This window comes from Aptenodytes patagonicus, chromosome 5, assembly GCF_965638725.1.
Source record: "Aptenodytes patagonicus chromosome 5, bAptPat1.pri.cur, whole genome shotgun sequence".
Classification (NCBI taxonomy): domain Eukaryota; kingdom Metazoa; phylum Chordata; class Aves; order Sphenisciformes; family Spheniscidae; genus Aptenodytes; species Aptenodytes patagonicus.
The window spans coordinates 82,293,072-82,437,250 of NC_134953.1; the positions used below are offsets into that span (position 1 = coordinate 82,293,072).

The 144,179-nt window shown below is 40.2% G+C and overlaps 2 protein-coding genes across 7 annotated transcripts; one reads left to right on the plus strand and one right to left on the minus strand.

Annotated features, from left to right (window-relative positions):
- Positions 1–622: 622 nt before the first annotated feature.
- On the minus strand, positions 623–66,156 carry PTPRC (protein tyrosine phosphatase receptor type C). Of its 6 annotated transcripts, XM_076337976.1 has the most exons (33): positions 66,094–66,156; positions 65,891–66,008; positions 31,769–31,864; positions 30,842–30,937; positions 30,457–30,483; positions 29,865–30,002; positions 28,998–29,084; positions 27,594–27,626; positions 26,588–26,800; positions 25,850–25,954; positions 24,838–24,984; positions 23,257–23,382; positions 21,810–21,965; positions 18,695–18,894; positions 16,236–16,296; positions 15,379–15,487; positions 14,121–14,152; positions 12,822–12,937; positions 12,187–12,277; positions 12,014–12,090; positions 11,750–11,786; positions 11,216–11,313; positions 10,130–10,255; positions 8,072–8,229; positions 7,464–7,599; positions 6,636–6,785; positions 6,143–6,233; positions 5,649–5,782; positions 4,492–4,626; positions 4,064–4,186; positions 3,467–3,645; positions 2,666–2,801; positions 623–1,878 (listed from the first exon to the last, which is right to left on the minus strand). In XM_076337976.1, the coding sequence occupies exons 2-33, from the start codon at positions 65,955–65,957 to the stop codon at positions 1,606–1,608; spliced, it is 3,753 nt and encodes a 1,250-aa protein (XP_076194091.1). In that variant the 5' UTR covers positions 65,958–66,008; positions 66,094–66,156; the 3' UTR covers positions 623–1,605. The 6 variants fall into 6 exon arrangements, with proteins under 6 accessions (XP_076194091.1, XP_076194092.1, XP_076194093.1 ...); XM_076337977.1 differs by lacking the exon at positions 29,865–30,002 and having other exon boundaries at positions 66,094–66,155; XM_076337978.1 differs by lacking the exons at positions 30,842–30,937; positions 31,769–31,864 and having other exon boundaries at positions 66,094–66,155.
- Positions 66,157–95,568: 29,412 nt separating this feature from the next.
- ATP6V1G3 (ATPase H+ transporting V1 subunit G3) lies at positions 95,569–107,843 on the plus strand. The gene is made up of 3 exons (XM_076337975.1): positions 95,569–95,846; positions 104,078–104,178; positions 107,396–107,843. Exons 1-3 carry the CDS (start codon positions 95,765–95,767, stop codon positions 107,567–107,569), a joined length of 357 nt encoding a protein of 118 aa, XP_076194090.1. The 5' UTR covers positions 95,569–95,764; the 3' UTR covers positions 107,570–107,843.
- Positions 107,844–144,179: the final 36,336 nt, after the last annotated feature.

Below are 144,179 nucleotides of genomic sequence, written 5' to 3' on the forward strand. Positions count from 1 at the left end.
CCAACAGGCTTTGGGCCTACAATTTTTTTAGATTATCTTCACATTTAGTCTCAAGATCTTTTTCTCCACAGGTGACCCCCTCAGCTTTGTCAGCTTATCACCCGGCACAACGTCAGCTGAAAAGGCAGTTCGGCCGACAGCCGGGGGAATCCCACTGCCTCTGGGACTGTTTGCTGCCACGTACTCGAGCCAGACTGCCAGGAAGCACTCGTCTGAGCTGATAATTGCGAATGAAATATTTGATCTAGAGTGACAGCAAAATTAAATTAATGTGTTAGCCAAGTGTGACTGTAGGTGTTGTTTACATGGCTCGCGAAGTATTTTCAATTATGTTTTGTAAGGAGAGATTGGGACCATGCAGCGATAAACTAGGAGCACTGAATCTGTTGAGTGACTGTTCCTTTAACGACTTCAAGCAAAAGAAAAATGAAGTTTCCTTCCTCTGTAATGAGAGAATCATAACACTTACCTGGGTTCACACACAGTTTTATAAGAATTAAATAGTGTGTTTTCCTGTGGAAATTTGTAAATTTTATCCACGTATGGGATAGCACAAGATTTTGTGCATTTAGAAGAAAATTATCAGTTTGCAGAGTCCAATAGAACAAAATAATTTCCACCTTGTTAATTATCTTTTTTATTTGTTCTAAAAACAGTAGGGTAAAATCCAGCAAGAAATAGTAAAAATATCACAACTGTAACACACAAAACCTCATAACGAAAAAAAAAATCCTGTACCAATTAAAATCTACAAGGTTTGGAGGAAAAATATCTAAGTATTTTCCAATTCTGAAAACAGGTCAGACGCATTCACGGAAGCAGTCCCTTTAAATAACAGTAAGCATAAGAAATAGATGTGCAAGCACGCAGTATTTTAAGCTCTAAGAGTAAACAGAATGTGTTTTCTATCAGAATCGTGGCAATCATTCAAATGCCAATCTCCAAACTCTTCTTTGAGTCTAAGATTGAAATCTCAGATTTATATATGTGGAGCAACAAGGACACCTTGAGGCAAGTTAGAAAAATGCAAAAATTTCTATTCCACATTGATATGGGAGGACTTACAGATTCCCTGTGAATTGCCACATGATGTAAATTATAAGCTCTTAAAGCTGTTTGGCAAAGTCCCGCAAGTTCCACAGAGTATTATTAAGGCAATGCGTGGTCAGCACTCCTGAAATGCTAGAATATATGCTTACCAGTTAGGTTAATTTACTTGCTAATAGTTTTGAAGACAGACCTGTTTTTGCAACACACTAATCTTGTTGTTCTGAGTTGCTTTTCTCCTTGTTACAGAAGTAAAAAAATTTCATGGCCACTACTCAGCATAGTATTACACTGTACATATTTTTAAAAAAAAGTATAAAAATAGTAAAAAGGTTTCTGAAGAAGTATTAAATGCAAATCTACACAAAAGTTAAACTTTCACAGTTCTTTGTTACTCTCTACAAGTTTCAAGTATTTGTTTAAATTTGTACATTTGAAAAACTGATATAACAGTAAACGTTTTCAAAAAAAAAGGTGGGAAGAGGAAGAAATCTTATACTTCTTATTTCATTTAAAATCTTTTGCACATGAAAAAGCACTTTTTTTTTAGTAGAGGTTCTAAGTTAGAACTGGAGTTGTGGGGCCATTTGTAGAGCTTTCTGTTCCCTTAGTGCTATCTGCAGCCTTAGAATCATCACATACTTCAGAAGGCTCATTTTCCTCTGGCGTTGATGGGGTAAGATCAATAGCGATCAAATCAGTTTCCTGATCTGTTTTTTCTACTTCATTGCAAAATTCAACTTTATCTTCCTGCTGGCTGTTCTTCTTTATTTGTCCATTCTGTGCAGGGTAGGTACTGGCAATGGTGTCATACAGAAATTGGTAATGTTCCTTAAAGAGAAGAACACAGTGTGAATGGAATGCTCAGAGCCCAAGAATAAACCCATTCTTTCTCTGTTTTCTTAAATTTTAGAAATGTAACATGCAGTTGAACATGCAAGACTGCATATGAAACAGCTTCCACAGTTTTTGGCATACAGAATGTTGCTACTATGGTTTATTCTGATTTCATGTGTATGTAATGTCTCTGTAACTGCCTGCATCAGATGTTCCACGTTGAGTCACCCAGTACCCTCTTGGTTCACAAAGTCCCAAAAATATGTTTTTAAGAGTACCTAAGTCATAAACAACATGCATTGTAAGGAGTCTAGGAAAGTCATCTAATAACCTGTCCCATATCAATGCCACCGAGGTCTGGTTTGTTGGTAAATGCACAGTGTATGCCACAAAGACACAATTCCTCTGGAGCGATTTAAACAAAACAAGTCGATGGCTGCTAGCCTGTGAAATGGAGTTAGCCTCCTAACTCTGCAGGAGTTAAGGGACACTGTGCACGTACATCCCTGAAGCAACTGCAGAAACATCAATTCATGCAATTTGTAATTTTATAATATGCACCCTTCCACAAAGGTGTTATAGAATTGCAGCTCTGGACATCTCACAGACTCCTTCATTCTCATCATTAATGGCCAATTCCCAAGTAGTGGTGAGTGGCTGTGAATGTCCTGATCAGAATTAGAGTTCCCTATGCAGAAATGATGCGTAAGGTTACGAGGATATTAGTGACCATGATAAGTTATCTCATAATTTTTTCCGGTAATTTGTAAGATTTACTTACAAAGGTGGAGACCACTCCCAGCCTGGTGCGACGAAGAGCTTTTACTACTTGGAAAATATCTACTACTTCTTCTATTTCTGCACTTTCCAAGAGGGTCATTAAAGCGCAAAATACACCAGTCTGCTGTGATCCATCACTAGAAGATGATGTAAAATGTACACGTAAATTTAAAATGTAAAATCAGCAAGTCCTCTGACTAAATGTTAGATTTATTTCAAAGTCTACATAATGAATTACATTTCAAAAACATTTTTTACTGCACTGAAATGTTACAATTAAAAATATCTGTAGGACACACACAAGACATGGTTTATCTAGAGGCTACCTGCATCTCACGTGGCCACTTAAGGGGTAAGAAAGAAATTAGAAGCTTCAGACTTACAGTCTCGAGAATTGTTAGCAGGATTATCCTCCGTTTTAGACGGTATGCAAGGCTATTCCTGGAAATGGTCCTAAAAAAGTGGGCTTATGTACTGGAGCGAGAGGTGAACCTAAAAGCTCTGCTGGGTCCTCATTAGTAGTATGCTACAAGAGCACTCTGACCTAGCATTTCTTCTCAAAATATGCATACCAGGCAAGAGCAGCTAGCTCTGACTACCTACTCCATGCCCACACTTGCGCAAGAGAAGCACTACAATCAAAAAGGTCAAGCTTGAGCAATTCAAGGAATCTTCTAGGGAGAGCTGAGTCTCCAGACACATGGAAAGGCTTGTGGGAAAAGGTAGGCATCCCAAAATTGTGGTTGCTATGTATATCCAGAACTTAGAGCTAGGTTAAGGTATGTGCTGAATTCAGACCCACCGGCAGTGGACAACGAGCGGGACGCTGCGGGTACTCCTGTTGTCCTCAGTGACTGGTCTGGCTGGGACTTTTTGTTTAAGGTTGAGAATCATGCTGACTAAATCTTTGGGGTTTTCCGGAACATCCAAGCCACTCCACTTGTGATACTGATACTGATACACCTTCTGTGTTTCTTTCGTCTGAAAAACAGCAGTGGAGATGTAGGCAATGTTCAGGTTAAAATAAAGATTCACGTAGTACATCTATTGCAGCTGATTTACAAAAGAAAAATTACATTCCTGAGGAACTGCATGGTGATGTGAGTTCTACTTCATGAATATGAGGTAGGTAGACGTCCAAGCTTTGCTCAAAGTACAAAAGACAGCTGACCTCCTGAGACTGCACTATCACCATCTCAGCAATTCACTAAATGGGAAATCTGAGCTAATTGATAGCCTTTATCATGATTGGCTGCTGGTCTGGAAGAGAAAAATATTTCCATTTCTTAGAGCAGGAGGTAAGTGCAGCGGGAACCGTCCCTTCTCTTTCTTTAGGCTAAGTTTATAACAGGGAAACAAATTTAAAACTTCCTTTTATAATTTGCGAAGAAACTTTTACCTTCAGATGTGTAACATCAAATGCACGTATGGTATAGCTAGGACAACAGTTGACATCTGTCATTTGAACCTCTATGCCACCATACGTTTGTTTTCCTTCTCCCCAGTACTGTGCACAGAGCTCCTAAAATGGATAAAAGGACAAGTCAGTGCTTACCATTCAAACCTCCTTCTATTTTATCTTCCATATGCACTTACAGAATGTATTGACTTTAAAGTAGTGGGAGTGTCATTGCATTTTAAAATACAGCCCTCAAAAATTCAGTAGAAAGTAAATTACGGAGGTAAATAATAGAACAAATTATATTGGAAATCCAAATTCCTCATCCTATGAAACACGCTTAACTGGAGAAAGGGAATGAGAGAGTGCAGTGTTTTCTTTGCATATAGAGGACCCCTAATATGTCAGTGTGAAGATGATCCCCTCACCTGATCTCCTTCTTTCAGCTCTGTCAGCATAACAATGACTTTGACTTTTCTTTGGAAGACCATTTGCCAGAAGTCAGAGATAGTTTCCTGCAGTGGTCCCTGTGTTGCAATCATGGCTTTTGGACCCCAGTAACCCTATAAAAGAAATTTTTAATATTTTTTTCTTAAATTCATTTGAAATGTGATTGTCAAGCAACAGAACTCATTGTCATTTAAAGAATACCCAGTGAAATAAACTAATGAAGCCTTTTGTTTATAGGGAAAATATGCCTATCACAGTAGGTAATGGTCTTACAGGAATTCTACAAGCCAAATGACATTAAACTCAATCCTCCTAACAACAGTATCACTTCCAGATTGACGGCAAGGTATACTTATGCTGCAGTGGGTGAAACCTCACCCTGCCATTTTCTGCAAAGCATATTTTTAAGGGCTAAAACATTTAATTCTACACAGCTCTTTAATTTGACCACCGAGAAATTGAGTTTATACCACACAAGGTTGGTGCACCAGTCAGTTCACGCTGAGCTACCCAAAAGTAAAAATACATTTACTGTGAATATATATCCTAACTGTGCAGCATTTTAAAGGATTCAGATAAATCAAATTTAGCTAGTAATTCCATTAAAATCAGTTACTTCATTAGTGACCAGTAACTGCTCTCCTCCTTTTGGAGGTATATATGATACCAAAAAACTGACGGCCCCAATTTTCACTAGTAGGGTTTTGCATATGTGAATAACTATACTTACATTTCACTAACAGGGAAAATATTAATACGGATCAACATGTACACAGGCACATGCCCACTAACAGAAATACATGTTATCATGAGGCCAGTCTGAAAGCTAGTGGTTTTAAACATAACAAACACACACGCAAAAAAAAAAAAAGTGTTTCTACATTTAGACTCATTATTTGAGATTGCACAGTCTAAAACCATGTAAGGGAAAAAGATTCATCTTATTGCTGCAGCAAAATTATTTTCATGATTAAAACTATAAATGGATTTGCCAATCGACTGTCAGATCTTTCTCCCTTATTCAGGTAAATCCTATTCTATTTGTGAAGCCAATAAGAGAGTAAGAGCTCAAGCTAGAATATAGTTTTAGCTGAAAGCTTATGAAATACTTATAGTGGATCCTCTAAACACATACAGTTATGAAGGAAGCATTGATGTATTTGCTTGATTCCTCACAGTCGCTGTCCTCATCTGAGGAATCATCTGAATCATGTTCACCCTCCTTACCACATTCGTCTTCGTGCCTGATCGGCACTCGGTTAAAGTCATCTGCATGAGACAAAGTGTCACCGTCACGCCACACTGCTGGTCAGGTATAGCATTAGAGGGGGGCTTGTCCCCACATGTGCAGGGGGAGAAACAGATAGAAAAAGGCCAGTCCTTTCACAACAGACTGCAGAACAAAGGCCACTTTATTTGAAATAAACTTAAACACTCCCAATAATTCACATTTTTAAAAACTCGTCTCTTTTAAAACACTATGAGAAGTTTCTAATTTTACAGTGTTGAGAAAATTAATCAAATACATCTCAGTAAGGTAATTTACTATCCTCATTTTTTCAAAATTTAGTAGGTTTTCTTAGAGAAGATAACAGATAAAATAAGGGAAGTTTCATGGAAAATACTTACATGGAATTATGGTGGCATTCCTATTTTTGCTTTTATTTTCCTCACGATGCCCAATGTTCTGTGTCCGCCACCCCTTATAGGAAGGTAATCTCTAAAGAAAGAGGATGTTTGGTATTACACTTGATTAAAATGGTTCCTGGAATCGTTGTCCCCTCTGGACATCCACACCCAGTCTTCGTGCCCCAGTGCCTCACTTCTTACTTTAATTCTTTAAATTTTGGTCACATGTCGACTATAGTTTAAAAATGCCTGTTATACCATGTACAATGGCACAGGAAATCATGCACGTAGACACAAGTACAGGGATAAAATTTCATTAATTTACAGCTTTTTTCATGAAGGTAAAGAAACTGTTTCTGTGCCAGAGAAACAAAATAGCACAGAAGCAATCTATCATGTTGTCATGTATGGTATCTCTATCTCATGACTATTGTGCAAGGCACTTTCTAGTGTAAGTGGGAGGTAAGGGCACTAGAATGCAATGCTTATTTACCTGAAACTCTGCCTCCAGCAGAGAAGGATCACTCGGAGGATCTTTTCTTTTCAGATTGTTAAGATAGGAATGTAGTTCTGAGAGACTGACCTCTGTTTCTCCATACTGATTGTATTCCACTAGGGCTTGATGGATAAGGATGTACTGTGACTGGTGTTTCCCATTTGAAGAGTTTAAAAATGAAGTTATTAAAGAGTTAAAAAAAAAAAAAAAATTAAAACCATTATAAGAAACTATTACTCCCATGATGTTATTAGTGTTAATAATATTAAGCATTAACATCAAATAGGCATTAAATACAAGTATTAAAAATCAAATTAGACATTTTGGAGCACATTTAGTGTGTTGGATGAAAAGTGTTTTGCAAATAAATGTAATGTCATTCAAGAAATATGCAATTGAGATTTGAAAGATCTGCAAAATGCTTAAATAAGTTAAAAACATGCATTGCATCAGTCTGTAACTTTTGTTGTACTCTCAACTCATCTGAAAATCCCACCTAGACAGTTTTTAGAATTTGAAAATTATGTTTGACTATGCAACCTCAATTTTACATTTGTGAATTGTATGCCAAAAGCTGGATTATCAAATCTAAAATGTTCTTCTTGGCTTCTTTTTTTACAGCCTAAACTTAAAAAGTTGAAGTTTCTAAAACTGAAAAACTACGTTGGAAGTTTTTCTCTCTCAATATTTTTCAGAGCTATATTTTCTATGAACAACTTCAACTGAACTGTAGCAGTACCCACGACTGAGCAGCGCACTTTTGAGAAATACTGATGAAGCCCTAGCAAAGGAGAGTTCTAAGTGACAGGAGTTTTAACGAGATACCTCTACTTGAACCATGAGGCACCGCTGCCGACGCAGCTTCACAACATAGCCGTAAACATCCACTCTGCCTTCTGCGTCCAGCCCCTCCAGCATGGCATCAATTCCTATATATGTCCCGGTGCGCCCAACACCGGCACTGCAAAGCACAAAGGGATTTGGTTATCAGGAGGGAATGGCATATCCCAGTCCCACTCTGAGAGGGGAGCAGTCAGTGAGAGAGCGAAAGTGAAAATGTGTAACAACAGGATATGAAGCAACTGAAAACAGTTCTTGCTGTAAATTAATTGGCAACACAAACAATGATGAGTTTGTACTTTAAATATCTTTTAATGAAAGTAAGGCCAATATTGCCAAACGTGGTGCTTATAGCCAGAGTAGCCCGACGTTTGTCTGGCTGCTTTCCAAAAGTCTACGTATCCTCAGATTTTATCGACCTGAATATCCTTCAGAAAACAGGCCTTTTTATGCATCTTTGGCTGCCTCACTCTCAAGTAATCATCACAAAATTTGGGATCAGCCAAACACCTTTGCCAGCTCCCTTTTCTGAATAGCTTCACATCACGTTCATTTAACATTAACATAATTTTTAAATATATATATATATTTACCTGCAATGAACCACTATTGGGCCACTAAAAAAGTTGCTGAGAGCATTAACTCTGCGTCGGAGTTTGAGAAGGAGATGCGGATCCTCAGGGACTCCATGGTCTGGCCAGCTTGTGAACTGAATATGAGTGACATCTCTTCCAGCTGTCCTCTCTCTTCCCTAGACAAAGTGAAGTGTGGGGGTTTTTTAAATATATATATACACACACAAAGCCAAAATCAAGTGCAGATATACAAAGCAGAAGAAAAATAAAGGCAACAGCCATCAAATATTTAAATAGAAATTTCAAACAGTGTGGCGTAATGTTGTAACCCCAATTGTCTCTCAGGTTACGACATTTTTCATATTCAAGTTTAATTAAAAAATATCTATGAATCAGGAATACACGACTCCAACAGAGGACAAGCAGGAGGTTCAAAGTGTTGCTAAAAATACTTTTTTCTCAGGTTAGCCTATGATTCAGAGTATAATATGTTTCCCCACTCTATTCATAAACAACTTGGCCAGCGTATAGCTCTGCTTACTTCAAGGGGTACAGGTTGGTAAGTCTATGTCTCCTAGGAGTAGCCTACTGAGGGTACAACAGAATTAAAAAAAAAAAAAGAAGAAAAGAAACAAACTGTAACTCAGACTTATACTGTTTAGAAGTAGATACAAGAAAACCTATGATTTTCAATGAGACTGACTCTCAAGTCACTTGATTAAAGATTAAAGTATGTTAAGTCTTGAGTCCTACTTTCATATGTTGCTGCTAGATTAAAAGAGAGGACATACATTTTGATAACCATGATTATAAAACAAAATGAGAAAGATCTCAATGGCGTTCTTTTACTGGGCAAGATTTAGTATGGCTATACGGGCATTTCCCCAGTAATTAACCCCCAAATTCTTACTCAAAGTTGAATTATCCAGTTGTGGCATGGTTATTCATACAGTTATTTGCCATTGTGTCAGTAATTATACATCACTATTCCACCAGAACTGCAGAAGTCTCCACTTTCTCGCCAGGGACCACTCTTAAATTCCACAACCAATATCAGTTTTATCTATATTAATATGATGTCAGTGGAACAGAGAGCAGACATATAGAAATCAGTCCTCAACCTGCAGCAATCTCTCATTTCTAATGTCAGATTGTTCTAGTCACAGAGCAATGTCCTTGTTAATAGTTAATTCTTAACATCCTGATATTCTCACTGTATTCACACTAAGTTACAACTTTCTTTTAATCAGACCACTTCCTGAGTAAATTTTAATGCAACATAAGACAGCAGAATAGGAACTTCCAGCTGTAATCATGGATCAGGATGGGTGGAGTCTGTTGCTTGACTATTTTGCTGAAGATCTGTCAGCATATTTACTCTTTGAGTCTTAATGCTTTTAGCTATGACTTACATTCCGTTTACCCTCGCTGAAATATTTTCACAAAGGGCCCGAGAGAAGCATTTAGCCTTAGATGGCAAATTTTGTTCTCAATTACACACAGAGCAACTAATGTGATTTCAGATGTATAAAAGAGAGCAATTAACCAGCCTTAATGATTCTACATGTAGCCAAATGGTAATTTTAAAACACTTATGTTTATAAACGCACTTGAGATTACCAGAATTGGTAAATCTCCCACTGTACAATTATCACAAGGGTAGATAATGGTGCTCTATGAGTCACATTGATTTTACTTGCAGAAGGTTATGCTGAGATACACATAAACCAGTAAAATTTATGTGTTAAAGAACAAACTAAATATCTAAGGAAACAAGAGTATATTAAGTTTTCCATACTTAACAGCATATTAACAATTTCCTCTTAAACGTAGATTCCAGAGTACTAAGGAAAATATATTTTGAAGTTGGGAAACCTATGTCTATATTTCTTGTAAGGAATGACACCTACATCTAAGAAGTTTCCTCTTAAACTATTTGTTGCTTAGGGAAAAACAGCAAAGCATCTTTCATTGACAGATGACTCTTCTCCTCTTAAAAGGATCTCTCAACAATACCTACAGACTCCAAATAGACACTCCAATTCCAGTCAGTCTTACACTTTTGAATCAACTTACGTTTGTGATATGTAGTTTCTGAATTACATAATCTGGACAAGTTTTACTTTCATTGATGTTCACAATGATGTCCCCATATGTTGCAGAGCCATTCTCCATTGACGGCCAGTACTGGGCACATTTGTTCTATGAAGATATGAAGTTAGGTGAGCAGCATGACAGCAAAGTGGCAGAGAGCTGAGAGCTAGAAGAAAGTCTGTTTTAAAACAGACGGCAACTCAGTATAATTTTTCCAACTTCTCACAGGTCTTGTCTTCTCCTGAAAAGGCTGTCACTGCCTAGGATGTCAGCGCTAAATAATTCCAAATATCCAACAATTTAGGTCTCTGACCTGAAGTTTATGTCCATGGAATTTATCTTGGAACATAAAGTGGGGAAAAAATCCTGTACACTAGTTGAAAAAGTGAACAGCTACTCTTGCTGTCGCCTGAAGGCTGTAGAAAATTTTGCAGCTACTTCTACGGCTTCTTTTTCAGTCTTTAGTGAGGGACGTTGCTCCTGCCTGCCTATAACATTAACTTGGGGATGCTGTAAATCTGCATGCTGCCAACTTTTTCATCTTTAAAAGCAGTTAAAACAGCAGTTCCCCTTCTTCCTGCTGTACCTGGAATAAGCCACAAAAGCAAGCCAGAAGCACCCAACCTTCCAGTTAAAGGAAGGGCAAAGAGAATGGATTAAAAAAATACTCTGTCTAGGATTTACTGAGAGCATTGCCAGGATATCAGAAAGTAATAGACAGGAGAAAAATACAAACCATACCTTTTATGACAAGCCTGTGAGGAGCTAGAGTTCTACCTTGAGCCCTTTTCTGGATTTATTAGCTGTAATTTGGAGGCTCACCCTCTGCTACTTACAGCTGTGACTAAGTGACATTTTCTGATAAGACTGGTAATTCCATAAGGCAACACTGTTTTGGCATACTTTCCAACATAGGTTCTGCCACAACGAGAGAACAGCAAAGAATGAAAACAAAGTACTAAGAAGGAAATGTAATTCACCACAGCACAGCAACCCTTTCTGTTTTCAGACAAAAGAAGGACAGAAAGATGGATGGATGGATGCATGGATGGATGGATTATTTCTCACCCTCTTTCCTTCCTCACAGCGAGTCACCATGACAATAATTGTTGCCTTCTGTTCCCAAATCATTCTCCAGAAATCATCTGTGGTTTCATCCTTGGGGCCTAGCAGGAGATATTTTAAGGGAGTTTTTCAAAGGGTGCAGCTACAGGAAAAAACACTTGCCTTCTTGACATGCTTAGCCATGCAGTCTGAAAAGCTAACCAGAGATCACGCAAACAACAGGCACACACTTGATTTCATTATGACTGCTGCCATTAGGCTACAACATTTTAAAAGTCTCATATATATCTTTAATGCATAGCTGTGAAATCTGAAAACTTTTGGTGTAAAATTATACATCATGAGAAATCTGCCTTTGAAGTACAATTTATTCATCTTCACAAAATTTCCTAAGCAAAAGCTCATTGGCAACATTTTCATATTTAATTTCAAAATGTCAGATTTTCAATTTTTCTTCAAATTTACTAATACTTTTTTACTACTCTAACAAAAAATGGGTAAATAAAGAAAGCATATTCTTTTAAAGTTAAGAATTACCTTGTGCAGCAATGTATTTTCTTGGTTCTTTGAAGCCCTATAAAAAGTACAATGTTATCAACTTTTAGAAAGGAAGCATGAACAATTTAAAAGATTTGCAACTTTAAAAATAAAGTCAGTATGCAACAGTCCAATAATACCAAATAAACTACAAAGATGGAAAGAACTCAAATGGAAATCCTCAAAGGTCTTTGATGCATGAAATATACAGACTACAGAATTTTGTCAATAGTGCCTAAGACATTTTAAGTGGAAGTCACTCACATCAATATAACTTGCATTGATATAGTCTGATCCTGGGTCTCCTGGGATCTCTGAGAGCTCAACACGGTTATGATCGTCTGTTTAAATAATTTAAAACAAAATAATGGTATTATCTCAAGGCACTAAGAAAACAAATATTTATAAAACATGCAAAAATTGTAACAAATACTCACATGGAAGGATATCAATGTAACGGTTTTTGTTCTGATTATGGCTTTTTTTGGCCTCCTTTATTGAAAATTTAGTGAAAACTCTAGGAATACTCTGTAAAATACAAAGTTTCTTTTATTAGGTAAGCCTATGTTTAAAATAGCTTCTACTTACAGTCAAATGCATATGGAAGAAATTTGGTACTACTGAGTCTGGAAGATAACATTCTGTTTCACACGATGCTACTTCATGTATTTTTTATATCTAAAATAAACAAATTTCTTTTTCCTTAATATAAATAATATATATCTCCACAATTATATATTATTTATATCCCCATGGCTATGCAGTAAGAGAGAGTATTAAAAATATGCATTAAAAGGTACTTTAGAATGAGAAGTATTTAGACTGTGTATTTTATACTTCTGCTGAAAAACACCTTCAGGGAAAAAAAAAGTACCATCATCTTACAATTTGCTTGGTAGCAAAATTAACTGAAGCCTATTTGACCTCAGATGAGAATTCACTCAATTCTCCAGATTCTTTTTTTTTTTTTATTTATTTATAACCAGTGCCTATACTTCAAACATGCTCTTGAGCAGAATTCTTCCAACCACCTGGCTACAAATTTGTGGTATATTTTGAGCCAACGACAAACCTGAAATTCATCTAAGAAAAGTCTTCCTTCATCAGCAATCTTCCTCTTGTACGTGTCCAGCAATTGCTCCGAAGGTATTGGCTCTATGTTCAGAAGTTGCCTGTCATCATCTTTAACTGTGTAAAAACGTTGAATATTTATCGTTACTGACTTTGAAAATGTAGATTACATTTCAGTAAATGTGATTCTCGAATTGTCAGATAAATTAACAAAAGGACAAACCCTTGTATTTTAACTAAGCATGTTTATTTTTCAAAAAAATGGTGTCACTTGAGCCAGCTGTAAGCAAACAGGCCCTGGGAATAACAGAACTTGTTCAGCTCTGCCACCTGACAGGAGACCTCTCAGGAGGCGGCCACGTGCAGGGATGTTGCATTAACAGCGCTTTTGTACAAAGCAGCGATTGTCACGTTCAGGTCACAGCAACAGCCCCAACACCCACAACAGTTACACGGCCTTGCCCTCTACTTCCATTCTGATCATTTATTGTCAGTGGTAAAATGGATTACTGTGCAAACAACCTACCAACGTAACAACAAGTATTGCCTCCTTTTTCAAATTTTCTCCAACTTATTCTCTGAGTTGCAATAATCTGTAGTATCATCTTGATAAAGTAATGATTGAACAAGTTTTAACACCTCTAACTAGACTTTTATTCATTTTTCATTTACATTGAAAAGATTTTTTTTTTTTTAACAACTGTGTCTAAGTAAATGGATTTGAATATCAACACAGTATTACTTCCCATTTAATGTAGTTAATTTCTGTGGGCTTGAATGTCATAATTTTTTTTTCCTTGAAGCTTTCTGGTATTGTCTGATTCTGTCTTGCTTCATAGGCTTTGAAATCTTGTGCAAAAAGTTGTACATAATGTTCGGTTTCAGTCTTTGGGATTTGAAAGCCTTCAAAATTTTGCAGTAAAAAACGACTGGCTTATGCTTAAATTCTTGCTTTGAAAAAGGTGCACAGGAAAGGGAAATTCTGGTTGAAGTTGTATTTGATTCTTGACTTACCCTCAGGGTTAAACATATGACAACCGTTGTCTGGGATAACAAAATTGGGTTTGTAATTAAATAATAAATAAGAGTTTTTCAAACACTGATAAACTTTCAGTTCATTTAAGTATAAATACTTCTGCTGTGTATTTATTGAAGTTGGTTTTTTTTCCTCCAAATGAGGTGTTATCTTATTGATATCTGTAATCTATGTATACAACCTAGAATGTAAAAAAATCCAAAGGTGACAGCAAGACATGTGACTAACTTTATTTCCACTTGCTAAATATATAAAGATACTCACCTGCAACAAGGTTCACGCCTTCAGAAGAATTGCTGTAAGAAGCAAAAGCACCTGTAAATGCTTTGACTAGTAAGACACATATATGATAATGAGTTAAATAAAAGCAGGTTTGTATGTGAACACCAAGACTGTTCATAACCAGCAGACTGCATTGAAAGCTCTCTGTGAAACAGGAGTGCTACAACTGGGACTTACAGGCCCTACGCAGGGGTGGTTGGGATCCTTGTCTTCCTACTCTGAGCACTACTGCGGGGGAGAAACAAGGGAACCACATCAAACAACTTTACCACTTGCATAATTTTGTCCATATCACCTGCAGCAAACATTTCTTTAATTTCTTCACTGGAGTGACTGCTCACACCATCTTTGTTTCTCTTGCTAAATAAGTGACAAAAAACTAACACATACGTAAAATATAATGAAATTAAGTTTAAATGCTAAGTAGCGAAGAACAAGCCAGACTCTCTGGAGCTGTACAAGCAAAAATTAGTTCTGCTTCCCTAAGCATAAAAGTTCGCATCTGAGCAAGAGCAGCTCCCTGTCCCCCTAAGGGGAAGAGCCGGGGGGGAAAGGGGTTGGAAGAGACGAGTCCCCAAGTTCTGCTGTTGCCAGAGGGCTGAGAGGTTTCTGAAGAAATTGCCCTAACTCCTCCATTTCTACCAGCAACAAATGCCCCCTCACACGTTGCACCCCCTCCCTTCAGAGCAATAGCAGCAGTTAGCCTGGCTTTCCAGGGCTCTGGCACAGTTGTCAGGGAAGGCAATGACCATTCTTCTATCGCCATCCACTGTCCTACAGAACTGCCAAGTCACCTAGAGATGACTATAATAAACAAAGCCTCCCTGAGATATTGTTTCAGGTGAACAACCACCTGAAAGAGTTCCAAGAAAGCGTGTACTATTTTCATTACTTTTAACTTAAATCATGAAGGAAAGGTTTTCCAGATTTTGTGAATGTTTTTTCACAAAACTAGTGACAAAACATTTTGTTCTAGCAGATCAGTCCTTCTGTGCCCTGAGAAAGGGTATAGCAAAGAGATTTTAAATCTATTTCATTGTATTTGCATTGCCAGACAAATCACCAAAAATTTAGTTTCTTTTGAAAGGATTAAAAGATAAAAGGATGTCTTTCCCCAGTATTAATGAAACACCAAACTTGTAACATTTTTGCACTACCCGTTGGGAAATCTTGTGGAAAAATAGAAAGCTTCCCCCCGCCCCCTGTTTATATAAGAGGGGGAGAGAAACACAAAGCTTACCCAAGCTTTTTTTTGTGAAGATCATAGATTTTGTACAGAACCAGTAGTAAAGCAATTGATGTCACAATGATCAAGAACGCCAAGAATATAATCAGGGCTTTAGAATTATCTAGCCACAGAAAAAGAATACATGTATTATTTCTTGAACACATAATTAATGGCATTTTAAAATTACTTTTTTTTTCCTTTTTTTTTTAATTCTGTATACTTCCTAGAACCAGGGCTCATTGATTTTTTTTTTGTGAAAAGAACTAAACAATTATTTTGAAGTGTTTAGTTTAAGTTTGTTACTCTAAAGAGCCAAAAACTTTTAAGCTCACAGAAAGGGAGGGAATTTTATTTCTTCATTAAGAAAACTTTCACTTAAACTCTCCATGTCCACCTGTCAAAATGCTACAACTCACTCACTGGTTCGGCATTACCATGGTTGTCTCCTGCTCTGTGTGACCTGTACATCTGAGCAGTGGAGCTCTCAGCTGCTCCTGATCTGGGAGTTGGGAATCCCTGACAAGTCATAGATGTTCAGCTCCTGAAACGCAGGATCTGAACACAGGAAAATAATCCTAAAGTGAATAATTTAAGTTAGAGAAATGAATTTCGAGTTGCATTTGAATGTTTCCTGACGAAACCACAGCTGTGTAATAACTCTGAATTACAGTCAATGACTCGTCAACATGATCTGTTATATTAATGCTGAATGAGGATATTATTTTTTCAAATGCAGATCAACTATTAACTATAAAAACAGGCAGTTTGGATTTTTAATTAGGAGCAATTGTAACGGAATTCACAATTTACACTATTACTCTATACTATGCTAAAGTCTAAAAGTAAAAATGCTGTATATATTTACTTACAATTGGTTCTTATACTCTTCTTTACTGGCTGCCCTCTATGTTCTCCATTAAACACTAAGATCTGCATGCAGTGGGTGAGGATAATAGAGATGTTAAGATATAACAAGTAAAAATTTCTGCATAAATTTTTTTAAAAGAGCAAAGCACAATGGATATTCAAAATACATCCATCTATTTTCAGTGAATCAACCTCATTGACAGCAGGATCTGCTGTCAATCTTTGTATAGCCATTTATAGTGCAGCTCAGGTTTCCACCTAAGTTACAGCAAGATCTGGATCCAAAAATATGTAGATGACTGGAAAAAAAAGTTAGTGAAATAGGAGACACATTTTACAAAATCAAAATCAGATGCATCTCAAGGAAAAAATCAAATTTACCTCTTATCAAATAAAAATCAAATCTCTCAAATCTGAAAAATAACCATGCAATATGTAATAAAACATCATTATTTTATTTGCTTCAACACTAAATATACAAATAGTCAACTGAATTGGATATATTTAATACAAGTTTCTGTATGGGACGTAATTCATAAAAGGTTAAATTATAGAAGCCAAAATAAACTTTTAAATAAGCTGCTTTCTTGCAACATTAACTTTTGGGTACTTTAACTGGTGTTAAGATACTAACTTTGTTTAGATGTGTTTATATTTCATAATATAGTTTACATTTATCCAATCTTTTAAATTTCCTTAATAGAAATTCCTATCAGATCTAATAGGCAGCTTGAAGTTTGTACATCAAGTATTTCACACTTTTCTTGCGAAGAAAAATTAATCTTAAGATTAAACTTAAAAATTTAATACTAAACAGTGGAGAATACAAACAGGATTGAATAATAGTCATTTTAATAGTAATATTCTCCTGCTGCAAATCATCCAAAAGGGGAGGAGACGGGCTTTCAGCACCATTGCTGACTGCAGGCTGAGAGCCTACCCGATCCCTTAAGAGAAACCTCTCCTGAAGACTCAGAGGACTGTGACCCAGCTCCCACACTGCTCTAAAAGGCCGGTGTGTTCAGGGGGTTGGTGGTTTCTGAATTCTGCGGCTGGGAAGAAAGCCATGGTAGGTGACAACATCCAGAGGAGTAGCAGAGGTGACAGAGAAAACAAGCAAGAACCTTCTCAAATAGCGAAAGCCAGAAACCTAGTGCAGCAGTCGGGGTCAAAACATCACTAAACCAGAAAGTATGCTGGGTAAGCTTCTGTTTATTCCCTGAACAATTCAGTGTGCAGATAGAATCGTGACATCTGCCAGCTCCCACAGGTGATCTGGGTTTTTTCCTTGATCCTTCCATAACTTGACCCAGAATCCTTTCATTACTAGTTAAGGCCATAAGGCTTTCTCTGTTTTTCCAGTAAGAATCGGACAAAATAATTTTGAAGCAGAAGCCAGGGTTTAGAGCCAAGCAGAAGCCGATTTCTTCTGTAAGGCAAACTGCTCACTGCAGGCAGCGTACAAAAAGCTTACACGAGTGCAGGGGCAATGCAGGCATCTTTTGCTCCTACAGGACCTCGTCTTTATTTTCCAAATACAAAGCTTTCTGAGCAGAATCTGTTGGAAAAATACTGACAAAGCCTTGGAACAAATTCTAGACTACTCAAGTTCTCTCATACTGCATTTCCTCAGGAAGACACAGAGAAAAGAGGAAGAGATTGTGGAAAATGAGTGAAACTGGTTCCTAAAAGTAATAAAACTCCGTCATTCCTACTGGTTACTTTCTTACCTAAACTTTACTGAGAGGAGCTATCAGGATATAAAAACATATTCCTACTCGCAACATTAAGGGGATCACACAAGACCATTGCCTTTGCAAGCAGCCAAAAGGCTGAAATGCCCGAAAGAAGAGAAAATAGCAGGAGGTCTTCAGGAAAGTGAAGCTTGTAAACAAAGCATGATATATTTTGTATGGAAACGAGGACTGGCTTGTAAAAGGCTGATGTAAGGACATGCGAAAAGTTCTGAACTGCTTTACGCTAACTAGTCCCTGAAACATCAAAAGTCTTCACAGTGAAAAATTCTGAGCAATTTATTTCTGAGCAATTATCTCAAGACTTAAATCCCATATTTATCCTTTGATTGAAATGACAGTCACACATTCATTAAATGAAATGTGTTTTAAACACTAAAATATCAATTATACTTCAGAAACTATTTTAAAACTTATGAAAACCCCAAATCTCTCTCTGTCCCAAGTACAAACAATCTATTCAGCTTGTATTTTTCATGCTGTCAGAACCTATGTGGAATAGCACACAAGGGATTGATTGATAGGCTAGGCACTTACGCATTTTACTTCCAAAGTAATAGCTACTTCTTTACATCTGTGGCCTACAGATCCACAGATTAACTCCTCTGCCACTATATTTGCCTTTTTTTCCTAAAATCAAGTATAATATGCTTAAACAATGAAAATACAGCGATATTTTATATATTTAATTTAATAAGCCTACTTACCGCAAATGTATAGTTTGTCAGGTACGAGAGATTTTCTTTTCTAAAATCACAATGATTGCCCCTGGATTCCGTTGTTCTATCATTTTCCCAAGTCAATTCAAATACTGTTTCTGCTCCATACACTCTTTGACTTTTGCACTTAATTTGGACAGCATTATCAGCTGTCAATCTTGCATTTACATCAGTCACTGGCTGTGGTTCTGTTCACAAAAGAAGTGTTACTGGTTCTATCCTCATCATTTCAAACCAAACATTTCAACAGCTCTATGTGTTCATGTCTGTTTGTTATCTTCTCTCTCAATAATTTCATACATTTTCTGCCTTAAAAATTTCAGTCCCAATTTAACAAGATAAATAAAATCAATTTTGAGTTAACCATAGGCTTATCTGAACTGGAAAAGATGTGAAGTGGAACTGAAAAGGCTGGGAAGATCAGAGCTCTGCTGACAGTCAGACTGCAAAGACAGTATGATGGCAACTCACTCTCTTGCATTTGACATCACTTTCTCATTTGAGGAACATGGGACAACAGACAAGACAGGGGAACAACGAGTTTTCTGTGTCAGTGTATGTTTCAAAACTTCTGTAAATGAAATTTCCTATCAGGAGTTACTAGCATATTTTAATATTTGGAATAGTATCCTTTTGCTTAAAGTGTCACATTGTCTTAAAGCTGGCCTAAAACTACAAAAACTTGCTACTTTTTAATGATAAGGAATCTGTTAAGTCTAATCTGTGTTTTCTAACTCTAATTTTGTATGTTGTAGCAAATGGGTTTCAGACTGGGGGCACAGCCCAAGGGACCTTTCATTGAGAGCTTATAAAACCTTTCAGAAGGTAAATAACCTTCAGCGTAAGGCAGCTCCATTAGCCACGTTTCAGTAGAACACCACCATGGAAATTTTCTTCAAAATCACTTCAATTTACAAGCTAGCATATTTGAAAAAACAAACAAACAAAAAAAAAAACCCAAAAGGTAAAAGGCAGTTGCAGTTTTCTTCATATGAAGAGCTAAGATGTGTGAGGCTTTATGAGCAGATCAAATATCCCATGTGGGGAGTGGCAGGATATTTTACGTGGCTGAGTGTGCAGTTACGACGTATCTGCTCAATTTTATCCACAGGGCAGATTTGTTAGATTCCTATTCAGCATACTACTGAAAGAGCTGTGACAAGGAGAAAGTGAATATTTCTGGAGGCAATGTGTTTATTGAAGATGAAAAAATATTTTATAAAATGTAGGCTTTTTCTACTTCCAAGGAGTTGTGCTCTACTGATATATTCTCTTGTTCAAGAAGCCATAAAACTCTTCCATTATCTGCTTGATCATGTTATCAGCTGTTGTAACAGAAAAGGCTTAATAAATACCATTAATTCATGAAGGCAAGCAACTTGTTACTTTCTCAAAAAATAAGGGAACTGAGGTTGTTTTCCAGACCCATAAACTTATATTGTGGACTGTAATCTTCACCTGAGTTATTAAAATATGAGTGGAGCCCCAAAAAGTGGGGGCTCCAAAATATAATATGCTCAAACTCGATTATCATAGAGAGAAAAATCATGATCATGCTCAAATTAGGGCTGTCTAAAAATTAAAGACATTTTTCAATTTCTGTTACAGTTAAGTCTCAGATCAAATGGTTTACATTATCAATCAATTCCTTTATCAGCTTTTTTTTTCCCCATGGGTCTTCAGGTGATAATTTTGATCCCTGTATTCTTCCAACTAGAAACTAAAATTTGGTAGCTCCGTGACCCAGAGTAGGGAGATTCCAATGTTTTCATGGATTTTCTACAAAACTGGATACAAAAGCTCTGTATATTCTGCAGAGGGATAGGATTCAAATTCAAAACAATAGTCTGCCAGAAGCCCCTGTATTTCCCAAAGCTCTACAGAAACACATTTAATAAAAACAGCAGTCAGGTTTAATGTTCTTATATATCCATTTCTACATACTTTTCAGGAGTGCTAAAAGCAACAAAAGATTTAATTATTCCTGCTATTAGGAAAAAAAAAATCACCACTTTAAACTATCATTACATCACTAGCACAAGAATAATATTTTATTTTTCACTAAAAAAAAAAAAATCTTTTGCTTATTTAGTGAAATTAAAGGAAATATTATTTTAGTATCTTACCGGGTATAAACCACCATAGTTTCCCTATAGCTGTACCTCTATATTAGCTGAGTCTGGAGATGGTGGAACTAGAGCTAAATAAGTACTGGAAGAAATTAGATAAACATGGGGGTTTGGGTGGTTTTGGTTTGGTGGTTTGGTTTTTTTTTTCTCTCAAAGAAGGAATTAAAACAGTACGAGGCTCTACATCTGAAGATTAAAAGGGGGAAAAGCCACCCAACAAAATAGAAAGGACTGCGTCTCTATTACACCTTGTCTGCATCAGGAAAATATCTGCAAAGTCTGTTGGGTTTGGGGGGTGTGTTTTTAGCTTTTCTTGTAGTTCTATCAATTGAACATGTATGGCAAACAAAGACTCAGGACCACAGGGGTAAGCTTTTGAAAGTATAGCCCCAAAAAAGTGCACAGATCTTTCTGACAGCACAAGGGTTGGCACACATTTGGCTTTAACCTAATGTGGAGTCTTAGAAGCCGACTGTGTACATGTACATCCAAACTAACCGAAACCCGGTACAGACATCAGTATTGGTGTAGCCCGGGTAATGCAGCTCTGCTTTGAGCAAACAGGCAACTACAGAACAGAAGGTACTTTCTGCACGTCTTTGTACCTTTCATGCCACAAAGAAAAAACAAATGTTTTGCATTCTCTTTTTGTTTAATTTGAATCTTTTCTTTAGTTTGGGACATAATACTTTCTAAAATCTTATCAAGAATTTCAAATGAATGCGGGGGGGGTTAAAAATCTAGTATATATAAGAAGAATACTAATACTAAATGCATAATTAAAAATAGGTTAACATCAAGTAATTAAAAAAGAAACACTAATGATATGAACGTCAATAAAATTCTTTTAATGTTAGTCAGTTTCTTGGCTAATAGTAATAACATATAAACTATAATGAAGTACAGTAAGAAAGTACATATTCCCTGTGCTACTATCAGCCTTGTTCGTAACAGTTAGCAAACAAGAGACTTACCTGCTGATTTTGTTGTAAAGTTACATTCTTCAGTTTTTCCCATATAATTGTTATTACTATATTTGCTCTTTGTATATGGAGTCACGGATACAGAACCTCTGGTATAAGGTTCAAATTCATGGCAAGTAAAGTTATTCGTGGTGACATTTATTGGCGCTAAGAAAAAATGAAAAATGAAATTAATTAATGAAATTTATGTTAGGAGCACAGGAACTCTTCATCAGAGCTACCTGAAACCACTGACATGTACTTCTATTTTAATTACCTTGTACTTGGTTGGTTTGTTTTGCTTACTAATGCTAAGTGAAGGCTCAGGAAGAGGAAGAAATATATTCCCCAACCAAAAAGGTAGAAAGTTGAGGTTTTGTTCTGTTTTGTTTTTTACTTTCTCAGTATGTCATTTAAATAGGTGTGATTAAAAACTAACACAAAGCGCATTGACAAAGAGAGGCTGACACTTTCTTCTGTGTTCAGCTTGGGAAGGGGTTAGAAGACAGATGTCAAAAGTCACTCTGAACACTGGGCAAGTCTGTTCTGGTACGATGTGAGAGACGTCGTGTGCTTTCAGTAGTGGCAAGCAGGACAGAAAGGAATTGCACAAGAAGCAACATGAGTGAAGGTATTGCCCACACTGCAGCTGGGGCTTTGGTGGCTTGGGGAACTGGGGAGCAATGGCCTTTCCATGTTTCCTTCTGGCTAATTCAGATGTGACCTGCCCGCACCTTGGCATACTACCTCGGTCTCCTACACTGGCCAAGCCAGGCCAGCCACAGAAACTGGTGCATGGGGCTGCCACCCTTTTGGGTAGTGGTCAAATTCGGGGCATGGAGAATGGGAGAGATTATTTGTATCTGGGGAGCACATGAGCGTGACAGCCTTTGGTTTCTGTGGCAGTCCAGGTTTACAAAACATGCAGTATGTGAACAGAAAGAATGAATTAACCCAGGACTAGCTTAAACCTGACATATATTTCCTGGAATCACATATCAGGCTCTTCATTTTCAAAATGAAATTTTTGAATTTCCTCTTCATTTTCCAGTCCTTGTTATGAAGAAAAGCTAACACCTGGAAAACATGGTCCCAGTATAACAGATACAGACTTATCCATCTAAATGTAAGGTGGCCTAAAACAGCATATCTGAAAGGAGTGACCGTTTAGTAGAAGACAACAACCTGGCTTTACCTATCTAAACACGTATATGGTAACTGCCATACTTAGGACCCCTGACTTTTACATACATTGCTGTTACTCAGAAGGCAGGTCCCTGTCTTCTCAGAGAATATATTAACCAGCTATAGCAGCATTTTCTGAGACAGAGCACCATGCTACAACCTGATGAGGCGACTAAAAAGATTCCAATATGGTTTGACAGTGTATCATGCTTGGTGCTCTCTAAATATTAAAACATGCAATGAATTATTCAATACTGAAGGGGCATATACTTACCTTTCTTATCGCATTGCACCGTATAGCCATCTATAGGACCCTTTGAAACGTTGCTAGGTTTTTTCCATGTCACTGATACACTTCTGGCATCACAAACTACTGTAAGGTTTTCTGGAGCTTCTGGAGCTGTTGTAAAAGAAAAATAACGGGGAGGGAAGGAAATGTTTGAATAAAAATGAAAAATATTCCTCTTTTTACCTACTTTGATTAAATTAAATTTCATTGGATACTAAAGCAAGATACCAACAACATGTAATATTTTTCGTAGTCTATTTCATTCAAAGAAGTTATACATAAGTATAAACTCAGTATATGTAAAAGCATCATATTAGAGTAATTTCATAAATTTAATTAATTCAGGACAAGGCGAATAGAGCAATATCACATTGTCGTGGTTTAACCTCAGTCGGCAACTGAGCACCACACAGCCACTCGCTCACTCCCCCCAACCCTGGTGGGATGGGGGAGAGAATCGGAAGAGTAAAAGTGAGAAAACTCGTGGGTTGAGATAAAAACAGTTTAATAATTGAAATAAAATAATAATAATAATAATAATAGTAATAGTAATAACAATAAGAATAATATACTAAGCAAGTGATGCACAATGCAATTGCTCACCACCCACCGACCGATGCCCAGCCAGTCCCCAAGCAGCGGCCCCCCCAGCCAGCTTTCCCCAGTTTATGTACTGAGCATGACGTCCCATGGTATGAAATGTCCCTCTGGCCAGTTTGGGTCAGCTGTCCTGGCTGTGCCCCCTCCCAGCTTCTTGTGCACCTCCAGCCTTCTCAGCCGGTAGAGCATGGGAAGCTGGAAAGTCCTTGACTAGTGTAAGCACTGCTCAGCAACAACTGAAACATCGGTGGGTTATCGACACTATTCTCATCCTAAATCCAAAACACAGCACTGTACCAGCTACTAGGAAGAAAATTAACTCTATCCGTGCCGAAACCAGGATACATATTACTCAAATTGTCCAACATTTCCAAATACTATACATTGTTTTGATTTCCTTATAATTTTAACAAACTTTAAATGTTTGGCCTGAATTTTTATTTGCAGTTACTTGATTTAGGTTGATTTCCTTTTTAATTCAGAAAAAAAAGCTAAGCTATTTCCAAGGACAATGTTTTGGAAAAACACATCATTTTATCTGGAGACATTCTTTGCAATTATTCTATCACATCTTTCTTCAAATCAAGAATTTAACACTTGTTTTTGACTAGGCCTGCACTTTTGGTTTGGTTTTTTTTTTTTGGTCTTCGTTCAAACATCCTTACATTTGGCGATGTTCTCACCCTCAAAAAAAAAAAAAATCACGATCTCTGAAAGAAGGAGAGTAAGGCATCACACTGGAAGACTGAGACTGGGGCTGGAGAGGGAAAGGAAGATTGTGACTGCAGTCAAAGAACAACCACAAGGGCAGGAGACCAGGCAGGAGGAGCTGGAGGAGAACCTGAGAGTGGCTGAGCATGCTGCTCAAAATATATCTTCAACCCCAGGAAACACAGATAGTGGGATTCATAGTAGGGTTTTCCAGAAATATGTGGAACATAAAGCAAAAATAAGCATTACACTTACCACCATAATCTGTTCTTATGATGAAGCTTTGCTTGACAACCTCTTTTTCAAAAAAATGTACACTACCAGTGCAGCTGTAGTTATGGTTGGGTGATAAACCCTTCAGCTCTTTACAAGTACTAGTTAATATTTCAGAGACTCGTAAATCTGTAGACACAAAGAGTTTTATCAATAGTTTTCACAACTCCAAAAGTACATGGTACCACTTTAACTGATATTTTCTCCACCATACTTATTCAATATAATTTGTAATAAACTATCAAAATATTCAAAACAGAAAAGTGTACAACCTAATCCAATTACTAGGTTTTAGGCTCTTTTATACTAACTTAGTTTGCAGAGATCTTTACTTTTCATCAGTAAAGCTCATATGATTTGACTTTCTAAGAAAACAGTTTTCCCACAGAAATCAAAACATTCCATGGGAGTCTGGCAGAACCCTGGAGCGGCTTCTTAGCTCTTCAGCTCCCTGAAACATGAAATCTCCAGCCCCGGACATTCATCATGCACTTTTCTGGGACACAGGAGGACATCCAGCATCCATATCTTCCCTACCACACTAGCTGCCTTTGAGCCAGTGTCTCTTCAGGCTGGCCGGCTCCAAGAGCAAAGAGCCTGGACTCTCGCCATCCCGGAGCCTGCAGAGCCAGCTGCCCGAGTAGTCTGGAAGGGATCAGCTCACAGCAGACCCACAGATTGCAGGATTTCCAAACCCTCAGCTCCCCTTCAGACCATCAAGCAGAACCCTAAAATCTTCAGAAGTTTGCAATTTGTGAAGCTGGTAAATTCAGGAAATGAGCGCTCTGGGTTTGAACTTTCCCTAGATCTGCAGTGCATGGGGGCGGTAGTCCCCAACCCGGCGATCCCAGAAATTCTGAACAGCCCTTCCCTCAAACTGGCACAATTAATTTAAATCTGCCAGCCTCTCATCAAAAGACAACATCAACACTGCTTTTAAAAATAAATAAATAAATAAATAATCAACTTCTAAAATATCTTAGAAGTGTCTTACCTGTGCAGCTAACAGTCACATTAGCACAGGCAAGTGACTCTTTCGAACATAACCTTGCAGACGTGCTGGTTTCATTCTCAACTCTGAAAGGATTCGGGCCGCTGTCTGAAAAGGATTAATATTACATGTCACTGTGACATTGGCTATATTGATTCTTAAATAGCAATTTGTTCTTTTATATTTGTTGACTTGTTCTGCAATATGAAGATACGAGTGGCACAGAATAATATACCAAGAATTTAACAAGAAATGGAAAGGAAAAATTGAAAAAGCCTACATGAAATAAAGATAATGCTGGTACTCAAATAATAAATGAAACTTTTAATCCAACAATCTCTTTAGTGAACAAAACATCCAGCAAAAATAGTAGCTTTCAAGTGCTGGCTGGTCTTGCTATTGCTAACCATGCTGCATATGGCCAACGTAGTTAAAGTTCCCTTTTTTCCTTTACAATGAGAAAATTACATTTTTTTACATCCTACTTTAAGAAAATACTGAAAGGTTTTAAAGTGCAACTTCAAAATGCAAAATATCTTGCAAACCAAGCACAAAGTATGAAAATCTTCTGTCTGATTCTCTGAAAAGAGACAAGAATAGACTAAGAAATCCAGGAAAGCTGAATTACTGCATGCAAAAAAAGAAAAAAAAAAGGAAAAAAAAAAAAGAAGAAAAAAAAAGAAAAAGAAGAAAGAAAAAAAAAAAAAAAAGAAGAAACTACTAAAACCCTTCTATACCTACCAGGCGGAATAGTAAGATATTTCTCTGTGCAATTTTTATATCTAATTCTGTATCTCATGCATCTCTGAAGTTTTATTTTATAGTTGCTGGAATCCACACTGAGGTTAGCCTCCAAAATAACATATTTTCCAGTTTTTCTGAGATTTTCCAGTGTAACTTCAGCCATGTTATTATCATCTTCTACCCTACTTACGTTGTACTTAATATCATGATCTAAAAGAAAAAGATAAAAGAGCAAACAATGATTTTATGACAATTTTTAAGAACCATTATATGTTTTATGGCATTCCCAGCACCATATGTGTTTTAAGAATCATAACATACAGCAAAATTAGCTGCTCCTTGTTCTTTATTTTTATTTTTTATTTATCTTTTACTTCAAAAAATTGTTTAGTCAAAACAGAAAATTTCCTTAGGAAAATATTCTTTTAAATAATTCTCTAGTTAGGAAAACTAAAGAATTAAAAAGATGAACATTCCAGAACCAGATTTGCTTTAATTTAAAATGTCAGTTCAAAGTGAAATACTTTGTTTTGACACATTGAATCATTTGTTTGAACAGAAATTTCAAATTTTCCTATTCAAAGCATTTCATAACCATCTAGTAAATAATGGTTATAGTCTATCCCTGAAAATTAGAAAGGAGAGGTCTCTAATTCTGGAGAGAGTTAAACCAATGTCCAAACTTTAGTTTTACTCTAGTTATGAATCGCAGTTTGCAGCATGTGATTATCAGCATGACGGGGAAAAATTAGAGAGGGCCTAGTGGAATGAAGGCAGATCTTTTCTGCAGCCCTGGTATCAACAGCCTAGTGCAGGGCAATTTAACAGAACTGTAAATGGAGATGAGAAGACCAGAAATCTTAATAACTTTAATCCTACTCTTCCAGAATTGGAAGATGGTTTATAAAATAACCTGAGATGCTTACTGATCAGTTTTCTGTATTTCAGTTTACTGATTTGGTCAAATTTCAGGACTGAGAAAAATAAGGGGTTTGGTTCTTACCACAAGGTTCTTCAGTTGTCACTATGGGGGCTTCTGTAAGAAAAGAAAACAAAATTAATGTGTACCTCAGCAGGTTTGGGGTTTTTCTGACTCAGCATTGCTGGAGGGTGACTGGTACTGCCCAAAACTCTTCATTCAATATATTCAATACAAGTAATTGTATTTAGCACTCCACTCACATTTGAAAAAGGGAAGAAAACATCAGCTACCTATAACCCCATTTTTTAACTAGTTATTTTAGGGATCACGTGTCTTTCATCATTTTCCAATGACACCACTGACTACAAATCAAACTGGTTATTAATAACATTTCTGCATACAAAGTTACACAAGGATATGCCAAAATCACACATTCTCATAGCCGTATGATAAGCTATAGCAGCTTCCCAGGATACATACGCTGTGGAACAGCTAACTGAACAGTATCCAATGTCACTAAAGAAACAAAATTTACCTACTTTTTTGCACAGCTACTCTTACCTTTGGAAAGAGATTTATGCAACAGTACAGATCGTTTTACAACTATTTTTACACTGAAATACCCAAAAGAAATTATGAGCTGGTATTTAGAAAACCTGTACGGAAGCTTGAGCAAAGAACTTCATCCTGAAAACAATTACTTAAAATATAGTAAACTATAAGTATTACCAAAAGAGACTGATAGCTAATTTTTTTCATAGAAGATAGGCCTTAGATTTGCATCCCTCCCGGATGGGAGTCATCTGGCTGAGCAGTGCCCCTAATGAGAGGGTAAACTGAGAGGGTCCGGGGGACAGTTACCAAGATGGTTAGAGGCAGAAGACCCACAAGTAAAAGTTAAGCTCAGTTTGTCAAAGAACTGACAGCAGCCTACAGCTACTTGAAGGGCAGTTACAAAGATGGTAAGAGTCCAACTCCTGGATGTACTTTGCTGAAACACACACATATATTTTACTGACCTGAGTAGTTCCTTACAGCCCAATTGCAATAATAATGTGTGAAGTGCTTGCAGTATTAGATCCCAAGAAAATGTTAATGCTGAGTGAAACAAAAAGGAAGCCACCAGAAAACAGAGAAGCACACACATCTGTGGATGTATTTATACTTTTTTGCTGCTTGAGCAAACTTCTGTGAATATCAAGAGGAGTACTGACACAGTAATTGACAGATTTACCCTCCTACTATGCCACTGTGTGGAAATAATTTCTATTTTCCCTTGCTTGACAAGTAGGAAATCTGGTATCTTTAATATTACTCACAAACTATTAATAAGATTCCTAAAAACACCCTTAAGTTTAATGCAGTTGTATGCCTAATTTGTATGCTTAAGTTTGATAAAAGAAATTCAGAACGAATTCCCTCATTCTAACACATTTTCTGTGCTTGCAGTATCATAATTGCGATAACTGTGTGCAAGTTTGTCACCTATTGTGTGAGTGGGGATGATCCCAGTGTTTGCTCGCGTGCTGACTGGTGAGATGGTGCTGTGCAAGGATGTTGAATTGTAATCATCTGTAAGGAAATAAACAACATATCAGCATTAAAAAGTAAAATTCATTATTTCATATGGCTCTGTCATCAGTAATGTCTTACACTACAGCCCTTCTCCGCTTTTTTTTTTCTTCCAGGATTTTTGTAATTTAGAGAAAAGTGCCGAAAGAAAAATCATGTTAATATATCCAGTAAAACAGAAAATGAGTATTTAAATAGAAAGCAAGCTTTTAGGAATATACCACTTACTAATGAACTTTGCAATGTACAAATTTTTTTTTTTTGTCATTATTTAGGCATAATCCAGGATGGAGTCAACATAAAAATGGCGTTAATAATTGTGAACTGGGAAAAACTAGAACATTTTGCTATGTTCTTGCAGTAAAACACAATTATGAATAGTGCTTGTGCTCTTTCAGAAACAAGCACTCCACTAGTGTTCATTTGCCAGATCACATACCTTGCTCACTATATTACTTACTGTATCGCAGTATTTATCTCCCTGCTTATAAACCATTGACAGGTTTCTACATTCTCTTTTAGGCCCATTCCTATTGCTCTTGCTCTGGCAATAGCCTTGTTGACAGCTGCTGGCCTTTTGATACTACTGTGATGACCTCAAGACTTGGCCATCAGATACCAGATCCTGGAAATAATTCTGGTATTGCCACCATGCCAAATTGCAGATACCTTTTCTATTTGATGAACCATAAGCTGGAAAATGCTACCCTGAGGCTAATTACTTCATTTTCCCCTACAGTTCAGAGAGCAGTGAGTGGCATCTAAAGGAAGACGGCAAACCTGATGAAGCATTCTTGAAGGCAATGGGACTGTGTGTGGTGAGGGCAGCAGTGCTGCTGCGTGGTGGGTTGCTGAGTCCCATGGCAGGGACGGAGCCTGCATGCGTGGAGAGGTATGTGCTGTCTGCAGGAGACACACCTGTGGTGAGAGGTACAGCAGTTTCATTAATGCTTCAGAGGCTGCCCGGTCAAGGAGGGAGGACACAAAGCTGCACACAGCACAGGACTGCTGTGCAGGAGCGCTCTCGAACTGAGGCACTGTGAATTTGTTAGTAAGCAAAGGCACACCGAACGCCCAAGGTGTTAGGGCATCCAACAGGTGTCATTTGAACATCCAGTAAGTATAATCCTTTTTGGCGCTGACTGCACCTCTTTCATGCTAAATGTTGTGTTTTAAAATATACTCAAATTCATGACTCAAAACCAGACTTGTCTGATATTCTTGCCTCTTAAGACAGTGTGTTTCATTTCATTGGGCTGAATGAAAAGGCATTACACACTCTGCAAGATAACTGTGCGCAGGAAAAGTAAAGAAGAAATTATCAGAAAAAAACATCAATGCAGATCTGTCATGTAAATTAAAAGTTTCTTACCAGGTGTAGTCACTGCTGACTCAACTCCTTAAAAACAGAAAGAGAGAGAGAAAGTGTAAATTAAACTTTCAAGGAATTAAATACAATCATATGCCAAAAATATAAAAAGAAACATACCTTCCTCCCAACTATTAGCTGAGCTGTCCCCAGGGAATTACACATTCTTAAGTAATATTTAGTGGCATGTAGCAACAACCAGACCCCCAAAATATCAAGCATATCATATGTGGACTGATATTGTCCCCATTAAAAATCTCTCTTCCTTGAGCCAGGAGTCTGTGCTGTGCAGCCTGAGGGGTGGAGACAGCATCAGGAAGGCTGTGGTGGGTGCCAGTTCAGCTGAAACAGAAGAGCAGCAATGCCATGGTCCCGAATTCACCATTACCTTCAGTGGTGGCTGGAGGTGAGAGTGATGTGGAGCGTGCAGGTGGAGGTGACATAAGGGAGGGAGAGCTGGCGTTTGCCAGATTTTCATCTCCTGCTGCACAACGGGGAAAAGATATCATCAGGTGAGCAATGCATGAAAGTGAGAAGCTCGTTGCAAGCAGAAAGGCTGCCAGCTGCTCTCTGAATTATATTTCTCCCTCTAGCACTGGCCAAAAGAACACATTTCCATTGCTCTCCAGTTCCTGCACAGGCTGTGCAACACATCTGTTTGGATTTATTACAAGAGCATGGCTTGCAATTAGGTCCGCAAGACCACTAATTCCAAATTCCCACCAATTTGTCTGGGATGCCTTTGTGGCAGAGAGATTTGATCATCCCTTAGCAAGGTGTGGGGGATGCACTGATTTCGGGTGTTTGAAAACACCAGCTGAAGGGGGTGAATTAACGTGCAGCTTGCAAAAATCCCAGACTGATCGGGGTGTTCTTGTTTTGTGCTGTTGACCCAGGAAGGACCCTCTTCCCACAATCATCAGATACTGCTGCGGTGCCCGAGGAGCTCTGCATGAATTGCAGGAAAGTGCCACTGTGACAGCTCAGCATGAAACTCTCATCTGAGAGCTCAAGGGGAAGGGGTGTCCGTAGGGAAAACATGAACTCGTAACAACAGCATGTTATAGCTTGAATTCTAATCGCTTTCTTTGAAAAGCGTGTTTCAAATTCCCACCTTTGATTTAATTAAAATAAAAAACTAAATACGTCCTCATCACATTAACAAATTTTGCTGTAATATAATTGACCTCAGACAACATAAATCACCAGATTGCTTTAACAGTGATGGAGTTAATCAATGTATGATAGAAGTAGATGCCAGTTCAGCTAAAACGGGAGAAGAGCAGCAATGCCGTGGTCCTGAATTCACTGTTACCTTCAGTGGTGCCTGGAGGTGAGAGTGATGTGGAGTGTGCAGGTGGAGGTGACATAAGGGAAGGAGAGCTGGCAGTTGACAGATTTTCATCTCCTGCTGCACAGTGGGGAAAAGATATCATCAGGTGAGCAATGCATGAAGGTGAGAAGTTAATCTATAGTAGAAAAAGGCCAATGGTTTGTACGGCTTTCTCTGAATCACGTTTCTCAAGACAGATTTGACTGGGGGATACTTAAATGTTTTCATGTTTAACAATGTATTTTGCAATACCAAAAGCTAAAACCCTCAAAATCTTGTGTATACAAGTACAAGCAATGTCAACAAAGAGAGGGTGACTTTTTGCTGAATGAAGAATGAGTTTATTGCTAAGAAGAGATACCAACACCAATTCTGTCGTCAAGAAAAATCCTACCTGTCTGTAATTCTCACTATACAAGAGCTGGAAAGCCAAGCCTCGGCATTCCTGAAGGCCATTTACTTTCCCTAATATTAATTTCTAAATGGCAGCGCCCTTCCTGGACCATCCTGCTGATATTTAAGAATCTTTCCAATAACTCTTATCTCCAGGTTATGAATTACATCCTGACTAGAGCTGGCAGCTATGATCTTTTCACACCTATAAAAACAAGCCTCAGTTTTACACTCTACTTTGAAATCCTGACCCGAAACTTTTTGCATTTGTGTAATGTAAAATTTCTGTTGCAAGAGAGACAAAAATAAATGGCAATGGCTGGAACCATGAGTTTGTTCTCATCACTATATCTTTTACTCATTCTGAGGATTAGAAGCTTCCACTTTGACATAAGAATCCTGAAAGCATGCCTGTTCCCTCAAGACGTCTCTCTCTAACACAGCCTGCTATGCTTTCAGCAAGGAACAAATTTGCACTTGTTCACACATTCCTTGCTGTGACTGTCCACAAACTTTCATCCACTCATTTGGCTCTTCATTTCTTTCCCTTTTTCTACTAGTTCTTTCCCACTATGTTTCTTTCCTGGATTTTTTTTTTTTTTTTTTTGGCATGTGTGTTTTTCAGATAGCACTTCACTGTTTATAATTGCTCTGTTACTTCAGCTTCCCCACATGGTACTTCACAACTGTTGTAGCTCTACTCTTTTGAAAATAAACTCCTTCAACCTTTAAAACAAAAATCCAGGTTTATGTGAAAAACTGCATTACTTATGAAGGATACATGTTCTGTTGCCCTGTTCATGTGCCAGGGTCAAAACCATGTCTCTCATCTCTGACACAGAAGCTCAGCATAGGTACATCTCCCGGGACTCCAAAGATTTTCTCCTCATCGACCCAGCAAGCAACAGCACGAGTTGGCTGCTCAACAGCTACCATGGACTCTGCGCCCCGTATGGACAGTTCAGAAGACTGACAACAGCCATTAAAAAAACACGACCAGTGACAACAAAGTCACCTGTGGAGAGTGAGCAATTTCTTTATGCTCAGAACTGTCATGAAATGTGCATAAGCCGTGATATATAAATGAATGTAAACACTCATACAATGAATGCAAAACACCCTAAAATCTTGGAAGTACTTTCCTAGTGAGCAGCTGAATTTGTTGTGGACTGTACATTATTCAAGATTTCTTCCTACAAATTAAAATTTGGAAAAAGACAGTAATCTGATATTTTAAAGAAAAAGTATCAACAGAAGTCAAATGAAGCTCAGCTAAAAATAGTAATGCAGGGCTAGCTACTTCATTCGTAATTTGTAGAAGTGGGGAGGTGTGTTGCCTAAAATCTGGTCCATGAGATGAGGATATGGGCCCGCCTATAGTTTGTCTGAAATCATATGAAATATGTCAAAATAAAATTGTTCTTAATTGTAAGAATATAATCTGTAAAAAATGTAGTAGACTGACAACAGACTGAATAAGACGGGTTTAGAAGCCACTATATTAACAGCTGTAGTATGTTAACCCATTTATCTACACACATTCCCATTGAAACAGAGGACCACGTATACTTTTCAGAGCTACAGAATGTTAGCGAATGAAGCTTCCTAACCTGAGAGATGTTACAGATAAGAAACAAAAATACAGATGATCTTTTGAACTATCAATAAATCTTCAGCATCTGAAATCTCCAGAAAGGACTGGAACGTTTATTAACAGCAACTGTATCATCTAACTGTATACATTAAACTGCCAAGGAACCTTGTAAAAGCTAACATGTATATTCATTCCTATTTGCCATAAGCAATTCATTTTCAATGTATCTTCATGTTTTTTAAATTCAGTGTTTGAAAGCAGGCAGTTGGTCACTCTAAATTCCGTAATATGATTTTTCTTTCTCAACTGGCTTATCAGCTGAAGAATCAATTGTTCCCCCCTCCTTCCCAAATCATACTTTGGTTCAGCAGAGTAAATATACCTCAATCCCAAAATTAACTTTCTGTGAGCATATATACACAGATCAACTTTCACTTAGATAACTGTTTCCAAGAAAAGAATAAAGGGAGTTGCGGGAAAAGTCCTAAATGAAACTCTGCTCAGAGATTAGTGAAACATTCAGAAATACTTTTCAAGCTATTTACTGATCTCTAATGCAAACATGATGGAGACAGAAATATATACTTCAGGATTCCCTCTTCCAAGTGAAGTAAGATAATATGAGCAAAAGAGGGCTCATAAGGTTGTCATAATGTTGTATTTCTGGTTGCCTCATTCACTTCCTTAAGATTCCCATGAAAGTCATTTTCCCCATCCTCTCCCTTGTAAAGTTAGGAATAATGCTACTAGCTTAAATATAGCGTGAGGTTTATTGCCCACTTACGGTGACAGATGGTAAAAGTTACACGCAATCACAGAACTCGAGGTTGGAAGTGACCTCAAGAGATCATCTAGTCCAACTGCCCTGCTCGGGCCAGCGTCAACTAGAGCAGATCACTTCTTAAAACAGTTTGGAAAACGATAGTCCTAGATTGCCCTTTTTCCCCTCCAAATAAGCACTGGCATTTTAACAGAATTCCATGGCCGTTTTATGTCCTTCTAAGCATTTTAAAGGTCTCCTGCTCTTCTGATTCTAGTCTATTATATGATTTATTATAGCAATAGACTAGGACGCAGCTGAAAAGAATCCAATAGGTGGCACCAGAACACTAAAAAACTCCTCTCCAACAGCAAAGCAGATACATTTCCCCATATAACCTTACTGAGAGATACTAGGCAAACTGAAGGAAAATAAAGAAGGATCCCAACACACCAGACTGTTACTGCAATATTAATAGGCATATTGCTACAATTAATTTATTTTTCCCAAAAAGTTCCACAGCTAACAAATACGTCTGAGCTAACCTCGGGTTAACAAAGTTAACCTCAAAGTCAAAACTCTCTGCTCATGTTTATGTTCTAAAACATATCTCTGGAATCTTGAAGGCTGAAATCCAAGAATATCTTTAAAAATTTAGTAAGGATGCCCAACACCAAAAAACCATGCTGTGTGGTATGAAAGCCTTATGATTACCAAACTAAGCAAGTTGGTCTAGGTTTAAACAGAAATTATCCCAAACCTTTTCTCAAATCTTAAACTACACCCAGTTATAAGACATTTTTAAGATAATATGCATAGGATAGGCTCAGATAATGTAAGTGGAAGAATCAAAGTATACAAAAAGTTCCTACTACTGAAGGAACTTTTCTAAGCTTCCCTTTCCCTTCTCTCGATTTGGCCACCAGTTGGTTCCTGCTGACTTACCTAAAAGATTTGCAACCCATCAGTAGTGTTTGAGCGGATCTGGCCTTAGTCGGGTGCCTTGCAAAAAGATACAACCAGCACATCCCACGGGGAGATGGGAGCTTGGCTAATAGCTTTCATTCCCTTTCCTCTCTGGCTACCAGTTGGCAGACAGAGTGCAGCTGCTGCTTGAAAGAAAGGTTTTAGATGGGACGATAGGCTGTCAATGACATACACCTAAAACAGATGAGCTGACCACCCTTTCTCCTGAAAGCTCAGACGTACAGGCCCTGGGAGTGAAACATGGGACTAATGTATTTTGAAGAAACATTTCAATGTTCAACAGAAGAGTAAATGGAAAAACTGTGAAAGAAACCAGGCCACAAAAAAAAGCCAAACACTTCAAATCCCAAGGACAGCAGGCTGTACGGGTCACATTTGGAGGTACAGGAGCTGCTGTATCGCTGCTGCAGTAGTGACTCCTGCACTTGCTGCAGTGAACTGTGGTCGCACCCGTATAAGAAGTTACTGCTTGCTGCTGTCCTCTCAGGAAAAACAGAATAAAGTCAAAATGCTTTCCACTTGGCAAGGACCAAGCGACTCACCAGAAAACAGCTCAGACCTAGGATGCGTTAAACGACACTGTGTTCCAAGTAAGTCCAGGGTCTGGTCTTCTCAAGCAGAAGGAAGCACCAGCAAACATTTCCTGTGAGCGTGTGTTATTAAAGGAAACTCAGCTGATAAGATGGAGATACTGTTGAATTTGCATTAAGAGCCTAAAAATATTATCACATTTATATGGGCAAAAGTACATTAGCTGATGACAGGGAACACAACTTTTAACTCCATTCTGCTGCTTAATTTGCACAGTGGGTAAAATGGGCCCTGTTTTGTATTTCCTGCCGGGCTGAGCAGGGGACTGCGCTTGCATGCCAGTCGCTCAGGCTGTCCCCTCTGCGCACAGGAGTGCTGCAGTACTGCATTCATAGAATCATTAAGGTTGGAAGAGACCTCTAAGATCATCGAGTCCAACCGTGAACCCAACACCACCATGCCCACTAAACCATGTCCCTAAGCGCCTCATCTACACGTCTTTTACATTCCTTGATGCACACAGCATAGAGAAATGTGGAAAGGAGGACCCCTTTCTGCTAATAGTGCATTTGGTGTTTTATCTAGCGTGGTACCATACCAGCTGGCTCTTCACATCCAGCTGCACTCCGCCTGTCTTTGCCAGACCTGGGGAGGGGGCAGAGGAAGTAATCCTTCCTCTCAGCCTTGTGTCTGCAAAACCATTGGCAGAGGGGTTTTTCTGCCAGGAAAAATGCTTAGTGATTCTGCAGAGCTGCTGCCCTTTTCCCAGGATCTCTCCACCTTTCGGCATATTGGACAGACCCCAGCAACCCCCACCGAGCAGCACTTCACACAAAGCAGCTAGTGTAGGTCCAGATTCTGTCTTCCCTCTCTTTACAGCTGAACGGCACTGCTTCAGCAGGGTCAGGGCTCTTCACATCTGCACAGAAAGCAACAGGATGTGGTCTACTTGTTCAGATGGAGTAAAGCTCTTTGAGGGGGTCTTCTAGCAAACAGCACAGACATTAGTCAGCTCCACTGCAAGCCAATACTAAATTGCAATAAAAGAACAGTTCCTGGTGGGAGGTGAAGGGTGAGTAAGGCAAGGAGCCTTACAAAACACTGCCAGTTGCCCTTCTTTGATTTATTTTTAAACTTCAAGTGGGATAGGATGTAATTCACACCTACTTTAAGGCTCCCTTGTGCTTCCAGAACCAGCTAAAGGGACCTTAAAGTAAATGAGCATCAGGGCCAGAGATGTTACTGCTTCTTTTTGCTGCAAACACGAAATAAAGGGATCCATTGCTACTTTATAAATAAATCTGGGCAGACCTATGAATAGGCTAGCAAACACTTAAACATCTGAGTAATACTACACCACAGAGGACCCCTCAAATTTTATAGGTGGGATCATGTGTGATGAAGCGCTTTCATAATCAGAGACTACAGAATTACACTTTATTCTTTATCACTACCTCTGGGGAAGAAAAAAAAAACCAACACTGTTCCCGGTTTCTGGACAAACTGCTGCTTTTGAAAATTGATTAAAAGAATGCCATATAAAGTTCACATTAAAAATATGTGAAATTTTGCATGCTCTGAGTCAAAAAATCAAATTACCCATTTGAGTTTAACATGTAGAAACTTCTCAGGTAACTGGGACATTTCAGAGGGTCCTAAAAAAAAAAAGCCTACGCTTTTGGTCATTGAAGATGCAGCCACAAAATTACTTTCAAAGTAATCCATAATCTAATTGGTAAAAATCTTCATAGCCCTACAGCAATCATAGGAAAGCTATACGTTTACTGTAGCTGAGAATTAAAATGAAATAAATATTAGAATTTCTATTCCTACAGGCAATATTTACAATATTTATTTTCACCAGAAATTAGGGATAAGAAGTTGAAACTGTAAATTGTAATTTAACAGAAATTCTGAAATGTTTTGATTGAGAAACGCCAATTGTTTCCTTTTTGCATCAGGATGTAACATTCATTCTGACTCTCCAAAATTATAATTAAAATCGTTTCCATTTGAGTTTCTCAAAATATTTCCTTTTATACAAGTTCATTAATAATTGCCCCCCATAGTGGCTCCTTAACATACTGCAGTCATCGCCTAAGAGCCTGATCCTGTCACTCTTTCCTACCACCTTTAATCTTTGGTTAAAGTATGTATCTGGGGAGCCAAAGGCTTTTTCATTCCTGAGACACTTACCAGTGCTCAGACCTGAACTGCATTGTGGAAGGCCTAGTCTTCCTGCAAACCACATCTCAAGCATAAGTGCAGGCCTACACTACAGTTAAATATGACAGGATATGGTATTATTTTTTTAATGAAAATTGACCTTTGAAATTAATGCTTGTGGTAGATGTGGGTGATATCCCAACATCTATGACCCTCTCCTTGCTGTCCAGCTTCCAGGACAGGAGTTGTCTCTCTCCTCCCCAATTTCAGAGTCAACTATAAGCATTAAGCAGCAGTTACAGCATTGGAGAAGACGAAAAATGCAAATCAACCAGCAGTGAAGTGCAAGGGCAGCAGCCAGAAGAAGGAGATGGAATTGAGAAGAATTTATAGCTGCCAGATACAAGGAGAAACACAATGTTGCAGGCTCAGGAAAGAGGAGGAAGTACGAACATCAAAGTTTGTCAACATTCATCAGCTAAAACAAGTTAAAACCAAGCATAACTTCTGCTAACATACAGAGCCTGTCTTAAGGAAAGGATGAGAAGAAAAGCACAAGAAAAATACTGAAATAATATTTTTTTCTCAACTAACCTGAAATCAAATTAAATATTTCTGACCATTTAAAAAAAGGAATATTCTGATGATGCAAAATAAATTTAAGAGTCTAATTTTTCCAGAGAAAAATAAAAACACAGAGAAAAACATAAATTTCCCTCAAGAAATATTAATTTCATGAAAACAACATTTGTTACCAATGATACCTAGAATTTCTCAAAACCATAAACCTGAAGTAGAACAAAAACTAAAAGCAGTAATTCAAATACTTTTTGCCATCTACACAGTTCTTGCAAACTTAAAATAAATATCCGGGAATATTGTGTATTTAGCAGGCAGAAGTAAGGCATTTCTATCAATTGCACTGCACTTTAAATGACATCCTCAGTCTTCCTAGGAGGACTTTAACTACAGTAACCCACTTGTACGACTACAGCTAACGAGGCCTTTGCTGCTCTGTGGTTTCTCTCATGCTGTTTACTTCTGTTTTTCTTCTACAGAACCCTACTCAAAAGGAAGAGGGTGCAGCATACTGTGGTTTAGAGCTTAAGTGCTTCCAAATGGTGAAACTGAGTTACCATAGTACCCACATGCTCAAGCAGTCAGACCTATCTTAGTGCTAAACCACAACTTCTCTAGTGCAGTCATGAAATTTCCCTATTAAAGTCCTTTTCACCAAATTTGCATTTGTAATTATTTTTAGTTGTACAGGTTCATTACTATGATACAGTGGGGGGTGGCAATCTTTGGGATACAGTCCAGGCTGCTTCGCAGGGAGTACTTGTCACCATGTGAATTGTCTGCAAGAGGGAAGAATATCAAACCCTGATGTAAGTTACTTCAACTGTGAAAGGCTAGCTACTATACAGAGTCATTAAGAAACACCTATACATGAGGAATGGAAGATTGGCTGTGATATTTGCTTGGCAATTTTGTGCTACATGCAAAAGAAAAACTGTGTTAATGTTTGCTTTGCCTTTTGTCTGTTTTCAGTATTTGTGCATGTATAAAGTCAAGAGCCACACTCACCTTGATACCATGCTAAACTTGTCTGTTGTCAAGGGCCAGTCCCTAACTTTACTTACGACTTTTCTAGCCCTGCTGTACCTTCCTTGATCTTCCTTTCCCACATCTACCACGAACAGAAACACTTGCCCCATATTGCTCTGCGTAATGATACCGACAGGCCCGTTCTGGATTTGCTGAATGCATATTGTTTATGGCAAGCAGGAGGAGGAAAGAACATGCAACTACTACACTGTCCTCTCAATTCCTACTCCCACGTTTTTGCAATTGCCACCTGTATTAGTCCTGGGGAGCTATTGAGCACAGCTGAAGGCAGCTCAGTTCTCAAGAATTTTGACCAGAAAAGGAGGCTGCAGCTGAGAACCGACTGACTATTGGTGCAAGTGTGAGGTAGGGGCAAACTTCTTCAACTCAGACTATCTCATTGGACCATAAGATAGTCAGATATTTATTTAAATATCTGACTTGCTTCTCTGTCTACCTCTGAGTTCCTTCAAAATAAAAGCATTACCTGGTATTGTAGATCCCTTCCCGACTGCACATTACTTTTTACATAATTTTGCCAGCAATAGAAAATGGGTCCTTTACTGTGCAAAACAGAAACAACTTGGAAATATTTCTCTAAACTATCTTTAATCAGCTCAAATGTCAAACTATAAACAGTTTAGTACTGTATGAATAGCAGCATTTTAGCCACTGATAATATAAAGCCTGCTGAAATCAGAAATATCTTCTGTTTGGTAGAGATCTATTAGCATGAAGTCCTTGGATCAACAGCTCTGTACCTGCTGGGAGCATTATATCAGTGGGGACGCTAATCAGTGATTTTTAAAAAGAAATGAACATTTCTTTCAAGAAATGACATCTGTCTATGAGCTTTTCCTTTATGTAATAATATTTTTCTCTGATCCGTTGCTATGTTACAGACCCAAACAAAAACAGTTAACTGGCCTAGGGGAGATGAGGAAGGAGCGCAGATGACAGAGATAGATAGTTGGTATTCAGGTGCTCTGAACATCTATGTCTCCAACTGACATCACCTGGGTTTGCAAATACTTAGCTTTCCTACAAAATAGGATCAAAGCACAATCAAAAATGGAAAGAAAACACATAGGCTCTGAAAAGAGACCATAACATTTCCTTTAATCTTTTTCTTTTTTTTTTTTTTTTTTGGTAACCTCAGGTGCGCATTGTATTCTGAGCCAGTAAAGAGTTTTAGATGGAAGTCTGACTTTCAAGGTGAGGTTGCTTCCTCTTAATTTAATTTTATTTATAATGCAGAAATATCAGTATTCCTCAATCCCAGCCATAACTGCTTGGTGGTATGTTCTATGGATGCTGTATAAGGCAACTTATGCCTGGAAAGGTTTCAGTCAGACAAGATGGAGAAAAGGAAAGGAACATTTCCAGTGTTACAAAGGGAATATTAAGATTAAAAAACAAATAAACCAGCCAACCACAAAATTTGAGACAGGTATTCACAAATTCTTAGAAAAAGTCTATGCTACAAACAGGATCCCCAAACCAGAGTCTAATGCTATGTAAACTCACAAATCCATCCTTTTATCATCACAAATGGCTAGTCCTTAACAAACCACTTCTTTGGTTTTTATGCATTGCAGATTTTTTTTTTTTTTCATGAAAAAGGACATAAAGGTGCCACAGGAGTGCCATGGCTTGACCTTGGCCAAGGGCTGAGGGCAGGGAAAGCAGGGCTGAGTGGTGGCAAACAGCCCCATGCCAGTGAGACCAGAGTGTGATGAACCACAGAGCAACACTCCACCAGAGAGCAACACTCAATACTGCTGCAAAGGTGTAGTGGGGTGTTCCTGGGGGCTGCTCTGACACTCTGACAGCACCTGGCTATCGAGACCCTCAGCAGTAGGGGCTGGGGACAGGAACAGCCCCGAGCCCGACAAGTCTTTCCGAAGCTGCAGTCACAGAATACCTCTGGTTTAGTGACACAGGTAAATGCACAGGGAGTAGCTGCGCTGTTCCCACAGGACAGTTCTTTCCGTCACCAAGGTGAAGCTCCCAGTAATTCAGTATTGCTGCAAAAATCACACATTTCAGATAGTGCTCTGAACACAAGATTTCTCACACTTGCAGGAGATGCCAAGTGGCTCACAGGAGTGGTGATCTAAGGACTGCAGTGATGCTTGCTGCTACTGAAGCATCCCTGTTACAGAGCCCAAGGCTGGGGCTGGGGGGAGTCAGCTCCTGTCTTTGATGAGAACAGGTCCCGTGGTTCAGATGAGCATGCTGGAGTCAGAGTGAGGATCTGACTTTATCTACTCACAAGAATGGCATGACTGTTTAATTGAATTCTCTGATGATTGTGCAGTTCAGCCTTAAAGAAAACTAGCTGCTTTATTTCACAGCAGAGTAATGCACGTGCCATTGTTCTGTACCTCCAGTGCACAGCGCTGGGTTTTACTGTGCTGTTACTCTGCCTGCACAGCCCCAGCCTTTGAAAGATCCTTAACTACAGCAGAGGGGCACAAATCAGAATAAAGCAAAGGGTTATAGCAAACCCTCCACAAAAATTTAATTTTCCAGTGATTTGTCATTTGTATTTGTATTTTTACAGCTTCTTGCTCCAAGCTTAACGGGACCCTGAGCAGTCCCTGTGCTCCATCAGCCAAAGTCCCAGCTTCACATCTCCAAGCAGTAACACCTAAATTATCCTGCTAGTCTCAGTCATCTCCCATGACCCAGATTTCTTTCAGCATTAAGAGAAGATCCTAACCAGCACTGGCTGATAGACATCTAGCTTCCGTTTCTTAAAAGGATAGAGCGTACAGAAGGAAAAAAAAAAAATCAGCCAGCTCAGTGGAGAACTGTTCCCATACCAACTCTGCCTTCTGGGCAGCTTCCTCGCCCTCCTGGGGCTGCCCGCTGCAGCCAGCAAACTCTTTTTGTTTCAAGGGAGAGTGATTTTACTTGGTTACTCTCCTGACTTTTTTTTCCTCCAGACATTCAGGCCAGAAATGATCAGAATTGAATATCATTCATCAAATATGCTACTGAATAACATTTTTGTTGTTCATAAAATATTGTGACAAACAGTATTCACTGATTAACAGCTAAATCAACTATATACTTGTTAGGGTGCAATTTAAAACACAGTAAAATCTACACATAAAATGTTGATAGGAAGCATCATATGGGTCAGATTCTACCACCATTACTCATGCAAAAATCGTTTGAAAAGTAAATCATTCAGTGAAGCATATCAATATCTTTTAGAGGACTGCCCGTTAAAAATTATTTATACATATTTCCTATATAAACTAATATGGAATCATTCATTTTTTATTGAAAAGCAAAAATTACCAGTATTTCCATTAACCAAAATTTCCTATATTTGATATAACCTGAAATCCATCTTGTACTCAGCCAGCATGAGGAAAGTTGGGACTGTGATTAAGTCCTACCCAGGGATTCCACATTTTACTACTCTGTGAGTGGTTGGATGTACCCTCCCTATCTCTGTGCCTCTGTAACATCCCCTGCACAGTGGAGATAATGGCACTATTCTACTAAACTGGCATATTGCAATTAGAAATTCATTAAAAATTATGAAGTTTGCAGACAAGGGATCTGAAAGTGCTATTAAAAAAAAATACGCTCACATCTGTCTGATTGCATAAACAGGAACAGTCGCAGGGCTGCAACGAGAAACTCCTAGAACTCGAGCTCCCCAGAATGCCGTGGACACACATACAAAAGCCTCTCACAAGCTCAAAATCTGGATTGCAAAACCTGGGCTCTGCCCCTTCAGGGAAGCTGAGCCAGCGCTATCAAGAAGGGACCTGTACTTCATGTCATGCCAGAAGCAACGATGAACAGATTTCAGAAGAGAGCTGAGCACACACAACTCCTCCTGAATTCAATAAAAGCTTTGAGTGAAAGTGGTTTCTCAATCCCCTTTCCTTCTTTATTTATTTTTTTTTAAATCAGATCATCAATTTTGGTGCCCAACTCTGGGCAATTACCTGCATTTTAAATGTGTCCTTTTTTTACTCTTTCTCTGTTTGCTATTTTCATTATAACAAACATGAGATGTGAGCCCTGAGTTTAACTAACAATCTACCTGATAACCATAAGCAAAAAGAGGGGAAAACAGTTCATCTGATTTTGTTTTAAATCCTGTGCTGACCATTCTTTTCTGAAAGACAGTGTATGCTTAATGTTCCAGGAGATGAAAATAAAGGCTCAGAATGGAAGGACTCCACCCTGCTCAAAGGCATTGTGGTGCCCCGTATCCCAGCAAAGAACCTGAGAAATCTAAAGCTCATGTTCCTCAGGATTTGAACAAGACTAATTTCAGTATCGCTTTAAATAATTCAAGGCAAAAGGAACATAAACAGTCTATGCTTCCATCTTTTGTATATGGCAAGCAATTTTCATTAGCATTTCATAAATATTTTCCTTTTATTATACTTTTTTATTTTAAAAACATTAAGTGAGCAGTCTGGGAAAGAAAAGTAAAATCAAAGATACTAGATAAAGATGCCAGACAAGAATTTATTTAGGAAAAGAATTTTACGGACCTTTCAAAGTATAGGGACCCAGGGAAAGCCCTCAGGCCAAAGCTAAGAGAACATCCAATTTCATGCTCCAAATAATTTTACACTCTTTATATAGGCACAGCAATGCACAAGCCAGGAAATTCAGCAGACCTGTAAACATTTCTGATGTCTAATAATAAGAAAGATGTATATAGTGGCATTACACATCTTATGACAATAGCAAGAACAACTCCCACTTGGAAGTGGGAGGTCAGAAACCTGATTTGATCTGTGAAACAAGTATCAGTTTGTATACACACATACACATAGACAGAGCAGTTTGGAAGTAGCATGTGTAATGTCTTCTGTGAGGACAGATGGAAAAACTGAAGCAGAAAGACACAGTATGTGCAAATGTGGGTAAGATTTTATTCTTTCAAGGTTTATACTTTAACAGCATTTGGTTGAAATGCTGATTAATTTATGACCACGTGACCTGGTAAAATTAACTGCTCTTTCATTTTTAACTACGGAAATATATCAGAAATTTTTAAGTTGTGTAGATTAAGACACTTGGAGATATTACTTAGCACCTATACAGCATTTCATACATATGCCGCACAAATTTGGTAATATGAACAAACCAAAAAAGACAACAAGTTCTGGCAGGTGTTCAAGAAAGCACTTCTGCACACAGATTTGTCATTGACTTCAGTAGGAATTAAGCCCATAGTTTGAATTAAGATGATGTTCTGAATCAGGACTGCTACAGGGTCCGGCGTGTAAGCACATAACAGATCTCTAATATCACCCCAGCAACATACACAAATAGGAAGTGGGGACTGACAGCGCTTAATTCAGCATTCAGCTCTGCTGGCTCAGGAAGGCACGTGAGCCTTTTCTCTGCTTGCCACTTGGTGCACATAGACCAGCTCCAGTGTGGAATCACCGGGCTTTCCATGGGCTGCTCTGCACCAACATGTATGCTGTTAGGAGTACTTGGATAAACTGAACTACAATCAAAACTCTGCACAGTCTAAAGCACCCACAGCCAAACTCTGTGTCAATTTGTCTGTTTTTATAACATGTCATGCTGCAAACTGAAAATTTAAAGGCAGTTTCATTCATATTAAAATTATGAAAGACAATTTATAATGGTGCCCAGCATTAGCAAGGCAATTGAGACCACTATACCCAAAGACTCAAACAGGCTGCAGCATTTCAGTTAGGATTTTCAAAATTACCCTCACATCCAGAAAGTTTGAAAAAAAAAAATCTATAAAAAAGTAAAATTTTAGCTTCTGGATTCCCACTTTGCTGCACAAGATTGTTTTGTAGGAAATTCCACGGTCAAGAATGTATGATGCTCTGCTCATTGTAAAGTCTGCTGCAAAATCAATCGATTGTGCATTGTAAACACAATGCCATGTCTCTTTTTCCTTTTGGAAATAAATTATGTTCGTTATGTACATTTACATAACCAAGACCCAAAGTAATTAAGGACAGGCAAACAGCACCTGCAGCAATGACGGTGTAAAGCTATCTGAAATAGTGTAGTGAAAGATAAGGCAGGAAACCACCAGCCTTCTTTAGGTTGACAGGGCCAAAGAAAACCTTTACAAAAATTAGTAAACTCCCAAGAAAATAAGGAACACAGTTATCAGGGAATGGAAGTCCCTACCCAGGACTTAATGTGTTTCTGTTAGGGGATGAGTAGCCAATCCTCTATGACCACGGCAGATGGTATAAAAGACAATTGAATTAAAGGCTCTCAATTCATTTTGGCAGATGCCTGGGGCATTTAGCTGCCCCAAAGGAATATCATTCTCTGATGAACGGAAATGAAACTTTTACAAAAGCATTCTCCAAAGAATGCAAGAAACAGCACTGAGGTCCCGAACACCTCCTACATGAGCTGACATCCCCCCTGCTCAACGCCCCATCATGGCTGATTGGGAAACTGGCTGTAGCGGAGGAGCTGGCTCTGCAGAGGTGAGTGGCTGATGGCTAAGTGGGATCCCACTGCACTTGGTATCATGGGGAACTTCTCAAATTAGGCCAGTTACAATCTATTTGACCATGGCTTTCTCCCTGTAAGCAAGGGTCTACATTATATAAGGAATGTGGGCCTCTTGCCAGAACATCTGCTCTCCAGCCAGGAGTGCACTTGCTTTTACTTGTGCAAAGGTACACAATGCTAAAATGGCTTAATCGCCAAGCATGTTTTGTCTTTCAGTTTTAAGTTATTGGCAGTTGCTAATGAAAGTCTTTTTTTACCTCATCAATGTTAATGAGCTTTGGCACTAGGCTACCAAATGTGGTTGTAAAAATCCTGCTTCTGCAGCTAGTTGCGTTACTGCTTGTTCAGGGACCTCTCTGTCTTGCTTTGCTGTACCCTGTAGTCACATCCTTTTTGGCTATGAGTCATTACAGTTAATCAGCCACATGGTCAAACTCCCATTTCAGTATAAATCAACTTCAGTTTAGATTTGAGTGGCTTAACCATGGGAGGGTTCTCATTGTCTTGTTAAGTTTCTGCCTTTGGACCTTAGGGGACAAAACTGAGAGGACAATGTTAGTGTTTACCGGTTAGTCAGCCTGAAGTTTTGCTTACTCTTCATATGCTGGTTTGGCAGAGATATAGAGATATCACATAAAGTAAATAAAACCCACTGCAATCTACCACCTCACTAGGAAGGGGCAGAAGAATTATTTGAACACTTAAAAGTAACAAAACTGTTGTTAAATGTGCTTGGTCTCTAGCAGTAACTTTGTCCAACAAAATGTCTCTGCATTAATGCTGACACTTAAAACAGCTTATGATGCAGTGCTGATACATTAATGGGCTAAGAGAGGGGTTTGGGGCTAGCTGCAGGTCTTGCAGGGCTCCACTGCTTTCCGCACACACCAGACAATGCTACTCTCTGCTGGGAAGCCTAAAATTGCAAAAGCCATATGTGATTGGCTACTTCCTGCCTTTTTTTTTTTTTTGCCTTCCCCACCCCACCCCCAGATGGTTAGAAGTTCCTGATTCTCTGCTTCTTCTGAAGCAGTTTCAGCAGCCTACCTCTAAAGTGCAATGGTCCCGTGTCTAAGGGGCTGATCCCCTCCTGCCTGGCTCTGTTCATTGTCTTATCATCATGCATCTGCTTATGTCACGCTCCAGGAAACTGGTCCATGACTCTGGTGATGCCTCCACAGCACAAATATCCCCATCTAAAAGATGTGTCCAGTCTCCATAGCCTAAACACTGACCCGTTCTTACACCAGAGTTTCACTATGAACTTGCAGTTGCTTCAGAACTGCCATCTAGGTTGCCTATTCTGGGATGCCTTGACAGTTTGCTATCTCTCTGACAGCTTGATCAGAAATTCTGAGATTTGGAGGTGACGAGATCAAAGAGATTGGTTCAGCCTTCTACAAAGACAGTAATTTAGTTCTGCTTGTCCAGCAAGCCTGTGACGTGACCATGGCACTATGTTTATCATCCTAGTCTTGACCAGAATTCACTGGGGGAATACTGTTTGACTTCAGGTAAACTAGCAAGCTTAATGAAAATTTATGTTTCTTTTCGGATGATAACCTACTCATTTCAGAGGAATTTCCAAAATAGACCAGTCAGCCCTGTTTAATATTTATTGCTAAAAATAAATAAAAATTTAAGTTCCTACCCTCATTCCTGTCAAACACAAGAATAAAATGTCCATTTCCACCTAGCCTGCAACTTCATCTGAAATGTATACGTATTCCAGAAATAGAACACAGTTGAATTTTTTTAATAATTTAAGGCTGCATATTTAAGTTTTTTGAACAAGGATAAGAACAGACACAGGAACTAACAGCAAATAATGACTATAGATGTACAAGAAGAGTTGCCGCCTTAGCTACGAATTATGGGAACGTAGTCATGTTCACCTGCAAAACTAAAATGGCAGACAAGTAGCCAAAGCTGATTTTTGCTCCTCCTCTGACACCACCAGGAAGAGGCTGAGTTGCATCAGCAGAAGATCTAGCTCAGAAGGCACGCTTTCAACTGTACAGAGTATAAGGGAAATCAAGCATAACTTTTCAAGCATTTTGGTGTTTTAAGAGTGTTTGCAACTAATGGACTTCTTTCAATTTCCTGGTAAATGACAGCCTGCAAGAACTATACGGTGTCACAGGATGTGGGTGCCTTAATTTTATCTCCATTTTGCAGAGCACTGGTCTGTAGTTAGCAAACCAGCTCTCAGATTGCATTGTAAGCAAGCGCCTTCCCGTTCCCATGGCAAGGCTGCCTGTCAACCCGCAAATGAGTAAAACTTCCTCAGTGAGGTAAGGTGAATAGTAGCAACATACAAAAATATTAACACTTCAGCCTACATCATTTGAAAACATACAATTTTGCAAAACTAAACTGCCAGAAAGTGTAGTTGCCCTAGTGACTCATCTTTCATTTTTAGCATGCTGCTTTAGCTACAAAGCACTACACAAGCAGCCTCTACAATGACACAAGCCTCATGGTACATCACAGTATGAGACAGTTATTATCTAAGAAATAAGACTGTTTGTAGTTTACCTTCCATGAGCATTACCCTGTACACAGAAAATCCAGTGACTGTCCCGGATTAGGAAGATCTGAGTTGCCCAGTACAAACATCCAAAGTATTTTTCCTTTTCTAGTTCTGCTATTGCTATTTCAAGTATTTTTTAATTACTGAAGGTTCGTTGATCTAAAGCCCAAAAAACCACCTTTAAAAAGATGATTACTGTAGTACATTGACTATCGCCACCATAGCAACTGATGCTTAGGGAATTGTTTTTTATTTTTATTGTAAGTCCATATTCATAAGTCCTTCAGGAAATTTTGGGTGAATCCCACATCATTCAGCTCTGAAGCTTACTTCCTAAAGACAACATTCACAAGCTTTATGCAGAGTTCTTTCCTAAAAGAAAATCTAGCATTAAAAAAAAAAACACAAAAACAAACAAAAAAGGCGATGGGTCCCATTTCTTCTCTTCCCCACTGCTCACAGAAGCAAACACCCTGTGCTGTTACACTGCTGTGCCGCCTTTCCCATAGCTTGCATTATTAAGTTTTTGAAAAATTCTTATCAATACAGTTTCTTCAATTTAAATTAAAAAAATACCAACAAATAATTCTGTCTGCTTAACAGAATTACAAAAACTAAAGAACAGCAAAAAATCAGTTGATTTCAATAAAGTTGCCCTGATAGATCATAAGTGCCACTGAAAATAAGGGTTCCTACCCTGATTAAAGGTGCATTTATATAAAGAAATACAGAAAGTTCATTCTGATTAATTATTAGTCTGCTGACAGTACAAAGCTAGTGCAATGTATCTGGATGTGTCCTTGAAATGCCTCTGGCCTTACAAGCCAAGAAAGTGGCAGGAACTGGGTTTTGCAGGAGAACAACCACCCTTGCATCTCCAGAGAATCCTTTGAAACCCCCCAGGATCTGGAGAATCTGTACTGTATGATGTTTAAACCTTATTTTTTTTCTGTAGCATGCAGACAACTCCTGTCCAAGTTGAGAAACTCTAAGGAATCTTTTCGACTTCCTCTATTTATCTTGTAGCAAGGCTTCACCTATGAAGAAGGCATGAGCTGGGCTGGTGCTCGCCAATTTGATCATTACATTAATAAATGCATCAAAAGCAATATTAAAAACATGCACCAGTAAGATTGTAAACCCTGGACACTTAAATAATATGAAATCTAATTATTTTTAGCGAATAATCATCAAAGAACTGAAATTCAGAAAGCATTTTGGATATTATAACAACAGCAGGCATATGAAAAGCAAGCATACCATAAAGATAATGAGCAGAGAGACCAAGCTAGGATCTATTTGCAATCAAACTGGTTTCTTCTCCAGCATTGTGAAGCTTCTAGATGGAATCTGCAAACAAGAAGCCAACATCCAACACTTCAAATACTCAGCATCACACACTGTCAGTCATTCCCAGCGTTCTTAATTATGAGTGAAATCTCCTGTCTCAGTATGAGAAGAAGTCATAGGGATTTGGTTTTGAGTTTGTTTTTGGGCTAGAGCTTTGAAGTCCTTTTTGTTCTGAAATGTGGCATTACAATGAATTTCGTGACAGATCATTTCCCTAATGATCACATTTCCTGTAGCGAGACTTCTCATCTGCCTCTATGACTGCACCAACACTGCAACCACACGCACTCTGCAACACCTTCCACCTCCAGTGAAAATGCTATTATATGCGCACAGATTGAAACAGGACTCAGAGATGTGTCACTGACCTAAGACATACATCAGGAGTCTGCATCACCAGCACGGCTGAACTGTTTTGATTTTGGGTTTGGATTTCTTTTACAAGGAGAGTAGATGGTAACTTTTATAGAAATCTGCCTCACTAAGACCTATAGTTATAGTCCTGACCATGTTAATTCTCATTTGCATTTGCCTCCTGCAGTACCACAATAATTCCAGATCATAAAATTAAATGCAGCTGCTAAACGTACTGAGCCCTTCTGCAAAATTACTAGTGCATTATTGTTATTTCCCTGCTCTTGATTTACTCTTGCTCATGCTCCAGAACATCTGAAAGGTGCCACCCTTTGATCTTACCCAACTGTGCAAGCAACCCTTTTATTTGTGCTTCAACTTGATACCCCTGCCCTGGATACCCCTGCCTGGAAGTAGGCAGAAATTTTGTTTTGAAGCTGACAGCAACCTTCTCCCAGGAAGAAGGATTAATATCCTCATGTCTTCCTCCACTAGCCTTTGCTGAATATCAGATTAAGTTCTTGTGTCCATCCTTTGGTAGGGTGACAAGTACTTTATGCAGAAGGTTAACCCAGGATTTCTGCAACTAGCTGAGGTGATGTACAGGCCTCCTGCCACTTTGCTGATTGACTAGCAGGATTCATTAAATGAATGGTTTACTTCGCACAATCAGTGTTACACTCGCCTCTTGTTTTGTATTGTTCAATATGACTTTTTGCTCGTTTGCTACAAAATATGTGACTTCCTTTATGAAATAACAGTCACAAACAAACAAAAGTTTGAATTAAATAATGCTCCTTCTTGTGTCTTCATTTCCCCTCTTTTTTTGCTTTTTACTCAGCAAAAGTTCCAGAGTATTTCTTTTTGTCTGACAACTTTCCAGGTGACCTTTAGAAGTCAACTCTCTGGATCTGTTTCCATTTAACCTGGGAATAATGACTTTTCTTTGCTAAAGTGTTTTGAGCTCTGTCTAACAGCAAGATATTTATGAAGGTGCACTGAAGTCCATTTATGAAGCAGAAATATTTTATATCAGCTCTACAAGGTGACAATTTGCTATGATGAACAGGTGTCCCAAGGCTCTTTTCTTTTGCATTTTCTTTAATAACTAATGTTTAGCAGCATTTACTAAAATAAATACGTGGTCTGATTTCTGCAAATACATACTTTTCCCTTTAATGACACAAACATTTTGCAAGGTAATATTGTCATGAAAAATGTTCCTTTTTTTTTTTTAAGGAAATTACATTTCTTTGTCTCACCTAGAAGATAAAAATGACAGTCACTGACATTATGTTTCACTCAAAACCACTTATATGTGTATGAAATAATCAAGGTTCAGGTACATTCCTGAATGCAGAAATCTATTCTGAACCCTTCAGCATTTAGGAAGAGTTATTGTGTTTCTACTTACATACATAAAACCACATGCTATAAAGAACTGTCATCCTATTAATGGTTTGGGAATCCTGAATGGTGGCTATATGGTGGCTAAGGGATCAAGCCTTGTGTGTCTAGCCTGACAGTCATGTATTTTACTTTCACTATAAAGAATCCCACTGAAGTTGGCTCAAATTTAAACTAGTGAATAACTCTTTGCTTTCTTGAAGGCACAGATTTAAATAAGTAAAATTAGTAAAATCTTAGTAACATTTATTTTAAAGACAAGCTATTTTTTCTCAGGCAAAACTCTCACAAACGTAGTTTGAAAGCTTCTCCAGGTAAGAATTTTCTGAAGGGACACTATAATCATTGCAGTAGTGCAGCTCTAACCATTATTAAGATACGAACGAGATGCCTTCCTGACTGGAAAAAGAATGTATTTTTCTTAGTTAGACATTGCTTCTTCCCCGCTACATTCATTCTGCACAGTATGCTTACTCTCTAGAGAAGAGAGTCATTCTCAGCGACTTCTCCGCGCAAGAATTCCTCCCCCTCCCCTTTAAGAATTGCCTTTAATCTTTGTTATAAGTGGAAGAATAATAGTATTCTGCCTACACTTCCTGGAAACTCAGCCTAGGCCTGTGTGTCTGCTTTTATCAAAATATCCATCAAAGGTCAGGTAATTTTCCATAGTCATATAGAGACAAAGATGCTACCTATCTTGATGAATCAGTTCAAGAGTGTTAGTGCTTCTCCCTCAAAATGAATCAGATATAATCACTAAGAAAATGAAGGACATTATTTCCATGACTATAAGTGTGCTCAGAATTACAATCTTATCAGATTCCACAGTTTCTTCCACTGTGGGCCCCCAATCCAGCTCTTCCCTGGCTTTGGAGTTGGTGACAGGACACAAGGGACCAAGCAGCAAATCAGTTGGTAGTGGCTAACTTGTCAGCAGAGCTAAGCTTTGCACTAGTTCTGGTGGCTATCAGAAAGACTGAAATCAGTTTGTGCTGCAGGGATCCTAACGTGACCCAAAGAGACCAAAATATTTTCTTTTATTACTTAATTCTTACCTTGGCATTACAGCAGTAACACAAAATTTGCTTGACATCTTAACTTGGAAAGACTCGAAATAGTCAACAAATCAGTTTTCTTTTTCCTCCCCAAACATCTCTTACATCTGAGCAAAGATATCAAATATCTCTATACAATATTTTGCACTTAAATTTCCTACCAACATCCACTTCGCAAGTGTTGGTGCTGATTAAGGATATAAAAATAAAGGCTACAGCTCAAAACAGATACAATGCGATGTTTTTTCAGTAGGATCTTCTTTCTACTTCCATCTCATTTCTATGCTCCATTAAATGGGAATCATACTGCCCTTCGTCCAAACTGAAACTTAACATATTCTGAAAACAGTAATTCCACATTTCCTGACGTCACACAGATCTAGTGGAGATTGTTATAAACATTATCAATATTCATGTGATCTACTTTAAATGTGGCATCTACTTTAAAATGTTTCAATCCTTTTTGCAAGAAGCAGGAATGCCTCATAAAACAACATCTAAAGCCCTATATCAAATAAATAACATCAACAAATGCAATGTCCATTTTGATACCAATAATTGAAAACAATACAAAAATAATGATAACACTAACATGATACAAGTCACTTTCATGGACATAAATACAGTAGAAATAATTGTAATCCTCAGAAATAAGTAGGAAAGACCAACGTGTTGCCCTTGGTCAAGAGGTGCAGGAATGTGGCAGGTTTGGCACTACACTACTGCAAAGAACTGAATGTTTAACTAGACCTCACTAGGTGTTTTAACAAAAAAAAAAAAAAAAAAAGAAAAGAAAAAAACCACATCAACACACAACAAACCAGAATTTCAGTATTAGTTCTTCAATTCTGTTCCAAATATTGGAAGAGTAGCTACGAAAAAGCTTGATTTGCTTCATTTACAACATTGCCAGAAGAACTTCAGCACAGGATTACACCCTGGAAAGTGGCAGATACATGTGACTTTCACAATGTACAATTACTATTTTATAATAAAACTGTACATACATAAGCTGTTCCAAAAGACATTGTCTGGGGAGCAAAGGTAATTATTCAAGAGTTGGCAAATGTCCATTTGTATGACCAGTGCAAAGCCCTAGTTCTTTTCCTTTCTTAACACTTATGAACATTCACCGAGATCTTTCATTCTGTGATTGCAGACTGCTCTTTTGGTCCAGCACAGAAACACTCCAGAGCATGCAGTGAAGATACCTTTGGCCTTCAGAGCTAATTCTGTGCATGAGCCATGGAGTTACTGAGGCAGGGGACCACAAAAAAGAAGGGAGATCTCACAGCTAAGTAGTAAAATGTGGTTTAGGTAACAGAATTATATTCCAGCTCTTGTCACAATTATTGTATGATGCTACAAAATCTACTTATACTAATTTGCCATACAGCAGTCATTAATAATTGGTCTGCATTTAACAGGTTCTTATCTTAATTATACCTATCTGATTCACAGAAGTGGTGACCTTCCAAAACTGCAAATTAACCGAAGTAAGGGTTGCTTGTCTCAGATTAAGCTTTCTGAATCAATAGATTGATTTTCTCTTTGGATCATTTTGTCATCACAAATATGAAAATCCATACGTGTGTAGCACTTAGCTACAGAAGATGAGCACCATCATCAAAAATCTTAAGAAGAAACCAATATTTCTAGCTGCAGAAAGTTTCAAATAGTAATTCTGTAAATACGGCCTGAACTATACATTGAGCAACACAGATATAATAATACACTGAACATATTTTCATTCCCTACACAGAGAAGAGAATTTTGTAGTGGAAAAATAGTATGTGACAGTAAAAACTGCCATAAGGTATAGAGACAAGGCTACTTCCTGAAAACTGGGTACTTAGCTTCGCAACCTCCATGTTACTCTGTACATGTGATTTCTTAGTTTTTAAAAACTTCCTCCACCCTCCAAAAAAATCAGAAACTATGAAAGGGCATAATTCTGCTCTCCCCAGGCTTTATTAGCTGGACTGGGATGTGTATATTTCCTTGCTCAGATCTGCCCCTTGGGGTTAAGGGAGTACTGATAGCATTAGGACATTTTTATCTTCCATGTAGGACAGTGCTAGAAGACTTTCATCAATGAGTTTTGCAGATATTTGCTGACAGCGCAGGAGTGGTGAAACTCAGGGACTTTGGCTGCTATCTCGGGCCTTGCAGTATGACCTGGAGGCTTTCTATCAGGTTTTTGTGTGTTTCTGTCTCCCCCTCCTTTCAGCTGCTCTGTTCCCTACTGCCATCTCAGTCCCAGCATCCAATCTCTTCTCTTAAACCAGTTTCATCATCCTTCCTCTGATGCTTTGGGGTAGCAATAGCTGTACCATCACATCCTGACTCCCTGTCCCACAACATTGATCTCCCCTCATCTGGCTTCATATCTGATCAGAACTTCTTCCTGAAAGTTAATTCTTGTAACTACAGAAAATTTCACTAAAAAGAAGCCAACTGCATCCACTAACACTGTAAAGATCTGAGATCAGCCATAAATCGGAAGATTTATCACTCTATCAATCATTGCAGTGCTTTTCAAAGACTACCGTAAAGTTTTTAAGTGATTTTTTAAAAAAGGATGTAGGGTTATGTACCTGTTTCCTGCAACCTATGGTTGCTCATTGCCACAAGGACAAGCTGACACAACAGATAGAGCTCAGATTTTACAGAGAGACAATATTATTAAACAGTTATTACACAATACATCAGCTTCATTCGAGACTCTACTCACAGCTGTATCTTGTGATCAGCTGCTGTAATAGCAAACACAGCCATTCCGAACCCTTAGCATTTCACAACAAAATCTTTTCACTCAAACTTGCAGCCATCAGCATCAGACCCTGAACTCCAACTCAGCAAATGAATCACAACCAATTCTACAAAAAAACCCCTCACAACCCTCTGTAGAGTTCAATAAATATTTCAAAAAATATTCTATACTGTAATACAGATCCAGGTCACACTTGAACTAATTGCAGGCAATTCCCAGACCTTGTGTCTATAGAGTTCACCATCTGATATTCAGGAAACATGATGTCATCCTCTGCAACTCTGAAGATAAGTTCTGTATTTCTTTCTCCTTGCTTTTTTCAAGAGAAAAGAGTTATCGTGTGATTTTTTTTTTTCAGTCTAAATAAATCTGTTAGGTCAATTACAGGTCAAAATTAATTTATTATTGTTATTACTATTTACGAGCACTCAGATATGAGAATGGTGAACGCAACATAAAAACTTCCTGAACTGAACAGAATGTGGTCCCTCTCTTTCATATACGGATGCTGTTCATGTTAGTTCATCTCCTGCAGATAGAGTATCTGCTACAAGAATTGAGAATTAGAGGGGTGAAATTATATGCTCTCCCATACAAAAGAGTGAATGTGTGTGTGTGTTTGTAACACATCATCTACACATTCTGTTGTTTGTTTACCATATTTCACTCACTGGTGAGAGAATGCAATATGTTAATGAAAGGATTAAACAGCTGGAGAAAATAACCATTGCAAATAAATATAGTGCCTTTGTATGTGACCTGAGTTTTTATTGATTCTATATAGCAAGAGAGGAGCTTTGGAGCACCGTAAGTTTTTACCTGCAGCAGTTTTATCATTAAGACTTATCTTCCAGGAATATGTGCATCAGTTGTCAGGTAAAGAAGTTGTAAGAGCACAATGTGAGACCTGCAATACAAGGACCTATGTAGGAGAATTTATTTTGGATCCAGGGAATAATTTGTTCAGTTGTATGCGGCTTTGAATAAGATGTTGTACGTCCATTTCTCAGAAAAGGAAATAAATAGCACAGGGGATTATACAAGCTCTTTGGCTGGGCACATATGCTACTATTACTTTTTCCCTTTAGTGTCTTGCCTCTATACCATTTCTTTTTAAGAAGTATCCATGCTGTCCAGAATCAGATCATAAACCCTTTGAGGACAAGATCATATTTCATCCTACATTTGTACAGCACCTGGCCCAACAAGAATGCTTGATCGTGACTGTGGCCATTAGCCCTACTGTACACACAGGTCAGACAGTCACACACACACACGGGAGCAGCTCCTTCCTGACTTTCCAAGTGTTCAGCATTCACAACTTCAGAAAAAGTTTCAGAAAAGATTAACTTGCAGCTGCACACTCCAATTTTTCATATCATCTCAATAACCAACACATGGAGTTCTTCTGAAAATCTGATAATTTTCTTCTATGAAAAAACAGTTCTCAAGTGTTTTGGAGCTTACAGTCAAAACTGGGGGTGTCTCCTCCAAACAGCTTTCTCAGGGCAGCTAACAAGAAAGCAGAACTTTGAGTTTGAAGACCCCCAGTAGGTTAAAAAAAAAGTGGACTTTATTTTCCTGTTCTAATATAAAGCCAAAGAAATTCAATAAAATACAGTAGAAAAAACACAAAGATAAAATAAATCCTTTAAGACACTTGAAAGCCTTTTCAGACTTTCCACTGACATCACCACTGAGGTAAGGCTTAGGTGAGCAGCAATTCTGTTGTGAAGAGAAACAGAGAGCATCAACTGCAGAGAGAGCAGCCGAAAATGGCATATCTGACATGCTCAGTGTTATTTAAATGTCTTCATTGCTCAGTGAAGAGTATTTTTTAGCTGTGGTTTGCAAGCAATCCTTCCTTTGCCATTTAAGGCACACTCCTGCAATGACGACACACTTGTTGACATGTCTAGAGCAGAATCACTTCCACATTGTAAATGGCTCTCTTCCCAACATTAACACAAAAACTTAAACCAGCTACTGCACCAAACACTTGTCTGTTTATTCAGGGTGATGCAAAACTGCATCTTAGCAGGCCCTTAAGCCTAGCATTAATCACAGCAGGAAAACAAATGCAGCTGTCACTTTTTTATTAGCTTTTGGAATAATCTGATCCTCAGATCTTGGAATTTTTGTGGGAACTGTTCTCCTGAACTATTCTATGATTTCTAATGAACTTAATACATCCTGTGTTGATTCAAAAGGCATCCGTAGGTGAGGTTTCCATAAACAGCATGTTTCTATAAATACTATCTTACTACATATTAAAACTTATCTATTTTATCACTTCTAAATCCTCACGGCCAAACTGGCCAATCTTCAGAAAAGTATAAAGTGTCTAAATTCAGGAGGCCAAGCATTACTGGATTTTATGAAAGTTTCACCTCCGAACATTACAAAACCTCTAAGTATTACAAAACCTTGATCCATTAATATCAAGGATAAATAACTCTTTACAGATCTCACATTCATTTCCTTGAACTGCCTCCCTCATATTCAGCACCATTCCACTGTAAACCTTCTGAACTCTATGTAAGTTGACACTGGGTTAAGCTGTTATTATTCCTAATGTTTTCTAAGAGTGAGAGTGAGTGTATTGGGCAGCTCTCAGAAATGTTTATTTCTAAGCCATTTGAATAGCAGACTAGGACAGCAAAATCAGAAATGCTACTAAGTTGTACTAACACATATTTCTTACTGCTGTTTCACATCTTTCCCTCAAACCTCAACCACATTTCATACTTCAGACTAACACACTAGACTGCAGGTGTGTGGAGAATGTAGAAAAGTCTTTCAGTTCTGTTGAAGCAGCACAGTTGAGCACAGAAGCATTAATGAAACTGCAAACAAGGCCAAGTATTTTTGTGTACTTATTGGGCAGTCTCAAGTATCATAAATGTTATACTTCCACTCACACACAGAGATACATGGCACAGGCATGCATATTCACACACATTATTTGGGGATAAGGGAACTTGAATATTGCTTACAAGAGACCTAGGGCAACAATCTCTCACTGCCATCAGGGACCAAGTAAAAAAAATTACACATACTTTTAAAAATGTATGTTTCATTATCATTTAAATTCTTCAAAGAAAGAGTGATATGAATAAAGAAATCCTCCAAATAATCTATCCAAAACTCATTAAAACCAAAAGATTTCACTGAGGTGTATATGCATGTGATTCTGCATTCATTTAGACATCTGAGGTCTATCTCAAGAAGATTAACTAAACTGCTGCAGCAGCAACATTGGTCATCTTTCCCTCGATTACACGAGCATATGATTTTAAATCATATGCTGACAGAGTCAGCTTGGCCTGCATTTCTCTAGAACGGTTGGTTTACGTTTATAAATGCTACCACTGAGACTCCTAAAACACCTAATTTACTGGACAGGCTCACTATTGTATTTACCCCTAAGTGTGGAAGACGCTTTGTAATGTGAAGCCTTTTGCAGCTATGGTCCATTTAGCACACCTTCTCATCTCATCCGCAGACACAGGAAGTAAAAAGCTGGCAGTCCTGTTCTTGTGTCTCACAAGGACTCATTGACCAACTTCAGTTATTTCACCCAACATTGGTTAAAACGGAGACTACAGTTGACATGATCATGTTTTAGAGAATTTCAGATTTGCTGAAGTTAAGCACAGTATGGGTTGTTCTTACTCAGCACAAAAGTATAGGCTCCCCATTGACAACACCTGTGCTTTAGAACTGAGAACAAGGTAGAAATTTATGTACAAATCATTTGTTTCATACTTTTCGTTTTCTTTGCTCAGATACACTATTCAAAATACTCTAATGCACAACCAGTTTCTTCAGATTAATTTGTGGTAGTTTACGAGTTGCAAGAGACAAGCATCCCTCAGAATATTTAAGGGATTCTGACTCTACATTTTGCAACAAGGTAAGCGTTACTACCTTCAACTTAACAGATGATGAAACTGAGATCTGGAGAAATGAAAACAACTTAACACTTCACACCATGAGTTTCTGAGACAGCCTAGACTGATTTCTGTCTCTTAGATCTTATTCTAGAAGCTTGACTATGCTCTGCCATTATCATACCCTTTTCTCCACCTACATGTGTCTTAACTCTCAAGCATCCAGAAACAGTTCAGGGACTAACACTATCTTAAATATTCCATTCACAGCTTCTGCAATGTATATGATTACCTGGAAAGGCTTTACTAGCCATATATTTTTGTACCACCTCAGCTGAGGCTCTGTATTGTACTACATTTCCCTGAGCGTAAAATCTTTCAGCTCATATAGGACGTATATGTATCACTTAACAAACTGCAATTTCCTTATATGCTGTACAGAAAGCTTCATTGTATGGCTTCATTTTTCTGTTAGACAGCTAGTTTGATTATTTCTCTTTTTGTCAGGAAAAGAATGGATTTCAAAAGGCAATTAAAAATATTGCTCCACGGAGTCCATATTTTTGCAACAACAAAAAAAGTCATTCATGCACAACAAAAGATACCTCTAGAGCTCTGTGCAGGGTGGTGGGATTATGAATGAAGAACAGACAGATTCTAAGAGAAGTCTTTGAAACTAGAGAATAGAAACCTAAGCAAGCAGGCTAGCTGAGGAGGCACTGACACACAGGGAATAACTGGAAGAACAGTACTGCAAAGTAGTGGTATAAAAGAAAAGAAGTGGATCCTGTTAGCTATACAACACTATGGATAATATAAGCTGGCACTGAAGTGCTCACAGCTAGTTTCTACAATCCTGGCACTGAAGGCCCCAAACGGCTTTACTTGAAAGGGAAAGAAGCCTGGAAATAGATAAAATGCTGTAACAGTTACTGAAACACCAGTGGACAAGATCTGTTTGCAAGTGCATGGATAGCCTGGAAATACATCAGGAGACACAGTACAACAGTCTGAGAGACAGTAAAGTTGCAGGGAAAAAAACAGCTTTCGCAACTGTATCTGTTATTTTAATCTTGATATTTACAGGAGGAAGTCAGAGTTTTGCCACTTCAAAACTTTTTCCCATTTTTTGCACAGAAGTGCTTCAGGGCCTAAATTGAGCTTTGAAGAGAGTAAACTATTCCCCCAAAAATGTTTTGGATGCTCTGTGCTTCATAAGTTTGCCTGAAAGAAATAACTGCTTGATTTCTAGTTATATACAATTAAAGATGAATAAATGTGAACAACGGACATCTCTGCATGACGCAGAAAGCAGCAGAGCTCAGGGACAATTGCTGTCTCCCAGGCAGGGCTGGCAGTCATGGCCCCAGCAGCCAGCCCAAAGGGCATGTCTGTCCCAAGCAGGGCACAGACATCCAGTCCAGCCTTATCTAAGCTGTTACATTCCTGTAAAGCACATGTTCTTGCTAGGGTTTGAAAGGAGTTCACTCACAGCCACAAAGAGCTGAACTCATGCTAGCGAGCCTTGCCCAGCACATGACACTTTCCTGCAGTGCCACTCGTTCCTCTGCTGTCGTGGGTGCCACCTCTGCAGCCATCCCCGCGCTGCGCTCCCCCCTATGGTCCTCACCCCCAGGGCTGGCAGCACAGGAGGAACAGCCACTCAAACAAAGGGGAATGACAATGGCAAGACTCAGGGCAAGTCTGCGCTGCAAAACAATGGGTAATGCAGAGACACTCCAGCTAACTCTAAACGAGGTAGCTGAGTGAGTACAAAGAGAAGTCGAGCCATGACAGCAGAGAGTTCATTATGGGTTAATTTGCTCTGCCTTCCTGGTGGGCCAGATGTATGCTTATGAATATTAACTCTTAAAACTAGATCAAGAATGTAAACAGAGGACAGAACATTTTCATGGCCTGCTGTTCTCCTTTCCTTGCTCCCAGCATGGTACAGTATATACCACAATGCAGCTGCACAGGAAAAGAAAACAGGATAATTTTCATGCACTATATACAATGCATTCACAATTTCAGTGTGGAGACTGCCTACTTGTTTAATGCATACACATGCTCCCAGGGAGGCAGGCAGTTCTGCAGATAGGTCACGGGAGTCAGAAAAACAGAGCTTGATTCCTGATACTAGGAACATTTTGAAAAGTCACTTCATCCTGTTTCCTCCCCCCAGTTGTTCTGCCTTATCTCATTATATATGCAGTGTTTCTAACCCACTCACTGTTGATTTGTTCTTCTGAACCTAAATATATAAATGTAAGTTCACCAAATTGAAACTAAAACTAAAGGAAGGGGTTCCAACATACCATGCCACCGAGAGCTGGACTTTCTTTAGAACTGGTCTCTGCATGGCCTTTTTGCAGCTTTAGGTCTACACTGGTAAAACATTCGCAGTATGTCAATACACTGACGTGAGTGAATACAGAATGACTAGCAAATGCCTTTTCCATACTATGTAAGAAAGACCCACTAGTCCAGAACCAATGTCTCTTGCCCTATCTGCGGTTATAATCAATATACCACATCAACAACCCAGCCATCTGCTCATTATGTTTGTGCAAGTGTACGTGAATGGGTAAAGAAAATTATATGTTTGGTCCAAATCAGTAGCTAATTCTAGTCCCGAAACCATGTAGCTATGCTGGTGTGCTGCTGTGTTCCAATTAACATATGTCCTGCTGGTGGTTGAGGTACACCACCATAATGAAACTGAACGGCTTCCAGTTTAGGACTGGCTTGCGTCTGGCCAGCTCAGGAAGTGAGCAGGACCGCCTGCACCCCTGCACATACACAAACGCTCTGTCTCATTTGATTTTGAATAAAGTATTGGAACTGTGCAAGATGTGAAAAGCAGGCAGTTTGTTTCACATGATTAAGAGGTCCCTGAGTGCAGGACTCTGGGGTATGTATTTCAGAAAGCCTTAAGTGCACCACTAAAAAAAAAAAAAAAAAGAGTATGATACAGTCCTAAACAGAATCTGAAGTGGGGAATCCATAAGAGGAAAACATCAGAGGTGGTGCTCTAAAGCCTTCACTTTCTTCTACCTTAATACCTATTCTCCTGCCAGAGCAATTCCCCTTATCCTTTATCCTACACATAAAGTAAGCCAACGTTACTACTAAGTTCCGCTACTTAAAAATTAGGTCTGCCAGACTCTTTCCAAAGGGATAGACCAATCTGTGAAAAAACTTTTCACAGAATGTCAAAGCCATAGGATGAGCTATACTGATGCTGATGTCTGTGCAAAGAAAACATAACGCTTCCAGGTGGAGACCTCCACAGCTGTTGAGCATGGAGACTGCGTGGCCCCAGATTTTGTGTGCCTGCTGAAGATTGGTACTTTTAACTTGGAAAATAAAAAAAGTCATACCCAAAACTATCAAGCAATTATTTAGTTTCCTGAAATAAAGGAAGTGGCTCAGAAGTGGGTGAAGGCTTTTGAAAGCTGTCAAATTGCTAATACTTTAGTGGAGGGGGGGAGGAACCTGAATTAATGATCTAATGGAAAAAAGAGTGCTTATCCTGCAAGCATTTCTTTTTCTTTTTCCTAAATGGAAGCAAAGGGTTTTTCCTGTTGGGTGGTTTGGGTTTGGGGTTTGTTGGGTTTTTGTTTTTTGGGTTTTTTTTTTTTGGGGGAGGAGGAAGGGTGGGGTGTTGGGGTTGGGTTTTTTTGTTTTTGGTTTTTTTTAATTGGGTTGGTGGGGGCGGCTTGTTTTATGGTTTTTCTTGGGGTTTTTTTGCATAAACAGGCATTGATGCATTGTATCAGGTATGTTAGCATAACTTTTTTGATTGGGAAGTCAGCATAGATATTAGAAGGTGTTATGTTATCAATCTTACACTGAAGATTTTAAGAAGCACGCATCTTGAAACTAAAAATTTTAGTGAAGCTAGCTATTTCATGTAGGTAGAGATGAAAGACTAACAAATAGTGCACAAAACTGATGAATTTAATGGGATGTTTCAGCAGTGCAAATGTTTACAAGGACAGATCAAACTCCAAGTTTGGTGTTTATTGGTACCATATATTGGTATGTATGAGTACGTCCACAAATACCATTACTCGTCTATTTCTTACCAGGATAACCAGCTGGATACAGGCCTTTTATTTGGGGGATTTACATAGTGAAAAGGCCTTTGTGCAGGCTCTAGATATTCCTAACTTTTTTTGTTTGTTTTAATGTAGTTTGATGCTCTTAAAAGTAGCTTGGTGATTACAGGAAATTAGAGAAGTTTTATAGGATGTCTGCACTTGTGGTGGAAGTCAGACAACCTTAAAATTTCTCCTGCTACATCTTCAAAATCACTAGGTACAATAGGCTCTTGGAGAATAATAATAATAGTAATAACAAAACAAGTCCCAAAGCCCACCTAACACTAACAAGTGCCTGAGAATTGTTCTTGCCATAAAACCAAAGCCTACGCCACCTTTTCCAAATGTTGCTCCTCCATTAACAAACTCCTCCATAGAAGACTGCCCAGTCACCCATAGCTATGAGGCAGAGTAATCTACACAGCAAAGATGAAGTATAATGATTCTGTCACCCTGGGAGGAGAATCAATCTCTGTGCCAAACTACATGGTGAAAACAAGGTCTGTGAGGTTGAATACTTGATATTACAGCATGAAACTGCTAATTGCTTTAAGTGTACTAAAGAGGAGTTAAAACTTATCACTTCTTTCAGGCTCTTCTGTTTAGTAGAAGTATGTAGAGAGGAACTGGCTCGAGCTAGACTACTGTGAGTGGACAGAGAAAATAACTATTACTTGAAATAAAATACTGCTACCCCTCTTTCTCTCTTCCAGCCCTCTCCGTTAGCTAACACATCGACTGACTGTGGAGGTGGCTGAGAGAGCAGACAGTAACCTGCCCTTTCTGCAGAAAAGGGAGCAGTGGGAAGTCTCAGAAAAACTTACAAAATGGAAAGTAGGACAGAAGATTAAAAAAAAAAGGGACAGGAAAAGCAAGAGATTTTGTTCTTTTCTTCTACAGTACAGCATTCACTTGTTTTCTTATAATGTCCAACAGCTACCGACCAGATTTATTCAGTGCTGCCTCTCTTCAGAGACTTTGAAGGACAAGAGAACTAATGCTCAGGCTTCAAATGCTCTTCTTAGCTGGTTATCAACTAAAGGCAGATCATTTTCTTGCTTACATCAGTATAAACCTGGTGTTAGTACAGTGACATGATGATAGAAGCATGCATAAATTCTATGTATGTGAAAAGAGGTTTCAGCCCTGCATATAATTTGCTGCCATTTCAGAATATATGTTCCAAGCCACTTTTTAGGTGAACATTACTTTAGAGAAAAGCTTTTGTGTCTGCCATCAGCTATCCCAAATTATATTAACTAGCTAAACTGATGGAAGGTACATATACATAGAATGCTGCATGTTCAAGAAAATACTTTCTTAAACATAGATCCATTTTTGTCTTTATGTAAATTATTACCTCAAAATTAATTGCTTTTCTTGCTACTCGCATTATCTGTCACATCTAGCGTGTTTGGCAAGATCAGCCTCTTGGGCTCTATCTTTCTCTTATAAAATTAAAAAAAGTCAAGTGACAAATTCACTTGCAGTGGGGTAATTAGACAATTAAAAATTTTGGAGGCTCTTTAAGAAGCAGTTTTTATTTTTAAAAAAATTGTATTTTATAAAATTAATATAAAATAAATAATTTCCCAACTGTAGAGATTAACTTACAATGTTTAGATTTTTTAACTAACTCCACTGCAGTAAAAATCAAAATTTGAGGAACTGTAAGCAGATTCTGAGATCAGGGACTGGCTAAAATGGATGGGAAGATTTTTTCTTGAAGGATTTAAACACAGAAAACAAAGTACTGCATCATGAGATGAAACCAAATGTAAAGACTGCACTGAACAGGTTCACATAAGAGATCTAAATGTATTCTTTTTCAAACACAATTATAATTTTTTTTTTTTTAAATGGTTCGTATAACTCTCACCTATGACCATGCAGAAGACATTTTAGCCTTGTACATTATGCGTCAATCTTCCTGGTCTAGGTTCTGACACCATTACATACAATTGTATTCTAGTTTCTGAACAAAGATGTTATTTATCCACTTTGCAAAACTTTTCATTTGTTTTACTTCTACAGAAGACATTAAGGGATCAAAATGAGAGAAAGAAATATCAATTGCTACCTACCTTTGACAAAAGCATCCTGTCTCAGAAATGCAACGCCAAACGCTAAGAGTTTAAGCCACAAAAACATGGTTATTTCTGGAAATCAGGCGTATCCTTATGAAACAGCATGCATCTCTCTCTGGAAAGCAAAATAAGCGTTATCTGTCTGCAAAAGAATTTCTCAGCAAAACTTGAACCAAAAAGGAGAATAACTAGGCACATACATTGCACTGCCTGCTTATCTGTGAAGGAGTTGCTTCCTCTGTTACCTCAGACTAACCACTCGCAAACTCGCTATGCAGTTTAGTGATGTCAGAGACAATTACTTCTTCAAAAAAAATTCTTTCAGTTTCCAGGAAGTCAGGAGGGTTTTTCTTAAGTTGCTGCAGTAATGTTCAGCTTCCTTAATTCAAACAAAATAGATTATTTTCAGCCATTTCTTTCTACTGAGGAGCTAAATAAGACTTAACTTTTCAAAGGACTAGATTGAGCAAACAGTCATTCTTTCTCTTCATATTCACTTTTCTATTGCATACATTCACTGAGTCCCTTCTATGTTATGGACGCTTCTTGAGATTTCTGTTGAGAGAAAGAGAAACCCAAACCATCAGACAACAAAACCCTTACACTGGCAACAAGGCCTTCATAAAAAGATGCATCCTCAAGTAAGTGACTGCTGATTAAATGAAAAGCCTTTAACATGGGATTTATTTCTGAATCTTTCTGCAAGGATGCAATTCTAGGTATGACAGTAATTAACAACAAATGGATAGAGGCAGTCTAATTCTGTTTTCTGTAATGTTCAGTGCCTAATTAGATAGCTCAATGCAATTCTTCACCATGATAGTGCCAGAGGATTGTGGTCCCTTTCCTGGAGCTGATGCAAGGTACACCAAAGACATTTTCCCTCACTGCATGCACTGAGATAGTACGCAACAACTTGATAACAGATGCCCGCTATACAGTAGATTACAAAGGGAACAAATGTTGGGATTGCTTCTCTTATTGGAGGTTTCAAAGGTTTTAAAAGAACCAGCAGAATCCTGTCACGAGGATAAAGAAGGGAAGAAAATATATTTGTGCTTATTATTCACAAGTCCTTCAGAGACTTCTTAAGCATCACACAGGAAAAAGTTGCACAAATTCACATAATAATTCACAGATGGCATGAGTGAATCAAACTCCTCGTAAGATTAAACCCAGCTTCTACACATCCAACTTTGAGTCGTCTTGTAACACAGGCCAAAATCTTAGCTTCCATTAAGCAGTATGTCTCTATACAAACTGGCTGTAATAATATTGTAAATGTTATTTACAATAACAGAACAAAAATGACATAGTGATATCACTCTGACACTCCAGAGACTCCAACTTTGATATACAATAACTTCATCACCCTGGAGTTGTCACAAATTGAATTTGGACTATAGCCATACATTGTCTGCAGCACTGACATCTTAGTCCCTGTTATCCTAGACAAAACCAGGATAACAGAAGGGCTGAAGTGTGCCATCTGACGAATAGAGTGCATGATATCCTGTGGAGAATTTCACGTAAAGGCTCTCAACAAGAACCAGGCTCCATTCCTACCTGACTTTCCCCAGCAGTTTTATACAACCTCCACTCAACTTTTCAAGCGGTGTCCCCAAGACAAATTCCTGCACAGTGGGCCTTTTCTGGCTGTGTGATATTTACATAGCCTCCATAGCACTTAAATATTACAACATATCATATACATTATTTAGTGATAATATCACACACTCTAGCCATCATACCATTCGGGTATAATATTATTACACTCATTTAACAGTTGAGAAACCATAAACCATCAACTGTTAAAATTACTGACCAAAGTTACAAATGAAACTCATGGAGGATTCAGAAACTCAAACCATGTATCGTAAGTCTCAGTGAAGTGCTAAGAAGAAAAATCTCTCTTTCCGAGAGCAGATCTTCAATCAGCAAATTATTTCAGTGCCCATTTTCTGGCAATGAACCATTGCCCTGTAACTGAGAGAGAACAAACACCGTCACAGAAATTACATAGTGTCTTTGATTTCAGATTAGTCTCCGGTGTTTTAATATTCCATTTGCTTGCAGTGCATTTAAAATACAAATCTCAGTAGTCTGTCTATTTGACATTTGTCTATACGGACAACAGAGGAACAAAAAGGATATCGTGGTACTAAAACACCGGCTTTTCAGAGACTCTAATTAAGAAGCCAATATTTTTACTGAGAGATGCCATGTGCATTTTAGTCACTCAGTCCTCAAAACAGCTGCGAACCTGGCCTAAGAAGGAGGAAGGAAGTGTGTGACGAGAAGCAAACTCTCTCAAGATTTCTCCCCTCATAATAAGCCTTTGAAAGCAGGTAATTATCAACTACATACACAAAGCTAGAAGTTACACAAAAGAAAGTTCAGATTTAAGCAAAAAGCATAGAATCAGCCAAAGGGAATCAGTATACTCTGCCAGCATTTTCATTAGCCAGAAAAACCTAAATGTCGCGGGATATGAAGCTGTGCATACTGGAAGACTTCAGAACTGACAGAGCAATCTCAGCTCTACTGATTAACAAAGGAGGGCAGATTAGTTCCTCTCAGCCACAGGGAAGGTCAGGAAATGGTTGTTGTAGACTTGCTGAGTGGAAAACATGGTCCATAAAAGCAGTTGCTTCAGAAAAAGAAAGAGAAGAAGATGGTTTGAAGGGGAAATTCCTACAGCATAGGGCTGGCTGATGGCCACGATATAAGCTCTTCTGTTTCACTCTTCTGTCAAGGAGACATTGCTTGGTTTTGCTAGCTAAAATCACTGCGTTGTGAGCAAGCCAAAGAACAGGCTACAAAGTATGGAAATTTCAGTTCTAGTGCGGTTCAGACTTGTGCTGAAAGTGATACTATAAAGATGCTATAGTGGGATTTTACGCTCATCGTCTTATATTGAGCTCCATATCACATAGGTTCAGTCTACAGCTTTCTATAAATCAATATACTATGGCTACACCAATGTATTTACACCCCATATATTATTTCCTATTCATGGCTCAGCCAGAATTAATCACAGATGTGTTTAAGGCTATTAGAACACATGAAGTCTTTTCCCAAACATAAACTGCAGTCTTCTTCCCAAGGATAAACCCCAAAAGCCACTTCTGGGGGAGTGGGAGGGGATTAATTTACTCTACTTGCAGATTAAGCAAAGGGCTATTAAAATTAATCCTTTCTCAGGACACAGCCTTAATTTTTAATCAGTCAAATGATTATGTCAGTATGTAACTATAGTGGTATACTTCCCCTGTGCTGGAAAGAATCAAAGCCAGAACCATCAATTTGTACTAATAAGGATTTTTAAAGTGACATTAAAAAACACGTAGATGCTTAAGTTACCCATCTCTTTGTAAGTCTCTCTCTTTTGTAAGTTATGAAAAGAGCCAAAATACCCAAAACAAAGAAACAAAAAAAGAAAGCCCTGTAAGAAGCAAATCTTTCCTTGTCTGATTCACCTGTCTTGCAATACAGTAGATTTGTGAAATTACCGTAAGTGTCTCCATATTCTGTGCAGTTAAACACCAGCTCAAAAAGCAATTATATCACTGCAATAAAATTCTAAAAATATGAAGTGCCAATAACAATCAGTTTTCCTTTCAATTTACATATGAAGCCTTTGGAAAAGATCACAAATACATGCCTCCTGCTTCATACCAAAAATTTAAAGAATAGAGCCCTTGAAATATAGAGAAAAGAAAGGGAATTCAAAGCAGAAAGAATTAAAGCAATATGTCCTTGCCCCAGATGAGTTGCAAATATTGTTATGAAGCAATTCACATAATTTTACATGAAAATACATTGAAATCATAATCATAAAATAATTGGATTCATTCTGTACTAATTAAAGTGTTTTATGACATAAATGTTTGTTATATGACACTAATTATGCCATTTGAAAATATTTCTATGCTGAAGCTACCACATATTTGCAGATAAATTAACCATCCCAGATCTAGTCTAACCCTTTTTAAAAAAAAAAAAAAAATTGGAAAGGCAAACAACAAATGAAACAAACTCACAAGAAATAACAGAAACATAAAACGAGTTGCATTTCAGAACTAGGTAATAGTTTACAGGAATACATGCAGGCTATATTCAGCTTCAACACCTAAAGTACACCACAGCTGGGTTTGATTGACAATCGCCAAAAAAACGTTTGGCTCTACTGTGAGAGTGAAATTAAGTCTCAAAGAAACATACTATTAGATTCTGTATATTCAGATACTCTAACCTTGCAATAGATTTCTGAAATAGATGATGCAAGGAGGGAGAAAAATCAAATTATTCTATGGAAAGATGCAATGAAAATTCCCACTGTTTTTGACTTGCATTGATTTACACATGACCCAGACGTCCTACATAAGAATAATAATTGTTGAATAAGGAGATGATGATAAAGGTATCATCAACACTAATTCCCAATTCTCTTTCTCTCCCACCTCTGTAGTCCTTGGCTAGGTCTAATAAATGCTCACAGCATTTGATACAAGCCCTTGACCCAAGAGTCCCCCTCTGGCAGGGAAGTATTTACCTTCTGACCACATATCCACTGTTCTTGGCAGAGTGACTTGAGTTAGATGGAAAGAGGAGTCTCAGCACAGATGGACCTTTCAGTGCCAGCCCTAAACTCTTTCCCTAAATGGGGAATGGGGAGTGCAACTGTTCCTGCTCCCAGGGCTGAGTCTTAGCCTTAGGCCTAGTCAGTTGTCCCCCTGATTAAGCCAGGAGGGAGGTCTGGTTCCCTCACTGCTAATGAGACTACGGCATCGAAGCAAGAAGTTGCGATCTTCAAAACACTACACATGCCCATCCTCCTGCACAATCTCTCATAACACGTTAGGCAAAAATGCTGTAGTTACTCAGTGACTGATCCTAATAGTGCAAAAGCTCTGGCCAGATCCCAAACAATCTTAGAGCTTGCTGAGAGAGACCAAGATCTCTAATAGCCTCCACAGTCGCTGCCAACTTCCTTTCTACCAGGAGGCGTTTCTGTAGCTGTTTTGTGAGCTGTGCTGCACAAAGGCATCAGCTTACAGAGTGCACTGAGCATGGTGTGATCCTCAAATACCACTACACAAAGCATTTCACATTTTTTGCTTCTGAAGGCATCATTACATAGCAGTGGTCCTGCTTGGCCAGGTCTTATCACACTGTGTAGGCAAAAGCAAGGCAGAGGAAGAGAAAATTCATCTGAATATGCTTGATTCTGTGGTTAAGCAGATTTCCCTTCCCAGAGTATTTCACCGATTTTCAAACAAAACCAAATGGGTTTTGTACAGGTACAGCCTGGGCTGTACCTCCTCGTGCAGGAGCTTACAGGGAATGAAGGCACCCAAGAAGGTAATGGTACTCAAGTGGGAAACCTGCAAAAAGAGGCCACAGCATTTTCAAATACATCTAAGAAAGGGAAAGGACGAGCAATGACTGGAGAGTAAAAAGGTACCCATGTAGGCCAGATAAACATAAGCACTTCTCCATAGATCCCTGCTCTACAATAGCTTTACTAGGAGGCAGTTCCGTGTGTGTGGCATCTTGCTCTTTTCAGTACAGACTTCTGCCTTATTTTCTCCCTCCAAGTAACAGTGATGGGGTGGGGGGAGGGAGGAAGCGCGCAGACATGACACCTCTGCCCTTGAACAACTCCATCATGTGCAAATGCAGCTAAAAAATCCCTTACTATTCTTTGGGGACAAGCCAAGGAGATGGTTCCTATTCCAATGAAGGGCAGAGGAAAGTACAGAACAGCCATAAAAACTACCACTATCTACCCCAGAGGCAGGGAGAGCACGAACTCTTCATCCATGTAAGTGACTTTGAGACTCCCCTCTTCCAACCCACAGAGTGTTCCCAAAACCACTTCCTAGCTCTGCCTGGTGCCCGCAGGGCTGGGAGGAAACACACTGGAAAGATGAAGGGATATAAGATAACCAGGGTATGAGCAGCGTTGTCATACCACCACAAGCCAAATAAATGTCTTAGGTTGGATTGTCATGAGTTGCCCCCAAAAGATTGGGTCACCGTGTATCTGCCATCAGGTATCAAATAATAGCCGTGCCTACCCTGCACGCTAACACCTACAGGGCCTGTTCCACCCAAAAGCTATCATTCCTGGTGCTTGCTGTGTTCAATGCCATAGGAACTGTGACTGAAAGATGCCAATGAAACCGCACTCTTTTTGTTCTCTCTTCATATGATTTCATGCTGCTCAGTTTCACCCTGTCTTCATTTCCCTAAGAGTTTAGCCATCTTCCTCACCAACACAACTTCCAAGTCCAGATTATCAAAGTCAATACGGTGTCAGTTTGGCATTCATCGCAAAGAATTTTAACTGGGTTGCATTTTTTTTTTTTTTTAAATTCAGGAAATGGTGTTCTCCACTGGTGCCTAAACCTGATGCTATTTTGTGTTAATGTGTTTACAAAATGTTGTATAAATTAGTTTTCTCAAAAAATGTATTCTTGAGAAGCCACCTTTGCTTTCTTTTTGTCCAGAGGCCTTGAAAGAATGAAGTACAGAGCATGTAATTCAATAAAAATTAAATTCTCTACATACTCCATACATCGCTTGGATTTAAAGTTATGCATACTTTCTTTGTTTTGCATAATTTTCCTTGCATGGAAGTCAGCTCTTATGGCTCAGCTCAGTTACACTGATGTTCACCATGGCTGCACATCAGAATTAAACAGTTCCACAGAATCTGAAGGCACACACCTTAGCAAACACTAACGGACACGGGATGAATTCATCCCAAGGGTCACTCTGTTTAAATCAAGGGAGGTACCTCCATAATGCATTTCATCCTGTAAAATTAATTTGACAGCCTTACTGTGAAAACATTGTTCATGCTAAAGAATATATGTTATAATGCTCTTAAGTTTATGTTGAATATTTGCTAAGGAATTTATTTTGCACATACTTTTTCAGGCTTGTTTGCAATTGCCAAGAACTATTTCTTGAAGAAAGAAAACATTTTTACTTAATATGTCATATTGGATCAAATTATTTTAAGGTCAAGAGTAAACAATGCAGCTCTTTGTGCAGGCATACTGCTATGCTGCGATCAACCCTCAGGCAACGACGATTCGACATCTTCACTTCATACGTTGCCTGCATGATCTATGCTGTACCTGCTCAGGACAGAGATCGTATTTTGGTATCCCTGAGGCACTATTCACAATCTGGCCCAAAATGAGCAATAAGTCTTTGATAAGCTCTCAGAAGTGCCAGGCGCTTACTTCTTGCTTACATATAAAATCATTCCAGGATAACACTAGGCACAGTTATTGTGAAATGGGTGTTCTTGAATAGCTCCATTTAACATGCCTCCTTACAATTTGCTGCCCTTAGACAGTGGCAGCACACCCATAAGCACTGAGTCAGACTTGTGCTGAACATCTGCTCCTCTTCCTCGTTTTGAATGAGTGCTGGATGCTGAGAACAGCTCAGGATTTAGCTTCATATACGGCATTCAAACATTGCGCAATGAAGGAGTTAATTTCACATTATGAAACATCAAATAAACATTTTTACCCACAGTGTCTTTTCTTCATATCCTTCCATCATTCAGTTTGAAAGGGAAAATGAAGAGGAGAGACAACATTTATTTGAATATTTGCTACCCATGGACCACTCCTTGTCGAACTCTCATTCAGAAGAGCCCTTCAACAATGGCAGATTTTTCCTTCTCTTAGTCAGATTCTCCTTTTTTTTTTCCAGTTTCATTTCTCCTAGTGCTAACCTCTACATTCTTACAGACACTCACATGACTTTTTCTCAGCAAATGAACAACCACAGCTTTAAAAAGCAGTGAGCTGAATGCCAGGCAGGGAGCTGTGATCTGTGCAATCACACTGAAACTCAGGAGTACCGCAGCTGGAGGTGCTAAATAAGCTCCCTCTGTGCAGGATCCCCCCTGCTACCTTCACCAAATCCATCCTGCCTTTAGCAAAACTGATTACTTGCTTGCTGATTGCTTCCTATTAGCTAATCTGTGTCTGCTAGTTAATTTTGCCAAATTATATGCAAAATTATACACAACTATATGACACTCTGCAGTAAATGCTGTCTCACCTGCACCATACAGAAAGTCATAGTTGTGCCATATTTGCAGAAGGCCTGACAGAACATGAGTCAAAGCAGTAGTAACACCAGCCAACACAAAAGAGCCCACACAGAAAAAGAAGAAAATGCCTACAGAAACAATCTTTCCCAAAGTATTTCCATTCTGGTTTCAAGATAGCACTCACGTACTTCATTGCAGTTCACTGGACATTCCCTTATCTCTTGGACATTGTTTCCTCTGTGCTCCTTAGCATACTTAAAGACATGTCTGTTTATTCTGAAGCTAGCACTTGAAATAACCAAACAGGGTGGGGATTTTTAATTTATTTTTTTAAAGCACAACTTTAGCTGAAGCAAGCCAGGACCAGTGTCATGGTAGGCTACTGAACCTGTGTTTTGGGCTATCTTTCTACAATATGATACTTCTGAGCTAACTGATGGTTAGTTTGTGTCATAAATGAGTAGACGAGCTTGGTTTCTGCAAGTTCTCTGTCCATTTTTCAGTTTTCCCCAAGTAGGTATCTTCTGTGATGTTAACTTATGTATTGTTTGCTTCTAGCACTGTGTTCTGCTTCCACCCGGACCGCTTCCCACCTAGGATGCCAGATTCATTGTCATATGCTATTAGCTGTGGTCTGCAAGTCCTCCCAGTGTTTTGCTATCTGTCAGATGACAGTGCTTATATCCAACAGTATTTGTGTTCATTTTTCCAATAAGATACAAGATAACTTTATACCAAATGCTTTCCTAACATCCAAACTATGATTATTTTTTGGATGGAAATGTATTCCCACAGCCGATTGCATTCATTATGGTACAGAAGCACAAAAAATGCCTCTGAGCAAGGTATATACAAGCATAAACCACAAATATTTACCTAGAAGGCTGGTCTGCTTACAGTGATGCTGTCGGTCATCTTCTGATAGCCCATCTCTTACCCTTCTCCACATTTTGACATGATTTTTCTCTCTGGGGCTGTCCAAATGGGTTAGATAGATGTCTCCAAAGATAAGCATGTGGCAGGCATTACTTCTTCCTCAGTGGCTTGTCAAGAAACTACTGCTATAAAGCTAAAAGAGTCCAGAAGATTTCTATAATCTTAACTCATAATATCCATCTTTGAAACAGTTAGGAAACCAGACTGATCCCATAGACTTACCTTGCACATCAGGGTCTATGTCACATCTACCTCCCTCAGTTTCCCTGCCTGTAAACTCTTCAATTTTTATGTTTCTCACACACACTGTAAGCCATCTGAAAATGTGGCAAGTTCAAAACGCTAATACTCAGAAAAAGACTGTCTAAAGATACACTGGTTGTCTTTGTTTATTCTCACACTGTAAAAACAACAAAGTAATTAGCACAGGCAGTAAATTCAAAGCTTCTTTAAAGAAAAAGAGTTATCAAAACTGGAAGAAAACATTGACAAATAGTTCACTATAAGTGGAGGCAAACTTTTCTGAGAAGTTTCTCTAGCATAAAAAGACTTCTGTAACATTGAAAATCCCATGAAGCTACATCCTGGGACATACGCTTTTGAAATATGTTTTTAAAGTATTGTCCCAGAAACACTTTCTGTTCAGTCTTGTGAAAGTCCATGTACCTTGCTTATTTGCTCCTTTAGTAGAAGTGCTAGAAAATCTGCTATCACCACCCATCTTCCCTGACTGACATAAAATGACTCAGTGTTAAAAAAATAAATAAATAAATTTTTCACAATACAGGTAAAAAATGGGGGATGGGTGAGGGGCAGAAGGAAAAAAATACATGAGATGCATTGCAGTAGCATGGAAAGAAGGTTACTTGCTGCATGTTATATGTTCTTGGTCAAAATTTTTCAAATTGATTAGCTGTCTGCAATAATAGTTACATTAAATCCAAATTTACCAAACTGATAGTTTGGCCTTCTCATTTTCTCTGCTACCTCCATACTGATTTTATCCTTTCTTTTAATCAAGTATGTTATTTGTCCTGGGACATAGAAGACACTTACTGCAGATTAAAAATGACAGTGGAAGAGAAAAGCTGAAGATACCACTAGATTATTCAGGAAAAATGAGATCTGCAGTTAAGACCTACCAAATTTAAGATGGTCTGGCTGATCTTTTTAGATCACAGATTCATTTGGCCTTCTCCAAACTTACAGTATTCAGAAAGTTCAGTGAAAATTGTCCTACTTGGGTAGACTGGCGTCTAGTCTGAATGAGAACTGCAGGAGGTAAATCTGAGCAAAAGTGAGAGAGAGACTCAATTAAGCATTTAAATTTCATTAAAAGGATTAAAATGAGTATTATATAAAGTCATTTATGCAATTTCAAATGCTTCTCTATCACTTCTTGTTAATGGGCATAATTAAAGCCAGCTAACAGAGGTGCAGAAATATTGGAAATACATACTTTTAAAGTAAAAGCCAGGTAAACAGTAGGCTCTTGTATGAGACGCGCATTGTGGCAGAGAGCCAAGTAAATACTTGAGTGATTTAAAGACAGGTAAGAGAAAAGACAGCACTGGGAAATTAAACACTCTGAAATAAAAAGATTTGTTTCATTATTTTTGTTTTATAGCTTATTTCTATTTCACTGTAGGATATTCACAGACATTAGCACAAATTGGCTATTTTAACTGTGTCAGAAAAGCTCAAGAAACATATTGCTGGGGCCTTATAAACACATACAATATGTTTACTGCATACAACGCAATGGAATAGCCAAAAGTAGCCAAAAAAGGATGATGAGGAGGGAAAGCTTGTAATATATCATGCTGAAACAATCCATGCTGTGATATTCCCAAAACACCTGGAATTCTCAGAGTATGTGAACAATTGAATCACAATAGGAATAAAACAGTATCAGATTCTTTTAGTTCAAGAAAAAAAAACCTTTCATGTGTCTCACAAAGAAATACCACAATTTCACAACAACTAATTTTATAATTTGTGGTCATGTGTACACTGCCAAAAATCTAGTCTCTGCCAAAAAAAAAAAAAAAAAAAAGGCCTAGTATCACTATTGTTTCTTCAGTTTGTTTTAAAAAGTGATAAAGTGTTAGCAATATAAATCCTGGCATAGCAAGAATAGCTCATTTTTCCCCATATCAAGCTCAGGCTGACATACTAACTGAGGTAATGTGCTCTCCCCCTCCCAAGATCAGCATAAAATATTTGCACATCCTCTTTCTGCCTTATAGCAAGTGTTATTTCCTATACTTAGTAAGTTAGGAAATATCACAAAGATGAAACTCCATGCAACAATTATTTGGCAAGAGGCTCTGCCTGTTGTCGTCTTCTCATAAGAAGATCCGCTTTAGAGTTTATGAAATTCTGGGTTAAAATACAGAGGCATTATTTAAAACTGGTTTTTATGCAAAACAAGTAAAACTTGTTAGCTAAACATTGCCAGTTCCTAGAGCAAATTCAGTCTATCAAGCCTGTAAACCGGTAAACAAAAATTAAGGTTTTTCCTTCATACAAAGTTACACTGAGAAATATATCAACCTCATTTCAGTTTGACATCCCAGCTTTATTTTCAGTTTGCTGATGTGCAGTAAGGTGCCCCACACTGATCAATGGAGACACATTCTGGAGGGGTGAAGTTTCTGACAGATTTTACCCCCTCATCCAGCACACTATCATTTTGGAGGTGGAAGAGACCAACCACTATGGAAAAATACAGATCCACAAAGAAGTTTGTCTAAGAAAAGCAATTAATCTGTTCATTTTCCTTTCCTTCTTCTACTGTAAACAGGAACATAATTTAAAGACAGATGATGCTAGTAAACAAAATAAGACCAGCCTGCCCTCCCCTGTCTCTGGCCCAGAAAATCCTTTGTGCTCTTCCTTGCCCTCAGAACCTTCCTTTCTCCAAGTTTCCCTCATTAGCCTGAAAAAATACCTACCAACCTCTAAACTTTCTCACTACTGTTCACAGATAGCTCGCCTTCTTAAATCATAAATGTTTAAGGTCAGACTTACACTTCCTTCTAGCTGGAAATAATATCTTTTGCATACTACTACAATATTCAGACAGTGAGAGCACCAAATACCAGTCCTGAGGAAACCGAGCTCAAATCAAACCCTCCAGTTTGGGGCGAGTTGGGGAGTTCAGTCTTCATTCCCTTTTGTTTGCATGAGGAACACAAGCAGGGTGAGAAAAGAGAAGTTCCAAAACAAGGTGGGAAGAGCTTTTCTCTGCTGTTTCCACAGTGGCCTCTGCTCTGCTCCAAGGGGTAACGGGAAGTAGAAAAAGTGTTTTTGAGAAAGTCTGGTCTTGATATATGTCCTAGCTCAGTGTTGGAAAGTTGAGCAGGCTGAAAATGTACATATTATCAATATAATCTTCAATAGTTAAATTGTGTAAAACCAGCTTTACAAGTTATCTACACCAATCTACAAAAACCTCTTAAAATTGCTTATTGATCAAGTAAAAGCTCAAAAGGAAAAACAAAAACTAAAACTCCTGTCAAATAGATAATCTATCTTGAATCCAAGCAAATACCCACTTAAACTACTTTCCTGCTGATACTACTTTTTATGCTGTGTTTATCAATAGTTTACGAATTGGAAGCAAGTTTTGTTTAACTGCAACATTAGATACATTTAATGCCTATACTGTCAATTACGCCATGAAAGATCAGCGGCAGTGTTTTCAAGACTGGCAGATTAAGACTATTAGGCCCAAAAAAGCTATAACTGAAGTTGATATAACTGAAAAACAATAAAAACTCCTGACTGCTGCTTTCTGCTTTTGCCTCAGCTTGGCAATGCTGCTCTCGGCTTTCCAAGCTGGTTTCACTTTCTGGTTCCTGTATGATAATAACCAAGGCCCAGCAATGGGGCAGACTTGCAAAATTCATAACTGAGGGCCTGAATATAATCTTCTTTTCCGGCTAAGTGAAATCCAAGCTACATCAGTGAAGCCACAATTTCACTCATGTTGTCTCTGGTAGATCTCTTTGAAGACTGACTTCCTGGAGATCAGCTAAGGTGTTTTGATGCAGCCCACTGCAGGTCCCTGAAGTTAAGAAATACTCTGGGAGCTGAAAACAGCAGTGTTTATATCCAGCCCCCCACTCCCCAACCTCAATTTAACATATTGAAACCTTTTATGTCAGTGCATGCCTTCTTACCTTTGGATTGTTTGGATGAAAAGGCTGGTCCTTTAGGGACAATCTAATTAATATCTCGGATTTCATTTTGTACATCAGAGGTACTGAGCTCCTTGTCACCAGTCTGGCTTTGTATCTGAAGTGCCACAGGAGCCAGCACTTTCTTACTGAAAGTAGAAAAGTACAGTGACAGATAAATACTACCCAAATTCTCATCTAAGGACTACTTTAAAGATTCAGCAAAACTTTTTCAGTCAGTTGCCTCAGGTTCTTCTAAATTGATAAGCTGGTTTCTTAGCTCTTGTCATGATACATTGGATGATTTGAAGTTTGCACTGAACTATAGCATACATGACACTGACTCCCAGGTCCTGCAGGACCAACGAACCCTGCTCTGGGGCAGTGGAGGGGTTGCAGAAGTGTGCAGAAATTTGAAGTTCTGTCCCGTCCAAGTGCTGAGAGCACATCTCTCGCTCTGCCTGGCTCCCAGCTGCTCTTTTAACTTGTTGATGGCTTCCAGTTGACAAGATAGGACTTGAACATGTTGTACGGAACAAAATAGCCCATTAGATAGCCCTCCCTAATAGCACTTTTCAGCAGTACATTCGATGGGATGCGTGTGATATCTCAGTGTGTTTTGGCTTGTAGTTTAACCACACATTTCAATCTACCTATTGTATACGCAGTTGCTAGTATCTCCTCCTGCCCTTACCAGCTAATGAGGTGTGAGGTTGGGTTTTCTATGTTTAGAAAGCCACAGCTGTTGCTTTATGGCCATTTCTGCAGCATTCTTTGGAATAATTTGAACATTTTCCTCTTTGGAAGACACACTATATTACTAGTGCAGAGATCTATGTTGTCCTTCTCCTTCTCCTAAGCTGGGGACAAGTCCCCTAACCATGCTACTGTTCAGGGAAATGCACGCTTTGATTAACCCAGCTCTGTGCAGCACACATGTTCTGGATGAACAATGCAAATGTGTGTGGGAGGGAAGTTGGGGGAGGAGAGCAGAGGAGAAAAGTAGATCATAAGGTAAGAAGTGGTGATCATTCAGAGCACTGCAGATGAAAGCAAGATGCTGGTAATAATCTCAGCAGAGAAAGCATGAACGCTGCTACAATGTGCTTCACTATATCCAACTCCATCTAGGTGTCCGGTTGCTGTGCTCTACACTTGGCTCTACAGGCATTTGGGAAGTCCCAAGGAGTGTTCCAAAGGGGCAATGATACACAGGATCCTCAGTGTGTGTATAGGAACATGTACATGAGTATGTACACATGTATGAAGTTGCAAAATAGTTGTCATTTTTAGATGGAAGGGTTATCAGGCTAAAAGAATCCTTTACATATTCCATGTTTGAGTAACATGGAACATGTTTTGTGTTCCATGTTACACAAAAAACTTTTGATCATATACTTGTTTTAAGCAACTCATACTGCCCAGCTCAGCAAGGTTAATGTTCACATTTGCTGCTAAAATTAATGTTGATAGCATTTAAAGGGTCACGTCTTGGAAGCTTTAAGCTCTAAGAACCAGAGAAAATACATATCTAACAAGAGACCTGGTAACTTAGATTTATAGCTTGACCTTGAATTATGGGAAAAGATTTTATAACATTCCAGATTTATGATTCTCCTTCCTGGAGACCCTGACTAAAAATGAGGCTGGACTTCAAGAAGCAAGTTCACTTCTGGTTTTCTTAACAACAAGATGGTGTCCTTGAGCCGTAGGAATCTTGTAACAATTCAACATAAACCAGACAAGCTTTCAGGTAATCTGTGTGCTCCCTTAATTGTCTTATAGCTAAAGGCTTTAAATCCAAGATGAGTTATGTACTTCCTTATGTCCACAACTGCATAGAAACACCGAGCAAAAATTCTAGCTTTTATTACAAAGCTTTCTTGAGATTATGATATTCTTTTTTCTCCATATCCAAACTTTAAAAGTACCTTTTCTCTTTCCAGATTTGTAACCTACAAAACCTTTGCACTATAGCATATTGGAATTTTCAAAATTATATCAAACAAATTAGCCATTCTTAGCTATAGAAAGAAATTCAGAGGTAAATGCTTTAAAACCTTATAGCCTCATTCCTACATAATGTGTAAAACAGACCCCTTGTCCGGCAATCAATAAAATCTACTAAAATAGGATTTCACTATAGAAAACTTAAATACAACTGGTATTCACCTGACAGCTTAAACTGATAATGACAGACATGCTTATAATGAATTATTTCCTCTATTTAGGAGTCAAGACAAAAACCTACCTATAGGTTATTGCATCGTTTTCTGTCACAGAGTTTTGCACCTCTCATTTATCTTATTTGTAAAAGTATAGGGAACTGGAGCACATGATGAAGAAGCAGAGAATGAGAAAACTAAGTTTGTCAGTCTAGACAAAAAAAAAAGCTAAAAAGGGGATGTTATTGCTGTCTCCAGCTACCTGGTGGGTGGTTATAGAGAAGACAAACGCTTCTCAGAGGTGCAAAATGAAAGGATGAGGAACAACAGGCACCAATTGCATCGAGCAAAATTATGACTCTATATTAACAACCAAAGTTTCACAAGGACAGTCATCCAGTGGAATGAGCTGCCCAGAGCAGCAGTGGAGCATCCATCCTCAGAGTCAAAACTCGATTAGAAAAGGCTGCGAGCAACTAACATTGAAGTAAGCCCTGCTCTAAGCAAGGGATACCGGCAGATGATATCCTGAGAGCTTTGCTAGCCTAGGTTATTCTGTACCTCTGTAACACCATTGCATAAGTCTGAACCAGAAGAGTTTCACCAAGTACTTGGGGAAGGGGGTGGGGAGTTGGTTTCTGACTGGGTTTTTTTGGTCGGATTGGGGTTTTTTTGTTTTCAACAGCTTCAAAAATTGAAAGTTTACTTTACAGTTACTTTCCCTTTCTTAGTTTCCAGGAGTAACTATAAAACCCTCAGATTTTATTTTATTTTTTTCTTCAAAGGGTTGCTAGGAATAGATTTCAAATTATCAGAGGTTCCCTTTCTTATTTAGGGCCACTGACTGACCATAAGAAAAATGTATTGAGGCATTAGATGTATTTGTTTGAAATACCTGATATTGAAATTCAAACAGCTCTTCAAGCAGAATTCCTAACAAGAAGGATTTGTGACAGGGAGTCTACAAGATTTACTTTGAAGAAAAAAATGTGTGTTTAAGAGACCCACGAACCTTCAAAAGGCCCCCTCCTTCAAAAGGCCCCACGTCACAGCTATAAGGGATTTTCAGAAGTTAATGTATTTGCATAAAGTGGAAAGACTTGCAAACTGTAGAAGGCAATTACTGGAAACACTGGTGTAGTATTGAACAAAATGGTCCCAATTTTCCTTGTTTTTTCAAAGAAATCCATTATTTCTTTCATCTTCGCTAAAACTATAGGCCAAATCGTGTAGTCCTTACTAAGAAAAAAGTCATTTTACAGACCTCCTGCTGGTCTTCTGTACAAAGAAAATGAATACTCCAATGAGGTGAGGGGCGGAAAAAAAAGGAGCTTGAAAATACAGTCCATATGGAAAGAAAAACTGCATTTAAAATGCACCCAATAAACACTAGAGATCTATTACAGTGTATTTGAGCAGCTTTTGCTGACATTTATATAACTATTTGTATGTGTCTATACAGACACATATATGCACATGCATGCACAAACACTTCATTCCACATATACCTATCCAGATTAAAAAACCTACCCCTTCTTATTTTTAGTCATAACACAATGAAACCTACATACTCTTTGGTATCATTAGCTAATAGTTCCCTGCGATAGTTCTCTATAGTCTTTTATTGCTGCATGTTTCAAATCAACTTTGTGAACATATTAAAACTGTATTTCAGGAAAAGAAGGGTAGAAAAGATAAAAGATACAGAAAAGCAGTAGTGTCTAGTTAGGCAATTCAAAGTGATCATTGCATTTGTGCAACATGCACAACCTGAGTGGTGTGGTTGACACGCCAGAAGGACATGCCAGATGAACCTCATGAGGTTCAACAAGGCCAAGTGCAAGGTCCTGCACCTGGGTCAGGGCAACCCCTGGTATCACTACAGGCTGGGGGATGAAGGGATGGAGAGCAGCCCTGCCGAGAAGGACTTGGGGGTACTGGGGGATGAAAAGCTGGACAGGAGCCAGCAATGTGCGCTCGCAGCCCAGAAGGCCAATCGTATCCTGGGCTGCATCCAAAGCAGCGTGGCCAGCAGGTCAAGGGAGGGGATTCTGCCCCTCTACTCTGCTCTGGTGAGACCCCACCTGGAGCACTGCGTCCAGCTCTGGAGCCCTCAGCATGGGAAAGACACAGACCTGTTGGAGCGGGTCCAGAGGAGGGCCACGAAGATGATCAGGGGGATGGAACACCTCTACTATGAAGAAAGGCTGAGAGAGTTGGGGTTGTTCAGCCTAGAGAAGAGAAGGCTTTGGGGAGACCTTCTTGCAGCCTCTCAGTGCTTAAAGGGGGCTTATAAAAAAGATGGCGGCAGACTTTTTAGCAGGGCCTGTTGCGACAGGACAAGGGGGAATGGCTTTAAACTAAAGGGGGGTGGATTTAGACTAGATATAAGGAAGACATTTTTTACGCTGAGGGTGGTGAGACAGTCGCACAGGTTGCCCAGAGAGGTGGTGGATGCCCCATCCCTGGAAACATTCCAGGTCAGGTTGGACGGGGCTCTGAGCAACCTGATCTAGTTGAAGACGTCCCTTGGACTAGATGACCTTTAAAAGTCCCTTCCAACCCAACCTATTCTATGATTTATTTTTGTTTTTTCTTTTAAAAACATTTTTTTCCCCTTCTGGTTTATGCATAAGTACTTCTGCCTTCTGCATCCTACCTTTATGTTTCTCCTTATCTCTGGAATTAGCCCTGAGATGCTTCAGGGGGAGAGGGAGAGACTTTAAAATTATTTTTGCAGCACAGAATAGGACTGGTAGAGCTTTTCATCAACATGTGTGTGCACATGCACACATGAGCACATGTACACACCAACCACCACACTTCCACTGAGGATTCTTCCCTGATCCGTAACTGCCAGTAAGGACTGAAAAAAAATCCCACACTGCAAAACATGGTAGAACAAGCGTCTTGTATTTTTGTATAGCAGCTCTCTAGATTTCATCAAGGGAATCTCTTCCCACTACTGTAAACACAGTAGTATCATTCAGCCTACACAGAAGAATATATTTTAATCTGGCAATGCTTTGCAATATGGCAAGAACACCTAAAAAGTAAGATAAGGCTACCCAATATCTGCATTCATTCCCATTCACCTCCTGTAGTAACTAGGAATTTTTAATTAATTAAAAATTTTATTAATTTTTAAAACTATGTTAAATAATTTTAAAATATTACTAACCATCGATCAGTTCCCACTAAATCAATTATGCTAGCTGAATGCTTCATACTGTTTAAAATCACGTTGCGTATTTGAAGAGCAAAAATGTAAGAATCCATTTTTCTATACATCATGCCCAGCATACAAATGCTATGAAAAAAATCAAGGTTCTGTAGTTGCAAATATCTACACAGCTGACTAAGAAGATCACAGACATTAGTATCTCCTAATTATTCTCTACATAATTAACAAGTCAGCTCTGAAATGCTAGGCCTCTGAAGTGGCATTACTTCTTGTGGACACTTGGATAGTGAATTCTGAGGATGGTTATGAATCAGTAACTGAATCTATCTTTCTTTTAATATCTAGAGTATATAGATTTGCATACATAACTGAAAGCAGTTTGCAGAATCGTGCTTGAAGGTTTTTTGGGGTACCTTAAATTTATTTATTTTTTCTGAAAAGCCAGTCCTCCATAATTAATACTACGCTTTTCAATTTTTTTGCCTTAAACTTCAATTTGTTCTTCTGATTTTTGGATAGATAAATATAGATATTTCCTGCCTATGTGATATGGTGTTTTGGAGATAAAAATATTTCCAGTATTTTTTTGTTTCCAAAAATATAAGTATATATTTCTGATACCATTATTTTATCAATAAAGATACCATGGATGATAACATAAAGACAGCACAGGAACTTCAAGATACCACAAACTATGTAGTAGAAAGAAAAAAAAAAAAAGTCTTTCAAAACTAATCTCTTAATCCTGGCATATGATTTAAGATAACAGCCCTATACAATAATCAAATTGTAGGGAGAGGGAAAGATAGGTAGCATGATCTTTAAAGTCAGTACCAATCACTGATAGAGACCTAGGCACACTCCATCCTGAAACTGTTAGAAATTCTTTCAGTTTTTATGGCATTTCACTAGAAAACAAACAACAAGGAAAGAAAACCCATCTCTGGAATGAAAAGTCTATGAAGAAGAAATTTTTCACTTTATGATTTCGAAAGTGAAGCAAAGGGTTTCATTTATGCCACTCTGGAGTGACCCTAACTGCCTTTTTTTCCCCCAGACATTCCATTCTTACGGGAATCTGAAATATTTCTGCTTTGAAACACTCTTTTTAATGTGAGGGTTTCCTCCAAACACAGAGCCCACTGCCACTCACCTTCTACTAAAACTCTGAGCATTAAGAGTCTGTGTAATCACTGCAGTAAATGCAATGAAATCTTCCAGCCATTTCCCAATACTTAGACTTGCCTTTGCTCAAATTTCGAAGACTGCCACTTTAAGGTTTCTGTGCAGAGGCTGTGATTTAGTAACATTACTGAAAACCATAGGCCTGAAAACATTTAACTGAGCTCTTGGTGATTTCATAGGAAGAAATACAGCCTCTCAGGCCTCTCCATTTTCCTACGTGGATATTAGTGCAAGCTAGAGAACGCTAGCTCTAGGAAGCATTTAGAGACTAGATGTATACAGCAGTTTTCCCACTTTACATCTCTTGAACAAACGCTAGGAATACAGCTTCACTCATTGAGGTAACATGGGTGCACTGCTTGTTCCCCACTGCTGTTTGCAGCTGTTAGACAACCTGAAAGACATCATGCAGTACAGGAAAGGACTGGGTCACCTCCACATCCTCTCTAGAGCAGGACCTAGATGGGCTGTCCGTAGACTGTGTGGTAGAGGTCCTGTCATGCCATAGCACCCATAGTTCTTGCCTCTGGGGACTGAGGACCCCTCTTTGCTGCACCACTAATCTGCTCCTACAGAGCTCAAGCAAACTGCTGGTAGACAAGGAACTAAAGCATCTTCATCCTCAAACGCTGGTAGGATTCAATATGCTTAAATCATGTTCCTGCTTGCAAAGTTATTGTTCAGGTCAGTTTTCTAAGCTAAACATAGATTCTTTGACAAGGGATTGTGTTAAGATGTTATTAAGATTTGTGAGCCCAGTAACAGCACAACACACATCTAGCCACAGGCATAAGTATATTTTCACACAAACCTTTGGTTTTTTTGGTAACAAGCCTATCAGATACTGTCTGGGGAGGGGGAAGGTTCCCATAACCAAGTCATCCCTTTATATTTTTAATCTGCAAACTTCAAAACAGCAAAAATTTGTATAGAGGAAGTCAAAGTTACTGTAAAGCATCAGGTTTCTGAACTTCTTACTGCCAGCTCCCCTCCCACCCTTTAATTCACATACCTATTGACACAACTTTCTATGCTGTAGAGCCTTGTTATTTCTTCAGCATCATCATTGCTGTAATAACAAACGTTTCACATACTGCAGAACTGCAAAAACAGAAATGTGAGAGGGTCAGAAGAAAACACTGATATCAAAGATATTACAATGAGAGGAGGTAATTTGTACTGGGAAATTACAGGGAAATGATAGTGCTCTACCTGTAATGCTTCAAAGCAGTCCCCAGTGTAATAACATATATTCCTGTTTTTTTCTGGAGTATATAGGACATAGTATGCATAGTGTGAAAAATATATCAACCTGTTGCTATTAGAGTCAGTTTGCACGACATCCAAAAAGCTTGACATTGTAACACAACACAGTTATTTGACGTACACAGGTGAGTGCTTCCCACCCCACCTCGCTGCAGCTCACAAGGAGAAAGCCTTATCTTTTCATCCCCATTTCTATCCCTCTCCTTCCCAGGTGGGATTCATAAAAACACGGCTGTAGAAGCGAGCAAAAGGGCTGGCAGTGCTACGCGCGCAGGTGGGTGCAGTAGCCTGCCTGAAGGTTGTACTGAACATGAGGCTCTGGACAGCCAGCGCTGAGAGGGAGCTGCTGGCACCTACAAAATGCAGGCGCTGCTCTCCACACTATCACAGGTTATTTCGTAAAGCCAGAGTCGCTTTTGTTCTGAAGGCAAGGAGTTGTCGAGTGACCGGAAAGAGGTAGAAAAATAATAATTTCTGAGATTCTCAGTACTTTGGCATAAGGTGTTCACCCCTGCCTAGAAAAGGGGGAGAAACAAAATGGACAGCTGAACTGCTGTAATATTCTGAATTCTAGGACACATATCTACAATCACCTCTGATATTAAGAGGAGGATTTCATGTGGCCTGGAAGGAAAAGATCCAGTAGGGCACACTGACAGAATAAAAGCTATTAGTTGTTAGGCCTTTACTAAAGAATTTCAATGGATTTAATTTAATTTCAAGAGGGTTTTGAGAGGCAATATTGTGTAGCTTTTTATCAAGGGTTACCTTACCATAAGCATGAAGCTTCTTTTTTTAATGTATCTTTTGAGGTTTTTCAAAGCAATGATTTTTTTCTTTTGAGAGACTTCTATTATAGCCTGTGCCATGGTCTGTGAGAGAAGGTTTAATCCATGCTGCTTCTGCTGTTAAGTCATAGTATCAAAAAAGAGCAATGCAAATATTCACAATATCCTCAGACAGAAATAGAATACTTTCGTGCTTCCATAGTAGTCTAATTCCAATTCTTTCTCTAGAAAAAGAAATCTTTCCAGGTATTTATTTCAAAGATAAATTAGGCAGCTGCTCAGAATAACCAAATTGATAAAAATTTGTCTATATTGTCGTTTCCAGCAGCTCCTGTCTGACCATATATTTACTAGCGAAAACTTTTCATATTAACATTAACTGCATGGTAATGAAATTCCATTTTATATTAAAAATATAAATAATAATAAAAAAAATTTCATCTGCTTTGTTCTTGTGATGACTTCAGAACAGCACAGATAGGTGGTCAGACACTCCCCTTGAAAATGCTGCGTGATACCAGAAATCTCGTGGCTCTTCGCAGGGCCAGAAAATACTCCCTGTGGGTAGATGAGGAAATTCCAAAATGTTCCTGCTGTACAATACTTTGTTCCTCTTTGTTCTTTGCATCTCCCAGGCAAAGTTTAACCCCTAAAACTTCTGTGCAATAACCACAGAAATACAGAGCCAACATCTCCACACAGGAGCTGTGAGGGAGACATACGAGGAGCTCCGCCACGGTGGCCCCTGCTCCAAGATCCACCATTAAGAGCACAATTCCTGTCAGAAACGCACCTCTTCAGACTATTACACTTCCAGGACAATGATGCACATCATCTTTGACCTATGTCTGGGTCACCACTCCTGTTATTTTCCATCCCACACAAAGGACAATCTCAAACAACACTGGGACAAAAGCAAAGTTTAAAGCCGAGTCTCACCCTTCCTCTGAAAGGGTGTTATGAGGGCCCCAACTTCTCTGCAGGTGGCTCCCGCCAGCTTCATCTTCCTATCCCAATCCCACTACCTCAAACCAGGCCCATAACCCCATGTCTTGCTCCCTCACGTCTTCCTCCCCATCGGGTTAGCCCGGCAGCTCAATGCCTTACTAGCAGGCAGCCTAGCAACGGGCCTGTGGGAGGCACAAGTAGCTCAAGAAGGGGGGTCTCCGCTGGGCCCCAAGCTTTACTGTGAGACTGGTCGTCTCCTGCGTTTAACCGGGAGCAGATAATCTACGTGGTGGCCTTTGGATCCAGCGGCGATGGCTTCCTTCAGTGTACAAGGCCTCACACCTGTGCACAGTGCTGCTTTTCTGTCAGCTGTAAGCATTAGCTAGCTCTAACTCTCTGATTAACTGGTTAATCTTATTAACCAGTTCATAAAACACTGGTTCCCGTGTTTTCCTTTACAAGTTCTGCCATCGTATTTGCATCATAAAGAGTACTATATGCATAAAGTAATGCTTTAAAATGATAGTACTGGATTAGAAACACTGACCAGTTGATGACACATCATGCTATTGCCCAAAATATTCACCAGAGCTGGCTTAGAGAAAATAATCTGATCCAATTTTTGCAGTGGCAGCCCTGAAAATATAAGGAAAATCTATCAGGAAGGCCTTAGATACATCTCCTTGCTGATATGGATCTCATATCTTTGTCCCTCTTAAAGGCTTGGAAAAAAGGTCGAAACTCACCATTAGTTTTGCTTTTCTTCCAAACACTTCACTTGCAAGTAATTTCAGAGCTTAGCTAAACTAAGCACAGTTATAGCACATTCAAAAAAAAAAAAAAAAGTGTGTTTACTGCATGAAGGCTTGACAAGAAAAGTCCTTCCCCCTTTCAGATGAGGAACTGCCTGACATGCAAGACTTGGTATTCTCGCAGCCACATGAGGAGCGAGAGAAACAGAGAACAGAAATACCAGAGACATGATGTAAAGTGGTGAACAGGCTAAAATTAGTTAATGTTCCGATTGCTTTTATGAAGGGAGGGCAAGTTGTATTTTTTTTTTTTTTTTAATTAAATCAAAAATCCTAGAAGGCACTGGAAAGTGAAGAAAGAGAAATTTTAAATATCAGTGCACAAACACATGCTTGTGTACATACACGTGTACTAACGTAAGTACATGTACACATTTCTTGTATTAGGAACACTAATTCAAAAGCAGGTCTTACAAAATACGGAGAAAAGCACCCCCATCACCTTCATAATTGTATCAGGAATAATGTCAGGAAATTTTACAGGGACTAGGTTAGCTAAGGCAACGTCTACCCTGGTCTTAAAGACCAGTGTATGGTCTTAAATGCCATACTTAAATGCCAGTATTCGTCATTTTTCCACCCCAGGTTTTGAGTCTTACCTTTCCAAATAATCACTTGCTTTATGAGGGCTAAAAAAGAAAAAAGCTTTCCTTCTTCCTATTGTAGTATTAATATTTTCACTAGAAGAAAGGAAATTCTTCTTATTCCTTTTATTCACTTTCAGTTTAAACTGGTGTTGCTCAGAGCTGGAATGAAATACAATGAAATGACTGAGTAGAAAATTAGGATTTTGTCAAAGGTCAGCAAATTGGTTAAACGACCTTGAGCTATGTTCAAAGCAGCAGCACATAAGTACAGTACAGAGGACTACAGGTTCAGTTCCTCTAGGCTGCAAAGTTGAACTATTTTTCTTTGTGGTATCTTTGTTGACCTTGGTAAATCTAATTTGAGACAGCACTGAAATTTTCTGATATACTACACTTGGTTTTCTTCAAGTCAATGTTGAGCTGTGAAATGGATGCGAGTTGTTGGTTAGCCTACAAAGTTCATAATTTACTTGCATGAGTCCCCACTTCCCCTCCCCTCCCTGCCTGCACACATACACTGGTGAGGCTGCAAACTTCTTTTGGGGAAGGCAGCAATGCTAAAAATCATCGAGAGGATGTAATAAGGGAAGAGCAATGCTCTTTGTGCAGAAGTGTGGGAAAGAAGATAGGAAAGGGCTGCACTGGGAAAAGAAAAAAGAGGAAACATTATTTGAAATGAAACATTGCATGCTGGGTCTGGCTGGGATGGAGTTAATTGCTTCATCGCAGCCCACACGTTGTGGGTTTGTGACTAAAGTTGTGTTGATAGCGCACCGATGTTTTAGGTGTCGCTGAACAGTGCTTGCAGGGTGTCAAGGCTTTCTCTGTTCCTTACTCTGTCCCCCCCCAGGGAGCAGGCTGGGGTGGGCAAGAGGCTGGGAGGGAACACAGCCAGGACAGCAACCCAGCCTGACCAAAGGGATATTGCATGCCACGTAATGCCAGGCTCAGCAATAAAACTGGGGATTTGGTCTTTCCAAAGTAGCCACTATTTGGAGGCTGACTGGGCATGGGTCTGCTTGTGGGAAGTGATGAGTGACTGCCTTTGCATCACTTCGCCTCCCCCTGCCCCTTCCCTTCACTTTTTAAACTGTTTTTATCTTGACCCACAAGTTTTTTCGCTTTTGCTCTTTTGATTCTCTCCCCCATGCCACTGTGGGGGAGCAAGCAATCTGCTGGGTGGGGGCTTACTTGCTGGCTGAGAATAGGAAATAATTACAACAATGCTGATGGTCAAGTTATAAATCAACCTGGAAGTTTTAGAGACTATGGCTTGGGGGGGGGGGGGGCTTTTTTTTTTTTTTTAATTATTTACTTTACCTGAATTATCACATGGGTAGTGAAAAACAAAAGGATACGGTTTTTTTCTTAATTTTTCTCCTGGGAGTTAAAGAGGTTTTTAGAAAAAATAATTAAATACAGAGCTCACACTGGCTTTCTCTGAATGCTAAACCAACTATAGTTGCAAACATAATTACTGATATCTAGACACAAGCCAAATTTACGAAAAAAATCTGAGTTGGTTCACAGGTAGGTGTTCAATACACGGTAGGCAGACTGCTACGCCAGCTGAAGCTGGGGCTGTGTCGACAGACTTGGCCAGCAGTTAATAAGCTCACCCAGACGGTATGGCAGCAACCCACCCCGGCAATATTTTAATATTTATTTATCTTTGCTTACCTATTTGTTTCCATATTTTTCAGGCCTCTGGGTTACATTCAGGCTGCTGAGGTCAACTGCGCTGATGTCAACAGAGCGAGAACGTCACTGTCAGAAAACACTGTAGTGAGAATCCCAGCTTGCAGACATAATTACAACTTCAGTACAAAGTTCATAAGTATTTTTCTTTTAATATAAGCAAACACGGTTGTTGAATTCAGAGAGAAAAGGCCACAATTTTGAGAAACGTGTGATGGTTTTCACTGCATACATTTTAATTCATGCACAAAGACCTTTTGACATTAACGCTGACAGGAGCCCACTGCTCTTTCTCAACATGATAGACCTTGCTCCATTTTCATCAGAAAAGCAGTCCCCATCGTGATGTAGGAAGCTATGCAGGTGTGCACCCTGCTTTTCCTTACTTAGGCCTTTCTAGAGCAACAAAACAAAAGGCACACACTGACACACAAAAGCATCCGCAGCAGCTGCCCTGCCTGACGTGCTGCTGATTTTAATGCTTTATCATTGAATCAATGTCGCTGCTTTGAAGCTGTAGCCTGAACAAAGCGTACTCCTTAGTAGTCATAGCAGCTTATTTGGAAAGAATATTTTTAATAATAAAAAAAGTGATTAATAAAAAAAGTGTGTGCTTTGGGAAATACAGCCACAGATACAATGCATGGGAGACCTTCAACGTAAACACATTTCAGCGGAAACTCTGCCTGCTGCCCTCCTACATACCGAAGAGCCTGTGCACACTTAAACCACAAAAAAAGGATGCCACAGCACTGCCTTCACTGCTCAGTGGTAGATAGACTGAGAAGTTGTTATATTCATGCTAGGTAAGGCTCAATCTGAGCAACAGCAAGCAGATTTTTTTCCAAATAAAATAATCTGAACTACCTGGGGTGAACTTAACCACTGGCCCTGACCGTCCCACTGCAGAGAGAAGACAGCAGCTGCACAGCCTCCGTCTAAACTAGAAATGCCTGATTTAGAGCGTTGTTCCTGGTTAAGCAGCGGACAAGCAGGGGGAGCTCAGCAGGGTCTCTCATCCCTTGTAAGACTTTTCATTTCCTTGCTGCACGGCTTTGCTTTGGGGGAGCAAGAATGCCAGAACTGAGCCCATTTTTCCCTTTCTGTCGGTGGGGATAACTAAAAAAGGCTCAGGAAATTCTGGGGACCAAAATAGCTGGATGAAATGCTGAGAAGAAAAGGGGGAAGTTTTAAAACAAAACAAACAAAAAAAACTTCTCTTTGCCCTCTCTTCCTCTGGTAACACCTCTCCTCTCCCCCCCCCCCCATCACCAGTCACCACATCGGCTTCTCTTCTTTAATTAAGTGAGTCTGGAGCTGACTTGGAAAGAAAGCCAGTGACTACGACACAGAGAAGTTTCTTATTAGCTTGTGTGATGAAGTAGGAGCCTGTTCGGTCAGTTGGTGGCTTAACCTACTTTATTTTAATGAATTATCCACGAAGCGGGATACACAGAGGTGCCATGTCAACATAGTCTGAGATCATCACCGTCGTCATCAGACAAGCTTTGAAATTAGTTCTACGTGGCAGTACTTGTGTGGAGTCTAACAAAATGTGTATAAGCACCAGCCAAAACAAATGATCATCATCTCCCCTGCAGAGGTGTACCAGTACCTGCCTGATGCCGTGAGGAGTGCCAGCATGGCATGCCACCACACTGTATATGAACTAACTGTAAGGAAAATTATAAACTGAGATTTTTTTAATTATTATTCAGAAAAACGCTGAAATAGGTGAACTGTGACATCTGCAGCTCAAATGATCTGGTTAAGAAATATATGAATTTTTTAACAATGGAAGAACTTTGTAATCTGTTCAAGGGTGGATTTCTTCCATAAAAATTCATCATATAGAAATATTTTCTGTGAAATATTAATTAAAATTAACAGATTGTAAATATCAAAATTCAGATCATTACTGAGGCCCACGTAACATAATTACAGCATTGAGAACTGCTCTGAAAAATCAAAGGGTCTGACCCCTGGTGCTTTCAGCCAAGTCCAGAGACTCTGAAACAGTTTAGTTTGCTAGCAGTTTTGTAACATTTCTTGTAGCAATGAGATTTGCTTGACAAGACCCTTTACCTGGAATACACTTTTGATGTCTGAGACAAGCCTGACATTTCCGCTTCCTATTTAATTTTTAAGTGACTACTGCTTTAAAGTTCTGAGCCCAAGTTTCCTGCCCCAAGTAAACCAAATCTCTTCATTTTTTACTTTTATTTTCCACTTCTGCTTTTCTTTGCTGGTCAGATCATTTGGAGCTGAGCCCCAGTGGTACAACAGGCTTCCTAACCCTACAGTTTCTACATTTTCTGTACAATTGATCGTAACTTCCTCTTATATGTCTGAATAAAGTAAACTTCATGGCTATGCATTAAAATCTTGTAAGAATAGCGCCATGTCTGCTCTCTTGCAGCTAGAGCAGATCTCTGATTTCAGCACTGGAGAGGAGGAGGCATCTCGCACGGTTTCTGGATGGAGGAAGAAACTCGGTGACTAATATGCTGTAAGAAATAGGCATTTTCCCGAGAGGGAGCCTGGGTGGAATTTGACTCCGCGATATCACAAATCAGAAAAAAAAAACCCAACTTCCTTTTCAAAGTCTCAGTGCTACTGTCATTCAGAGCACAGCTGAAGACAGTAACAGGGCAAGAGATTCTCCCTCCATTTTCCCCTCAAGCCTGCAGCTATTTGGGAGGGTGAGGGGGACGGGGGGGATGCTTCATAACAACAGTACACATTTCCTCATAAGGACCAGGTTACAGCCTTTCGGCGAGCAAGTAGCATGGCACAGCTGCCCTAGGAAGCCCCAGAAAGGAAAGGGCCCTACAGCGCGGGCCATTAGCAGCGAGCACCAAATTATTTTTATATATATATATATATGTATTTTATAATATATATGCATAAATCATATATATACATATATGTATAAATATATATACACACACACGTGTGTGTGTATAACTGCAGCCAGAAAAACCCATTTACATCAGAAGGTGATCTCTGGTCCTGACACAACTGTGTCAGAAGAACTTGCAATAAGTATGCTTTACTCATACTATGAAGTATTTAAAAAAATAAAAGTCTATTATAATTATAAGTCTTGACATGTCCCCATCCTGTGCAATGGCTGAAGTACCTTTGACAGTTGTGGGTTTTTTATAAGGATTCAAAATATGAATGTGCTGTTCATTCATGCAGTAGCTCACAAGACACTCTTTCCTACCGTAGGGAACGGGATGTGCATCTACAGCCACGCTCACATGTTCGTTTGACTGTTGTGTGTGGCAGTGGGACTTGAAAGTAAGACCTAGACCACCAGTCATACCTTCCCAGAGTCTGTATCTTAGAGCTAATCCTACAGTTTCCCACCACAGCGCTCATCCCCCTCATGGCAGATTAAAACACAGAGCACACCTCAACCACCACATGCTTTTTTAAACTTTAGTCCCCGATGAATTCATTTCCAATGAAGATTTTTTTTAAAGTGAAAAAAAATCTAATGAATAACGTTAAAAAGCAACACCAAACAGAAGCCTAGAACCAGTTCACTGTGTTCAACCAAAACTACTTGTTGACTGAGTCTGATTCTTCATATTCATAGGAAGTTTTATTAAAAGGAAATTCCAAGAAACAATTTTTTTTCCTCAGTTCCTCTGACAAGGTTAATTATATTCTGCTTCAACAACAGAAGATTTAAAAAAAAAAAAAAAAAAATCCCCATTAAACTACAAGCCACTTGGAGTGCTCTTCTCTTCTTTTCCCAGTGTGTTAATCGGACACTTCAGCTTGTCGGTGACCCTGAGGAGGGGAGAACGTTCCTTTCAACCTCGCTGCTGTGTTTTTCTGATTACACTAGCAGGCCTTTTTGCCCAGCAGCAATCCAGGCAGAGCCGGCTGGTTCGGCGCCATCTGGAAGGCTGTTGTAATAACAGACTGAACAAAAAGCACAAGGAAGAACCGGCCGGCTGTATAAAACTCCCTCCAAACTCCGGTCCCCACAGAAGTGCACCGGCCTCAGCAATCAGCATGACCAGCCAGTCTCAGGGAATCCAGCAGCTTCTGCAGGCAGAAAAACGTGCCAAGGACAAACTGGAGGAAGCCAAAAAAAGTGAGTAGCTGCTCTGGTTTTACTGAACTCTTCTACTGTAAGCTCTTCAGAATTACTGTGGCTCACAGAAAAACAACATTATTCCATCTGTATACATCACAGCTGTGCTGCTCCTATTCTTTCTCCTCACTTGCATTAGTGCTGTGCCTTGACTGCAGCCAGGCATTTAACCAAACCTGAACATTCAGAGTTTGCTTAAAATTCTGTGCGCGCGTGTGTGCTTGTGTGTGCGCGTGCGCACGTGCTTATTACATTAAACAAGGTTTTCTTTGTTATATTCATCCTGTCAGCTAGATTTATTCTTGCTTTATCTCAATGCCAATAATGTCATTACAGCCTTCCTTAGGTATTTAAACTAGAAGCCTACACGCCTCTGGCTGCCAGCTCTGGAGGACCAGACTCCAAACTCTCTATTTCTCTTTATAGGTCTTGTATAAGTTTTTTAGTGTTCCTCTACTTACAAAATCTAGTAACTTGCCTTCTAATCTCAGCTGGGCTTCAAAAACATTACGTGAAAACAAAGGGAGACCAGCACAATGACAGTAATGAACGTCACAGTACAAACACAAGAACTGTCAGTACTGTGATAGGTCATTCCTGTAAGTCTTATTACATGGTACAAGCAATCAGCAAGTGATTAAATGTTCAATTTAAAATAAACGTCTTGTTTGCTGAATGCCTAAGTGCCCAGGGCAAAGCATGTGTAGGTATCCAATAATAATAAATTCATATATTTTTATTCTAGTCAAATATAAGCAAAAAAGTAATAATAGCAAACATAAAAATGAAGGTATCTGCTAGAATAATTTCAATCAAAGAAATAATTCTCCTGGCAGTCTTTCCATTGTCTATTTCCTTCATTTTCTGCATTCATTTCCCAGTGATTTAATGCAAAATATGGTGACCTTATTCTCCTGAACATAGGTACCAACACATGAGTCACTGACCTGCATTACTAGTGAAACATTAATACTGTTTCACGGAGTTATCTTGATTTAGAAACCAGCAGCAGGAAACGTTGTCCTGCAGGACTCAACTAACATGCATGAGGATGATGTCGTGCTGCAAGAGTATGATGAAGGAATATATTTTGTTTTCCATGGAGAAATAGAAGCTAAACAAAAATAATTTGTGTAGTTCCTATATCCCTTCTACGCAGAAATCAGCATTGCTGTGTGTTCATTACTTATTAGTGCGACATGTTAATTTGTACAACAGCACTCAGAAAATAAGTAGGAAGGCAATACCCCTTCCCTGAGCACCCAGCCACCGCCTGTGCCTTGCAGAGGCAACGGGGTGGGGGGGTGGGCGTGGAATATCTCCCCTCTTCATGAAAGAGAAGCCTCACAAAAAGGTGTGCAGGGTTGCTGCTCCCAGCCTGAAAGCAAAGAATAATTAAGTGATTCAACCCTTATATAGCCAAACCCAGCTCTAAGTGGGATGGTTCTTCCCTGCCCGCGTAGGGCAGGGGAAACACGCTGTTCCCCTGAGCAAGAAGCAAGAAAGCATGTGGTTTGGAAAGGCACAGCCCCCAGTGGAAGGAGTGGGGGTTTGGTCTGAACACAGGCTGCAGAATCAGGCCTCTAGCTATGATAACTTGATGTTCATTACCCTTTACTTTTGGTTTTGATTTTTTTGGTTTTGTTTGGTTTGCTTTTGTTTTTAAAACCAGAAAAGTCAGATTGGCTTTTTCTAAAACAGCTAGTTAAAAAGAGGTTTCATAAATTAAGAAACTCAAAAAACAAAAAGCATCATTATAACATAAAAGTAATGACCGAAGACAACTGTCTTGCGAAATCCAGACATTGTTATAGGTGCATTTACTCTACTCTGCAAAACACACACACCTCTGTCATCACCTCAGCCCCACACAGAGTGCTTGTGATAAGCACAGGGCTTCTTCAGATAAAGTATCTTCCAGACACCTCTAAGTCAGAAACTTGACAAACCACTGCCTACAGCTACCAGTGTATTAGTGTTGAGGTAGGAGTTATTCAGCAGCTACAGAAAAACAGCTATTAAGAATTTTGCTATCAGTAAAAATATTTAGAGTAAAAATATTTCATCAGTACAACTTTCTTCTCTATTACTTTTAAAGCCAAACATTTTTTTGCCTTTATAAAAATTATGAAGGAAAATAAAAATTTCTCATACATAAAAATCAGGTGGGGGGGGGGAAGAGACAGGAGAGGAGTAAAGACGACAGAGCCAGACTCTTTCCAGTAGTATCCATGGAAAGGGCAAGAGACAATAGCATAAATTTAAATGTAAGAAAACAACTCTGTAACTGTGAGGGAGGTCAAACCCGGGAACAGGCTGCCCAGAGAGGCTGTGGAGTCCCTATCCTGAGACATTCAAACCCCACTGGATATGGCCCCGATCAAGCTGCCCTTGCTGAGCCTGCTCTGAGCAGGGGGTTGGAGCGGACCCCAGAGGCCCCTTCCAGCCTCAGCAGCTCTGTGCAATCCCATGAAAAACCTCAAGCATTTCTAAGAGATTTTATTCCTAGGTATAGCAGATCAAGGGCAAAAAGTTCAAATAACTGCTGACGTGGCATATTTGTCTATAGCCTAAAGACTTTGGTGGACCCTTTTGTGCATATTAAATACTGCCAACAGTTTCTACTAGGGTACAAACAGCAAAGCTCTTGTGAATTTTAGATCTCATGGATCACACAACCAAGGTCAGGCCTTAATGTTTCTGATTCAGGTTTTTCTAAGGACTGCTCCTGGATTTTGTGCTAAACTAAGCATTATAGCTAATCTAACAGAATAATTATACCTAGAAAATCATTATTCTATTCAATATTACAATAGGTTTGCAGTGAAGCGACAAAATAAAAATTTTAAAATTTCCACATTGTCCTTAATTTCAATATTTTTCATAGCAATGTCACTACACCACCTTAGATACCTAACTATACCAGCATAACTTAAATACTGTGGGACAAGGACAAGAGGGATTCTTTTTGTGCCAAATCTGGTTATGCCAAGTCAGAATAACTCAAGCAGTCTCTTCCCCAGAGTGATTCTGCAGCTAGATCAGTGTAAAGGATTGCATAGTTCGTCTCTGAGCGTAAAAACTAAGATAAAAGGAAATACACAAAACGCAACCAATTTATCCAGTGCAGTCAGCTAACCTGTGCACACACAATTCGGAGAAACAAGGCGAGGACATGCTGCTTCACTGCAGGAAACACCAGCCCAGATCCACCTGGTACCAGCTCAGATCAGCAGCTTCTGCTCGGGGCCTGGCACGCTGCGGATCTGGGCTGCAGGTGAAAGCAATGAACCCGTCCAGCGAGTGCTAATGCAGTCCCGTCCCTGCTAAACTGTAGGTATGACCTCCTTTGTCACCGCAAACAGCCATTGCACAACACCACTATACGAATGAGTCCGACTCTTCTATTTACGCTGTAACGCGAGAAGAATGAAAGGCAGATCATTCATGGGACACAACCAGGAAAAGCCATTTTCAAGGAAATGTGATTAGCAAAACTACCCTTATGCAAACCCTTCAGTGTTTACAGTTGATACTCACATAACCGGACCAAAATGTAGCATGAACACACATCGTGTCGTACCTAAACAGATAATGGGCCTAGTTTTTGCTGATGTATGCAGCTGTTTGTAATGCAAAATCCACTTTGGATAACTGAAAAATTAGCAAACAAATAAAGTTATATTTATAGACATGAAGCAAAGCAAAAATATAGTGCTAAAGCTCCTCTGTACATGCTTTTTCATACTTCTTGCTCAATACCCTTTATCCTGGCTTGCAATATCTTTACTGTATCATTGGCTGATGTCATTTATACCTGACAAATTATTAATAGTTTGTTGGTAAATGCACACATGCAAGGCTGCAACTATTAAATTGATTAAACACAAACCAAAACAGTCTGCAATCCTTTGGCCTTTTATACACAGCACTGCTTTATCTATCATTTTTGCTTTAAGCGTCATTTGGATCCCAGAAATAACTCAGCATTGTCAGAGCCAAGACATCAATTCCCGAAGATCCTTTTGGATAAAACAAGGGAAACAAATGTGTCATGAATACTGGTTTTAGCAAAACTTGTTTTCCTATAGATTTTTATATCTTGGCTTGAATTTCTAGTACCTAATAAAATGAAAACTCAGACAAAAGATTTCAGGAAATCAGATTAAAAACAAATATTAATCAAAATATAATTCTGTTTACAATATCTTATCTATAGTGCTCTCTTGGATAATATCCAGGACATATTTTATCCACTGAAAAAGCTATACATACTGATCAGCTGCTTCTATTGTATTTTATTAAAAGTGCAAAACAGTCTTCTCAAAATGAGCATCCCTAAATCCCATTTTGCAGACAATTTAACACTCTTGAAGACAACTGAAATGGTCCTATTTAAAGAAAATATGATTAATTTTTGGCAACTTCTTCATATTACATGATTTCTATGCAGAAATTGAGCTAGAAGCCTAGATAATATGTTTGAAAACAGAAAGCCAATTTTACCATGGCAGTTTTTGGAAAGTAAGATAACTTAGTGTTTGAGCAAATTAAAATGCAACATTTTTGCTTTCTACTGTCTTTTTCTTGCAAGATCTAAAACCCCCCAACAACCTAAAAAACCTCACCCATTCTTTTGGATCTAACCAGATCTAGGTATTTCATTAACATCACAGAAATACCTAGAAAGAAGAATACAACCTTTCTCCATGCTAATAATGCCTTCCCAAGTTAGGTAAGAAAATCTAATATGGGGCTGACTTGTAACAGAAAGTTGGTTAAGATTTGGCCAATTTAACACGATGCCTGGAAATTTATAGGCTGTCAGCTACCATAATCATGGACAACAGCAGACAAGGAAACCAGGCGTAGCACAGCTGCTTTGCTGCTCCCCGTCTTCAAGGATGGGAAGGAGGGACAAAGGGGCAGCAGCAAACCTGGCCCCCGCAGCATGTCCTTTGGGGCAAAAGTCTCTTCAGACTTGGGGCTTTCTGTACCTCACCTTTATGATCCTAGAGGAAATGCTGTAGGGACAGGTTGGTTTGCCCATCCTCCTGTATTTCTTGCCCTCTTTTTGCATGATCTTGGCTGAATTCCAATGCTCTGCCACCCTTCAATGTGTAAGGTTTGATCTCGGCTCGGCCGTGCTCTGCAGAGAATCCCACCCAAAAGATCAGTAAGGCTTTGAAAAGGTAACCCCATATTGCACAACTAAGGTAGCAGACAAGTGGTTAATAACAGACTGATTAATTAATTTTGGTTTGTCTCTAGTGAAACAGCAGGTTAAGCTCTAGTTTCTGCTTAACTTAATCAGGTGCAGCATATGCACTATCGCATATGTTGGCAGTTGCCGATTCTGTCCACAACGTTGTTGAACTAGCAGTAATTTACTCACAGCTTTTCCACTTAATTAAATAGGAAGCAGCAGGTTCCTGCTGTGCCAATCCTAAAGGCATCATGGAAAAATGAAATGGCTGCCACCCTACGGTGACACCCTATCTATTGTGCTTACTCCAGTGCACTGTCAAGAGCTGACATGTATGTATATATATACTTTTTGGTTCGCTAGCTATATTGTCAGAGGCAAATGAACTGTTGTTTTACAGTTAATCTCTTTCCATTTTGTGCATTTTAAATGGATTTATTTATCTATCTGGTGGCCAAATATGCAACATATTTACTACAGATGGCCCCCCAGATGGAATTTGAAATTAAAATCCCACTGATTTTGAAATAATTTAATTTGCTATAGAGATCCAGTTCCTCAGCTGGTGAAATTGGCAGAGCTTCATCATAGTCGCTCCCCCCGACTTCCAGCTCCAGAGAATCACCCCCCCGCTCCGCTCCTAGAGGAAAACTCTATAAAAGGCTGATCAGCTACAAATTTGGAGAGGAGAATAAGGGAAACTTCAAAATACAGATCTAAACCTGGTTCCAAATTTTGTTGTCCAGACTGATGACAGGCTCTTACACAAATCTGTCATTTCATGCATGCTGGTCCCAAGACTTCATAGAGTGAGTCTTCAGCAGAAGCTGAGGGAATCAGCCCTTATCAAGCAAATACAAACTCTGGGAAAGTACATGCTAGGTTTTAAACTGCCTCTCTGCCCCTTTGTACATGAGCAGAGTGCCTTGGTGGTAAAAGGACTCTGAGAAGTATAATTAACTACACAAGAGAGCACTGCACTGATTAACTGAGAGTCAGTAAAGCTATCTGGTTCCTCACCAGGTTGCTCCTTCCTGTAAACAGCCTTTATACAATCACGCACCCCAGGTCCCACAGTAAGCACACCCACAAAATCTAACAGTCCAGGAATCAAGACTTTAAAAGGAAATTCACATTTCAGGCATCTCTCTGCTTCTACTCACCCATCTGCAGATAATGACTTCAGAAGGAGCCGTCAACTGGGCAAATAATTTACTGCTGGATCAGGCATTTTACCCAGGCTTTTGTTGAATCTCAGATGTATCAAAACCAACAGTCTTCCTCCCAAGATTCAGCTTCCTCATTGTGCCATGCTCAGTGGAAGCAGATTGCTATGTGCCACACCTGATAAAGCTTCAGAAGCCCAGCACAGGTGTAACCAATCCAATGTAGCAGCCTGGAGAAAATAAATCAGAAATACTAATGCTCGTCTTTCTAGCCTAGCTGGACAATGTTCCTTAGGATTTCAGAAAAGGTAGTTTTCAACTTTTGTGCTTGAATTGGAAGACTTAAAAAAAACCAAAAAAAAACCCAAAAAACCCTGAACAAACCAAAACTTACAAAAGTATTCATATTGCTCATCAATATTAAGTATGTGGTTACAATAAGTAAATAAATAAATGGCTGTTTCACGCATCCCATCAAGATGCCTTTTTCAGTTGCCTAGCCTCCACTCTCTCATTCTTGTGATATCCTAATTTAAGCAACTAAACAACAGCTTTTTCAGCCATTGAAGACATTTCTCCCATTAAGAAAAGGGAGCAAGCTTATCCCCTCCCACTCCTAAAATTCTAGCTGTACAGCAGAAAGAGACCCCAAAAATCAGCATCAGCCCAGGTGTCTCAAGTATAGCATATCAACTTTCAATGCAAGAGGTTTACAGCCCCAGCAGTTAGAAAGTGACTTTTTCCTCACAAAGTAGCATAGCAGAGTCCTGTGGGGATCCATGCAACTTTACCGACTTTACACAAAACAGACAGACAGAGAAGCATCACCGTGGGGTGGTTATGACACGTTCAACACTTGCTTCATGTAAAAACTTAAGCATCATATTCCCATCAAACCTTTTACTCCTATCCTTTACATAACGTCCCTGCTAGACCCAGGAACTACCTTATGCCCAGTCCTGCACTGACTTATGTGGGCTTGATTTGACAAACCCTTAGCATTTTACCTAAGACAAAGTAACTATTCACAGCGAACGAAATTAAGTATGTAAACAAGCCTGTTCAGGAGGAAGACTCTAGTTTCCACTACAGCCTAAAATGCCACCTTACAGATCACCCTCCTGTTTAAAAAGAAAAGGAAAAAAAAAAAAAAAAAGACTTTTTAATCACTTTCATATTTTCTATGCACTGGTAGAGAATATCATTGACCACCTTTTTCTCTTAATCACTCGCCTCTGCATTTAACAAATGTTAGTGGAAACGGGTGGGGGAGAAGAGGACAAAGCCTGAAGGCTGCACTCAGTTTGGTAGTGGTTAAGACATATCTTGCAGTACTTTGGAAATCTGCCAGCTCTAAGCAGAATCCAGTTGGTGTGGGATGAAGGGATGCTGGCAACCAATCAATGTGGCAAATTTTACAGAATAATGTCTTTTCCCATCAGTGACAACTAAAATCTGTTATCTGGCTGCTACTATTGCTGATGAAGGAAAAATAGATATTTATTTAAACACCAAGCTGTGATTAAAAAAAAAAAAGCATTTGTGTTATGAGAAAATGTGTAGTTGGAAAAAGACTTCTGTTGTTAGCAAACCAACAAGCTTTTCATTTGATGTGTGCATTCACACAGGGAGTTGGTCTCAGAAGATGGGTACTTGTGTGACTGGCTTTCAATCAAAAAGCACCCTACCTAAATCACTTTGGTTCTTCTGACCATTCTTGTGCAAATAAAGCTGCTGTTGACTTTGCTCAAGCTTTGTCCGTTTTACTATGACATGTAAAATACCTCTGATTTAGAGAGATTCATCTTTTGGGGTACAGTGACAAGCGTGATGTAAATCCCTGTTTCTTCCCCCATTAGGAAAGGGAAAGAGGCTGAAGCAGGCCAAAGAAGAAGCCATAGCCGAGATAGACCACTACCGGTTACAGAGGGAGAAGGAATTTAGGAACAAGCAAACAAATGTAAGAAAGAAACCTGCATATGTTCTTTTGTAGTGTCAACCTGCTCAACGCTAAAACAAATTGCTTCAAAACAGTGTTACATGGAGACGTCTGCAAACCAACATGATCATACTGATTAAACACAGAGATATCACCTATGATGTGTATATGCTTCACTTGGCCGCTTCACAGGCTTTCAATGCATTTGTAGACGGTATTGTGGACTTTCACCACCAAAATTGTCCAGATTCTGTATTTGGTTCATGCTTGTCCTTTGAAGATGTATCTCCCTTAAGGAAAAATACCTTTGGCCCCCTTTAACTCCAGGCAGACCTCATTCCTGTCTTGAAACTGGAGGTTTCAGTAAGGTGGATGTTTCAGTAAAAGCGTAGATTTAAAATCTTTCTTTCTATTTCTCTTCCACTTCAGCTGACTTTTGACTGCATACAAAGACTGCATCTTTAATTAACTGAAATCACCAAAACTTTGGAGTTTTTCACTACGTTTTCATAGCAAAAGTGGTCTGGCTGATATTTTCATATCTGAATTATAGTACATTTTATACATTTATGCCATCTTGCAGTTTTCTGCAGTATTTTCATGAAGGTTCACAAACTGTTCTCTTTTTACTTGGTGACCTTCCTCTTACATTTTTGTTCTTGTTTTTTCCCCTGTTTGTTTTTGTGCAAAAGCAAGGAAACTACACGTGCAAAAGCAGCCACAAAAAAAGCCAAAGAGGTCAAATAAAAACTGCTTTACAAGCCTGTCAATTCAGTCACACTTCACGTAAAACATTTTCCAGCAGAGATCACAAGCCTTAGGAACAGATACACACACACAAAGTCTCTAACATACACTGCCAGCCCCCAGACACACTGTCACACAGCCAGGCCAGGTGGAATTGTCTCATATGTACAATTTCAGATGTTTACTGACACTAAAATAAAGTAAAAACACCTCTAAAATTTGTTCACCTTTTCAGTCAAGCCAGACTTCTTTTTAGGTCTGAAATAGCGGAAGAGAAAATATGTTGCTTTGGTGTGAACTCAATTTTTTCATCGCAAACAAAATTAAAGCTGCAGGGAATGGCCACTGTTTGTCGACAGAACACTTCACACAAGCAGGACAGAGCACATATTGCTCCTCAAATGACAGCATGTTGTACAAGATCATTGCAGTCCTCCTTCACGTTCCCTGACCCCATTATGTCGAACATTTATCTACCCAGACAAATGTCATCATTATTAACCTGTGCCTGGAAGGCAGTCAGGAGTTCCAGCTAAGCCAGTGCAGAGGGAAGTCTGATGCCCAGTTCAGTTTAATGGCTCAGGTATTTGGACATAAGTATTTTTAATTCTTTGTCACAGTCTCATTTAATGCTATTCCTCCTCTTACTTTGTATTGCTGTATCCAAACTAGGGTAAAATTTTCTCATACTATGAGATGGTCCACATCAGTCCAGAATGAACAGCAGCAGCAGAAAACAACGATTAATTTGAGGTTAGAGTGACAATACACAAGATCTTTTTTCAAAATGTACAAAATTTAAGCCCGGATCTCAAACCAATTTTGCTAGTGCTCATGGTGTTTGTACTCGGGGTCTGAGATCACCGAACTCTGGAGATGTGCAGCCTAGTTCTGAATTTTGTGGCTTCCAAGTCAATGTAACATTTTAGCGACTTTGGAATGACGCTGGCATAAAACCAGTATGGGCAAAATAAGGGACAGACCTTCAAGGTCAGCAGAAATCATTGACTAAGCAGAGCTTTGTCTGCATTCTGACAAGAAAAAGGTCTTCCAACTCAGAAGGAGGAAAGGGGCGGGGGGGGGGAATACATAGAAGAGTAAGAATCTACGATCTCAAGTTACAGTATTAGCATGAACTGAGAGAGCAGGTTCCCAGTCTACAGAGGCTCTTCTTAAAATTATAATACTTTTCTTGAGGTTTTTCAGAAGTATTTAGTAGCTGGATAACACGCAACCATCTGGGATCTCTAGAAAGTTATTTTCCCCAGTGGAAAAAATCAGCTTCATAAATCTGGCCCAAGCTGTACAATCTTTCCCACATGAGACCCTTACAAGTTGTCTAAAAGCTAAAATAAAATGCCAGCTCAAAATAGTTACTATAGAAAACTATAATCTTTTCCCGATATTTACAATTATGTCTACGTCCTATATTTCTTCCAAATCAGAAAGTGTTTTACATCTGGATTACGGACAAACTTCTTAGTATGTTGCCAGGTACTGATAAATAGAATTGCAAAGGTGATTTGTGCAAAAGATCTTAACTCAGCTGCTTTTCCTTCCTTTAAGCACTAAGTTGGGCTGAAATCACATGGAAAATAAAGCTAATGACTCCTCCCTTGTTTCTGGTCATCCTCTAGGTATCCCACTAACATCACAGGTTAGCTTCAGCTGCTAGTCCACCCCAGAGAACCATGGCAGGAACAAGAAGAATAAGTTACTTATTCCTTTCTTACTCTGTCAGCATGCAGAAATGTCTTCTGCTCTACCCCATGGAATTCTTTAGCTGGAAACCAATCTCTCTGGCGGTATCTGAAGGACTTTTCCATAAGGGAAGAATTCAAGGGATGTTGGGGCAGTGGGGGAGGAGGGAGCAAAGTCACAGATTTGGAACGCGTGCATCTGTTTATAACATAACCTTGCTAAAATGTTCAGCAAGCCTAGAGTCAATTAAATTCTAAGCGAATGTCCTGATATTAACTGTGCCAGAAGCTGTCTGGTATTTCGCCAGATAAGAAAACGTAACATTAAAAGACCTTGTCTGAGGCCTGTTGAGGGTTATACATCACTAACTGCTGAAGACATTTCAAGTACTCTGAAACTGTAATTATGCATTGTCAGGAAGGCTTTCCCATGTTTTGCTCCTTAGCCATGCTCACATTCATTCTCAGTGAGGAACTGACTCGTTGACTAGTCATTAAAATAGAAAACAAATTAAAATGAGTGATATAAAAAGACAAAACATGTACAACGTCGTTCCCACAGCGAGCTGGGAAACTTTCATTACATGGAGAGATTCCCATTGCTAATGAGCATATGAAAGAGTTCCCTTTAATCCTGTTTTTATGCCTACAGTTCAACCTAGATCATACCCTTACCATCAGGAGCCACTGTGACATGTTTGTGCTATGTTTATGCTAGATGATGAAGAAAAGTACAATAAACATAGTCATATATAACCCTTTATTTTGCTCAGAGGACTTCTGCTTTTCAGGTAATGGGCTCCCAAGGTAACCTCTCTGCTAAAATAGAAGAGCAAACAACAGAAACCGTCCGAAACCTCGCTAGCAGCTACCACAAGAACATGGAGAGCATGATGAAAAAGCTTTTGAGCACGATATGTGACATCAACCCTGAAGTTCACCCAAACTTCAGACACGCAGTTTAAGATCCACTGATGTGCTGGGGAAGGATGTTTGTAAAAAGTAGCCTTCTTTCTTGATAAACGTAAATATTTCCCCATTTATTGTTTCTCTATGTGTGAGAAAGAAAGAACACTAAAGCCAAAAGCACACAGTTCCACACTGGCTTTTGATGTGACAAGAATTATACAGGGTTTCACAAGCATTCGTTGGAATATTGTTTCCTGTTGGTAGCTAAAGCCCCTGTCATTTAGACAGGGGCAAGTCAACAACAGCAGAATAAATGATTATTTGACACCAGCAGCTTTTCAGTGGGAGTCTTTATTCCTTTTCTCTTATAAAATGTTCTGTACTAGGATGTGGTGTTGCATAAAGTCTGTTTATCCCAATCTTTATTGTATTTCAAGTCACGTGAAATAGAATATCACAAAAACTTAAAATAAAGTATTTCTGTTTTCCTTGTGACACACGGAGTGGTCAGGTTGTGGAACATATAGGAACTCTGTAGCTTTTGGTCAAAAAGAATTGGTCAAAACATTTTCAATTGTTGTATGCTAATTTAAAACAAAATATAGCTGACTTGTATAGAATTATGTTCAAAAGCCGTACTCAAAGTATTGTCCTGTTGTTTAACGACACTGTAAACTTTATATAGCTTTGCTAAGTCTGAAAAATGAGAACAGGAGTAATCATTATTTATGAAATTGCTTTGGTTCAAGGTGCAGACTAGTACATCCATCATTATCTATAGAGTTACACCAAAAGCACAGGAATCCATGAGCTCAAACTCTACACCAGTTACACTAAATGGTACCTTAATCCACAGACTGTTCACAGAAATCACGTCAGTTAGAGCTCTCTTCTGTTACCGTAAGTGACCTCGAGTAATACTTCCCTCTGCAATCACACAGATTTCCCTTGGAATAAATTCTACTGAAGTTAGGAAAACACAGTATGATCTGGTGCTTTCAAGGTGAAGCTCATTAAATCTGATGGGAGGCTGATGGGAGGCACTGATGAAGTGGGGGTCTGGCACACACCTGCATCATGAACCCCCTTAATGCCTTGTCTCCACTGCAAAATTACACTGAATTAGAAAAGCAGCTTGAGAAATTGCAATGACTAGCAAACAATAGCCATGATTTTCAGTCCACGTAGACACAGACAAATCATTTCAATTTCACAGCAGCTAGTCATAGGCAATCTCCTGTTCCAGCGAGGTTTACACAGCTGACATGCTGTCATGTGTAAAAAGACCGTAAAGCTGTAGTCAACTTAATGTCAGCAAACATGACTCCTCAAGGCTGTGCCTGGATGCTACACAATCTCCAAGCCCTGATTGTTACAGTCTCCTGTGCTTGATTATATTCTCCGGGGACACAAGGATGCCGAGGAATGGGAAGGAGACTAGAAATCCTATTGACATCAGCTGAAAGGCTCATTTATTTAGGAGTGCTTTGAATCAAGTTGTGATAGGCTTTGATTTACTGAGGGGATGAAGGAACTCCAGCCCCAGCCCATGCGCACGAGCCAACGCAGGCACCCTCCCGCATGGCACAGGGCAGTCAGGGTTGCCTCACTGCCTAGGCACACATGCCTCCAGTTTGGGTCATGGCTGCAGTCCCAGTGCAGTGCTCAGCTGTGAAGTATATATTTTCTGCGAAGTTAAACAGTCACCAAGGTGGACACTGATCTCTCACAAGAACTCACTGCAGTGTTCAGGACTGCGCCGCTTTCACTTCTGGGCTTCCTCAGCAGCCTTTTCACCAGTTATCGATTCTAAACATACAGAAATGTTGCAGGTTCAGCTGCAGAACTAAAGCAACGGGGTTTCCATTGCCAGCCGTATGGGATAACAATACACGCCCCTGTATGGCGAGAGCAGAAATGCCACAGCGTGGTGGGCAGCAAACTAGAGAAGCAGCTTTTCAGGAGGTCAGCAACCCAGATTACGTGAAATAAACCTTTGTCTTCCTGCATTGCCCTGCTTCTTTTTATGACATTCCCCCCTTTCCCTCATTCTCACCAAAATCTGTCTTCCGTCACCAACTGCTTCTCTTGCAAAGCTTCTGCCCTCCTTTCAAGGCTACTCTTTACCCTTCTGGTCCACACGGCCACAAACACATCTCTTATTTAAATCTTCTTTAAAATACATTATCCCACAAACACACCCTCCCTGACAAAAACCCGAGCACATGGTGGGGGACAGCAGAAGTCTCCGGCAGCGTGGACGAGCGCTGTCTGGAGGGGACGGTGCAGCTGTGCGATCTCTCATGCAGTGACGCTGCACTGCAATCATGGCAATGACCTGCCTGTACCCTTGCTATCACCTGCATACCTGAGATATAAATTGGGTCTTAAGTACTCAAACTTTCTGAACGTGATTATTTTCTTGAACTGCGGCCAGAATGAAGAGCTACCGCTCATGAAAAAGGAAGGATATCGTTATCGTTAGCTCTTTGATCTTGAGAGAGATAAATCTGAGAGCTTTGAGCACTCTGTGCATTTGCTCTCTTCTACGTTCATTCCCACTTCTGGACAGGGAAAGGGTAGTTATACCACCACTTTTAGCTGTACAGAGGTAAAGGCCAAATTAGACTTCATGTCTGGCGGATGAAGTTGCTAAGCCACTATGCATTGTATCTGAGAAGTCGTGGCAGTCCGGTGAAGTTCCCAGTGACTGGACAAAGGGGAAACATAACTCCCATTTTTAAAAAGGGAAAAAAGGAAGACCCGGGGAACTACAGGCCAGTCAGTCTCACCTCTGTGCCTGGGAAGATCATGGAACAGATCCTCCTGGAAGCTATGCTAAGGCACATGGAGGACAGGGAGGTGATTCGAGACAGCCAGCATGGCTTCACCAAAAGCAAGGCCTGCCTGACTAACCCAGTGGCCTTCTGTGACGGAGTGACTACATCAGTGGACACGGGAAGGGCTACAGATGTCGTCTATCTGGACCTCTGTAAGGCCTTTGACACGGTCCCCCACAACATCCTTCTCTCTAAACTGGAGAGGTATGGATTTGATGGGTGGACTGTCCGGTGGGTGAGGAATTGGTTAGATGGTTGCATCCAGAGGGTAGTGGTCAACAGCTCAATGTCCAGATGGAGACTGGTGATGAGTGGCGTCCCGCAGGGGTCCGTATTGGGACCGGTACTGTTTAATATCTTCATCAATGACATAGACAGTGGGATCGAGTGCACCCTCAGCAAGCTTGCAGATGACACCAAGCTGAGTGGTGCGGTCGACACGCCAGAGGGATGGGATGCCATCCAGAGGGACCTGGACAAGCTGGAGAAGTGGGCCTGTGTGAACCTCGTGAGGTTTAACAAGGCCAAGTGCAAGGTCCTGCACCTGGGTCGGGGCAACCCCTGGTATCACTACAGGCTGGGGGATGAAGGGATTGAGAGCAGCCCTGCCGAGAAGGACTTGGGGGTACTGGGGGATGAAAAGCTGGACAGGAGCCAGCAATATGCGCTCGCAGCCCAGAAGGCCAACCGTATCCTGGGCTGCATCCAAAGCAGCGTGGCCAGCAGGTCGAGGGAGGGGATTCTGCCCCTCTACTCTGCTCTGGTGAGACCCCACCTGCAGTACTGCGTCCAGCTCTGGAGCCCTCAGCATGGGAAAGACACAGACCTGTTGGAGCGGGTCCAGAGGAGGGCCATGAAAATGATCAGGGGGATGGAACACCTCTCCTATGAAGGAAGGCTGAGAGAGTTGGGGTTGTTCAGCCTGGAGAAGAGAAGGCTTCAGGGAAACCTTCTTGCAGCCTATCAGTACTTAAAGGGGGCTTATAAAAAAGATGGTGGCAGACTTTTTAGCAGGGCCTGTTGCGACAGGACAAGGGGGAATGGCTTCCAACTAAAGGGGGGTGGATTTAGACTAGATAGAAGGAAGAAATGTTTTACGCTGAGGGTGGTGAAGCACTGGCACAGGTTGCCCAGAGAGGTGGTGGATGCCCCATCCCTGGAAACATTCCAGGTCAGGTTGGACGGGGCTCTGAGCAACCTGATCTAGTTGAAGATGTCCCTGCCCACAGCAGGGGGGTTGGACTAGATGGCCTTTAGAGGTCCCTTCCAACCCAAACTATTCTATGATTCTATGTAATTTGGCAAGATATTGGGGGGTTTTTAAACAAAGAGTGTAAAGTACCAGCTGCATCAATGGAATACTGAAGTGCCAAGAAAATGCCTGCTGAATTTACAAGCGCACATATCTTGTATGTGACATTCGCATCTTCAGGATAATGGCAAATAATCATTCCACGCAAAAGAAAAAGAAATAATAGAAGCAAGGAGGTTTAATTTCAAAATGCTCTCAAATGCATAGAAAGGTAAAAATGCTTACTCTGTATTAGCAGTTACCTACCACGGATGATTACAAATGACTGGTTAGATCACCCTTGAGCAAAACAAGCCCTCGAGATTTAACCGATCAGTTCAATGATGTCTGTAAGGGCCCTGACCACACACTCCTTCCCTTTCCCCCCATGACGTGCTTCTCACCGTGACTCACGTTCCCAGCTTGTCCTCAGCCTGTCCCAGTCCCCAGGGAGGTGCCAGTGCTGCCCCCACCTGTCCCGCTCCCCGGCTGGGGTGGGACAGGCCCTGGCTGCCAGGTCCTGCCCTGCCATCCCCTGGGGAGCACCCCCGGACCCCAGCGAGCCCCCAGCCCTCACAGTGCCCTGACACACTGTTACCTAGTAGGTACAATGTGTCCTGGATTCGGCTGGGATGGAGTTAATTTTCTTCCTAGTAGCTGGTACAGTGCTGTGTTTTGGATTTAGGATGAGAATAGTGTCGATAACCCACCGATGTTTCAGTTGTTGCTGAGCAGTGCTTACACTAGTCAAGGACTTTCCAGCTTCCCATGCTCTACCGACTGAGAAGGCTGGAGGTGCACAAGAAGCTGGGAGGGGGCACAGCCAGGACAGCTGACCCAAACTGGCCAGAGGGACATTCCATACCATGGGACGTCATGCTCAGTACATAAACTGGGGAAAGCTGTCCGGGGGGGCCGCTGCTTGGGGACTGGCTGGGCATCGGTCGGCGGGTGGTGAGCAATTGCATTGTGCATCACTTGCTTTGTGTATTATTATTATTGTTATTACTATTATTATTATTATTATTATTTTATTTCAATTATTAAACTGTTTTTATCTCAGCCCACGAGTTTTCTCACTTTTACTCTTCTGATTCTCCCCCCCATCCCACCGGGGTGGGGGGAGTGAGCGAGTGGCTGTGTGGTGCTCAGTTGCCGACTGAGGTTAAACCACGACAAATGGCAACATCTCACATATCACAACACAAGCAAATCTAAGCAATAGAAAGCCACATATAGATAGCGTGCATATTTTGTAAATCTTTTTTTCATAAATACCTCTGAAATCAGGGTCTTTGCAAACACCTGAAGAGCTCCTGTGAAGGTTTACCTCTCTCCGGCCACACTCTTCCCTTGGAAACGGTGGTTACCTGGCCATGACACCACTTCAGACAGAGGGATTTTCTTCAGTTGAAAGCCAAACTCTGTAAGGAGTAACTATTATCCTCCCTGCCCAGTGATAACCGTACATAGCAACAGTGATTACCACTTCCAGTATTTCAGTTAGTATCTTCTAATTATCAATAAATCAGTAATCAATAAAATGAATGGAGCTGATTCAAGGTCTATTTCTGATCCCATCAAAATCAACTGCAAAACACCCACAGTGCAAGATATTAGGACTGAAACAACAAACTCGGGGAGTTTCCTAGATTGGCCAAATTCTAAACTGACTTACAAGAGAGGGTTAACAAGACTTCTGCTGTCTGAAAAAGAAGAGTGGTATTATACAATAAATTCTAAATGCACTGATTAAAGTGCCTCCAACAACAAATAGTGGAAAAAATCAGACCAGTGGAAAGTACAAGAACTGTTTTATACAACTCATGACATGGTTTGGGCTGAATTTCTCTGGCTGTTTTTCATCAGTGTTCTCCTTTGAGTTATAATATATAAGGACGTAGTGATGCGATTCCCATTCATGGGTGATGAGGGAAGATATCTGAACTCATGCAGGTAAGATAGAAGATCTTTCAAGTCTAAATAAAGTAAAATGAAACAGACATGAAGAATTAATGCTATGCTTTATGTAAAGGCTTTCTACTGACTTTCCCATTAACTTCTGAAGAGTTTGGAAGCCGAGATTTAGGAAGTCAGAACCAGATGTTAATCTGTTACATGGATTGTGATATTAACTGAAATCAGATTTCATTCCTTGTATATAGTTGCATCAATTATTTTTTCCATATTAAAATATACTTGGAAGCTCATATAATCTGTAAAACATAAGTCATTCTTGTTAATGATCATATGTAGGATATAAGTGTATGTGTGAAGCTCTTTACAGAACAAAATATTTCGGTCCCTGACTTAAAAGGCTTTGTAGTTCAAGGACCATGAGCAATGTCTCCCTATAAGATGGGACGAGATGACCTGCTGTTGCAGAGCTCAGGAACTACAGCAGGACAGTAGTTCCTACTTCTCCCAAGTAACAAGCGATAGGACGAGAGGAAACGGCCTCAAGTTGTGCCAGGGGAGGTTTAGATTGGACGTGAGGAAAAATTTTTTTACTGAAAGAGTGGTTAAACATTGGAACAGGCTGCCCAGGGAAGTGGTTGAGTCCCCATCCCTGGAGGTATTTAAAAGACGTGTAGATGAGGCGCTTAGGGACATGGTTTAGTGGGTGGTGGTGTTGGGTTGACGGTTGGACTCGATGATCTTAGAGGTCTTTTCCAACCTTAATGATTCTATGATTCTATGACAGGTGACACCAGGCTGCCATGACATACGATCACTGGAGATGTGAACCCGCAGATAGGTACTTTCACAAGCAGCCTTGCCCAGAAAGAAGCATCCTTAACTGCAGACAAAGCAGGATAGACGTCTATGTGTCAGGATTTATTGAGCATCCCTGCAGCAAGGGGCTGTGTCGAACTTCGGGTACATATCTAGGCAGGGTGACACTTCAGACTGAGTCTGGGGATGAAATATAAACATGTTTTCAGGCTACTAAGCAATACCTTCCAACATTTGCACTGGCATTGGCTATTAGCTATATTGACAGGCAGGTTATACTGTCATCAATTAAAGCTATAGCTATTGTGAAATAGAAACAGTTCTTAAAAAAGAAATAATGACCCTTGCTTTTATGGTCCGCTTAATGGGAAGACTTCACCTTCAGCTGGAATTTCTCTTAACTAAAACTGTATGAGAGTGTGCTGCATCTTTCAACTATGGATTTGTTTTTTCGCAAATAATAGCATGCAGATTAATCAAATGTTACCTAGACACAGTTCTTCTTCAGTCCCAGCCACTTGTCAGGTTCATTCCTACTCTAGGATGTCCTCACCAAAAGACTAACCCGTGAGAATCATACCTGTGTGGCATCTCATTGTCACCTTCTCCATACCCTGGGGCAAAGAACATTCCCTGACTGTCCAACAACTGAATGGGGAGCCAGGTGCTTCTGAAAATAAACGTAAGGGGAGGAAAGGATACCGGGCAAAGATTTTGAGGTGACAGCAGCAATTCCAGTTCTTTTCTGTTCCAGGAACCCACCACAGTCACGTGTTGATTAAGTAGGAAACTTGAATGTTATGTAAGGTTACGTCCTGCTTCGTGTATACAATGCATATACTTCAAAATAATTTTCTCCACTTCGTCACGGAAAGAGAGGAAATGCCTGTCACGCAATACACAAGTGTCATATATTCCTGCCAGGTTCACAGTGGCCTGTCGTTCACAGATTTGATTATTCCGCATTTTATGGTAGTATAAGGCACTTCAAACCCTGAGTCTTCCCTGAGGAATGTTAACGCTTGTTAGAAGTACATGGCCCAACCAGTATGACTACAAAACACTTGGAAAATGTTACATCGGAGTACTATTAATACACTCTATTGCACTTACAGGACATGACTGTATGCGGAAAATCTGATGACATGCAAACTTATTAACTTACTGAGATTCCTCGTTGCTTTTACGAAAGATATGCCACAATCGAATTACCTGACCCGGGGTGGTTCCTGAAAGTCCCTCTTGCCCCAGATATCCCATTTATTTACAGGTACATCAGATTCCAATATGCTACCAAATTTCCATATCACTTTTTGAAATACAGAAATTTTGAGTAGAGCTGTGCTCCAAAAACTGCTAGTTTGGTTAAAAACAAGCTTTCCATGAAATATCATGCCAGAAAAATGACCTCAATACTTGCTATTAAATAGACTTTGCTTTAAGAAACACAGTATTCATAATTCAATGTGCTTGTAACAAACCAAATAGCATAAATATCAATATAAAACAGATCAGCAATGTCAATATAACCTAATTTGTATAACCTCCTCTATATATTCCATGTAAATATTTATTTTACAATCCTGTGGCACTGATTTATTACAGAAAATAGATGGATAGATAAAAACAGATCTATAACATAAATGTAATTTAATCATGCCCATGGAAAATAAATCTAGCATTTTGTGGCAGTCCTCTTTCCATTCAGACTTACTTGTGGGAAAAACTGCAAATACATGGGCAATCCCACTGCTGGCCGTAGGATAATTCATATGTGTGTGCTTAAAAGTAAGCAAAGGTGAAGCATGGTGGCAGCTCAGAGAGCAGAAGTGAGACCTCCCAGCAAGGACAGGCTACCCGGGCATCGCAGGGTGCTGGAAATTGCTCCTGCCGTGAATTCTGATCCATCTCTTCTCTGCACCCGGCGGCTGCGCTCTGCCTCGCACCGGCACCGCTATTCTACCATCCCAGGAACATACACCGTGACTCTTTAATAACCTCAGGAGCTACTTTATAACCTACTTTATAACCCTGGCTCCCCATGCATCAGGAGGATGTATTTTACCTCTTACTCGTGGTTTCCCAGCTGTGAGCAGTAGTGAAGAACATTTAATAAAGGAAATAATTGTGTCTTATATCAGATTAACACTTCTTAACAACGTATCTACTAATACTAGTTTCAAGGAAAAAAAACAGCATTGTTTCCTATTAACACTTAACTGCTCTGTCTGCATGTGCTACGGGAAATGTTCCTCATGGCACAGGCTGCCAAACTCGTTCAGCATATTTTCCCCTAATGGCTTTTCCATTCAGCTCTGGAGTAAGTAAATTAACATTCAGCACTTTTCTCTTTTTTTAAACCATTTTTCTTGCATACATTTTTTAAATACCCTTTGGAGTCACCCGCAAAAGCGACGCTGAGACAATAATTTACTCCAAGATAAAGCATCTGCAGAATATTCACACATTTCCATCAGTACTCCAATTCCTACTAACATACACAATTTTTACTTACAGATGCATAAGTATATGAGCACAAATGTGTCCCATATGTATCCTTTATATTTAAAAAGTTGAAGTAATTTTCATTATTCATTCAGTTTCCAGTTTTGACCATAATTGGTTATCTACCCTGGAAAAAATAAACAAAAACTACTTTCCTACTTGTTTGTGTCAAATTCAAGCCTGAATCATTCATCAGTTTCCATTTACTCACTGCTAAAAATAGCCAATATTCACCGTAAAGGTTTTTTGACCTGACCTAGGAGAATGCTCTCCAAAGCAATTACAGCTTTCCTGGAAATATTCCTTCCAAACTTTTGGTTATGTAGAACTGTTGTGAGAAAAATGTCTTAGACTTGATTGTCAGCCACTGGGAATCACTCTAAGTCAAACGACACCAACGGAGCAGCAATCACCTCAGTTTTGTGAAAATTTCTGAGCTCTGCATCGGTGTATATCTCTGGCACCTACTGCGCTGTGTTGTTCCATAACGTCCCAGCGCTTCTGCTGCTCTGCTGATACTACTGCTCCTATCCGAAACCAGATTCAGTAAGAAAAAACACCTTGTGATGGAGGGAGTTGCTAGACTAACACGGCACAAGAATAAAGACGAAGTGCATGGTCACTGTTTGTGCTAGGCCTGTGTGCAGTCACTTTGACTCCCAAAACAGCCCGCTGTCAATGAAACGGGCTGCAGAGTACACCAGAGAATTAAAGAGAATTTCAAAGCAGGAGCGTGTCTCAGTAAAATTAGCATTTTCTGAGAAAACTTTCCATGAAAAGTTTTTCGATCGGCTCAAGCTTTAAATTGTGATGCTGTATTATTTTCAATGAGAATAACTTTAAAAAGAGAACTTATTCTGAAACACATTGCGATACCCCCTGGAATACTGTCTGCTTGGACAGAACAAACAGATATGGCCATGTTCAAGGCAACATGAAAATTTGTCACAGCTTTGATCTGTACAGAAATTCAGTAATTCCACAATATAGCACGGTGCTTTAAAAGTGTGATTCACTTGTTTGAGATGTGACTCGTTCAGGGACTAAGACCAATATTTATACTCTTTGGTGGTTAAGAAAGACGTCATATTCAGAAGAAAATATGTTCTACACAGAAGCATGTGGACTTGTCAGCAAACACTGAATGCAGTCATATATACTAATACGTTCTTAATTGCTTTGTGGATAGTAAAATCAAGTCCCTGATGTGCTTCAGAATGAAAATATCTTTCCTCTCTTTGAAATGGTGAGCAAACTTTTATCCTACACACAAACATGCGCTCCAGCATTCCTCAAAATCTTGTGCAGCTTTTAAATTAAACTTGATATTCATTCTCTAATACCAGGTGGGAAAAGATAAGATTAGATGTGTACTAGTTAAGGCAGCATGTAATTAAAATTCAAAGCATTAACAAAAACTGCACTATGCTGTTTATAGGTGAGATGCAGGCATAAAGTTTAACGAGCCTCTTCGTTTTCTCACACCCCTGCGACTTGTTCCAACTCTTTTAACTATTATTTTGCCTTGTAAACTTCAGGTCCATGAGACGTGAAGATCAGTTTGAAGGTGCATATAACATAACGAGCGTGTCTGAGTTTGTGTTTCACTGCCTTGCTTCCGCTCAGCTGCTCTTGTGAGGCTGGAGTCTTGCAGAGTACTAACAGCTACCAAGTTCAGAAGTCAACCCATAAATTGGCACTGCAGCAGTTACAAATGTTTGCATAGGAAAAACATTAGTAGTACATGCACAAGCATTTGCTGACCTTACAGGCTACTACTGGAGTTCAGACTTCAGCACGTCTGTGAAAAAGAGCTGGGAATTGAAAGAGCAATCTTAACAGAGACCTATAAACAAAAGGAAGCACACTCCAACAACATGGGTTTGTAAGAGGTCCAGTTCTTGACCCAAAACCTCAGGCTCATGCCCTAAGGAAATTGGTAGAGGTGCAATATCCAGCTCCTCTGCATTGCAGTGGCTTTCACAACCATTGGGGTGCCCTGTATTTTTTGTGGATTTGTTCTAGTACATCCATGAGGCAGAGAAGGTCTATTTTCCAAAGATCACACAGAGGTGCTGCTGTGACTGAAGGACTTGAAGTCATCTCTCCATAATTCTAGATACTGAATTCGTCTCTCTTTCAAAGGATCCTTGCTCAAATTGATTGGACATGAGGAAAAATTTCTTTACTGAAAGAGTGGTTAAACATTGGACCAGGCTGCCCAGGGAAGTGGTTGAGTCACCATCCCTGGAAGCATTTAAAAGACATGTAGATGAGGCGCTTAGGGACATGGTTTAGTGGGCACGGTGGTGTTGGGTCAATGGTTGGACTCAATGGTCTTAGAGGTCTTTTCCAACCTTAATGATTCTAAATTAAACATATCTACCACACCAAAGGAGTGTAGCTGCTAGAGTAATTGGTTTGTTGGTTAGTTGTCTCCTCGTAGCCACTACTGTCATTGTGAAGAATGAAAAAAAAAAAAAACAAAAACAAACATGCCAAAATTTTCCTGGCCTCTTGCTTTCATCAGGCCAATGTTTTCTCTCACACCAGATGTCACCTGCTTTTCTTTACTTCTACTGTGTATCCTAAGTTATTCCCACCATAACCACCTTAATTTCTATTTACTTTATGGATCCAGCTTCCATTATCCTCTAATTACTTTTTCAAATCAGCATCTTCATGCTTTCTCCTTCTCTAACAGGAATTCCTCATAGACACACACCGCATCGCTTCATTTTCCTCCTCCAGACTACTCATAAGAAGCTTAATTTTGCCACAAATCCTACCAAAAGAACACGACATCCATAAAACGAATTGTGTTACGAGACTACTGACTATCATATTACCCAATAATGTCTCAATAATTTATTTGTTTTCTCATATCCCTATTCACCTGCTGTCATGTTGTGCTACAAACTCCTGGAGATGGGAACCATCCTCCCCTCCAACCTCAGCCCTGAGTCCCACCCTCAGTGCAGTCCTGGTCCACGACTGTGGTGCCCAGGAGTTACCAAACACAAATTATTACTATTAACAACAGAGTTTGTGGTTCTGTTGTGCCGAGCCCTACACAAACTGAGGAACAGCGATCCCTGCCTCGAGCTGGTTTGCAAGTCTGCTGCACGTGTTTGGGCACCAATGAACACATTTAGCGCATTGCCCACTATTGCACATGTGAATCTGACTTTCCTGAAGCATCATGCAACAATTGTTTACAGCCTGCTTACATCAACACAGCTGTACCAAATCGCTTACGACTTGAACAAAATGTTTGCTAAAATCAGCTTAGACTGCAAATGGGGGCAGGCTGAACTAGGGCATTAGCCTTTTTAAATGAGAAGCAGTGGGTAATTCTGACCCGTCCCTCTTACATTTGGTAGAAAGCAAGAATGTTCCTTGTGTTTATCCCTGGGGTGGGATTAAAAAGGCACATTATAAACCAAAAAAATCCCATTTGCATTGTTTTTACTGAAAGACTTTAATTTAACAGGTCTGACCTGGATTAAAATAACGACTCTCCAAATTCCAAACCTTCTTCATATAAATACCAGCTATCCATTTACAGCATCATCTGAGCCAGTTCTTAACTTGTAGCGGGCTCCCCACCACCTGCCATTAACAGCTTGTGCAAAGCTGAACCTGCTTGTACAAGGAGAGGAGGAAAGTTATTTCTTAACCGAGCTATGATCTATCATGCCTAACTATATCATGCCCCTCTCTAAGCATGCCACTGCTCTGCTGGTGGGCAGACTATCAGATAGACAAAGAAGGGAAAGGTCTACTGCTTTGCCGTTACTGCTGGCTAATCTTATTAAAATAACAATATCTGTACAATAATTAGATGTCGGAGATAATGGGTACTGCTCTAGTTCTGCCCTCTTCTTTATTTGACTCAGTATTTCAAAAGAAAGTGATCCAGTGGCCTCTAGTTCTGACCTTTATTGAGTATTCCTGAGATCTGCAGCTCAGCTTTTCTAATCTTACCTTGACTCCTCTTTGGTGACCCCCCCCTTACAGACTTCCCAATTACCTCAATATTCGCAGTATTCCCTAAAGCACCGCTACATAGATAAGAGATAATAGTGTTCCATTTTATCTATTAACCTTAGGAACATCGGCAAGCTATTATGGGTAATCACTATGCTTACAGGAAAAGGACAAAAAGGGGGTGTGCTTTAAAGGTGTACGTGGAAATCGTTTGCCATTTAGGATACATTTTGCATTTTCTTCTAAAGGAAAAAGAACTAGGTATTTCAGAAGCAAAGCCAATGTATCTCAATTAAGCCTCCTGGCTGTTTTGCATTCGGTGAAGTACTCATATATTTTTTGAAGATGTTTCTACTTGCTTGTATTTTTCCCCACACATTTTCTGTTGCTCACTCCTCACAGGGAGTCCTTCAGAAGGCAAGAGCCACCTGGGGATGAAGATGTCCTGGATCTCTAACTCTAGCCCCATACCCTGTTTTCCAGGTTTTCTGCCAGGTTCTTAGGTTGGTGATGCTGTGCATCTGCCTAGGGATGGGAAACAGACTCTTGAAGAGCAGGATGCTTCAGGAGAAACAGACAGTTCGGGAGAGAAGGAGCAGTCAGCACGGAAGAGACAATAATAGCATGAGACAGTAGTTAAAGCTGGAGGAGAGATCTGCAGGAGCAAAGCTCATCCCCGTTCACGTACCCTCGGTAGAACCAGCAAATTATTTACTCAATTATTTATTTATTTTCTAATCAAAACGTTTGGGGCTTTTTGAAATCTGAAATTCAGAAATATCGTCCGTAAAGACAGCTGAGATCAATTTTTCCCCTCTCACTGGTGGTTTGTTTGTTTTTTTTAAACTGCAGATTTGGCCATGCGATCAGATTGTGTAACATTGCTGATTCCAGATAAAAGGGGAAAGAATTTGTCCGCTTCACAAACAAACTCAAAACATAACATTTTGGTCTGTTGTTTTTGGTTACTGCTATTTTCTTTAAAAAGGAAAAAAACCCATAATCTTCCAGTTTTCCAAAAAGCTCAAAATGTTTTTGAAAACTATTTTACTTTTGAGGAGCAGAGCAGCAGCAGAGGTGTACAAATGCTCTGAGCACAGGGGGAAGGAGAAATCCTTGGGGCTCTGCTGTACATTTGGGGCAAGATTTCAAAAGCACTGCTCTTATACAGCCTCCTGCAGAGACAGGCACATATCCCAAAGTGGTCAGGGTGATTTAGAGGTGCTGAGCTCTTCTGGTGAAGAAAAAAAAAAAATCCCAGGTATTTGGTGCTTTCCATGTTTAAAGCTGTTGTTTAATCATATAATTAAATTTTATTTTGAAATAGTGCAGAATGCTATCCCCGACTAGAACTCAGTGCTAATTCCATCTCTAATCAGTAGATGGCACCATGAATTCATCAAACAGGATGGAGACCAGACAGAAGTATAAATTTATCCCCAAAAAAAGAAAAAAGAAAAAAAAAAAAGAGAGGGAAAAAAGCATACACCCAACTTGACACACATAAATCAGGAATTAAATTCAGAGGGTGTAACTTTCCCCCCATTACACCACTCCAAAAATAAAATCGGCTGTGGAACACAGTGTTACACCCCAATGCACAAACAGCAGCTATACCTAAAATGTGCCCTGTCACTGACCTACGTTGTCTCATGACCTCCTGTGAGATTTTAAAAAAAAAAAAAAAAAAAAACAAAACAACAAACCAACCAAAAAAACCAGAAACAAAAAACCCCTTTTCCTCTGTCCTCCCCTTGCTCTGAACAACGGAGAAGGCCTCCCCTGGGCTGAAAGGAGGACCCGGGAGGAACCCACCAGGGAGCTCAGAGGAGAAGCTGCAGGCAGGGTTGCAGATCCAGCCCCAGAGGTCGAGCTGGCGTTTGGAAAACTTCGCCTGGGGCTTCTGCTCCACAGACGAACCCCCTTCAGCTCTGATACTGCAGCATGTGTACAAATGCATGCGGGGGGTCCCTGAGTCCATCCAGCTAACCACAGGCTGTTGCCAACTTCATGGCTGAGAGCAGACAGGCGGAGAAGAGTTTGAGACTTTTTTTTATTCCGCCCAAATAGCAAAATTTCTACTTGGGATCCAAAGGCTGGCAGAGGCAGCCTCACCCTCTCCCTCGCCAGTGCCCTACATCCCTGACGGAGCACAGCGTGAGCCAGCAGCTCTGCAGCACAGCCTTGCTGCCTGCAGCGTGTGCTTGCCAGGAGGCAAGCTCTGTTCAAAGGAGCAGTTCGGCGTATCTGGGTGTTTACTCTTCTCCTGGCCCAGCCGCGCTCATCCTAACCTGCACTGGTAGGATAACCATTTTGACAGGCGCGGGGCTGGCACCCACCCGGCACCTCTTCACGCCCACCGGGCTCCCGCTGGGCTTCGCTGGCAGGTGCGAAGGGCAGAGAGAAGGCGTGTTCCTGCGCGCACGCCAAGTGATGTGCAAGATGTGCTCACCCCCAGCAAAAATCTGCTGCCTTAAATGTGGGCTCGCCACGCTCTTACATCTGAACAGCGAGTGTGAAAATCCTGCCTGTCCATCTGTTCCTTAAAGGTTTCTTTCTCTTGCTGTGTGTTAGAATTTCTCCCCAAATCATCTTCAGCAGCACAGATCACATCAGTGACATTTATAGGTTAAGTAAATAGTATGCTGCTGACATCATCTAAGCACAGTAACAGGCACAGTTAGGTTGTCTATGGATAGCTTTAACAATATGGATTTCAAGCTCCATTTATCTTGTTCTCAATGAGCGGTAATTAAAATCTGCAGTAACAGAAGTATTGCTCTGAGAAGCAATAGCTCTACCATGTGAAGCACGAAAATTTTGCCAACAGCAGAGAGAGTTCAATCAACAGTTTCAACCATGGCACAGAAGTGAAAACTCTGACATTTAAAATTTAGAGAGGAAAGCAGCACAACGGTAAAAAGATGAGCCTACCTTGCCTTGCATGGAGTCATCTCGTCTCAGGCCCAAGGAGGAGATGCTGTAAATTTTTGCCATCTCAGGCTCTGCACGTCTGGTTGTTGCAAAGTGATTTTTCTTCCTGGCCATTCCTTATTATTTTCCCAGCCTGCCCAGCAGACACAAGTCAGGAATTACCAATACCGTCGGCAGTGACACAATTGATTAAGTATGAGCGATACCAGCTTGGGTTTTGCATTCAGTCAGAGCTCTGTAAGGCCCCCCCCGCACAAGGGGCCTCGCTTGTTGAGCAAGAAGGGCTTTATGTCACTTGTCCCTAGAGCAAGGCACAAGTGAGCTTGACGGAGGAGGCAGCAAACATACTGTCAGAAGCCATATTCGCAGGGAAAAGGCAGAACAATGGAGATTAAATGACAGTGCAGAATCAAGGAATTAAGTCATCCCTGAGGCTCAGATATTCCAGGCTTCCCCGTGACACCTGCTAAAGGCACGGGGGGGGGACCTGGAGCGAGTCCCTGCAGAGGTCTCGCCACCTGTACCAACACACTGAGAGAAAACCTGCAAAATCAGTTGCGGCTCTTCTAAAAATCATGGGCCATGCAACTTCGTGTCCAGCTGCACACTCACTTTTTGGCCTATTTTCCTGTCTGAAATCTGGACTGGAAAACGACAGTAGGATTTCTTCGAGTCCAACTTTTTTTTTTACTCTTTCTCTCCGCACAGGAGCATACCTCCTGCCTGCCCTCGTGCTGCAATAGTGTAGTTGTGGTTGTAATAAGAAAGGAAAATAATTGCTTGCTAGAAATTGAAGGAGGTTACGTAGGCCCCTTACAGGCTGCTAACTTGGTAATTACACCATTCTCCTGAGGGATGGGAGGGACCCTGAACCCACACCTGCCCTTTCAACAGTGTGCCCAAATCCCCACGGCAGGGTACTTGGTGCCTGAGCATCTTTTCCTCTGGATGCTCTTCCAGCTTCCACGGACCAGTAAAACATTTTTTGGCTGGGAAGATGGCAACAAGAGAGTTAGGATTTTCACCTGAGACACACAACCTCAGCTCCAGCCCTAGTGCCAGGGAAGAGTTAAGTTTTCCACAGACAAGGAAGGAGCTTGAACAGGGAAAACTGAACCAATCAGCTCAGTCTGTGGCAGCCTAGTAGCTACCTTATCCTCCCAGGCTGACATGGAGACACCTTTGCTCAAACCTCGGGTCTGAGTCAGATGGAAAATTTAAACCTTGATACTGTCTTACCCAGATCTGTGCTGGGAACAGTCTAATGCTTGTGCAAGAGTGATCAGCAACATTTCAAAGTCTTGGTAAATAAGCTCAAAATCCAATTATAGCAACTTACCGCTTCATTATAGCGAATAAGAAATACTTCTGGGGAGTAATGTTTCAGGCTGGCTGTAGATTTGGGAAGTCCCTTGTTACTTTTGATGCAGTAGCACATGGGGATGCTGGATGCAGCTCGTTTTATAGCTCTGTATGCCTCCTCCTGCTGGTGTGCAGCCATTACCCACCCTGCCCCTTCGGACCACTCCTCGGGTTAATACACAGCTCAGAAAGCTGCCTGTGCTTTTCTGGACCTCCCCTTGCAGGATTCCACAAGGTGTGGGAGTAAAGAAGTCACCTGGCAGCAGACCCAGGCCTGACTGCATCCCGCCAGCCGCAGAAGATGATGGAAACAAATCCCACCAGCCTCAGCAGGCTTCACATCCATCTGCTAGTAAAACAAAAATAATCTTCAAAGCGTACCCTGGGCTGTGGAGCAGCCAGAGGTTTGACGTATATTCACAAAACAGTAGGAGCTCTACCACAGGTTAGTACCAGAGCCTGGTGAATTCAACCTGAGAGGCGTGGACATTTTCAAACTGTGCAGCCATGGAGCTGTGGATAATCTTCTGTCTAAATTCTGCATTTTGTTGCAAAGAAGCATCTAAGTCCTCAAACATAACGTTGAGCTAATGTCAGCATTAACCTAGAAAATGTGCAGCTGTATAACAGCAATTTCAGCTCAGATTTCAGAAGCTGAAAATATTGTACTAACGAAATGCACTTTATGACATAGTCCACACCTAGTTTTAGATGCCTCACAGACCCTTAATGGTTTGGGGTGTTTTTTTCTTGCTGGGGGTCATTTTCTGGGTTTGGTAATATTTCATTTACAGGAAGGTTGAAGACTGTATGCCAATATATGCACTTGCACCATATTTCTTTAAATATGTTCCAGGAAATGCCATACTCATGAACTGCTCTGTAATGTAATCCTTCAGACTGGAGCAATTCATAAGATCCTGAGAACAAAAAAGCTTTTTCAGCAGGTATAGTTAATCAGGAAGTGAGTACATGCCACATTAGCATCCCCTAAGGGTTTCTAGTGCTCAACGAGAGTATGGCCAGTTTGTTGTTTTGCTGGGAAAGCTGTCACAGGACAGACGTCCTCATTAGAGCTCCATTTTCACGTTCTCTGGAGTTCGGAGCAGAAGCTTTTCCATCTCTGCTCTGAGACCTTTATTGGTTGCAACCCAGGATGGACTCGAAGGAAAATTCTCAGCCCTACAGCCCAAAAAGTTCACAGTGTAAGAAGCAATTCACACTAAGGATAAACTGTGAAATGCATTCTTAAAAGTGTTTTATTATCATTTTTTATTCGAGCCTGATGCTAGAGGTAGACATCTTTCTTTGACACAAAGCCCCTTGTCCCACTACCAGTGTGAGAGCTCCAGGGACAAAACTGCAAATTGGTTTCCAAGTCTATGTTAGGAATGGTTTAACAATCAGAGGAGGAAATGGGATATTCAAGTCAAATGGCTAAATTTTTCAGTATTAAAGGTGATGGGGCGAGACCTGTTCCAATAGCACAGAATGAAGAACGAAATGCAAGTATCCGAGCACAGAGAAGCTGTGCATGGTCCAGCGCCTGCTGAAGTCAAGCGTTTCTGCCTGCTGACTTTGGTAGGGGATAAGGCCGTGGGGGAGCTCCTGGGGGACAGAAAACCAGGGGGCTGGGGCTGGCATCCCTCTCCCGGCACACAACGGGCAGCCCACGCAGCATCACAGGCTGCAGTGGGCGATGCACAAGGTGAGCAGCGCCCTTGCTGCAGCACGCAACCCCCAGCACAGCACGATAAACTCCAGCTGCCTAACAGTCTCCAGCGAGATTATCCACCTGGGAACATTTACCCAACACCACCGCATGAAGACCCCAAAAAGCAGTAGTTTAAGGGACACAGCAGCTCTAAATACCGTGCTTTCCTTCTCACTGCTGGAGCAGACTCAGAGCAGGGTAACAGATTACATCAGGCTGGCATGTAAGGCAACAACCCTCCAAACACGGAGGCGCACGCCTCTGGGGCCTGGCAGGTGTCAGCTGGATGCGATACAGATGCTCGGGCTGTGCCACGAAGGCCGTACCTGTGCAGTATTGCTGCATATGGCAGCTAAGCATAGCCCATACAGACACGGAAATCCAGTTCATCTCAAACTGTTTCCAACAATAAGAGAATATCAATATACTCACAAGATACGTAAGCAAACCTAGATTTGTTTACAATTAGCAGAGAAAGGTTTCTTAGTGTTTTTATTAGGCTATTTTTGATTGGTACAGTTACTTATTGTTCACTTGCAAAAGTGGAAGGCTTTTATAGCTCTTCTGCCACAGAGGTAAAACAAACGTCATCAGGTGACAGCATAACTCAACTGCACCAAAGAGAATGGTGCAACGCTAATTTACGTGAGCCTCCAGGGTCCTCTGTGTTTTCAAATTAAAACGGACACACTGCAACCTTTAGTGTAAAAGAGGGTAGCCTGGTAAAAAAAGTATTGAAAAACCACTGCTGGTTCAAGACCAGCTGTGCCTTTGCCCTGGCTTTTTTGTAGAGCATATTGCATGCATTTTCTTGGCCCGATTCATAAAACAATGCACCCGACCATACACAACGCGGCGGACATGAAATTCAGCTATGTGCTGCTTTGAGCGTGTCTGCATGTACCACTGCTCCAAAAATCCAAATCTAAATGTCATCGGCACTGGGGGGCACGTCAGTGCTCTGAAACACGTCTGCTTAGGGGAAATCGGTAGTACTCTGCTTGTCTAAGCGTTTGTCTACATGGGGGAGATTTACAGAGGCAATTATACTCCTAACTGAGCACTAAACCTCTGTAGTCACACTGATGCAACTCCCTAGTACCAAAGTACTTATTTGCAGTTCAGATTAAATTGCTTTGAACGGAATATAATTATTATACTTGCATAATCATAAGAGGAAATTTCCCTTTGCAGACAGCTTCTAAGAAGTGAAAGGCTTTTCTGCCCTGGAAAAGACTAGGCAGGTACAAATAATGTATCATCAGATTTTTTCTTTCTCTGATTATCTGTATCTCTGTTAACAGCCCGCGTGTCAGGCAGCTTGGCCTAATGAAGGGGGCACAGGTTCAAGACAACCAGTGTCTCATCTCTGGTTTTCACATGTTGAGTGACACCAGGTGAGTCACCTGTTCTTCTTGCCTTCGGGTCTGTTGGTCAAAGCAGCATTTTTTCTGGCAAGTCAATAGAGGAGAAATGACAATTTAATACAGTCAGTGCTTAATTTCCCCAACGCTGATACTTTTTCTTCTTAACATTGACTAAAATAAACCAAAACATCTATTGCTCCAGTGTTCCACATTGTCACGGTCCCCGCACAAATACGACTCCTCTGCTCAACATATTGGGTCCTTGCAAAAGGTTTGCATATTCAGAAACAACTATCCGAGCTCAAAACTGAGCTCTTCTGTGTGAATCTAACTGGTGTAATTCTCCAGAGACAGGTGAGGAAGAGCAAAGACACATTTGAATAAGCTTCCTCTGAAGCCACAGAGGAAGAAGTTCTTTGTTTCGGCATGGTGTTTTACCTGCAGTGCTGCCAAGATGCACATGGTGACTGCCATCCCACACGTCCAAAAACAGGTCCTACGACACTATCTTGCCCTGCTAGATGAATGGGATACACAGCAAGTCTGCTACCTGGTTTAAATGACCTTAAAATCTATTTGCTGGTAGGTCAGTGTTGGTCTGTTCTCAAAAACCACACTTGTGCATTTAAAAGACCGCAATCAAAGAGCTGTGCTGTGCCGCTGCTCCAGAGCATGACAGCCTGCTGCAGGAACAGCGGCACCTCCCAGCCAGGCAGGGGGTCACGGGAGCCCACGTGCCTCTGCAGACCCCAATACAGCATCTCCCACTCATTTACCAGCCTCTGCCACGGCTCCCTGTTCCCAGTAGAGGCTTTACGTGGTCTCCATAGGCACCGATCCGAGGTGCTTCTCCTTACGCCCTCTCTCAGGCTGAGCTAGCGCTAAGCTGGTGCAGCACAGCAGTCTGCTCGTCCGGGATGGGCCGCCTTGCCCGGGGCAGAAAAGCAAAAATATGGCCAGCTCTGAGGAGAAGAAACCACTCTGGTGTGCTGCCCTTCACTTCTTCAGCATACTGTGCAGGCCCTAACTAGTGGGTTTTCATATTTAGGGGATCAATAGTGTCATGTATTCGAGAGAGCTGGATGTCAAAATGACTCCAGGCTTCCTTTGGGGTAGCTAAGTCAGAGCCTCCTTTTCTGAGGCTGATTTTCTTTGCTTGCTTAACTGACAGGCGGGAGCTAGGGACAGTCTTCCTTCTTATTTTCAGGTGCCTGCCAGCACGCAGGAATGTGGGCGCAGCCGCTGGAGGCTCCAGCAGGCACCCAGCCCCAGTGAGAAGCAGCAAAGCCAGCACCCTTGCCTCTCCACAGCACCCACGAGGCATGCCGGGCCGGGAACGCCACAGTGGGGACAGGTTGGCCTGACATCAAAACTATGTCTGGGGCACCACGCCACGCTGCGAAGGCCCCATCAAGACAAGGGCTGCCCTGTGCCCTCCACTTTGGGCCTGGACCCTGCGTGATGCCCTACATTGACTACGGACTGCACCCTGCCTGTGTTTCACATGAGTCCCAGCGTGCAGGGAGCATTTCAGAGACCAAAAGTCACGAGCAACGTGAAGGCTAAACAGATAACAGCTTGACATAAATGAGAGAAAGACGGTACCCCTTCAAACCCAACCTGCAAATAAGTGAAAAAAGCCAGAGCTCCCAAGGCAACGGCCTGAGATGATTCAGATTAAAAGCCGGTGATGTGCCATTATACTCCTGATCACACCTTAGGATATGAATTTTTCCCATAGTATTTTTGAGTAACAAAGTGTAAGTCATGTGAAAAGGTATGTGTGTCCTTCTCCACCCAGCTGGCACAGGCCACGGTCAGGAGGCTAAAAGAGATGACGCGTCCTGCGAAATGCCCGCGAGAAATGAAATGTGGTGAACGTGCCAACGCGTCCCATTAGAAAGAATGGAGCAAGGTGGAAACACGCTGGCACGCAGTCCTTCAGGTCAGCTGTTATACTGTTCTCCAGATATAATATGATCTGGAAAGTGTTAGATTTCAACTGCCATCATAATCTTTCAGGAACATGAAACTATTGACTTTTTTTTTTCTCACATGGAAAATTTCCATCCGTACTGCTCTCCACAAAGCAGTAAGAATGAAAAAAATTGGAACATCTCGCACAGGAACAGTTTTGGTTAAATAAACACTAAGGTGGAGATACATAAAGATAGCGCTTGCGTGCTACCCATCCAACACTTAGTCTCGCACACTGAAATGTCTGCATGAAGTCCTGGATTCATTGACATTTGGAGTCAGAGTTTTATCCATCGAGAATAGGTGGGAGCGTTACACGTAAGAGAAAAGGGATTTTAAGTTTAACTCATCAGTGAAGATAACACTTGGACACTTTATGCATTATCGTATCTTTGCGTTTTAACACAAAAGTCACCAGTATCCTGAAATGCTTAAGTTAGCATCTCTCAAATATTCACAGCTTAATAAAGTGTAGCTGTCATATGCTGCAAATATTCACTTTACATAATCAAATGACAAATTCATGATCTTGCGGGTACTAAAATGTGCAGACACACATCTGATAAACAGAAAAAATCCACATTTCATCTATTAACTGATGGACACACTTTAAAATCAGTATTCATTATCCTCAGAGTATCTAAATGTATGACTCGTGTATGCATCACATCACAATCTAAGGACCAAGGTAACTGTTCAACTTCATACCTGTGAATGAGATTGCTCATATTTGCCAAACTAAACAAATACGCAAAACTCTGAAGGCATGGAGAATAATTCAAGACATTAAACTGTACAATGGGAAAAGAGACCGCACGAGCAATCAAAGAGATGACAAAGACATGTTAGATCAGCATCAAAGGCTATCTCACTTTTGGGATACTTTTCCTAAAAGTACTAGATGTTCAGGAGATGCTGAATATTTACCTTCAGAGAAAAATCAAGCCCTTCTGAAGGTGCCAGACAAGAAGCCTGCCCTTGCGATAGAAGGCTTGGGTGTCGCTTCTACTGCGCCAAGAGACGTTCTCCCTCACCTCAGCAAACCTGTAAAATACTATGATAGAAGGTGCATTATTCCAGGGCACGTGGATATCGCAGCACCAGGAGTCAGATAAATACCTGGAAAAGAGTCACCAACCGCAGCGTGAACACTAGTTTCCTTTAGGGTTTTTTTCTTCAGCTTGTTTTAAATTTAGTGCTTCCTTAATTTTTAATCTCTTGCTTGGAACCCCAGCACTGAACAGGGAGTGGTGTGGGTCATCCAGGGCAGCACCTTGAGCTCCATTGCTGCAAGTGGCTGTTCCAAGCGACAGGAAAAGTAAGAGATGAAGGGCACTGTGCGCTTTTTAGGCATAGGTTGTCAGTGAAGTTGCTACGCATGACACTTTTTTGGTACGGGCACTCATTTCTAGGAAACGCTTTGGTAAACAACTTTGAAGTCAAAATGAAAAATTACAGCCCGAGTGCTTTTTTCGCTTTTATCCACCGTACCTTCATGACTGTACCAGTCCATTTAAATGGCAAAGCAGTGCTGAATGCAAACAGCCGCCTCCTGCAGGCTGTCTCCACAGTTCAATTACCAGTGCTTTAACAGTGCTAATTAGCATTCCTCAGAGCTAGATCTCTTTGAGTGACAGGTAACCATGGAGAGTCACAATCCTGTAGGTGATCAGCAAGAGTCTGACTTTTCTTTTTAATTAAAAATTAGAAATGCCTTAAACAAAAATAGTAATTCACTGATTTATGCTATTATCCCAGGGTTGCCAAGCTGGTAAGAATAACATTAGTGTTGTAAAAAACGAAACAATCTTTAAATGAATAGACCAGGGCGATAGAAAGGAGAGCAGGTTTATTATCTGTAACAAGAGAATGTACTCATAATGATGGTACAAAATAGTAGACACTTCTCCAGAGAGTTGGCATGGAGACCAAAAATAGGACACTTTCCTGAATGTGGGATGGGATTGCCCCAATTTATCTTAGATTTTAATAAGATAGATAAATACTAAGTCTGTTGCACAAATAGAAATTTCATAGGGATATCATTCCAGTAAAATTTAACCATGAGTTATATTGAGAGATAATAATGCATCTGGTCCAAGTGAGAGCCAAGATTGGAAATTGAATCAGCCAGATAATCAATTAGTGAAAACTGTTTTCAACGTAACTATGCCACTTCCCGCCAGCTAATGATCTAGTTCTCTTTCTAGAAATGGACTCCAGCAGCAAAAAATTCATAGTCATATTTTTAAAAGCTGCAGTGGGTCCAAATCAGCAGTGTTGACCCAACCTAATCTGAATATTATTCATCAACAAATAATGACAAATTTTTTTTAGCTGAGCTTGCCAAAGATGGGGGAAGGATATATGCATATTTGTAATTATGAAATATTTTCCAAGACCAAAGTCATCTCAAATCAGCAAACTCGTTACTTGTAGATTCTAATGACAACGACTGCATATAAGACAACAAAAGGAAACAGATGATTGAGCAAAAATTATTCTAATAACGATCACAATTCAGAACTCTAACCATCGTTCACAGTAAAATCACGGCTGTTAATTGTGAAGCATCAAATATCTGTTCAACGAGGTTTTTTTTAAACCTTCCCCATATAATTTCTTTTCTACGTGCAAAAAAAAAAATATTGTTAAATCAACATGGTTCTCTCTGCTATAGAGGTATTTACATCTTTAAGAGAGTATTCATGCTAGCAAAATTTAACTCTATATGGAAAGGAAGGAACTAAAGGTAATTGCATCCCTATCAAAATTTGTCGGATTGACTGGTACTATTTCCTTTTAAAACTGAAATGGTAGCCAAAAAAGTTAATTTCTACAAATGCAGGGAGGAACACTTTCCTAAAAATACAAGTAAAAATACCCGATAGATTTCCATCTTGCCAATTATAAATGTACAATAGGCACTAGTAACATAAATACCTAATTTTCAGCTCATTTATTAAATATTTTAAGCTTACAAATGGATAACAAAGTATCTATCTACAGTTGTCAGGATAGGCAAATAGCCAGGGCTAATCAGTTTTACTAAATTTATAATACAGCCAGATAAAGAAAAAATAAATTAAAGACGAAACATGTCTCTGAGTCTAATACTGTCTTTGTTTTTTTTCCATATTTACAAAAAATATCAATCACTGACAGATTTTTAACTCCACCGAATGCTCCAAACTTTTTATTTTGGAAGGAGAAATTTTATAAGCAGATGAATAGGGGAACTGGCTTTGTGCCATCAAGGGACTTCAGAACTACCCAGCCCTGCAAGCTCTTACCCAGGGGAAATCTCAGCATAGCTGGTAGCACCAAGCTGACTCGGTCTCAGCCAACCCTGATGATTGCCAGCAAATTCAGTTTGACTCCTTACTAGTTATCCACACACACGCACATCTCCAAATTTAAGTCTTGTAATCTCCTTCTTACCCTCATATTTCAAGGAAATAATAAATCAAGATTAGTAATAAAGCTATTTTGTTCCAAATTCAGTCTGCTTATGTATCTATGTAGAATGTTTCATTCAAATACTGTAAATTTTAGTCACCAGCATCGACAGAAAATTCTTAATAAAAGACAATTAATTGGTGGAAAATAACTCTCAGAATAAAGGCAGCCTGCTTTTGAGACCAGGTTCTTCAGCTTCTTTTTGAAGCTGTTCTGCTTTCCTTAATCTCTACTGCAACGCAAGGGGAGCAAGCAAGGGGAAAGAGGCGGCTTACGCAGGAGTGGGGCAGGAAAATAAACCCACCACCACTCTGTGGAATAACTGCTCTTGTCCTTGCTCTTGGAAAGGAACTCTCTCTCTTATGGATCTGCTAAACTATCACCTACTTAAACAGAAAGTAGATTTAAGCAACTACAAAAATCAGTAAGTTCCAAATTTAAAGAGTTACCAGAAAGTGTGCAGAGTTTTGATTAGAAATAATCATCTTCTCAAACGCTAAAGAATTTAAGAAAAAAAGTGAAGTGTTTAGTTCAGAGTTATTTTAATTAAAAACATAGAAAATTAAACCTTCTATAGCATTACTGTGCTGTGTAAAAATTTATATCCTGCTTGCTTCACACATCTAAATAATCGCATCCTGGCAAGTTTAGGTTTTCGAAGATTAATTATCCTATCCAAAGATGATTCATTTGCCTCAAGAACATGTCCTCTCAAGAGCTTTCTCTTCATGTTGGTAAACTGATAAGATATCAACATGTTCATGTCCTACTAGTAGGCTATAATCCAGGCTTTGCAGCACCAAATACCATTTGAAATATGAAACGAGCTCTCTGCTAACTCTTAGCTGAGGGATGAAGTTCACTGACAAAGGAAGCTGATAAATTCCCCCCAAAATGGCTATCAGAATTTCTCAGCAAGGTCTCCTGATATGATAGCCTCCGTGCCTTGCCCTGCGACTGTGGAGCTGGAAGGGTTGCTAGCTGAAATCTCTTGGTTTCTTTTGCAAAATCTTTGACAAAATCTTGATCACTCTCATCCTTCCCAAAAATCAATGCAAGCAATCAGATTGCCTTCAGTAGAACTTGTACCAAGACTTAAATGTGCTCCTGTTATCGATTCTGTGATTGATTCTGGTGGATATTTCGGTATTAGTAAATATTTATAGAATTTCAGAATTTTATATAAGCTATTATTTCTCCTTTTCCCTGACAGAAACCCTCTGGCTATGAAAATTGAGTGGCACTTTTCTGAAGCCACGTTCTGCTTCTCTTCTTTCAACTCTTGCCTCAGTCACCTTAAAAACAAAAATAACCTCAATCTAGTCTGGTCTTTCCATTAGTCTACTTGTAGGTAGGTATCATAGGGTAATATAAACAATATTTCCATTTCCTTTTTTAAGGGGTCCATAACTCTTCACCAGCCTTTGACTGTGGAGATAGCCCCTAAAAGCAGGAGTCTTCACAGGTGGTGCTTTAACACGCTGTCCCTGTCCCTGCTGTGACAATCTCATCTTGCTTTCATAATTTCTTAACATTTTGAAATGTTTACAATTTGATACAAACCCATTTTCTGAATAACGTTATTGAGAGTACTATAAATCTGCTGTTCAGAAGTCCCTCTGGATGACTGAATAATTATATAGCTGAAAACACTTCTTTCAAGATAAGAAGCAAAATGTACTGAAAATATTAAATTATTAAAGTAAAAATTGCTCTACAGAAAAACAGGGCATGACAAGAAAACCTATCTGATCAGAAGTTACATGGCAAGTTTGTAATTTACCACTGAATTACACAATGAATATAATTCTGTAATACCTGTCTCTCGCTAAAAAGCCCACGCTGGACAGAGTTCTCGCCCCCTCTCCAGGGTTAAGGATTGCCCCGGGAGGTGCGCAGGCTGGACCCCGCTGCAAGAACGCTGCAAGCACGGCACACTGCAAGCACAGCACGCAGGGCGCTGGTGCTCTGTCTCCAGCCGGCGCGCTGGCCTTCTGCGGCTGACTACGGCACGCCGGGAGATAATCAGCAGAGGCTGCTCCACAGTATGTTAAAGTCCAAAGTATTACAAACTGGTACCTATACGCGATCCCTACAGGCTCTGCGCTGAGCCACATATCGGGAGTGTCATCTTCTCTTAATCTAAATTACACAAAATTTTATTTCCATCAACTGCAGAAGAGCCATCAGGTGTATTCTGCAGCCTGAGCTCAGAAGCAGGTACACTGTAGGTGGTGAACAATAAATCTACTTGCTCCTGACTCAAACACAACCTAAGAGGTCAAAAGTTGAGTGTGGGCACTTACTGTTATTTGTTTTCCCATTGTATTTTGTGTTAGGTCCATTTTTGAGTCATTTTATAAAGACGGCGAGCTGAGACCGGATTAACGATCTGCTCTCAGGCTCCTTTGTGGATGCACACATCAGTGTAGTGTTGTTTACACACGGCTAAATTTTGTTTAAACACGCATGGCACGAGGAAAGAGAAGATGCAAGTCAGACATTCAAGAAAATAACTTTTGCATCTCTTTTTAAAAGAAGTTGTTGGAAAAGCTGCTGGCCGCTGCAGAAGCCCTGCCTAGTTTGGCTACTCCTTTCAGACTCAGTGTCAAAATGGGAAATTTCAGTGCTGCCCAACACAGATGCTGCATCTTGACTTTCCCAGGAACAGAACAGGAACTGGTGACTAATGGAAGTGTACTATACGTTTTCCTCTGGCAGCAAAGGGGCCAAAACACATCTGAAAGCATAGAAAGAAAAAAAAGGTAGGATGCACCTTTTTATTCCAAACAAGAAGAATTACTTGCAAAGAAAGGAGACAGTATCACAAGTTCATATATTGAGTTTAAAACATACGTATGCAGGTAGCTGTGCACATGCTACAAGAATTTCAAATGCATAGGGGCTAAATCTAACTTCCAGTGATGCTAAAAAGCTGTTTGCTACTTACTTCAGCAGGCCATAAGTGATTTTATATTCAGCAGAATGGGACAGAATGTATTTCTCTTAGGTACAGCAAACGGAGTATCTTGCAATGAAAGGATGCATTGTTTTGTTCTAACTAAAGAGAAATAGTTGATGAGTGAATAACAGCGTGATCTAAAGCCTATTGAAATCAATGGAAAGATTCTCATTGACTTCTCCAGGCTTTGGATCAGCCTCAAAAGAGCAGCTATTTCTCTCTGATACTGCAAGGAATCAATTCCCTCTCCCAGCGGTACTCTAAATAATTCAGTATTTTGTCTCAGATCATTTCCTAAGAAAAATGATGAGGATGTTGTTTAAGTGGGCGATACCCTGAAGTGACAGAGTTTACAATGCATTCAGCCATGTAAAATCTCCTCTGTGTTGTACGCCTGCACAAAGACAGGGCAGTCAAAGCACCCCTCAGACGCCACGGAGTGCCTACCCACTCGCCGGCTGCAGGACAACACACAGTCACGCTTCTCCTCTCCCTGGCCAGAAAGAGCTGTATGAATTTTGCTAAATCTCGAGGAATGCCTGCACCGTGACATTTCTTTAAAGAGGCAAAATTATTTTTTCTTTGCAGCAAAATCACAATCTATTTGCACAATTTGTTTTGATGCACACAGAAGGGCAAAAATTGCACTGATGATTGTATTATTATTTACCAACAGAAAAGATACTCTCACCATTCCCCAATGCTTTTGCTTTATAGAGCAAAACACAACATGGAAATGATATCTTCTTTTTGAGCTCTTTTGTTCCACATGAAAAATGAATCAGTAAAAAGCAAACCAGCATTAGATTGAGGAACTCTGCCCCAAACCACAGCAAAACCGGGGTGGTTTAGCCTGGAGAAGAGGAGGCTGAGGGGAGACCTCATCGCTCTCTACAACCACCTGAAAGGAGGTTGTAGCGAGGTGGGGGTCGGTCTCTTCTCCCAAGTAACAAGCAACAGGACAAGAGGAAATGGCCTCAAGTTGTGCCAGGGGAGGGTTAGATTGGATATTGGGAAAGATTTCTTCACCAAAAGGGTTGTCAAGCACTGGAACAGGCTGCCCAGGGAAGTGGTGGAGTCACCATCCCCAGAGGTATTGAAAAGACGTGTAGATGTGGTGCTGCGGGACACGGTTTAGTGGTGGACTTGGCAGTGCTGGGTTAACAGTTGGACTCATTAATCTTAAAGTTCTTTTCCAACCTAAATGATTCTATGATGCTATGAAAACCTTACTAATTTTTACTCTCCTGCCATAATCAGGTGGCCTTCTGCACACTAATCCCTTCCTTTCTCCTGTAAATTGGAGAAGCCTGCTACGAGTTGTTTACGGACAGTTCAAACGCGAGCTGCAGCATCCGTGCCATCTCCCACGCGCAGAGGCCGACAGGAGCACAGCCCCACTCGCAGTCACGCTTTCTTTCGGCCGGCGGCAGAGCAGCGCTGGGAGGTACTCTCCCCATTTGCACAGAAGGACAGCAATTTGCAATAAGCCGTTTTAAGGGTGAAGAAAAAAAAAAAATCCCACTTTTCCACTCCCACCAGGCAGCTACCTAGCAACAGTTGACAAATGCACAGGATGAAATTGGTACTGAGCTACGGCTCATGCGATTATCCCCCTTCCCTATCACTTCTGATTGAGTTACACCTGTGGGGAGCATCTCACCAGCAGCACCTCTGATGAGTGCAGACGTGGCAGCTCTGGCACATTCGCCGTCTTCCATTCCCAACACAAAGCACAGCCACAGTCCGGTCTTTCATCATCATCTATGGAGAAATACTAATCAGCATCTGTCCAAGCATGCTCCTATTTTCCTCCCAACCTCCTTGCTGTATGCATATGTGCGTACTCACACTCCTGCTCGCTGTCCATTTCAACTGAGCTGGATTATAGGCAGTATCACCTGCTTCCAGCACCAGGCGTTACCTCTCAGGTGCACTGTGGTGCCAGTCCCAAAAGCTTGTCCTGACTCCTGTGCAAAGCCTGGAAATCCTCACATACAGCTAGAAACCTGCCGCTGAGTCCAGCTCCCCCTGCCAGCTCTTCCCTAAAAGCAGGAAAAGACAGGGGCTCTTCCCCTCGGCTCAGGGCTGCTCAGTGATGTTTTTTGGAGATCAGCTGGGCATTTCTGCCAAAGCCCACCCAGCTGCTCGGCCAGGCTGGCTGGACGCTGCTCACCACTGGCACAGCTGGGACAGCCGCAGGGCACGGCTGACTGCCCAAAACACTCGTGAAATCATCTTCATGGGTGGTGCAAAATACACCCACTGTCCTCTCAGACGCCAGGAAGCGCGTGGTCTTGGCAAGGCCAGAGACGGGATCCTCAGCACCCTTGCTCCGCCGTTCGCCTAACACCGCCACGTACAGCCTGATTTTTTTTTTCCTCCATTAAAGTACTTCTGCTCTAGTGTTTGAGAAGATTACATTTGCTAAACTGAGCTGCTACTCAAGCAAAGAGGCTCAGAGTATTTCTGACATGTCCTTCAACTTTGTCAGAAAGTGCTCTTTTGGTTTCTCACGGTATCGAGACATTTAGGAATGAATTTCAAAGACATGATAATAAACAGATAATGAAAAATAAACACTTTCCAAACTTCTAGTCAGAGAAAAATTTATCTGTAGATAGATGAATGTATTCCAGCAATTTCCATTGTTGCTTTTATATTATGGTCAACTGAATTGCCTACTTTTCTGGAAAAGGTTTTCAAAAACGCAGCAACACACCATTAGTTCTGTATCTATTCATTTAAATATCCTTCCCAAACCTTCCAACTCAGATTCCTTCTCCCAAACCGATTTTTTATTAAACAATTTGTTACAATACCAAGGAGTTTTGGCAAAATACCATATTTAGGACTCACTGTACCAAAAACCATGAACCATCTCTTTGATTTGCTGTGTGTACCTCCAAAGATGAGTTAATATCAACATCACTCAGTCATTTGAATTGCCGTAACAGTGCCCTGTGAGCAAACTCTAAGACTAAAAGCAACAATTTGAAGTCTTTGTTTTAATTAGCATTTTAAGTTGTTTTAAAAAAGAGCAAAAACTCCTTTTTGCAGTTTTTTAATGAGCAAAATAGAGGAGAATAAATATTAGAGTTAGAAGCTTTCTTCTAGCACAAACCATTTAATGTATTTTATATATGAAGCATTTTAACTTTTTGCATGGAAATTTAGGCACTACACACAGAAGACACGTGCTTCTCCCCCCCCCCCCCCCCCCACGACTCAGTATTCAACCCCTTTCATTCTGTGTTAGACTCCACAGCTCGACTGTCGCACCGAAAAGACCACGATAAGCATTCGTGTGCATCACAACAGCCTCGTCGATAAGGCACAGAGTAATGCCTATGGGCACCTTCACCCCGAACCTCCAACCATTTTAAACAACAGGATGAGACTCTGTCACAGTCCCACGAGTAAAGGGGAAAGACAGCACAAGAATTTCGTAGTTATACATATCTAACCACAGAAGAAATTAGCTGCTAAAACACCGCTTCCTTTTCTAATGAGCAATGAATAAAGTAAATTTGAGAGCTGCTATTTATTACGGGGAAATTAAAAACACTCAGAGCACGCAGAAAGCAAATTTATTGGGGAAGACATTGCAACCAGTTCTCAAATGTATTAACCCCTGACTGACACGGGGGAGAAATGTTCAGCTTTTTCTTTAACCAACCCCGGTTTTGTGTTATTAAACACTCCCACCACCGTTGATAAAAACTAGCGGCGCAGGAGACCCCACGCTAGCTCTCTTGCCTCTTTTCCGCTCCAAGCATGGCTCTGTGCCTTTGGGAGGCTCCCAGCCGGATCCCACACCGTCGGGAGCATGTGCACGCCGGCTCTGCTGTGAGACACACAAAACAGCATTGCAGCTCCTTTGATTCTGTACTTTCTGTCCCTGCCTAGATAACTTTTCAGAAGCTGACAGAGCCTTTACAATTTAATTGGTGTTGACACCTTTTGAAGCAATGCCTTGAGGCGCCGAGGGTCATTGTCTACTTTTTCCTGCTTTTCTGCGGCTACCTCCATTTGGCTACCTTGCAGCCTGTGGCTCTGTGGTGGCCCCTGCACTCTTCATTCATATTTGTACTTGTACCGGGTCCTGTTACAAGGACCCTTGTTAAACACCCAGCAGGCAGCACTGAATAGAGATTTTGACTATCTAGGATTTGAAGGCCTCTAGCAATAATGGAGAAAGCCCTGTAAACACAAAAGTATCCCAGTAGCAGTGGGGCGTTAACGTAATCACGCATTTATGCCACAGGACCTCAGGACCGAGCTCCTTACTGTCGATTCACCAGCTATTAAGCCTTGGTAATTAGGTGGTTTCCCGTGACTTTTCTTTCTTGGGATTCACCAACTATCGTTTTCCATATGCCCCTTTTTCCCAAGACGGCTATACACTCTCACACATTCAATACGCCAGGCAGATGGTACCATGTACCAGCCTCTGAGCAGCCAAAGCCAATTCAAAACGAGTAAGAAGGGTCAGCCTGACATTCCCAAAACTGCCCAGCAAAACTGGATCCAAAATTCATGGAGGTCCCATGGCCTCATGATCGCAAACACATCTCTCCAGGTTCAGCCCTGCAGCAACCGCGAGCAGTGAACTACTTAAGGGCAGTCACATCCCCAAAGCAGCACTTGCACAGAAGACGAACAGGAGAAAGACGCCACCAGCACTTCGAGAACCTTCTTTTACTTCATAAACAGCTTTTAATATGCTTTTCAGTGACTTTTCCCAGGTTTAAACAATTAAGGCTCCCAAATTTCCTACTGAAAACACAAAGGATTCACTCGCTTTATTTGGTCCCAAACACCAGTCAGCTTGGGGCCAGTCTCGTTAGTCAAACCTGATGGCTGGGCTTTGCATTTTCCAACCTTCTCTTTGCCACATTTGAGAGTCTGCTTTTCCACATTCATTCTGAATTCCAGCCATTCATCTATGTGGATCCCACAAATGAGACTTGTAATTCCAATACGATGCTACCAACCGCTCCCGCTTCGTCACCTGGGGGATGCTCATCCCTGTGTCCATGACCACACCAATCCCTCGCTTCTACTGCAGAAACAAACGAGCAGAACCGGGTCCCTGCGCGCGCCTGCACCCCATGGAAACCAGAATCCGACTCCAGTTCTTTACTCCTTGCTGCCCCTCTCACCCGCAGTCGTGCCCGCAAGCCTCTCACTCACAGCCAGCTGCAGCCATCCTCCTTCCCTCTGTCCCCCGCCCGCCTGAAAGATGGCTGCACCTCCAGGCTCTTTATTTGAACCGGTGCCATACCCTATACATTTCCATTACCTCAATTAACACGTGACTGTAAGAGTTGCCAAGAGTCAGAATAAAAACAACTTTCCGCACACTGACAAAGCTGCATTCAACTGTGACAAAGGACTTACCTTTCTCATGCTCTACAAATCCCTTTGCATCTTTCCGTGCGCTTCTCTGGCATGGTACACGGGGCTTTCTGGAAGTACATCAAAGTCCAACAAATGGGGCAAAAAAACCCTGTAGGCGCATGGAAGAAAGGAGCAGTTCTGGAGAGGCCAGGCTGGCCTGGTTATGAACAGGCACGATAGAGAGTTTCACAGAAACCGCCCCCGATGACAGGTATGCTGTTTCAATGAGCTAAATGTAAATAATGCCAAGAACAGCTTCCAGCTGCGACACGCTTCACACGGCTCTGCTGGCTCAGCCAGGAGAGGTTTCCCTTTGGCTGACAGAGGAAAATGCCATCTGCAGAGCACGAATGTCCCACGAACAGCATTAGCAGTGACAATTTGCTGCACAGACAGGGAGAAAGTCACTGGATGAGAGTTGATTACATCCAGCTAGGTGTCTGCTTCCTTGAAGACTAAAGTCAATCAAAAGGGCACTACAACTGAGTTAAGAGCACACGTTGGGGCAGAACCTTGCTTTTCTTCTATTTTCATCATCTCATACAGAGTCTGCAGGAGGGGATGGCAGCTAGTAAATAAAAAGTGAAGAAGCTCCTCTAGACTGGCCACGCTCTATTGTGTAAGTTCAGCTCAGGTTGTTCCTTGCAACGATTAAACCAAAAATACAACTCTTTCCTCATGGAGGCAAGGGCTTTACAGAGTCCATTGCAAAGCGCAGGGTATTAGCGATGCATATGAAGAACAACCATGTCTGGTCAGATGAGAGGCTGACCTCTCTTCTTCTGCAAGTGGCCTTTGTGCCCTTTCACTCAAGAGCCTTTAGTGAAACTTTCTTCCATCATTGTGCCCAGCCTCTTCCTGAGTCCATGCAAACGTTTGATACCCACCCATTCCAGAATCATGATGCTCGTTTAGAATATCTGCTGCTTTCCTAACGAATCGTACAAAACAGCACAAAGTACAGGAACTGTTCCCACAGCTAGAAGAGTTTTCTCACCTTGTATGCTTGTCTTATTACAAAAGGCTATGGAGAAAACATTAGTTCTGTTTCTGAAGTGTTCAATATCCTCCTTTTGTTTTTGTTTTTTTTTAATTCTCCTGTATTCTCTCCAAGATGGGAGAAGCATACCCTATTCAAGGACTTCTATGCACAGCATCTGCTGAGCTGAAAGAAGGCCCATGTCTCCCCTCCCTCTGACATGCGTTATGTGGGAGCTCTCTCTCTCTCAGGCCCCAAACACAGGCAGGCAAGAAAGGATATCCCTGTTCTTTTTAACAGCTAGCGAGGGTAGATTATATTTAGGTACAGTCTACACCCAGCAAAGCACAAAGGCTTCCCTAGCATCTGCTGCTCAGGCCTGTATCCTTGGGGCCAAATAGTCATGCTGATTACAATGTGCTCCAAAATCTGCTCATTTTAGGGAGACTAGGACTAAAAAAGTCAAACTAAGAATTTCTCTAAATTTACAAAGGGACTTTGCTCTTCTTTGGGTTGGATTTATACCTGTTCCGTTGTCTTCCGGGAATGTATCTCTGATTTACACCGCACTGAAGATGAAACTGTCCATCTGACTCTAGTTATCAAAAAAAGCAATACTGATCCTACCGGGTGTCAGAGGGGGGGTTACAAATGAGGGAAGGAGCCGCCCCAGCTGATTAGACACACTTCAAAATCCTTTCCTTTCTGCATCCCGCATTTGCTCTTTATTAAAGCAAAAAATAATAATGCAGTGTTTACTTAGCGCACAGGGTAGCTGTAAAATTTAATTAATCATTGTAGCTTAGCTTGCTGAGATTCTTAAATGAAAAGCCCTATAAAAATGTGAAGTTTCCTATAAAGAAAACCCCTCAAAATTGCCTAACTTCCTGCTTTTGTATTGTACCTTCTGGCACTGCTGGCTGGACACTGCCTACAGTCCCGATTCAGCAAATTACTTGGAAGTAAGCATATACCTAAGCCAATGGACACCACAGCATGCATCGATACGGTTGACCCAGAACGGACTTAAATTGGTGCTCTATAGATTGTCTGCTTCCGTATTTCCCGCCCCCCTCCGAGGGAGTCCAAATTACCAAAGGAGCCTTCCTTTCTCGCTCCCACATGTCCAAACGCAGCTCCAGGCAGA

Coding starts and splice junctions, on each gene's coding strand:
- ATP6V1G3 (XM_076337975.1), top strand. CDS start 95,765: ATGACCAGCCAGTCTCAGGGAATCCAGCAGCTTCTGCAGGCAGAAAAA. Junction 95,847..104,077: donor ACTGGAGGAAGCCAAAAAAA/GTGAGTAGCTGC, acceptor TTCCCCCATTAG/GAAAGGGAAAGAGGCTGAAG. Junction 104,179..107,395: donor TTAGGAACAAGCAAACAAAT/GTAAGAAAGAAA, acceptor TCTGCTTTTCAG/GTAATGGGCTCCCAAGGTAA.
- PTPRC (XM_076337976.1), bottom strand. CDS start 65,957: ATGTTTTTGTGGCTTAAACTCTTAGCGTTTGGCGTTGCATTTCTGAGA. Junction 21,966..23,256: donor GGTGCAATGCGATAAGAAAG/GTAAGTATATGC, acceptor ATTTTTTCTTAG/CGCCAATAAATGTCACCACG. Junction 12,091..12,186: donor TTACATTGATATCCTTCCAT/GTGAGTATTTGT, acceptor TTATTTAAACAG/ACGATCATAACCGTGTTGAG.